Source organism: Cervus canadensis, chromosome 28, assembly GCF_019320065.1.
Source record: "Cervus canadensis isolate Bull #8, Minnesota chromosome 28, ASM1932006v1, whole genome shotgun sequence".
Taxonomy (NCBI): Eukaryota; Metazoa; Chordata; class Mammalia; order Artiodactyla; family Cervidae; genus Cervus; species Cervus canadensis.
In genome coordinates, this window is record NC_057413.1 from 1377408 (window position 1) to 1499452 (window position 122045).

Genomic DNA, 122045 nt, shown 5'->3' on the forward strand with positions numbered 1-122045 from the left:
GGGGAGATGGCCCGCATTCTCTCCTTTCCAAGCTGGATATTCATTACCTCGGGCAGTGCTGGGGGTGGGGGAGGCGGAAAGATGTATTTGGTGTTTTCTAACAAATGCGGTGGCTTCATTACTGCAAATAACTGAAATGACAGCGCTGTTTCTGGAGCGGTCTGCTATGTGGAGGAGGCAGAGGCCAGATGCTGGCTCCTTGGGGTCGCAGCAGCATTTCCTCACCTCACGCTTTACTGGGGAGGACCCAGGACTCCATGAGACCATGGCGGCTGGTGTCAGCTACCGTTCCACAGAATGTGAGGTCCAGGAGTTTTCACAGGGGTGGGGGCCAGCAAACCATGACCCAGGGGCCAAATCCAGCCTCAGCCTACAAATAAAGTTTTATTTGAACGCAGCCATATGCACGTGTCTGAGGATTGTCTGTGGCTTCTTTCAAACAGCAGAGGTGAGGAGTTGTGGCAGAGGCCATCTGGCCCCACAGAGCCTAGAAAAATCACACTCTGGCCCTTTAAGAAAACATCTGCCCGGCCCAGTAGGGGGTAGGGGTGGCCCCGAGTATCGGAATATCCCTGTTTATGTGATTTAATGTGAACCAGTGACTCAGTGGTCAGGGCCAACCGTCAGAGAGGAAATAAAGGGCTGGAGAAGCAGTCTATCTCCCACATCTGTGACCTTTCGAAGTCCACAAGAGGTTTTCCTAATCTTTCAATAACCCAGTCCAAGGGTGCAGACCAGGTAACTGAATCTTGACAACTGGGGTTTCCCAGATGGAGCTAGTTATAAAGAATCCACTTGCCAATGCAAGAGATGTAAGAGATGCTGGTTCAATCCATGAGTCTGGAAGATTCCCTTGAGGAGAGCATGGCAACCCACTCCAGAATCCTTGCATGGAGAATTCCATGGAAAGAGGAGCCTGGAGGGCTTCAGTCCATGGGGTGGCAGAGAGTCAGACACGGCTGAAGCAACTGAGCGTGCAAGATTTGGAGGGCACATCTACAAGCCAAGGAACCCCAAAGATTACTGGTAACACCCTCAGACATCAGGAGGCGTCCTGCAACAGAGGCTCCGCTCAGACCTTGGAAGGAACAGCCGAGCCATCACCTTGATCTCGGCTCCTGCCTCCAGGGTCTCTGTTGCTCTGAGCCACCAGCTGGAGGCACTCTGTCACGGCAGTCCCAGAAACAGCGCACACGCTCTGTAATGTTTGAATACTGACACGTGAACATCATATGTACTCAAAGAAATAAGTAAGTAGTTGGAAAATTTTTTGGCCAAGAGAAGAAATAAATAAAGTAGGTCCTATACCGTGGTTCTGTTTCTAAAATCACGCCGAACTTCATGAGATTACGGGGAATTCGTCTCAGTGGAGTCAGCCACACTTAGGTGAATATTGTGAAAATGAAAGAAATAAACCAGCGGAAGTCCAGGGTAGGCAGGACTCCGGCCCCTCAGCTTCGGTCCTGGATGCCCGACCCAAGCTGAGAACTTGACTCCGGGGAAAGTAGCTCTTTCCCCAGTTTGCCTTCTTATCTCACTTTTATTTTTTTAAGAGAAAAAGAAATAAATTCCTTTGAGGAGCAAGAGAACCTGCCTGAGCCCAGTGAAGCGACCAGAGCTGTTAGGAGACCTGATCCGGGGGGCTTTCGGCCACCGTCCACCCGCACCCAGCAGTGACCACAGAGCAGCCCCACAAATGCTGCAGCGATGCCAGCGCCACAGATGCCCGGCTCCCTCTCCGCTGTCGAGTGAGGCTGTGGCTTCTTGCAAACTGGGTCTGGGTCATATTTGTATTTGTTGTTAGCTCTGAAATTGAAAAAGTTGTTGTAATCACAAAGCAACCGAGACAAGGGAATGTCTGGTCAACTCAAAAAACTCAAAACAGATTTTGACACTAGATGCTCAGCTGAATTTTTTTTGAAAGAAAATACTTTTTAATAGGATGTTTTAGAATTACAGAAAAATTGCAAAGATAATACAGAGTATTCCTGTATGTCCCACACCCATTTTCCCCTATTATTAACCTTACATGTTGGAAAAGACCCTGATTCTGGGAAAGATTGAAGGCAGGAGGAGAAGGGGGCGACAGAGGATGAGATGGCTGGATGGCATCACCGACTCGATGGGAATGAGTTTGAGCAAACTCCTGGAGATGGTGATGGACAGGGAAGCCTGGAGGGCTGCAGTCCACGGGGTCGCAGAGAGTTGGACAAGACTGAGCTACTGAACTGAACTGAACTGAGTCTGGTACATTAGTTACATTAATGAAACAAAATTGATAGCATCACTATTAACTGAGCGCTATACTTTATCCAGATTTCCTTACTTTTTACCTGATGTCTTCTTCCTGTCCCAGGATCCCCTCCAAGGCCCTGATCACAGGCAGCCATCCCGTCTCCTTAGGCTCCTCGGGGCTGTGACAGTTTCTCAGGCTTCCCTGGTTTTTGATGACTTGGACGACTTTGAGGAGGGCTGATTGGTAATTTTGTGGAATGTCGAGGGTTTTTTCCTCATGATTAGCTGGGATTATGGTTTGGGGGAGGAAGACCACAGGCAAAATGCCACTCTCGTCACCTCCTGTCAAGGGTGCATACTGTCAAGATGACTTGTCACGGTCAGTACTGACCTTGAGCCCTGGCTGAGGTCGTTTCTGCGGGGCTTCTCCACTGCAAAGCTGCTCTAGCCCCCTAGCCCTGACACACACACGCGCGCACGCACGCACACACACATGCACATGCGCACACATACACGCACATACACACACGCACATGCGCACGCACACGCACGCACACACGCACGTATGCACATGCACACATGCACGCACACATGCATGCACACACACGCACACGCACACACATGCACGCACGCACACGCACACACACATTCTCTCCTTGGAAGGCAGCCACTGTACACACCACACACACACACATGCACACACGTGCGCGCACATGCACACACACATGCACGCACACACACACACGCACATGCACACACACATTCTCTTCTTGGAAGGCAGCCACTGTACACACCACACACACACACACACATGCACACACGTGCGCGCACATGCACACACACACATGCACGTATGCACGCACATGCACACACACGTGCACACACATGCACACACGCACGCACACACGCACGCACACACACACATTCTCTCCTTGGGAGGCAGCCACTGTACACACCACACACACACACACACACGTGCATGCACACGCACACACAGGCACACACGCCCACGCACACATGAACGCACACACACACATTCTCTCCTTGGAAGGCAGCCACTGTACACACCACACACTTAGGGGCTGAGGTTCTGCTTTGTCTCCTGGAGGACAGAACGTCTCCATAAATTATTTGCAATTTTCTGCAGAGAAGACTTGTCTCTCTTCAGCCGTTTATTTGTTTATTCAATCAGTTGTTAATATCAGCATGGGCTCATGGATATTTATTCAGTTCAAAGCTACTTTATTTACTTAGTGAATCTTTTTATTGAACAGGATGACTGGTTTGGCATCATGAGCAGATAAGCTCAGAACTCAAAACCCACCGCACAGCTGCCCACTAGAGCCTCTATTTTTGCTCACGTGGTGACCACATTCCTGGAAACTCCTTTGTTGACCACATAGGGGCCAGGGGTACCCACCGTGCTGCATGTGGGAGCATGGGTGTGAGAGGGACAGGCTGTGTGCCCCAACCCATTCTGTCAATGTCATGTTTGGTTTAGTTATTTGCACACAGCCCAGCATTCGAATGTGGGTAACAACACAGACCATCTAATTCCTGTCCTCAAGAAGCTCCAGTAGTCATTGGAACAGATATGAGGCACCCCAAACTCACATAAGACGAGAGAGAGAGAAGTGCAGAGTCATCATAAACCAAAATACGTCAGGTGTGCTATAGGGCAGAGTTTATCAAGGATGGTTTCCTTGAGCTGGTGCAGGAATAGATTTTCTCAGAAAGGCTCTATTTTGTAAAAAGTGGGAACTGGAGATGTGAGATGACCATGGGAAGGGATGATGGGCTCGAGTATATTTTTGTGAGTGTGAGGTTTTTTGAAGGAAGAATGAACAGATGACCTTATAATCACTATTATAGTCCATCTACTGTTGTTTAAAATCTTCTCTAAAAGCCAGAATCATTCCCTGGCTTGCATGTACTTCATATAACTCCCTGTTTGCCAATTCATATTAAAAGAAAATTCATGCGAAAGGAAAAATGGGAACACATGGCCAACTGCTCACCCTGCACTCAATGAGTCAGGCCTTCACAGAGCACTTTGGGGATTTAACCACTCTGAGATTCCCGTTTGGAGTCTGGGCCCCCATGGGACGTGGGGATTGACTTTACTCTGAGAGACCCCAGGTGAGTTTGGTAAAAGGTTGTAATGTAGAAAGTTGCCTCTACAAGTCAGGAAACCAACTGATTCTCAGGAGACTTTTATCTGTAGGTCAGTAAGTTTGCTGAACTTGTCTTTCAGGTCAGGAACTGGAAGAGATCTTACTGGTCACCTGCTTTAACCTCATTGCTGAACAGAGTAGGTGGGGCCCGGAGCGCGTGACGGGCCAAGGCCGCCCACCAGCGCGCGGCAGGGCCACGGCCAGCCTGGGGCCAGGGACGCCCAGCAAACCTTCCTGGGTTCTGATCTGGAGCGGCGGAAACTCTTTGTTTTAAAAGTTAAATATTTCTGTCTTAAAACATCTGGACTTCCTGCTTCTGTAGGGAAAAATAACACGTGTATGTGTGTGGGTGTGTGTGTGCGTGCATGTAATCAGGAGGGGCTTCCTGGGTGGTGCTAGGATTAAAGAGCCCACCTGCCAATGCAGGAGACATAAGAGACATGGGTTTGATCCCTGGGTTGGGAAGATCCCAGGGAGGAGGGCATGACAAACCACTCCAGTGTTCTTGCCCAGAGAATTCCACAGAGTCGGACAGAACCGAGCGTCTCAGTACTCCCACATGTGTAGTCGGGAAAAAGTGGTAGTAAAACGTCGTGCTATGTGAGAGTGATGATGGCATTCAGTTCAGTTCAGTTCCGTCGCTCAATCGTGTCTGACTCTTTGTGACCCCGTGGACTGCAACCCGCCAGGCCTCCCTGTCCATCACCAACTCCCAGAACTTGCTCAAACTCATGTCCATCGAGTCGGTGATGCCATCCAACCATCTCATCCTCTGTCATCCCCTTCTCCTCCCGCCTTCAGTCTTTCCCAGCATCAGGGTCTTTTCCAGTGAGTCAGCTCTTCGCATCAGGTGGCCAAAGTATTGGAGCTTCAGCTTCAGCATCAGTCCTTCCAATGAATATTCAGGACTGATTTCCCTTATAATTTACTGGTTTGATCGTGTAAGAGTGTAATGATGGCATTAAATTGGTATTAACTTGTAATGATGGTCATTCAGCTGAACTTTTTTACTTTGGAACAAGTTGCTGGCTTGAACTGTCTCCAGATAAACGTGCCTCACCTTATAACGTGCTACTGAGATGTCAGGGAAATATTCCTCTTCTTAGAGGTTGCAGTCAATTTGCTTTGGTTAACAGAATCGTGTGTGTGAATCCCATTCGGTCTCCTAAGTGACACACATGCTAATTTTCCTGATATGTGAAGTGTTTGGATTATCTGTCGCTGCATAAAAGCTCTGCCTCCAAACCTTAAAAGCATGCTGCTAAATGAAAGCAGCCAATCTGTAAAGGCTGTGTGCTGTACGGTCCCAGGGATGTGAAACTCTGGAAAAGGCAGAACCACGTAAAAGACCACAACGGGAAGATCAGTGATTGCCAGGGTGGAGGGTGGATGAGGGAGGGATAAACAGTGGAGCACAGAGGATTTTTAGGGCAGCAAAATTACTCTGTATGATTCTGTCATAGGGGACATATGACATCATAGTCACATGTCAATTGTCAACATGTGTCAATATGTCAACACATATGTCAATATGTGTTAGTCAATTCAGTCATGTCCAGCTCTTTGTGACCCCGTGGACTGTAGCCTGCCACGTTCTTCCGCCCATGGGATTCTCTGCGCAAGAATACTGGAGTGTTACGACCTCCTCCAGGGATCTTCCCCCCTCAGGGATCAAACCGGTGTCTCTTAAGGTGAGTTCCTTACTGCTAGCACCCCCTGGGACGCCCTGTGACGTACATTCGTCAGAACCCATAGGATGCATAACATGTTGCTAGAAAACTAGAGCAAAAAGCATTGTTTCCCGCTAATCAACAGGAAGGGTGGCTTAAGCCCATGAATATTCTCAGTTGTATTCAGAAAAAAAAGAAATATTACTTTCAAGCAAAAGAAGTCATTAGACATAAGCTAACAGTATTTCTTACTAAGCTCTTAAATACTGCAGCAAACACCCATCCCAAATGAGCCACCAGGAAGGGACAGGTGGGTCCCTCCGGGGGCCTTCAGGGCTGATCCGGTTCTTCCCTCCGAGACAGGGCCCGAAGTGTCCGGTGCAGCCGGGGCCTCCCAGGCCATGGGCACCGCTCCTCGGGGGGGTCTGCCGCCTCTCCGGCAGCCCCTCCCCACCCTGTCCCCCGTCTCGAGGAGTCTCTCTTCTGGCCGTGCCCCCCTGCTTTGGCGAGTACATCTGGCGGCATCCTAAACCTTTTCTCCTCTAATGACTTACATTGTGGGTGCACGAAGCCAGAGGGGCTCTTAGACCGTTTTTCTTTCTGGCCTGGGGCTGCCTCCAGCAAGTCTGAAAGTGTCCCTGAATTCAGTGCCATAGAAGGAAGATGAGCCAAGATGAACTCAGGCTGACAAAAATCCGTGGAGGGCAGAAATACTGGAGTCACAGGGCTGTGGGGGAAGCAGCGTGTGCCTGTCCCCATGGACCTCATTTCAGGACGGACAGATGCTCCGAGGGCTCCCTGGAGGAGGCGGTGGGAGAGGCTGGGGGAGAAAGAGGAAGTGAAGGACGAAGAAGAAGATGCCAGAAAGAGAGCCAGTGTCCATGGGGAGCAGCTGGAGGAATTCTGGCAAATACCTGGGCGCGAGATAGTCTGAAGGCAGGCCCAGGCCAGAAAGGCCCCCCCTTTTTCTGGGGTGCTAAGGCAAACAGGGAGCCATGCAGAATGGGCTGGGACTGCGGGGCTTGGGCTGCGGGGACGCTCACCGGGAGGCGAGCAGCAGGCGTGAGCCCCTGTGCTGACCAGCTGGCAGGGGCCAGATGCCGCTCAGCGCAGCCAGCGGGGGGCAAATAGGCACCCATGGGGCCCGGCCTTTGTGACAGGGACTCGCGAGGCAGTGAGGGTCTCAGGGCGAGGAGAGGAGGGAAGGATCACGAATCTCCCCACAACCCGAGGCCATGCTTTTGGAAACAAACACTTTCTTCATCCTTTTCCTGCATGACATCAGCCAGCTGTATCCAAAGTTCACACGTCTCAGGACTCCGGCAGGAGACACTCTCTTCTCGGTACCTGAGCAGTTAGGGAGCTTTGGAAACTTTATTTAAGACAAGTGAAAGCTCATCATGTAGCACGCACCACCTAGAAGGGATTTCCAATTGTTCGGAGTGTTTTGTGGCTATGGGTAGGCAGGGCATTCTCCCACAGTTGCCCTATGAACACAGCCTTTCTGCTTGGAGAAAACAAAAATAAACTTTAGTTGGTGCTCCTAACTCCAATTGCAAAGTTGGTAGTCTACATGCTCCTCTTTGTCTTTGCATCACTTCCATTAGAAAGACAGGCAGCCGTGACCCGTATCAGCCCACAGCAATCTCACAGACGTCACTCAGACACTGCGCTCTCGGAGAACATGGGGATGGACACCAAATGGTGTTTGTAACTGGCTAGTGAGGGCTGTGCCTCTCGAGCACGGTTACCCAGGTTCTGAAAATCATTTCCATCTGAGGGAGGTTTGGGGGCCTGGTGTGACGGGAGGGGACGGGGTCAGCCAGTAATCTGATCGCCTTGAAAATCGTCACAATTATCACCTTCGTGGGTGGTCTTGTCCCGTGTTCAAACTGACCTGAACAAAGTGAGCATCACACCGCTCTCTCTTGTCCCTGGAGGCACGGCTCTCGCTGCGCCGAGGCCCTCCGTGGCTAACGAAGAGTAGAAGGCACGCTGTCTGCGGGGCTGGAGCCAGCACAGGACTCGAAGACCCCAAAACTCTTCCCCTCAAAGCCCAGGACACGGGCTCCAAGACCTCCAACCGTGGTGTGTGCACACCTCCCAGCCATTCGGTCAAAGACCACCCTGAGCACTGCTGTGAAGGGCGGTACAGATGTCAGGAAGCTCCCGAGTCAGCTGACCCTACCGTGGGGAGGTGACCCAGTGGGCTCAGAGACTCCGAGCGGGAGAGGGACCTGACATGCCCTTGCTGACTGAGAGGCGAAGGGCCCACGGTGAGGAGGCGACCCCCGCAGCCTCAGAGCAGGTCTCTGCTAACCCCGGCGGGGAAAGGACCCCAGTCCTGCAACCACAGGGAACTGGATCCTGCCAAGGAGGAGCAAGCGCTCGGAAACTCCAGACAAGGAGGCCGCCACCAGACCGTGCTGGACCTCTGATCTACAGACATTAGTAACATCCAGAGAACAAATTGTGGCTTTCAACCACTGTTTGTGCTAGTTCATTATTCCATGGTGGAAAACGCATACAGCCCCCTTTGACAGAGTTAGTTGCTCAGTCATGTCCAACTCTTTGTGACCCCAAGAACTGTAGCCACACACACCCCCAACCCAGGCTCCTCTGTCCATGGGATTCTCCAGGAAAGAATACTGGCGTGGGTGGCCATTCCCTCCTCCAGAGGAGCTTCCTGACCAGGAATCAAACGCAGGTCTCCTGCGTTGCAGGTGGGTTCTTTACCATCTGAGCCGCCAAGGAAGCCCCCTTTACATCCTTCCATATTTATCTTTCGTCGTTTTCACTCACTCTCATCCTCTATTTCTGATGCACATAAAAGACAAGGTAAGCCAGACAGAGAAGAATAATTTTACATCAAAGAGCCTCCTCTTAAAGAAAAGACCCTGGAGACGCAGGTTCCATCCCTGGGTCAGGAAGATCTCCTGAAGGAGGAAATGGCAACCCACTCCAGTATTCTTGCCCGGAGAATCCCACGGACAGAGGAGCCTGGCGGGCTACAGTGAAAAGAGTCGAGAGTCAGGCCCGGCTGAGAGACTGAGCACACACACACTGAGAAGGGAGGGTCCGTATATGCTTAAGATGGAATTCAAGCTTTTATAACAGCACTTTGGCATTTACAGTCTTGTGGGATAAGAAAAACAAAATAGGCTGCTGCCTGCATCAAGTGTAGCCAGTCTCGCCCTGCGGTGTGTTGGTTCACACCCCACGACGCCTGCAGCGCTGATTCTCAGAGGCGGGAAAGCGTGGCCAGGACAAGGGTGAGACCAGAAGGACGCAAATTCAAGGTGAAGGGGAGGGGGCAAAAGATTCAGTCGTTAAGATAAAAGGCGCGTCAAAACTCTGATCAAACGCACACAACACAAAATGTGCCTTTTTACCACTTTTAGGTTCAGCGGCTTTAAGTTCACACTGCCATGTCCCATCTCTTCCTCCCTGGAACGCTTTCTGTCTCATGAAACTGAAACTCTGGCCCCATCGTACGGTAACATCCCAGATAAACAACATATTAATGCAATGTTTGTATTAAACTTTATATTTTAGAGAAGTCTTAGGTTCACAGCAGAATTGAGAGAAAGGTGCAGAAATTTCCTGCCTGCCCTCTGCCTCCCCCCACATGCCCTGTTCCCACATTATCGACACCCCCACTGGGGGTGTAGTCGTTATGATCGATGAGCCTGCGCTGACACGCCACCAGCACCCAGAGCCCGCTGTTTACATTAGGGTTCACTCCTTGTGTTGTACATTCCACGGGTTTGGACAGAGGCTTAACAGCATGTATTCATCACGGCGGCGTCCTACGGAGCAGTTTAACTGCCCGCCCAGAACCCTCTGTGCCCCGCCTGTTCACCCCTCCCTCCCTCCCTGCCCCCAGCTCCGGGAGCCCCTGATCTCTTCACTGTGTCCACAGTTTTGCCTTTTCTGCGATGTCATCGAGTTGGAATCACAGCACGCAGCCTTTTCAGGTTGGCTTCTTTCATTTAGTAATACGCATGTAAGTTTCCTAGTACAATATTTTTTTTCCAAAGATCAAAATTAATACCAAAAAATATCCAGGATGAGCAAAATATCGGAATGTAAAGGCTAGCTAGGTCTTCACACGTCAACTCACTCTGCAATCCGATCGTGTAACAGACTCCGTCCTGTAATAAAACTGGGACATTTGCTCTGACCGTTTGCTGCCAACAGTTCCGCTTATTTGAGGAGGTCGTCTACATGAATTATGGAGCTGGCCGTGACAGATTGGACCTGGAGCCTGGCGGCCGCGGGCATTCCTGCTCGTCCCACCCCTCCCCTGCCGGACGTTTCTGGGAAGTTCATAGGTGGTGGGTGGTGTCGATTACAGCTGAGAAATTAGTCCAGATCATGAAATAAATAAGGCCTGGAGAGGCGGCGTGGAGCTTGTGTCCTCAGCTTCCAGCACAAGCTCCCATCACTGTTTCCAGAGCTTTTCCTGGCTTGACTTCAAAATAACTGCGTTCCGAAGTTCAGCAGGAAAGTGCTTCCAGGGATGAGAGATGTGCTTTGTGCCGGGAAAGGCAGGGTCCAGTCCCTTCCGAGCCCCCTCCCCGCCCCTCGGGCGGTGTGAGGTGGGGTGGAGGGGCTGCCAAGGCTGACCCCCTCCCTCAGGCAGGAGGAGCCCCCCAGGAGGCAGCCCGCACCCGCCAGTGTGGAGCGCGCGTGAGTCACCGGGACTAGCATCTCCAAGGAGCTCATCGAGGGGACCGGGAAGGAAAGACGTCACTCCCTTGAGCCCGGTCCAGAGAGGGTCAGGAGATGCCATCTCTAACGTCCTTCTGATGGAAGAGGGTCTCCAGGCTTCTCAGAGGCAGAGGAGTGACTTGGCCAGAGTCAGTTTCTGAGGGCGTGGGGTCCATGGGGGAGGGAGGAAACGCTCCAAGCCTGACAGCAAATGCGTGGGGAGATGGAGGAGAGAGACAGCGATCGGGCTGGCTGGAGCAGGGACAGGAGCAGGCCCAGAGCAGGCGGAGGGCTCCTCCGCGGGGAGCAGCTGTGAGGTGCGCTTTCCTGCCCAAGAGATCACCAGGCCCCCGCCTGCCCCCAGGGGAAGGGACTGTTTCTGAAGTGACTGAGGACGCCCACCGCCTCGCAGGAAGGGAGCACTCGCCACTTCCTCACGTCTGTTCTATCCTGCGCGTGCCACGTTAACACGGAGCACATTGTGGGTGTCCTTCAGTCGCTCAGTCATGTCCGACCCTTTGTGACCCCGGGGGCTGCAGCGCTCCAGGCTCCCCTGTCCTCCACCCTCTCCCGGAGATTACTCAAACTCATGTCCATCAAGTCAGTGAGGCCATAAAAGAACTGGTTTTTATTGCTGATCTTCTGGACCTTAGCTTTTAGCTCCTAGAGCTGAACCTCCTTGAGTTTTCAAGGATGGACAGAAGCAATGGCTGGGAGTTTTGCATCTCTTCACATCGCTTGTGAATGTTGACTCTGAGAACAAGGCCCATGCCCTGCACTGGAGTCACGCCTTTCCACGGCAGGGAAGAGAGCAGAGAGAACGGGCCACCTGTCATCTCATGGGCCGCGCTGGAGCTTGTTGGGCCAGGGCTCTGGGACGCCGTGGGTCTCGCCCCAGGCCTGGCAGAGGTTGGCTCTTCTCTCCTGCTCTCAAACAGAGGCTGGGTGCTGCTCCCCTGCTCTTGCCGTGTCTCAAGGCAGAGTGAAGAGGGGTGTCTGAAATAACTACATTTTCTCAGGGTGAAAAGTCCAGCCTGAGCTGCCCAGGGGTGGCTGGGGTGGGCTTCCCTGGAAATTCCGCCCATGTTGAAGGATGTCACGTGACGATCAGGGCATCATGCTGCCTTTCCATCTCTTCACAAAAATAACAGAAATGAAGTTCAGCCCTAAACCGCCTCATTCACCAACATAGAACTTCCCTGAAACAACCTCCAATACACACACACACACACACACACACACACACCCCCGCCAAGATTACTTCCCCTGATGGTGAAATGCAAAGCAAGAAGCAAAGAGGAGGGGAAAGGGGAACATTTCAGACCGGACAAGTGCGTTTCTGTGTCACCCTTTTAGCGGGGAAGTTCATACAAAAACAAAACAAGATGCAAATAAAGACACACTCGGGAGCGCCGCGTGTTTACTCTGAATCTATCCCCGCTGGCGCTGCCCCTTGCTGTGTCTCTGCTGCATCCTGGGCGTCTAATTGTGATTTTCTTTCCTCCCCAGTCAGATTTTTGTTCTTTTGAAGTTAGGAAATGTCAGTGGTTTCTTTCAAGCGTTTTTGGGCAAGACTTTTTTTTAAGAGTCAGAGCAGGAAAAGGCCATTCAGCTTATCTCGTTCACTTCCTGAAATCCAAACAAGCTCTCAGAAAACCGCATCACACCCCATCCATTCAGCGAGGGGCTCTGCACTCGGACAGGAGATTTCAGGGCCATTTTGCTTTTAGAAAAACCTTCAGAACTGGATCTGAAAAACCTCCAGAGATTTGGAGAAGTAACTTGAAAGCTTGAGGCTAAAGTTGGGTGGTTATTTCCCTCCTGAGGAAATGATTCAGAAAAATCCTTTCTTTCCTCAGAGAATTCCATCCCTGCTGGCCGCCCAGAGCCCCCACGTGGACTGATGGCTGAGTTTTTCAGACTAATTCTGTTTCTCTGCTGAGCAGAGGATGCCTCCAGCTGTGCCAGTTCCTCCCCTGGTCCAAACTGAGGACCAGACTTTGAGAGCCACCTGTGATGGGAAGGAAGAGTTTTGAATGAACCTACTTGCCCGCATGAAATAGTACCTATTTAAATCATTTGGAGAGACTCCCTGCGGCACAGTGGATAAGAATCTGCCTGCCAGTACAGGGGATGCATTGAGCGCTGGTCTGGGAAGATCCCACAGGCTGCAGAGCAACCAAGCCCCCATCTCACAACTACTGAACCCCGAGTGCCTAGAGCCCGTGCTCCCCAACAAGAGAGGCCACCACAGGGAGAAGCCCGTGCACCTCAACGGGAGAAGCTCTCACTTGCCTCGACTACAGGAAAGCAATGAAGACCCAGCGCAGCCCACAAAAAAAAAAAAAAACTTTAAAAAGTCACTTACAGAACAATAAATTTCTCACTAAACAACAAAAAAAACAAAAACACACCAAAAAAAAAACAAATTAGAATTCAACCCCAAGCTTTAAATCTCATTTTCTCAAAAAAAGAAAAAGAAAAAGGTTTGAAGCTCCCTGCCTTAAAAAAACAATTATGGGAGGGCCAGTGGTCAACACAAGTCAGCTGAGTCCCCAGACGCTGCACCATCTTGGTCAATATTCTGTGCTTTCAGGATTCCTCCCCTTTTAACGAGGAAGAGCAGAAACATCGAGCGAAACGCACAGCAGGACCAGGCAGCAGGAAGCAGGCGGCGCCCCACCCGACCTGCTCATCCGACGGGACACAGCTCCTCTGAGGGTCCCCGGCGTGGCCTTGGCATCGAGACAGCAGCGTGAGTCCTGACGACGCCCCAGTCATCAGGGCGACAGATGGCCGCGAGTGGGCGCATCTCTGAGTAGAAGCCGCCCCTCCCGGGGGCCCGGGGAGGCCGCTGAGGGGCCTGTGAGGGTCGCTGTGTTCAGCGCTGGCGGGCAGAAATCTGCTCACCGTCGTCAAGGCAGACAGTCCACCTGTTCATCCTTCACCCTGGTGCACGGCGGTGGAATCCTGAAGCCCACACTGTCAGAGAGGCCACAGAAATGGGCCCAGTCATCCAACATAGCTTTTTTTAAGTTGTGTTATCAAACCACAAGATTTGTAGCCATATTTCATTGTCAGAGTTTAAAAAAAAAAAAGCCAGTCCCCAGATTGTGACATCTGATTCTGTTAAGACCTGATTGCTTGCTGTGTGCTTTTTTTTTTTGCTTGCTGATTTTGAACAAATTCCAGTGACATCATGACCATCAAGCTTCTGTGATAAAGGAGACACTGTTCCTGAGTGGCTCACGAGGAGAGAGCCTGCTTATCCTTCTGGGCAGCACAGTTTTATTTTGAATCATATATGTTTTGGTTATATTTTTTTCCAAAATATATTACAAACTTCTCAGTCCTCCTAATACCTGATTTTCAAATGACAGTGACATACACAGCGTAACATTTACCACTCTCTTCACGATTAAGTGTGCAGTCTAGTGGTGGTAAATACATTCACACGCTTGTGTGACCATCACCCCTGCACGTAGGACTATCATGAACATAAGAGAACTTGCTTTGATAAAGACTCAGCATCGCCCATAAACCTCCATCGCTGTGAGCGTTGTAACATTACTCACAGTGGGAGAGGGGACAAATGAAGTGTTTGTGCAGTTTATGCTGCATATTAGCTAACCTCGAGCCCCTAAGGTTTTGGGGTCGTGAGATGGTTTTTATTGCTCCTGTTTGTTATTCTGTCTTCTCCCATCAGGGGGTAACAACCATTTTCTCTGCTTTCAGGACACTTTTATGTGACGCCCACTCTTTCCTAGTCTACTGCAGGAAAAGTCAGCGGTCAGACTCTCTAAAATGTGCTTAACTGAGAGTCCGGCCGTGGGGAAAACTTTCCCTTGAGTTAGGGTCAAAATAGCCTGTGAACGGACCTCACGATGTGCGTTTTCTTTGGAAAACATTTCTGCTTCTTCCAGCTTCTTCCCTGTGTCGTAGGTGGTGGTGATTGACGTACATCTGACCTGTGGATAAGGAAAGACTCATGCTTGTGGCTCTTGGTTGTCCGGAGCCCCCTACACTTCAAAAGGCAGCAGTAACATCTGGAAGCCTGGCCCCCACTGGGAAAACAACAGAGAAAATTAAATTAGGGAGACAAAAATTTAAGCAAACTCCCTTTCAGGTTCCTATCATTTCCTGCCATAGAAATAAAAGACAGATTCTTTCTCTATTTGCTCTCAATTTGTCTTGACCATATCGTTTTTACTCATGAAATTATCCCTCCTAAGTGTAGCCAGAAGAGAAATAAACTCAGAACCTAGACCTCGAGGGCAACCTTGGAGAGAATCAGGGTGCACATCCTTCCCTCCTTTCCGCCCGGTACCTGCAGGCAGAGCGGGCGGGCTGGGTTTTCTCTGAGAGCATCTGCCAAGGAGACTTTACTGCGGGGTTTTAATTAAGTCACTGGTTCTCAGTTTGGGGCAGTTTTGCCCTTGTGGGACATTTGGCAAGGAATGAAAACAGCTGTGATTTTTCACAACTGGGGGAGGGGGAGAATGGAGCGGGGAGACGCCAGGGAGGCTGCTGAACAGCCTCCAAAGTCAGAAGCCCCCTGCCCCCAGGTGTGGACTCCTCAGCCCCCGTGTCGGCAGCGCTGAGGTCAGAAACCAGAGCCGAGAGGTTCTGAGGCTGATAGAGGAGACGGATGCTGCAGGCGGGGACACAGAGGACCTCGGTGACTACTCAGGGGCCCGTGGGTGGAAGAGTTCCTGCGAGTGGATTTTTTAAGCCGGAGGACTATTGCTTTGGGGGATTTGAGCCTATAAAATATAAATGATCTTTGTTGAGTTGAGGCTTCAAAGTTGAGCTGAGCTGAGCATTCTGAGAATTGTTGTAATTGCATATATCACAACCATTTCATATAAAAATGTGTTTATATACATTAAATATATATAAAGAGAGTGGGTTCTATATCTACATGCATAGAGACATAGATAATTACTTTATACACACACACACAATTGGTTCCATTTCTCTGATGAACCCTGACGCTCATTCACTAACTAGTTTGTAAGAAAGGAATTTGAAGACAGTCTAAATTTCCAACACCAGGAGCCAATATAATGGAATACAAAATATTTATTAAAAGGAACAATTAAGTTTATGCCTTGAACAGCTCTTGAAAACAAAATGTTGAATATACAAAATGGTCCTAAACAATGTACACAACGGGATGCCACTTAGGTAAATTTTGGAAATACATAAAACAATCCTATGCTTTTATTATGGAAAACAAAAGTGTAATAAGAATATAAACACACGACCCACAAGGGACCACATCGAGTTAATCAGAGCTGTGTCCTCCAAGGAGGGAGGGGATGAGGGCAACAAGGATGTGGAGAAGAAGTAGGGTCCAGAAGGAACCCAAAGAATCCATAGTTTCCTTGGTGATACTTGGTTGTTTCATAAAAAATGTCTGAGGCATGAAGGACAAGATGTTTGCTCTTTGCAGATGGTTGTCATCATAGGTAGGATCCTGGTCCCTTCCAACACCCATCCACAAGGAATCCAAGATGGTGGCATTATTTGGGAAGAGTCTGTGCAGAGGTCACTAGCGTGAGACTGCTCTGAATTCGGGTCTTACAACAGCCCCTTTTCATCATGGACTTCCACTTCCACAGATCTGGCCTGTTAGTCCCAAATATGTTCATATACTGGTGAGAGAAGAGCCAACCTTCACATTGCTTCAAGGCGCCTTCATCAAATGTGAAAGCTTGTCCTTCTTGAAGTGGTTCTGAACCTCTGATTTTGGCATCAGAATATGGTCTTAAAAGCACCCCACCCGCCCTCACTTCCTCACGGTGGCAGCCTTGAAACCTGACAGCTCCTGGGCGGGGCCACAGGGGAAACGGCCAGGACCCCTGCTCATCCTTGGGGGGAGAGCCACTCTGCGAGCCGGCCAGCCTGCACTTGGATAAGAGATCGGCTTTCGTTGCATTAGGAGATCCAGGGGGTTGTTTGTTATGCAGCGTGACCCATTTTCCTGACTGATACAAGCCCCCAAGCAGCTGTCTCATCATTTATTTTTCTGACTTCCTTGAATATCGCATTTACAAACCTGCCAGAGAAATTCTCTAAGTGACTATGGCTCAGTGCGTTCTCCTTCAGATCATGAAACCATTCGTAAATAAGCATTAAAGTCACTTTATGGTCTCTTCCACCGGGATTTCACAAATCCCATTTCATAGCCAACAGTTTACCTCCCTCGTCTGACTCAGAAAAACATATTGTAATCAGAACACCTTTTGCACAATAAGGAAAACAAAGGCGCCTTCACAGCAGGTGCTGGCTCCTAAACGCAGTCGGGCACCGGGCTCAGAGTCCCGGCCAGCACAGGCTGCTCACTCACAGGCTCCTCTGAAAGAGGGAGGCCCCGTGCTGGTGCGAGGTGTGGGCACACCTGTGTGTGTGTGTCTGCTGAGTCTAACTCCTCCCACCCCCAAACCGCGCTGTCCTGTAGACTTCTCCCACACAAAGCCTCTCCTAGCAACGGAGCCATGACTCAGGCAGACAGTGAAGGGACGCAGAGTACACGCTCCAAGTTCCAGAGGCCTGAGGGCCGACCCTGGCCCTTCTCAGCTGTGTTCCCACCCAAGTGACTCCGTTTCCTCGTGTGGAAAATGGACCATCATGTCGCCTTCTGGCGTTTCTAATAAAGTGCTTCTGGGAGGGCCTGGCTGGAGGGAGATCCCCACAGTCAAGGCAGATGAGGGTGCATGTGGTTGTCGTCCTCCAGGCCCTGTCCCGGAATCCTGCCTCCAGAGGCAGAGCTCACACCCCCTCTCGGAAGCTGGCCAGAGCCCACAGATGTTCGCAGCAGCCTAGCCCCAGGGGGCGGGGGGCAGACATGGGAGTGAGGCTCCCTGCAGCCAGGGAGGCCCTTCCCCTCACGGAAACCCCAGGCCCACCCCACTGGGCAAACCTGAAGACCAAAGAGCCAGACACTTCCGGTCAATGAGATGTGTCATGACCGGTTTCCAAGTAGGAAAACCCTGTGTATTGACAAGTTCATCTTGAAATGAATGCCGCAGACAGACGTCTTCAGAGTCACTGAAACGTTCCTGGTTACGGATGGCTGATGACATCTGCGGTGATTTTTCAGACTGTGTTTTATAAAAGCAATAATGTCATGTGCATAAGACAAATAATGTCATGTGCATGCGATATGTTTTCTTATTTTTTCTTATTTCGTATTTATGGAAATAAGGAGGAAGTGCCCCACCTTCTGAGGCTGGACCCAATGTCCAATGCCAGCTCTGCCACCAGCAGCCAAGGCCCCGACTGACCCCGCGTCTCCAGGGGCCTTGTGTCCACATCTCAGCAGGGAGAAGGCAGTGTTTACCTCCTGGGAAGATCGGATGCTTCAGCCACACAGCTAGAATAGGACTCAGAGAGCACTCACTTTTTGTTAAAATTCTAATGGTCCAGAACAATCTGGCTTCCCTGTGGCTCAGCTGGTAAAGAATCTGCCTGCAGTACAAGACCAAGGTTCAATCCCTGGGTTGGGAAGATCCCCTGGAGAAGGAAAAGGTTCCCCACTCCAGTATTCTTGGGCTTCCCTTGTGGCTCATTGGTAAAGAATCTGCCTGTAACGTGGGAGACCTGGGTTTGATCCCTGGGTTGGAAAGATCCCCCAGAAAAGGGAAAGACTACCCACTCCAGTATTCTTGCCTGGAGAATCCCGTGGACAGAGGAGCCTGGCAGGCTACAGCCCATGGGATCACAAAAAATCGGACACGACTGAGCCACTTTCACTTTCAAAACAACCTGCTGGGGAAAGTCATTTTTCAAAGAAAGTACTTACTGGACACTGATCAGCCCCAGCAAAGTCTGAGAAGGCCATGTTCCTTCTGCTTCCCCTCCACGGCCTCCACGTCACCGGGGGTCGGGGGCGGTGGGAAGACTTAGCTGTGGACGGCGGGAAGTGGTGTCGGATCTCCCTCCGGGTGTGGCTCGCTCGGCCACACTAATGAGCAGCCCAGAGCAAGGGTGTAAAGCCGTAGCAACTGTGCAGCCCCGGCCGGTGCGAGCCCGCCCCACCCACCCCACGCTGAGCGGCCTGGCTACAGCCCGTCTCCACTGGAACCCGGCGCCTGGCTCCTCTCTGCGGGGCTCCGTAGGCGCGGTGGGGCGGAGAGGACCCCGCGCCTCACCACGGGCGCCATCCACGTTTGCCCTCTGCTTCCTCCTCCCCTCGGTCCCACACCTTCCGCTTGCGGCCGTCCGTCTCTTTGCAGAAGTTGGCAGGTCAGCTGGAGGCCAATCCCCACCAGCTCCTCTGTCTTTTCCATTGTCAGGTTTGACGTCCCGTGAGGGCCGGGGATCCACACTCTGCTCATCAATAACGTCCTCAGCAAATCCGTCCACGTCCTCCCGGCTCCCCTCTCTCCTCCACTCGGTCACGGCGGCCCCGGGCTCCAGCCTCCCCGTCTTCCCACCTCCCTCCTCCCGGGAGTTCAAGCTTTCCCTCCCTGTTTGAATCCTACGCTCGCCGTTGCATCACTGCAAGGAGCTCTCGGTTGCTTGTCTGTGACATCATCATTCTTGGGGGCTTGCAATGTTGTAGCAGAGAGATTTCCTGCCTAAAGCCGAACAATGGTCTTGTTTTAAAAAGCAGCAATACACTAAAGGGATAAGGTGTTCAGCCTGCAGGGCTCATGATGAGAGATGCGAGTTTCTCCTGCAGCTTATCGCCCCCAACCCAATGTTGAGAAACCTATATGCAGGTCAGGAAGCAACAGTTAGAACTGGACACGGAACAACAGACTGGTTCCAAACAAGAAAAGGACTACGTCAAGGCTGTATATTGTCACCCTGCTTATTTAACTTCTTTGCAGAGTACATCATGAGAAACGCTAGGCTGGAAGAAGCACAAGCTGGAATCAAGATTGCCGGGAGAAATATCAATAACCTCAGATATGCAGATGACACCACCCTTATGGCAGAAAGTGAAGAGGAACTAAAAAGCCTCTTGACGAAAGTGAAAGAGGAGAGTGAAAAAGTTGGCTTAAAGCTCAACATTCAGAAAACTAAGATCATGCCATCTGGTTCCATTACTTCATGGGAAATAGATGGGGAAACAGTGGAAGCAGTGTCAGACTTTATTTTGGGGGGCTCCAAAATCACTGCAGATGGTGATTGAAATTACCATGAAATTACCATGAAATTAAAAGACACTCATTGGAAGGAAAGTTATTACCAACCTAGATAGCATATTAAAAAGCAGAGACATTACTTTGCCAACAAAGGTCCGTCTAGCCAAGGCTATGGTTTTTCCAGTGGTCATGTATGGATGTGAGAGTTGGACTGTGAAGGAAGCTGAGCGCGGAAAACTTGATGCTTTTGAACGGTGGTGTTGGAGAAGACTCTTGAGAGTACCTTGGACTGCAAGGAGATCCAACCAGTCCATCCTAGGGGAGATCAGTCCTGAATATTCATTGGAAGGACTGATGCTGAAGCTGAAACTTCAATACTTTGGCCACCTCACGCGGAGCGTTGACTCATTGAAAAAGACCCTGATGCTGGGAGGGATTGGGGGCAGGAGGAGAAGGGGACGACAGAGGATGAGATGGCTGGATGGCATCACCGACTGGATGGACATGAGTTTGAGTAAACTCCGGGAGTTGGTGATGGACAGGGAGGCCTGGCGTGCTTCGATTCATGGTGTCGCAAAGAGTCGGACATGACTGAGCGACTGAACTGAACCAAATGTGCGCCGGTCTTGGCCTCAGGGACCGTGCTTGGCCACCCTCCACGGCTTGTCGGACAGGCCTCCTAGGAGTGACCAGCAGGGTCTCCTCCTCTCTCCACCATAGGGCGAGTGACTACCAACAGAAAATGGGCCGCAGGAGACCCTCTGGGCCCGGGTCTTCAAAGCAGCCCCACTCCCACCTGGAGCAGGGGAGGAGGGCAGACAGGCCCTGAGCTCTGGACGCTTCTCCTCTCGGCTGGCAGGAAGGCCTGCGGGATGCAGGCGAACCCTTCCGCGGCCACGCCTGCCCGCGTCTCTGCTTTGTTCAGGACGCAGCGCGGTGCCGCTAAGGGACCTGGGAGCCGAAGGGCCTTCGCTCCAGCTCCCAGACGTATCTCCTTGGCCACGTAACCTTAACCATCTGGCCTTAGCATCCTCCTCTGTAAAGTGGTGACGACAATGGCTGCTCCGCTAGACTGCCGGGAGAACTGCTTAGGATAACTCAGGGCACGAGATCTGATGGGCAGGGTCTCAGGGCACGCGGTCTGATGGGCGGGGACTCGGGGCACTTGGCCTGATGGGCGGGGATTCAGGGCACGTGGTCTGATGGGCGGGGACTCAGCATGCGATCTGATGGGCGGGGTCTCAGGGCACAGGGTCTGATGGGCGGGGACTCGGGGCACGCGGTCTGATGGGCGGGGACTCAGAATGTGGTCTGATGGGCGGGGACTCGGGGCACGTGGTCTGATGGGTGGGATTCAGGTCACGCCCGGTCTGATGGGCGGGGACTCAGCATGTGGTCTGATGGGCGGGGATTCAGGGCACGTGGTCTGATGGGTGGGGACTCAGCACGTGGTCTGATGGGCGGGGACTCATGGCACGGGATCTGATAGGCGGGGACTCAGGGCACGCGGTCTGATGGGCGGGGACTCAGCATGCGATCTGATGGGCGGGGTCTCAGGGCACAGGGTCTGATGGGCGGGGACTCGGGGCACGCGGTCTGATGGGCGGGGACTCAGAATGTGGTCTGATGGGCGGGGACTCGGGGCACGTGGTCTGATGGGTGGGATTCAGGTCACGCCCGGTCTGATGGGCGGGGACTCAGCATGTGGTCTGATGGGCGGGGACTCAGGGCACGGCGGTCTGATGGACGGGGACTCGGGGCACGTGGTCTGATGGGCTGGGACTTAGAGCACGTGGGTGCCCGCACCGCTGGAGGTGGACACCCCCTCCCACCTGTGTCATCGGACCGCCGGCTGGCTGCCCACGGTTCCACGTGGCCTCCCACAGTCGTGCTGTTTTCATCAAGCTTCTGTAATTTTTTCTTTCTAAAGCTTCTATATTTTTGTTTGCGGCCCATCAACGTGCTCCCCTCTGGCTGTCACGTAGTCATGACTTGCCCCCTTTCCAACGTCCCAGAACTGAATTTATAAGTTTTCATCTGCTGTTACAAAGGCTCCACCTGTAATGACCACCCTGTTCACAGCACTGTCCCCAGAAGCAGGGTCCCTGGTGTCCCTAGCTCTACGGCCCGCTCAGGGTGTCAACTGCACCAATTCCCTAAACCATGAGGAGCGTGTTTGGCTCCCTGCAGACTGAACCGGGAGCCAGCCCAGCTCTGGACGGAACCCAAAGGCTGAACCGGGCCCAGCAGGTCCCAGCTGCAGTGCTTCGATTGCTTACCATGAAGGAGGTCTTGCCTCTTTTACGCGAACGGATTTGCGCGTGTGCCCACTGGAGGGGCTGCCTTCCCTGCTAGCTGGGACACGGGTAGCCCTGGGGCTGACCCTTCCCCTGCTGGCCGGGGCCTTGGCCGCTGGGCCCCTTGGGTCAGCAGATTTCTTTCCAGATGTCCACCTGCGAGCGTCCATCAGACCACCTTACGCCTTGCCGGGGTCGCTCCCCTTGCTGGGTAATGCTTCTGCGAGCCTTCTCTGAAGCAGCTGCGGCCAGGGAATCTACGGAGGAATGGCGCTTTATAAATCAAAAAATAATAACGGAGCGCAGGCTGAGCTCTGGAGGCTGGACATGCCTGGGCGACCTTGCCAGCCCGGGCGCCGCGGGCGCTGGTGAATGACCACAGTGCCACCTGGTGGCCGAGCTGAGCTAGCGCCCCAGGGTGCATGCGAACCAGTGTTACCACTAAAATCCCAGAGAAAACAACCCAGCAATCCCCTGGAAGCCTTCAATCTGGGAAGAAGCATAGTAGAAAAATCTCATTTTTTAAGACTTTGAATTTATTTATTTTTTGGTCCCCAAATAGCTGAATTTCTGAGTAGTTCTTTTTAGTGAGAGCTCACTAAGGAATAGACTTTTTTAGGGCATTTTATAATATTGCTTTGCATAAGCAAAATATTTAAGACACTGCTATCTCTGTTAATAAGAGTGACCAAAACTGCTTATGAAACTCGAGAAGGAATTAAAGTTTGTGCTTCCTTTGTGTTACGTAAAAATGCCAGGTTTTAAGTTTAATTATGTGGACTGGGGACTTCCTATCTAAACTCAGAGCTCAGGTTCTTTCTGAGCCAGAAACCTGACTTCTGCCCCCATCCACACACCCACGAGAAAGGCATGCGTGACCCTGGGTGTGTAAGCCAAGCTTGAAGAAGTTTGCCTCTAACAGAGCATTTCATTAAAGTTCCAACCTCTCGCTGTAAATGTCTCCAGTCTAGACTAAGGAAAAAGCCCTGGCGTATCTGGAAATCAGGGTGGGGTATGGCAGTTCAAGGAGGCGTGCTCCTTCTGGAATTTTCCACTCCCTCAACTGTTTCTTCATAACTGGAAGAACCCTACCACTTCCCGGTCTACCGCATTGCTGTGTGAGAAAGATTCATACAGTGGATTTTTATAAAGCTTTTTGAGCTTCGTTCAAGGGAACAGCCTGGTAAAAGTAACCAGTAAAGGAGGAAAAAACTCGACTGACACTTAGGTATGATGGTTCCAAAGAGGACGTGCTCTAAACATTATGGATCAAATCTACCTTAAAAGAAATGGATATAAACTTCAGGGAAATGTGCAAGTGGCCTTGCGCATACATTCTATGTTGCTTACATGCCCGATGAATAGAAACGTTGGTGTGAACCAAGCGACATTTTCCAACAGAGCCATAAGTATCACAGTCAGGAAAAGTAAAAACCCAAACAAGCCAGAGAAACAGGCAAAGGCCAAAACGACGGGAGCCGAGTGCTCCCCCTCCTCTGATCCGGGAGAAACTGACCAGGGCCCCGTGTGCAGAGGACGAGCGGCCGCCGTGGGTGCAGGTGGGCGTGAGCCCGTTCGGGGGCAGAAACCAGCTTCTCCACGTCGAGAGCGCCTCGTCCCGGGGGGAGAGCTGCTTTCTTCTGTTACCCTGGGGGCTCAGGCGGTTAAGAGTCCGCCTGCCGTGCTGGACAGCCGGCTTCCATCCCTGGGTTGGGAATATCCCCTGGAGGAGGGCATGGCCACCCACTCAGTGCTCTCGCCTGGAGAACCCCACGGACAGAGGGCTATAGTCCATGAAGTCACAGAGTCAGACACACAACAGCGGAAGATTCACCATCTTAACCACTCACCACGCGCAGGTCAGCGGCGCCAAGAAGAGTCACATAGTCGTACAACCATCACCACTGTCTCCAGAACTCTTCTGGCAAAACTGAGACTCTGTCCCCATTAAACATTCCCTCCACCCTCTCCCCTAGCCCCTGGAAACCACTTTCTGTCTCTGTGAACCTGCTCTAGGGAGCTGGTACAAGTGGAATCATGCAGACCTCTTCCTTCTGTGGCTGGCTTATCTCACTGAGGATGTTCTCAGAGTTCCTCTGTGCTGCAGCAGGTGTCAGAATCGCCTTCCTTTCTGAGACCGGACCGGAATCCACTGTGTGGATGGACCGCAGCTTGTTTACCCATCGTCCACTGACGGGTGCCGTCTCCCATCTTTCAGCTGCTGTGGGTACCGCGGCTGTGAGCGGCCTCAAGTCCTTGCTTTTCATTCTCTCGGGCGTACACGCGGGAGGACGAAATTGCCGGTCATGGAGTAACTCCACGTTTAGGGTTTCAGCGCAGCTGTGCCGCTTTCCCTAAGGGCTGCATATGCTGCATCCCCACCAACAGGGCACCGGGCTCCGCTTTCCCGCCAGCGCCGCTTTTCTGTTTCTCTGATGGAGGCTCTGACAGGTCTGAGCTGACAGAGGGCCTTCCTCTGATCAGTGAGACCCTCACAGCCCCTGCCTGGGGGCTTTGCGGAAGGTGATCTTCTCGCGGCGTCTCAGAGGAGGAAGTGCTCTCCTGGACATGGCAGTCAGGTTTCCTCTGCATGGCCTTGTGATGGGCCTGTTTCTTCTGCTCCACCCACCTCCCAGAATGACCTTGGGAGCTGGAGGAGAGGGGACGTCCCCCAGGACTTGGGGACCCTGGGCGCCGTGTGACTCATACCTGGGTGGCATCCAGAGGTCAGCAGCAGCCAGGCTGGATGTTCTGCTGCCTGGCAAAGCCCCCACACCCCACACGCATCAGCCTTGAGGGCCAGTGGCCGCCAGGTTGGCGGAACTTGCAGATTATAAAGGAACAAGACCGAGACGAAAATGACCCAGGGGAAGCCAGCGTGGCCCCGCCAGGTCTGCAAGTTAGCAGGATGGATGGTCACCCCAGTGGAGCCCGTTTATGGCCAGCACAGATCTTCTCATGCACAGTTTATGTGCGAGGTGGTCACTGTGAAACAGTTGTTCTCAACCAGCCATTTTTCTCACTGGCCTTTTATTTACCCTTGAAACGCTTTTATTGTAGGGAGCCGGGAATTATAACCCCAGACTTGCTGTGGTTGGAAGACATGCACAGCTTCCCACGAAAGCTTAATTGGTCTGCCTGCCCCGGTGTTTGAGTGTTTAAGACAAGATAAAAATAATCTGGAGGGATCATCTCTATGTTCACATGTCAACACTCATCTCAATCCCTCAGTCTCCTACTGAAAAGTCTAATGCTCTCTGCAAAGAATCACAAATATGAACAACCCTCAGTTACAGGCCCATTTTAAAGGGCAGTAAGTGGGGGCACTGGGGGACCAAGGACCCCACAGTCATGGGGAATGTCCTCTTAGGGAAGGAGTGGAATTCCAAATGTGGGCAGAGCTTCCCCGGCTAAAAACCATAAAGGCAGACTCGGTGGGACAAACCTGGGGGATAAGCTGAGTCCTGTTACCCAGGGAAAGACCCACGTCTTCATCCTTCCTACTGTGAGAATATTTCCTCGGGTTTCACAGTCCAGCAGCTTCTGCTTGCACCCTGTTCCTTCTGCAGTGCGTGGTCCCCGACCTTGATATGCGTGAGGACCACTGGGGAGGTCTTGAAAAACCCAAGGCAGATGCACATCGGGCAGGAGACCACCGCCTGCGGAGGGAAGGCACGCAACATGTGGGAGCTCTGAGCGGAACCACAGGAGCAGGCTGCTTCCCATGGAAATCAAGTCACTTGACCTCCTCTTCCCCTCGGTCATGTGATCGCACGTGAGCGTGAACAGGAGTGACCTGGGCAGGCGGTGATTCTGTTGGGAGTGGATTCCGCTTGGTGTCTGTTTTCGTTTGAGGGATCTTGAAAGCAGATCCTGAGACGTGAGCTTGAACACGGTTGGTTTCCGGGGAAAGTCATCCCACGAGAAGTGAGGGGAGGAGTGCGGTGGAGCCAGAGGCAGAGAAGCCCGTGGAGCCCTTGCCGCTGGGAACGGGCTGCAGGCTCAGGGTGGGGAGTGTGCTCCTGCCCCTCTCTGGGCTGCAGCGGGCGTCTCTCTCTGGGCCAGCTCCCTCGGGTTGAGGGTCCCCGGGGTTTTGCTCCAGGGCTGTGCCCACTTGGACGAGGTCACTTCCCATGGCTCAGGAAGGGGTCCTGCATGTTGAAAGCCAGGGGGGGGCTGGCGCCCTGCAGCCGCCCTGAGCCCGGGTGTCTCGAGGGTGCGGCCCCAGCTGCAAGTAGAGTTCAAGCGTGGACGTCGGCAGGGAAAGTCTTTCTGGCCAAAGAGAACACAGATCCATCACCCTCTGAGATGCTATAAGGGCAGGGATCACCCGGGGGCACTTCCCATCCGTGCTGCTCCAAGGCAGGAGGGTGAACTCAAGGGCTTCCCACGTTGTCATTAGCCCTCTGGTCCTGGGTCCCTGTCACGGTGAGGGTCTCCCTGAGGCAGGAGGAATCAGAGCTGGGAGACTGTCACCTCGCACCTCCCATCCCGAGACTTAGGCTGAATCGTCGCACAGACAGACATGGGAGAAGGTTTAACGGTGTCCAGTTCCTCCAGGCAGGCCAGGGGCGCAGGCCGTGGAACCCGCGGTGCTCAGGGAGAACCAGCGCCCCAGCCCCACTCCGGGGGCCGGGGGACAGGACACGCACGTGTGTAACAGGAGCTCCGGGTGGCCAGACGCCTGCCCAAGGCCTGCACCTCACCTGGGCTTTTTGAACTCCTCTCTGGAGATGGGGGACGACCAGCCGGTTTCTGCCATTTTTGAAACATCAGCTGAATGCTCCCGGCCTGCTCTGCAGAGGCCACTCCAGCCCGGACCGCTGGAGAGGCGTCGCTGAGTCTCCACGGAGCTCACATCCTAGAACAAAACCCCTGTCCTCCCGACGGAGGAGAACCGTAGTCCCGAGCAGCGCAGAGGGGCCCAGAGGTGAGGGGATGGAGCGCAGATAAGCCCTGAGCCACGACCAGCTTTTATTAACAGCGGTGCTCCTCTGCACCGGGACTCCCGGGGCCTGCTGAGCACTCTGGGTAACGGCGAGGCAGGGCTCGCCCTGAGCAGAGTTGACACTTAATAAAAAAGAAAAACCTGCACTGATTTAAACCGCTCCAGGATGGCTGACGGATATGAACAAAGCTTTAGACTAGCAGGAAGAGTGAAAATGTAACAGAGTGCTTCTTGCCGAATGAACAGATGGATCCCCAAGCAGATGATGGGTCAGAGCATCTAACACGTGCAGCCCAGAGACACGTTTCCTGGGAATGATTACCTGGTGAGCACTCACCTGGCCGTGCAGAAGGTGGGGGCATCCGGTGACCCCCCAGACACATCCTCGTCTTCCACTTCGACCTGTGACCCTTCAGGGCAGATGCTACAAGGGAGCGCTCAGGAAGCCCTACCTGTGAGCTCCCAAGTGTGTCTGTGTGCATTTAAACACTTTTCCGTCCTTAACCCAACTGTGCTCCGATGTTTGATGTATGAATTCATGTTCATTTAACTTAACCTTTGTTAAAGGCTTGCTTGAGGGTGAAATCGTGTGTGTGTGTGTGTGTGTGTGTTCACAAACAACAGAAAACAATACAGTGAACACGGGCATAAAGAGAGCTTCACTTTGCCCGTTGGCGCCTGTGGGTGCTGGCTGACCGTGTGACCACAGCCACCGCTGGGCCAGCTCACACGCTGAGGCGGCTTCTCCCAGTAAGCCATCGGGAGAAGACGCTTCTCTCCCAAGGGGGAGATTCTGGTTTGTGGCTCTCACCCGGCTTCTCCCCTGCCCCTTGACTTGGGGCCACCTCAGCAGGCCAGCCCTCGTCAGGGGTCACCTACCCGTCTGTGCAGAGGCCGTGGACGCAGTCACGAAGGAAAGGGTTGCTTTGTGATTAGAAAGACCTTAGGATAAACCCATGTCCACGCTCACAGAGAATGACCTTCAGCCTCGCTGTGGAGGACACAGCTTCCTGATGTGGAAAATGGCATTATGGTAGGACCAGCACCTCACAGAGGTTACCATGGAGATGAAGTCAGAGAATGAGGGCAAATCTTACACACAGGATCCTGTACAAAACATCTGCTTAATAAATGGTGAGAAGCATGTATGTGGTACACCAGATGACTGACTTTTCATGCACGTAAACACCAATGCTTATGTTGACTGAAAAAAAAAGCACAGTGTGAGAGTTAAGTTTTATCTGGGGCAAAATGAAGACTGTGGCTGGGAGGCAGCGTCTCAGCTAGCTCTGAGAAGCTGCTCTGAACAGGCGGGGGGAGGTCAGCATACACGTGGTTGTGGTGAAGGGCAGTTCACGCAATCAAGCACACGTTTTTGCAGTTTCTGCCAGGCTGGTGAAGGTTACTGCTGGTCCCGAGGAGCAGACGTCACCATGAAAGATTTTAGTGCGTTTCTAGACACAAAGAGACGCAAGAATTGAGCTCATAAAATCTTCTCCTGGAAATATCTAACTATCTAAAGACGTGTTCTTGCAGCTTTTCCCAGAGCACAGAGTGCCTCATTCCTTATCTCCACCCTGAACTCATTTCGGAGGGTGTTGAAGGTCAGTGGTCATAGCAGTTTGTGAATTAATCCTTGTAGAGGCAGATGGCAGGTGCCAGCCTTTAGTTAAAGCATGTTAGAGTCTCGCTTTTAATGATACATGAGAGCATAACACTCAGCAACACTGCTCTTCCATGGGCTGTATCCAGGGAGTGTAGTCATGAAGGGGTTACTCTAGTTTTGTCTGCAGGGACACCCGTTGAGAGGGCCCCATAGGCAGAGCTGTCAGGAGACAGCTGGGTACTCTATTTTATGATGCCACCCGGATGGCCTCCCCCTTGTATCACAGGCATCCTCGGAGTGACAGCAAAAGTGATACTTAGGGAAATCATTCACACTGAGTGCCTACATAAGAAAAGAAGAAATATTTCAAATCAACAGCCTATGTTTCCTCCTCAAGAAAAAAAAAAAAGACCAAACTGAACCCAAAGTAAAGAAAAGAAAGGGAATATAAACAATAAGAATAGAAAGCAATTAAACAGAAAAGAGAAAATTAATAGAGAAGCCTGATGGGGGAAAGGGTTAGTTATTTGAGATGATCAATAAAATTGATCAACTTCAAACCAGGTTGATCATGCAAAGACCCACGCACGAATGTTCACAGCAACTTTATTTGTAAAAGCTAAAATTTGGACATAACCTGAATGATTAACAGGTGAACATACAGAAAAGGCTATTTTTAACGTCAGAAAGTCCATCACCATATATACCTATCTGAAATGTGAAGTGTTAATTGCTCAGTCATGTCTGACTCTTTGCGACCCCATGACATGTAGTCCTCCAGGCTCCTCCGTCCATGGGATTTCCCAGGCAAGAATACTGGAGTGGGTTGCCATTTCCTTCTCCAGGGGATCTTCCTCACCCAGGAATTGAACCAGGGTCTCCTGCATCGCAGGCAGATTCTTTACCAGCTGAACCACCAGGGAAGTCCCATATGCCCACCTAAGTCTTGATTTTTGTTGCTAGCTGCCTCTTTAATGTTACCACATAGTAGCTGCTGCTAAGTCACTTCAGTCGTGTCCGACTCTGTGTGACCCCATAGACGGCAGCCCACCAGGCTCCCCCATCCCTGGCATTCTCCAGGCAAGAACACTGGAGTGGGTTGCCATTTCCTTCTCCAATGCATGAAAGTGAAAAGTGAAAGTGAAGTCACTCAGTCGTGTCTGACTCTTAGCAACCCCACGGACTGCAGCCCACCAGGCTCCTCCGTCCCTGGGATTCTCCAGGCAAGAGGCCTGGAGGGGGTGGCGCTGCCCAGCAGCAACTAATAAAATGGCTGTTGAGTTTGTTGTTGTTCTTTAGTCACCAAGTCGTGTCTGACTCTTTCGTGACTTCATGGACTGTAGCCTGCCAGGCTTCTCTGTCCACAGGATTGCCCAGGCAAGAATACTAGAGTGGGTTACCATTTTCTTCTCCAGGGATCAAATCCACACCTCCTGAAATGGCAGACCGATTCTTTCCCACCAGGCCACCAGGGAAGCCCGACTTTTAAGTTACTGTGCAATAAAACTACTATATGAAGACTAAACAGTAAACACCGTTTACTGCTTACTGTGACAAAATGGAAACCTTACTTTGCAGATATGGACAAGGCCTCCTCTTCCATTTTAGAGAGTATTAAATTTTGAAATTTCAAGTCCCAGTAGCTTGTCACAACAGGAACCATCATTACCCGATTTGTGGTGGCTCGGCAGTGAAAAAAACAAACAAACAAAAAAAACTGTCTCCCAATGCAGGAGACTTGAGTTCAATCCCTGGGTCAGGAAGATCCCCTGGAGGGGAAAATGGCAATCTACTCCAGTATTCTTGCCTGGAGAATCCCATGGGCAGAGGAGCCTGGTGGCAACAGTCTATGAGGTCAAAAAAGAGTCGGACGTGACTTAACGGCTAAATGATAGCAACCAAGTAATATCCTGTGTGTTGAAACGCCTTAACCAAACATGTTTTAAGAAGCAGGTGGATGTCAGACAAATTTCTAAGATAGCACAGCTGGGAGTGAATAACTCCTGAGTGAGACGGAAGCAACGTGAAAATTGCTGCAGGAAAACCGACCAAAACCACAGCATCTGACACTGAAAAAGTCAGCAGAAGGCAGTCTTGACGGAGGAGCAAAACTCTTGTTCCCCTTGGAAAGCTGTGAGCCCCTGCTCACGAGAAAAGCCCCTAAGTGAATTGTAGAATGATAAGATCTGAGACAAATAGGAACATTTTCAGCGAAAGGAGTTTTTAAAAACAATTTTAAAAGCATTTATAAAGGCGGACTATACATTGTCTTTTGAAAAATACCCTAGGAAAACTTCATAATGTTTTAAAGTTCAATTTTATTAAACATATGGGCAAGTCTGAAATTATTCAGAATATGAAAATTGACTTGAGAATAATTAAAATTCAGAAAAACCTCAGGTGTGTGTCCAAGTTCTGGACAACATTAATATAGTATAAAAAGTTCCCGGGAAATTTACAGTGAACAGGTGTGTGAAGTCATTGAGGGGGAAAGAAGTTCAGACCTTAATTAGCAAGAATTATAAATATCCTCGTTAGGTTGTTTTCTTTCAGGTTGACATGTTTTTGAGCATATGCACAGGGGAAATATTTTTAAAATCATGAGCACACATGGTAAGAAAATCTTACTTATTCATAATATTCTGTACTTTTGCCATCAATCACTTAAAAGCCGAGTGAGCTTTGAGGGGACCGAGCTCTGCAGGCAAAGCCCTGAGCACAGGTAAGCATCTTTGTTGAGAAACATTTGTCCCCACGGCGACATCGGGGGACACAGGCCAGCTCTCGGGGATCCCTGTGTTGGGAACAGGAGCAGAGAGTTACCAAAGGGGGGCTTTGGGACGCTTTCAACCCCTGATGGGTCTGGATCCCAAGGTGGGATGGGGCTGCCTGTTAGAGGGGGCTGGGGAAGTGACCACGTGTCTCCCCTGGGACGCAGGTAAGGGAGATGGCCCGTCCCCTCCCTCCAGGAGGACAGGGAGCAGCCCAAGCCCCAGGTCCCAGCGGGGGGACACTCCTGGGAAAGGGCAGAGCTGGACCCTGGACCTGCTTATGCCCGTATTGTAGGCAGAAGGAAGACTGTTGCTCCTTGAAACACTTCTGACAGAGTATGTAGGGCTTCCGCACACAACCGTCGTGACAGCTGCCTGGAGTCAGCGCAGACCGCGGTTCCAGGCTCATCCCTCAGACCCCGCACCTCCACACAGGCTTCTGTCCAACTCGACTAAAAATCATGGCTTCCCAAGACGCCTCCTTGAGCGTCCATCACCTGACGCCTCACTCAGCTTCCATCATCTGAGTGAACGCTTGGTTCACAGAACCCAGGGACTCCCTTCACTTACTACTCCCCGTGTGCTACAAAGGTCACAGTAAAGGACACGGGCGGATGAGTGGCCGGAAGGGCGAGGCCTGGGTGGGTCCTGAGAGCAGGAGGCTCTGACCCTGTGGAGTTGGGGTGCGTCCCCCTCCAGCACATTCATTAACCCAGAACCTCTCCAGGTCCCTTCATTCAGGGTTTTTAATAGAGCTTTCGGTACCCAGGGATGACAGATCAACTCATGGGCCACCAGTGCTAGCTCAGTCCTGGCTCCTTCCCCGTCCCTGGGGGCAGGGGTGGAGGGGCCAGGTGAGCGCACCAGCCCCCGATCCTGTGGTTGGGTCCTCGGGCCACAAGCCTCATCCACCCAGAGTCACCTGAAGGCAACAGCTCAGCTGTGGACACTCAGGAAATTCCGGGGCTTCTAGGAGCTCCGGGCCAGGACCCAGGACCCGGGTCAAACACACAGCTGTGGTTGTATCACAACATCACAGAGGCCCAGGAAAGAGGTCAGAGGGCCTGGCCTGACACTGGGTGGGGAAGCTTAATCTTGAGTGAGTAGCAGGGTGTCTGTGTGACCACGCGGTCCGCCACTCCCAGCAGAGACCCCAGGCATCCCAGAGTGACCATGCCAGCCAGTGTGGGTGGGCAGCCCCCTGAGGGGCTAGGTTAGGGATGCTGGCCTGGCCCCGTGCCACCCTCAGACAACGGCTAGGCTCGGAGCCCTCACAGCAGCGTTCCAGCCGGGAAGGACACCAGTGGCCCCGGGCTGGGCAGCCGTTTCCTCCTGAGTCCCTCAGCGGTAGGTCCTCTAGGGCAGACACACACCCCTCTGGGTCTGAAGAATCGCCCCAGAGCTACAGGAAAAGGTGAGCTGCTGCTAGCTGCCTTCATGAGTCCTCACGTGGTGTTGTACTGGGAGCTTTGTATTGATCTCAGTCTATCTTTGTGCTAAAATTAGGGGAAAAAACCCTGCACCTTATGTTGGTTCCTTGCATCCAATTTGCGGGAGTAGTTTTCCCCGGGGCTCCTGTGGATGGTCTAGGGTCCCTGTGCGTGTAGCCTAGGTTCTTGATATCAGCAGATGTCATACACCATCCTCATCCAAAGGAGAGCGTTTGCATCGCATTGACACGTCCACAAATTAGCTCATTAACCAAAGGATAAACAAGGTCCAGGTTTATTCTTCAATATGATACATACATATGACTGTTACACATCTTTATAAGGAAAAGGAGTACAGCTGAATGAAACTATGCCAGAAACAGAAAATACACACGATATATGTAGCCACTGCTTCGGGGCTCCGTGTTTATTTCTTGTCTGCACTGAGAAACTTCGTCCAGAGGGCTCACCGGCATCTATCCGTTGGGATAACTACAGAACGTGCAAGCAGGACTCTTCTGCCCCTTCGAGTGGGCAGCAGCAGGGGAGTGAGAAGCCTTCACGGAAGGTGAAGCTGCCCACAGGAAGACCACCAGGGACGACGCACCTGCCTGGATCGGAGCTGGGAGGAGAAATGCACTGACCCTCTAAGCTGAGAAGCTGTGAGTTTCAGCCAAGGCCCGGAAGTCGTCCTAGCCCAGGAAGTCCCGCCCACTCAGTGCAGCGTCTCAGTCCTTTAGGACAGAAAGCAACTCGCATTTTGCAAACGTAATTTTCATCTCAGAGAAGCTCTAGGGGAACATGGTGATAGATAAGAAGCCGGACTTTGATTCTAACTTAAGAAAAAGAGAAAGAGGCAAAATATTTTAAAAGATGAAGCAAAAGCAAAGGAGGGCATCGTGGCCGATTTGAGAAGGGTACAGAAGAACGGCCTGAACCCAGGACGGAACCTCCAGCGGAGAGAGCTGAGCTCAATCCCGCCCTGCCCTAGTTACGAGCTCACAGATCAGTTTCCAAAGGAGGCCCCTCAGCTGGCCTGGAGTCCAGACCGAACAAGCGCAAGTCTAATATTGGCCCTCCCACAGCCCAGAGGCTGGAGTCGGGGTCGTGGGAACAGAAGGACAGAAAAGGAATTAAAGGAGAGCCTTGCTCATTTCGCTCGTAGAAAATCCATATTTGGTTCTAAAACAAGGACAAAGTGCTGCTGTGCTAATTTCCATAAAGATGGTGAAAACGTTGGTTCTCACAGATCTGAGGCCACATCACATCAGAGTCTGCCTCGCGAGACAGATCATCACGCCTATTTGCATCTTTGAGGAAAGAAAGCAAAAAAATGTCAAGTCAGACAGAAAGTGACTCCAGGCAACTCTACAGTGCCCAAAGACAGGAGTCAGCCCACCTCAACCCGGAAATGGTTTCCACGGTTAATCCAGGTGGGAGTCCGTGCTGGGGGCTTTTATGTCATGAACAAGGTGACCCTTTTCTCCCGGGTTTTTAAGCAGCAGCAGATTCCGGGTCCCTGTCGGTTCCTTTTCCCCTGACAGTTTCTTTCTCCCCAGGCTGTGGGACAGGCCCCACCACCCGGCACTTAATTTCCTCCATTTGTTGGAGGAACAGTGATGGCCTAAAGGAGTGAGCAAGGCCACCACATCCACCGAGAGAATGCAGAAGCCCATACAGCCTCTGGCTCCTGGTGACTTCTGGGGGAAAGGGATCACGAGGACCCTGGTCCCGCCAGACTCCGTTCTGGGTTCACACTCGCCTGTGGTTTGATTCCTCCGACGTGCGAAGCCCGTTTCCCATCAGAATCGCCACATCCCGCAGCAGCACAAGGGTGTGGACAGAGGGGACCGCTGAGCGAGAGACGGGAACCCCCTCATCTCGTGAAACTGGAGGGCACCCTGCGGACCCCGCCCCAGCACGCCCCAGCCAAGTGTGCAAATCTAACTACGCAGTCTGAGGAGAGCCGCTTTCAAAGCCGAGTCTCCTTTCTAAACCCTAAAACCCACGCCCGCTGACTGCGGGGTCGTCAGTGGGTGAATCTGGCAAGCAAGCACTCGCTCACTTGGCCTGAGATGGGTCCTCCGCGTGCGGTGGGACCAGGGAAGGCGACCAGGACCGAGGTGACCCTCACGTCCAACGGAAGGTCCTCCGCGCGGGCCGGAGGAGAACCCACACTCAGGCCAGAACACGCCCCCCACGAGGGGCTTCCGATCAGACCCCTGTGTCCTGTTCAGCAGTTGAGCCAATGCCAGCTCTCTGTGGACTGAGTATTAAACCTGGACCACCTCCTGGTTTTCCAGACCCGATGAACACCAGGAGCTAAAGATAGTGCGGTAACATAACACTTCAGTCACAGGGCCTTGTGTGCGTGTGTGTGTTTTAAGGAAACTAAATTAAACACGAAGCAGAATCACAGAACAGGAAGAGGAGAAGCCAGCCTTGGATGAATGCGCGGGCCCAAAGGAGAAGGAGACGCGTCTTATTGCACCACCGGTGAGCTGGCCAGAGGCCTGAACTAATTACCCATGTCTTCTGTCTCCACCTCCCCCGCCCCTGAAGCACGTGGGCAGGCAAGGAGGACTCTCGGGCGGGATCAGAGAGGATGGGGAACTGTCAGCGCCTGTCAGAACCCCCTTGCCTGGGCGGCCCCTGGGGCTGTTCTTAGTTCCTTTCATCACTATCGAGGCAGCTGGAGCCTAGAGCAACTTAAGCTAAAAATAAAGACATTATTATAGCTGATCTTAACACAACAGGTATTTGGAAGTGGAAAACGTGAGAGAGGCTTAAGAAGTAAGTGATGGGCGTGGCATCCACCGTCTCAGCTTCCTGGAGAAACAACCCCCGTTTCTGCAGCAGGGCTCAGGTCCCCTGTTACATGTGAAGAAACGGCACATGAGCTCGGGAACAGAAGAACCTCCAGCTGGAAATCAGGGTCACGTCCGAGCGGGGGTGCCCTGCGCAGGGCTGAGCCAAAGAGCCGACATGTGGTGTGGCCACTGGTCCTCTTTACCCAGGTCGCGCAACAGGAAGCCCAGCACTGTCCCCCTAAGGACTCACCAGAGCCATCCCTTCTCGTTCCGGCCGCGTCGAGGGAAGCTCTCTGGACAGTTAGCGTTACTCAAGGCCGTGAATGGGCAGACGAACTGTGCACCGCCTCTCGAAGCCCGTGATTCACGTGGATGACGGTTCCCTCGGAAGAGAGCAAGGTGCATGGTGACAACCCACGTCCCTCAGCTGAAAGTAGACCAGCTGCTTGGAAGACTGCTGCTCTTGGAGGAGGTCTCAGAACACATGGCAGACAGGCCGCCTGATGCCTGTTGCTCAGAATTCAAAGAAAGCTTATGTTCCAGAAAGCAAATTACTCATCAGTTGGATTCACCGGATTTCAGTCCAAATCAAAATAATAAAGTCTGAGAGACTAACCGGCCAAGGGTTCACCGGACTTAGAACTTTTTCTGGCAACATACTCACCCCTTTGAAAGGCAATTCTCCCTCTAAATGTATCCAACTTTTTTTTTTTTTTTTTAGCATATATCCACATTCTTTCTCATATTCTTTTCCATTATAATGAGCTGACTCATTGGAAAAGACCCTGTTGCAGGGAAAGGCTGAGGGCAAGAGGAGAAGGGAGCAAAGCGACAAAGGATAAGATGGATGGATGGCATCATCAACTCGATGGAAGTGAGTCTGAGCAAACTCTGGGAGATACTGAAGGACAGGGAGGCCTGGCGTGCTGCAGTCCATGGGGTCGCAAAGAGTCGGACACGACTGAGCGATTGAACAATTCATTGTTTTTCATGTTCTTTTCCATTATAGTCTGAAATGGCAACTCACTCCAGTATTCTTACCTGGAGAATCTCATGGACAGAGGAGCCTTGTGGGTTACAGTCCATGGGGTCGCAAAGAGTCAGACAGGACTGAGCACACGCACAGTGGTCTGTCCCAAGACGCTGAATACAGTTCCCTCTGCTGTGCAGTAGGACCTTGCTGTTTATCCGCCCTATAGATAATAGTTAGCTGTTGCCTCCAACACATTTTAAACCCTCAGCTCAGTCTCCAGTGTGACCTCTCTAGTGGTCTGAGACGTAGCAGAGACGAGACCCACCGGGCCCCAGCAACGAAGACAGAAAGCTTTAAGCTCAGGATGGCGGGGAACCGTCTTTTTGGGTGTGCCCGGTCACAGGGTGTGAGGAGGGGGGTGCAGGCTTGCCTGCCTCCAGGGCTTCCGCTCTCAGCACCCCCCGCCCCCAAGCTTGGCAGAGGTGCTCAGAGTTCAGAGTGACGCACCCCCCACCCCCGCCCCGGCCCAGAGCCACCAGTCTCCATAGGGGTCAAGGCATCAGAATTGCTGATTTTTCCAAAAATCTTCTCAAGGCGGCAGCAACCGCAGCAGTTTTCCTGCAAAGCAAACAAAATATGACTCTTGTTAATTCAGCAAGGCTTTTAAAATTGTAATTAGTTGGTTGCACCCCTTAGGAAAACCACAGATGACTTTTTATAACGTATGTGTGTCTGTGAGAAAAAAAAGGAACCCCTTGAAGGATCCCACTGCTTACCAGAGCTGGGTGGGTTGTGTGTGTGTGTGTTTCAGTTTATGCAAGATATTTTGGTACTGTGTGCAGGATCGAAGGACAAGGCCTCTTTGTTTCACCTGAAGCGCAGCCAGCTCTGAGCTGCTGCCACCCCTGCGTCCCGCCAGCCCCGTCGGCATCAAAGTGCTGCCGGGGACGCGCGTGGGACTCTCTCCATCTGCTCCTGGCTGCGTGTGACCCACGTCCTCCCTGTAGACCCAAGGGCTTGGCCCCGGCGCGCGTCTCCTGGGCTAGCCATGGAGCAGCAGGAAGGAGAAACGAAACGCCACCTGGTTTGTTTTTAGAGCACTTCCTCAACCCATCAAAAAACCTCTGACAAATTGCAGGAGATTTCTGTCCTCAATTTGCGTTGCGGGTTATGCCTTATTCATAAGGCTCTTTTTCCACAGGAATCATCTCCAACCACCAGATTTTAAAAATCAATATTATCTCAAAATTGGTTTTACTCATGTTGTTTCTTGCCAAAGCTCCCAGCTCCTCCTGGCAGGAGAGATTGTGAAGCATGATCTACTGCTTTTAGCACAGCATCCTTCTCAAGGAGGGCTGCCCCCAGCGTTAATTTCTTAAGCTTACATTTTAGTTTGAGACAGAAAAAAAAAGTGAGAAAGGAAACCAGGAAGCACCTGCATTGCATGGACATGCGGTGGGACCGGGGTGGGTTTCTGTGGCCCCAGGAGGGGTGGGGGGGGACCCAGGAAGGGAAGGTGGCTGTGGGGGGACCCAGGAAGGGAAGGTGGCCAGCCCGAGTGGCCGGCATGGAGTGGACCAGGCCAGGTTTGGAGTGGTCTCGCTGAGCATCTGCAACAAAGATGCTGCGTTGCCAGGGCAACCAGCTCAAAGCACTTTGTCCTTTGGGAAGGTCATGTATACACTGCTACATTTAAAACAGATAATCAGCAAGGACCTACGGCACAGCACATGGAACTCTGCTCAGCGATGTGCCAGCCTGGACGGGAGGGGAGTTTGGAGAGGATGGATACATGCACACCTACACGTGTGGCTGAGTCCGTGACTATTCACCTGAAACCACCACAGCATTTTTAACTCGCTGTACTCCAATACAAAATAAAAAGTTTAAAGTTTGGGGGAAAAAAGAAAAACACAACCCTTTGTCCTTATCCTGCTGGCTGCCACCCCCTTCCGTCGCCTTGGGTTCAAGAGCAAACCTCCTGGGAAGGACTCGGCCGTCGCCCACTGCCTTTTTGCCTCATCCTTCCCACCAGCCCCTGGCGCCAGACCTCCTCCCTGGGCACCTCCTGGCACCCAGCGACCTCACTCCCACCAGCCCCCAGAGCCCGCCCAGGGCTTATGGTGGGAAGGTGGTTTGTGGCAAACCCTCAGGGCTTGTGGTCGCTGGGGATGGAGCGGCCTCTGGGCGGGGCTGGGAGAGAGAAGGACCGCCGGGGCGTGCTGCCTGCAGACCTCGGGCCCACGGCTCCCAGCGAGGCCAGGATGCCCCGCACCTCAGGGGGCGCAGACGGCCCTCCTTCTCCACTGTGTCACCAGATGTGAGGCTACCCCCTGCAGTTCCCAAAGCCAACTCCCTGCTAGTCTGGTCAAACAAGAACGGTCTTCGTATGTCAAGAGTAAAAGCTTTCCTGTTGACATCACATCAGTCTCTAAGCAAGCAATAGGGTCCCCAGTAAGGGACCCTCGTGCCAAAGCTGGGGTGTTCGCTGAGGCTGGTTCGTGACTTGTATGATGATTTGCTGATTTATTTCTACCCCGTCTTACTCCTCAACAGATTTAAGGCAGCTTACAAGAGCACATACAGTCAACAGACCAACAAAACCTCGGGGCCAGAGTAGATACAAGTCAGAGGGAGAGTAAGGACGGGCTGGCTGCAGAATGCCCCCTCACGAGGCTCGAGGCCAGCAGGGCTGCTGAAGCCGAGCTGCCCGGCCAGCCATGGACTCGCAGCCCAGATGACGGGGCGGCCCCCGAGCGTTCCCCGCACCACACGGGGTGCTGGGGCTTCTCAAAGTCCTCTGGGATGCTGCACTGCCCTCAGCCTCTCCTTCGGGCACGCGCGCACACATGTGTGTGTGTGTGCACGCGCGCTCGGATTCTCAGCTGTGACCGATTCTCTGCGATCCTATGGGCTGTAGCCCACCAGGCTCCTTGGTCGATGGGAGTCTCCAGGCAAAGATACTGCAGTGGGTTGCCCTGCCCTCCTCCAGGGGGTCTTCCCGAGCCAGGGATCGAACCCGTGTCTCTTAAGCCTCCTGCACTGGCAGACGGGTTCTTTACCACCTGGGAAGCCCCCTTTAGGCCACAAATTGGACCATTTATTGGTGTAACAGCACCTGCTCATGTGTAACACTCCTTCTCTGAATAATTCTGACAAAATTCTAAGCAAGGCAGAGGCTTTGTATGAAGAGGCAGTTCCTTGGGGTCCAAGAAGGGGTCTGGGCCTGGCAACAGCTCAGGAGGAGGAGAAGAGAGAGCAGAGTCCCCGAGAGGGTCAGGCCCCACCGTGCCCCGGGCTGTGCCCAGGGGGCAGGGCCTCAGGCTCGACTCTGCAGACACGCTCGCTCCCCTGCTACTTCAGCCACGTACAACGCTGCAAGGACTCTGGGACCCCTCCTGAGGACCTACTATGCGCCGAGCCCTGGTCTCCGGCTTTGCTTGGATGGTCTCAGTGGAGCCACTCAACAAGCATGGGAAATGAGACTGTCCCCAGTCCACAAATCACAAGACAGAGGGTTGTCTGCTAGGAAACAGCAGAGCAGACCCAAACACAGCCGTCTGGCCTCGGGGCCTCCCCCGGAGGAAACGCGCCCCGCTGCCCACGGTCAGACAGCCAGGCTCTCCCCACCTTCTCTAGGCTCAGAGGCCCCTTCAGACCAACCTTTCAGGAGGGCGCTTTCCGGACACTATTTGGTCACCAGGTCCTGGGCATCAGAGCAGCAATTCTTCCTCTTCTAGGAAAACCAGGAAGACATTTTGAGAGGGGTCAGAACTGACACGGTCTGATGATACCTGAAGAGGCAGGGTTCCTGCAGGGACGTCCCTGGACCCTGAGTGGCTCACGGCCGCAGAATCCGGCTTGAGGGCGTCCCCCTGCCCAGCCCCTCAGCGGACCTTCATCACCGCCCTTCCCCTTGGAGTCACAGACAGAGACTCGCACCCCATGACCCTTGTTAATTCAGCAAGGCTTTTAAAATTGTAATCAGTTGGTTGTGCCCCTTAGAGAAACCACAGATGACTTTATAATGTATGTGTGTCTGTGAGAAAAAAAAGGAACCCCTTGAAGGATCCCAGTGCTTACCAGAGCTGGGTGGGTTGTGTGTGTGTGTCTGTGTGTCTCTGTGTGTCTCTGTGTGTGTGTGTGTTGGCAGTGAGGAGGCCGTCCTGGAGAAAGGGCATTGGGAGTGGACCTTGGACACTGCCCAGGACTTGGGCTGACCTGGGCGCAGGGCTGGGGCCCCAACACTGGCACCCATGCCTAGAAGAGGGCATGGGGGTTCGGGGTGCAAGAAGGGGAAGGCTGGGAGAGTCTCTCTTCAGGGGATAATAGGGCAGAGCTGTAATTAAGGAAGGGATGATTTGGTGACAGGGAAGAGAGCGGGTGCACGTAGACCCTGAGCATGTCCATTGTCTTATCAGCTCAGTAAACGGGAAGCAGAGGATGAGGCCAGCACCCAGGAGATGGGGAGGAGAGGTGGATGGTCACGAGCTGCGGGAGGAGAGAATCGGTCCCACCTGCTCGGCTTACCCGCCCCCAGCCCCAAAGCGGGGACTGTGTCTGCACAGCTGCTGGCCAACGGCTCATGGGCTTGCCCTCCGGGAGGCTCTGCCGCAGCCCAGGCTGCGTCTGACGCAATGGGTCCCGTGCGGGCGGGGGGCTTGGCCCCGTGAGCCCAGCTCAGGAGGTAGAGACCACGGGCCTCGGTGTCCAAGAAGGAGAATCCTTTTAAGTTTACAGATCACGGGCATGCTTGGTGGTTGGGAAACAGGAAGTGCTTTTAAGCACGAAACAATGAAAAGAGACAAATAAAAGTTTATTACAAAAACTTTGAAATATCAGAATTTTTCAATAGTTTGGGTAAGAGTTGAATTTTCAACATGAAGTTGAATTCTGGTTCTACAGGACGTAGAAACAAGATTCTCCCAGAAGTGAATCGCCTAGAAAAAATTATTCTCAATATTTCACCGAAAAATAAAATATATTAAGCTTGAGTGCTGTCTTTCAGTAACATGAAAGATGTCACACAAGGGTGGTCCTGGAAATGGCACAGGCCCCCTTGGCCCAGCAGCCCGCCTCCAGCGGGACGGCAGAGTGGGGACCTTCGCCCGACTCCAGGGCCTGCTGTCTGTGGTGGGATCCTGGGTGGGTCTATAGCCCTGTCCTCAGTGGCCCATTCACATAAAGGGAATGATGGCGTGTCTGTTTCAGAGCATCGACCTGAGGACCAAGTGAGTTCATTTTTCTGAAGCCGTCAGAACAGTGCTTGGCACAGCGCTGTGCAATTTTAACTTTCATGGTAACTAACTGGATTTGTACAATGGAATATTTTTTTGTTTAATCCTCACCATCCCTGAAATATCTATTCACCTTAGGTACCAGCAGTTGGATAAAATAACAAAAAGGTGATTTTTGTTGTTGTTATATGGTCTAAAAAATATTTTTAAACACTTTTACACTGTATAATGTCATTAATTATCTGTTGTGGTTTCCATACTGTCCACCACGTCAAAGTGTATTTGGACACCAATGAGCTTGGATAAAAATACATGGGTGGAAAATTGGCCCAGAATAGGTTGGTAACCCTAATAAGCAGTTTATGCCGTCTGGGTGAGGTACCTACCAGGGAATCAGCCTATTTTTACTTGACATCAGTACCAATTATCAAGGAAAGGTATATTCAGACACAAATAAAACTTACAACTGATGCCGAATTTAGAAGTAATTTCAATAAAAACTGGATGTGGAAAAAATGAGTACCTGGGGCACAGTCATCCCAGGGTTTGGTCAGTGGAAAAGCTCCACTCCAAACCCCGGAGGAGCAAAGATGGAGGGGAGGGGAGTGTACGAGGCCGACCAGTCCCATCCATGGTGAGTCTGAAGGCAGGGCCTGCCCACCGCCTCCCTGGTGTCGCCACCCGTTGACCACGCTAAATGTTCAGGAAAGCTGCTTAGACGCGACCCGTCTGCCTCTGTGCTGTTTATATGATCCACAGTGATCTGGATGTGGACGTCGGCAGGAGGCGATGGTAGTCACTCAGGTGACAGGCGGCCTCGGTCTAGACAACCATCGTGATGGTGGGGACTGTACAGATTCCAGGAACAATCAGTGCAGAACTTGTAGGTAAATTACAGATGAGATGAAGGGACTGGGGGAGGGAGAGGGAGCACAGAGACGCGCTGGGGTCTGGGACGGTGGCGGGCGGCGAGACAATCCAAGCGGAGATGGCCAGCTCACAGGGGAGTATTCAGACCCAAAGCTTAGGAAGGAGACCTGTGCTGGAGGGACCGACGAGGGAGGTGAGATGTTAAGAGCTGACTAGGGCGGTGAGAGGTGGTTGGGAGTTTGCGTAAGAAGTGACCACACGGGGCGGCCTGATCGCTCTCGAGGTACACCCCACCATTCAGTCTCTGCTCAGACTTTAGTAAGAGTCTCCTTCACACGCACTTACATTAATCTCTTGTCCAAGCTGAATATTACCTTTTTTTTTTGGTGCTTAGAGTACACTAAACCAGGCAAGCAGGGAAGTTAGAATTCTGAGTTCTAAGTAGGAGATTTACCTTGAATGTATATTAGCATGTATTCTCTGAAACTTTTTGTGTCCCTATGCCCTAGGCTAAATGTGTAAGTGTGGGTGCAGTTACGGTGACGATACGATTCACTTTGTAAGGGATATAGTAATTAAATAATAAACGTAATACATAGTTCTGCTGAAAATAATTCTCTAGCATAGTTAGCATCATTAAAAAGCACAAATCGCTCAATAAAAGCATTTTAAGCAATTTAGCACTAGCAGAAGATTAGAAGGCTGTGAGAAACTAATTAGAAAGAACGTCACTCAAGGCTAAGGTGCCACTAGCATCTGACCGTCAGAAGGTTGAAGCCGACTAGAAGAGAAGGGGAAAAACAGCAGCCGTGTTCACCTGCGTGCGGAGCCTGGAGTGGAGCTTGTGATCCGACAGCCAGGGGTGCTTGAGAGCCTCACTCGCACTGATTCTCCAGCTAAAGGGAAAGGCAGGGGTTATTAGGGACCCAGCAAACGAGACCTTGGCTCTGGCCACCGCCTCTGGGAGACCAGATGGCCTCATGTCAAGTTGCCAGGCAATTCTGTCTTCTGTAGAATTAGTATCAGGGACAGGTTACCCTCCAATCCCATTAGGGTAACACTATTGGTAAAACAAGCAAGACAAACAATTCTGAAATCTTTCTGCCACCTGAACATCTTCCTTCAAATAGAAATAACCATTCTTGATGAGATGTCTGAGCTTCATAAATTGAACTTCTATCTTCCCAACCCAGGGATCGAACCTGTGTCTCCTGCTTAGCAGGCAGGTTCTTTACCTCTTAGTCACCAGGGAAGCCTGATCTTCAATAAATGTTCACCACATTGTATTTAAGCCTCTTTTAAAAACTACTGTTTTGAACTGCGGCGTTGGAGGAGACTCTTGAGAGTCCCTTGGATTTCAAATGAGATCCAACCAGTCCATCCTGAAGGAGATCAGTCCTGGGTGTTCACTGGAAGGACTGATGCTGGAGTTGAAACTCCAGTACTTTGGCCACCTCATGCGAAGAGTTGACTCATTGGAAAAAACCCTGATGCTGGGAGGGATTGAGGGCAGGAGGAGAAGGGGAGGACAGAGGATGACATGGTTGGATGGCATCACCGACTCAATGGACATGAGTCTGAGTAAATTCCAGGAGCTGGTGATGGACAGGGAGGTCTGGTGTGCTGCAGTCCATGTGGTCGGAAACAGTCAGACACGACTAAGCAACTGAACTGAACTGAACTAAAACCTGCTCGTCTCTTCTATTAGATCACAAGTTACCTAAAGGCAGGGGCTGGACTTATACATTTGCCCTCAAAGCCCCAGATACAATTCCTGGTGGATCAGGGACAGTGAAGTGCAAGGGAAGGAGCATCTGGGGTCTGCCCCGGACCCCACCCCACTGAACCGCCTGTCTATTGGTTCACGGTTGTGGTTATATAACTTAAAAGCTATAAGATAATAAAACAATAAAGCAAGTATTGTTGGTCATGAACATCTTAAATGACATCTATCATTGTATGTTTTATTATTTTTCTATTTTCTCTCATTATTTTTCCATTTTGGAGGTTTCTTGTTTTCCTTTTTTTGTCTTTTAAAACTTTTTTCTTTTTAAAATTATTTTTATTTATTTTTAATTTGTTTTCTTTTTTCTTTGTATTTTTCTTTTATGTTTTTGGGAGTTGTCTTTTTAAAAAATTTTTGTTATTTAGTTTTATCTTTTGTCATTATATATTTTAGAATCGTCTGAAAAGTATGTTTGACTGGCTCATCACAATCCTCCAGCCCCTCCATGATTCTAAAACGTGAGCCCCTGTATTTCAGTATCAGTACTCTTCAACCACTGAATTCTGAATTATTAGCAAGACAGAAAGCAGGCCATTCATACGTAACAGTCACCGCACGGCCTTGTGTTGATTCTTGGTTCTGTCACTTAACCATATGATCTCGGAGTCTCATCAAAGAACATGACTGATAATGCCCTCCTCCCACGGAGCTGGAAGGGGGTAAAGAGAACACGTCTTCAGAGCAGCGGGCAGGCCGGGCCCACAGCTGGCTCTCCCATGAAACAACCGTCAAGCATTCAGCGGCATGGAGCCCCCTAGCCCCACTCAAGTCCTGCGATCACAGCAATTCCAGATCTTAGGAGGCTGGGTGGGGAGCATCAGAGTCACTCTGTCTAAAGCTCTGCAGGTCCATCAGAGAGACCACCGCGGGGGCTGCTGGCTACTTCTCTGCCTGCCTGTGGTCCTCTCAGCCCCGGGGCCCTGCCTCTCTGTTCCCCCTGCCTCCTCCTGAGCTCACAGGGAACGTGGTCACCTCTTCTCCTTAATGAGAAGCTTGGAGATGAACTCCCGGGCCTCCTCCGAGACGTCCTGGAACTCTTGGTCCTCCAGGTCCCACCTGCAGGCCAGGATGTTGTTCAGGGTCTCAGCATCGTCGTCGCCCAGGAAGGGGGACAAGCCGCTGAGTCTGTAAGACATGGTGTCCAGGGTGAGAATTCTTTAAACACCCTCAGACTCTGTAGAGACAGGTGCCTTCTTGGTCCTGTCATTTAAAAAGGAAAGAAGGCAAATAACCAAGAATTGTGGCTCAGTGATAAAGAATCTGCCTGCAATGCAGCAGTTACAGGGGATGTGGATTCAGTCCCTGGGTCAGAGAAGTCCCCTGAAGGAGGGCACGGCAACCCACTCCAGTATTCTCGCCTGGAGAAACCCAGAGACGGAGGAGCCTAGCAGACAGTCCATGGGGTCGCAAAGAGTCGGACACGAATGAGCGACTCGCGAGCGTAATTTTTTGTTTATAAGCAGTGGTTGTGATGAAGGCACAGCTACCCTCAAACACGAATCTCACAGAAGAACACAGACGCCCTTTAACGTCTGGTCCTGCAGAGCGCCCTCACGTCCTCGGAAGGACACAGACGCCCTTTAACGTCTGGTTCTGCAGGGCGCCGTCACGTCCTCGGAAGGACACAGACGCCCTTTAACGTCTGGTCCTGCAGGGCGCCGTCACGTCCTCGGAAGGACACAGACGCCCTTTAACGTCTGGTCCTGCAGGGCGCCGTCACGTCCTCGGAAGGACACAGACGCCCTTTAACGTCTGGTCCTGCAGAGCGCCGTCACGTCCTCGGAAGGACACAGACGCCCTTTAACGTCTTGTTCTGCAGAGCGTCGTCACGTCCTCGGAAGGACACAGACGCCCTTGGAAGGACACAGACGCCCTTTAACGTCTGGTCCTGCAGAGCGTCGTCGCGTCCTCGGAAGGACACAGACGCCCTTTAACGTCTGGTCCTGCAGAGCGCCGTCACGTCCCCTGGAAGGACACAGACGCCCTTTTAACGTCTGGTTCTGCAGAGCGCCGTCACGTCCTCAGAAGAACACAAACACCCTTTAACGTCTGGTCCTGCAGAGCGCCGTCACGTCCTCGGGTGGCAAACGCCAGGAATGACCCCTAAACTGTGAGCTGCTTTGTCACTCAGGGGATAGGACACAGTTTAGAGGTGTTTTTTAAGTTACTTTTAGAGCATAGGATGGTGTCCTAGGAATTCGGGTGATGAGTGAAGAAGACAGATTATTACTTTTTCTGATGATATAAGGAAAGAATTTACTCCTTTACCCACCAGAGTCAGCAGAACATGGGAAGTACCTGAGTATGGGACAGAGTTATTATCTTTGAAAGATCTAACTTAGGGCTTTATTCAAAATAGCAAATGGAATATGCACGGCGATTGAGAACAAATGACCCAGGGGCTGAGGGGTCTGCTTACAGCATGTAGGTGATGACGCCCACACTCCACATGTCAGTGGGGAAGGAGACAAAATCGTAGTTCACAACTTCAGGGGCGAGGAATTCAGGAGTTCCAAAGTTCACCTTCAGCTTCTCTCTGGGTTTGTACCTGAAATTTAGGAGACAACACGGAGGAATGAAGAGGGTCCGCCAAAAATCAAAACTCGAGGAAACAGAAAGGATGCAGTCTATAAGCAAAATAACTGCAGCCGCTCAGCACAGTTAGTATAAACAGCCTCTAAAGGAGATCGTCAGAGATAGTGTCCAAAACCGGTAACGAAGCTTCTCACCAGAGCGCCTTAATAATCTGGAATGGTTGTGAGAAAAGCCACTCGGAATAATTAGAACACCTGAATTACGAAACATGACCGAAGGAGCCGTGATTCAGACTGTGCCCTGTCGCCGGCTTAAACAAGTTTAATGAATATAGAGGATGCAGCAGTTCACGACCGTCTGATACTCTCACTCAGGCACTGAGGTCCCTGTAAACTCTGTTCCCTTAAGGAGCTCATCTCTGCCCAAACCCTTGGCAATCCTGCTCACACAATTACTTTTTAAAGTAAATCTTCGCAAAAAAAAAAAAAATAAATAAAGTAAATCTTCGCTTTACAGATGGACCAAATACAAAAGACTAAAACAAACTCTTACAAATTATGGATTACTGTCTTAAAATTTGATAACTGCACTATACTAGGTTTTACTATTCCATATTTTTCTTGCATGCACTGTAAGAAACTCCTAAACGTTCAAATTCTGAAGCAAGCAAAGTAAAGCTGAAACATAATTTTGGTTAATTCTAAACAGGGATACAAAACCAAAGGGTATATCAGATTTATCTTTGCAAAGAAAGATCACCCATCATGTTCTCTAACTCAATTCATACACCTATGTCCAAATTGACATACCTTCTGGCCAATCCAAAGTCAATAATTTTTATTTGTTTAGTGTCCCGATTCACACACAGGATGTTCTCAGGCTGCCAGGAGAAAGAGACACATTAGCAATGAAAACAACCATCCTTCACTCAAATTGTCCTTGAACCACAACTAAAAATACAACGATGCTCAGGAAAAACATATCAGGCCTTTCACTTTGGGGCGGGCTTGTCTGTGTGGGTATTTTCTCCTTTAATTATGTGGTGGATGAGGTTGTGGGCCCCTGCCAAGCCTGCATGACCCTGCCTTCCCTCCCCCACCGGCTCTGCAGTTGACGACCATGCCTGAGTTCAGGCCAAGGCCTCCTGCCTCAGGACTTTCCAAATGGCCTGGTGGAGGCCGTCTCAGACTTGACATCCACCCCCCGAAAATTATTAAGTATGAATTTCCCCTTCTTGGAGGAATATTTTTCCCGAGGATTTATGAGTTCCAGGAGAAATGGCCTGCTTCATTCCACCAGCCACGCTGAGCACGCACCCGAATGCAAGCAGCCCTGACCCCCAGGCTCGCCTTGCGCTCAGTCTATGGGAAAGTCATCTGTAAGCGGGGGATTCCTCCACCCCCATCCATTCTTCATCCTCCACGATGCCAGAGATTTGCTGAGTTTGGCCTCAGTGCCTAGAAGCCCTGACTAAGCGTTCCCTTGGAGTTTGCCTCTGGAAAGACTTGGCCCTGCCAATGGGATGGTCTTGGGGTGCAGAGGAGAGAGGGAGATAGAACTGCAACTCGGTATTTCTAGAACACCGGACAAGTGCACCTACCTTTGTTAGAATGGGAGACCTGAGGGATGGGAAAGATAAGGGATCTGACTTAAAGTCAAGGTCATCCTTAAAAGAGAAATAGAGGTTTCAAAGAACTGCCTGAACTCTCAAGATCTAACTAATCCCAAATCTTCCCTGAGCGCTAGGAGGGGGCATTAGCCGAGGTGCCAAGTGCCCGGGATTCCACATCCCACCCTTCACATGGGCTCATGGCTGCCCCCTACCCTGCCTGTCCAGATGGAGGAGAGGGTAGAGTGAGATCAGAAACACAGCAACACTGGGTGAAATGAGCGGGTACCGGCTTGGCGGTGGTGGTTCAGTCACTGAAAGTGTGTGTCTGACTTTGCTACCCCATGGACTGTAGCCTGCCGGGCTCCTCTGTCCCAAGCAAGAGAACTGGAGTGGGTTGCCATTTCCTGCTCCGGTAGTGTCTGCTTGTCAACATTCAATTGTCCATTTGGTTGGGCATAATGTCATTGGAAGCTTTTTTTCTAAAATATCTCTAAAACAGATGTCTCTAGGCAGAGGCAATTTATACAGAAGTGGGTGCTATACAGGAAGACTTGGCCCCATGCTCACATAACTGATTGATTATGTATCAAGCTGTCCAGTTGCCAAAGAGCACCATGACACAAAAGAATTATTTGCAGAATATTAAAAAAAAAACAAAACACAGCTCTGAGGGCACTTCAGAGTTAATTTTTTTCTAATTATAAAATTAAAGCATATTCATTGAACAAGATTTACAAAACACAAAAAATCCAGGAAGAAAACCACTTTAAGTCAGCTATAGTCTCCCCTACAGAGAGACAAGCCTTTGGTATTTTTGGCCCCTCTCCTTCCAAGGAGCTTTCCGAAAGGGCACCTGGGCCTTAATGACCCATCCAGCTGTCGCCTTTATTGCATCTTTACATACGAGCCACAACTAAAACTGCCTGTTGCAAGGCCTCAATCAACATTATGAAGCCACATATGGAGCTGTTTGACTTACGACCGGTCAGGTCCTCGCTTCAGCTGCCAATCAAACCCCTTTAGGGATATTTGGAGAGTATCTACACTCAATGAAAATGCTCCATGAAAGTATGCATTATCAAACCGGTCCATAGCCATGGGCTCTGCTAATGACTTTTAACCTCTGGCTCTGTCATCCTATCGACCACTTCCCCCTGCCCCGTGGATGGGAGAGGCAAGCACATAAATCAGGATGGTGACAAGAGCCAAGTTACAGGAACGGAGGCCCATGGAAACCTCTTCAAGGAAGCTGAATTCATTTAGCTCTGCGATCCCTGATGACTTGCAGTAGATGGTATGTTCTGCAGAATGTATATTTTATCTCAGTGTCACACTGTGCAAACAGGGAAGTGAGGAAACGACCGAGCCACACAAGAAGATGCACTGACGATATGAGAGCTGCTCAGAGTCATTGGGCCCCGTATTTCGCTGGTCATAACTATGCACAGTCCCATTACAGGGACTTCATAATGGGAGAGAGAGCGAGCAGGGAAGGTCGTAAAATAAGAGGAGAAAGAGGGTAAGCTTCCCACTGTTTACAACAGGTTCGCACCGCTCCCAGGGTGGTGCCCAGCCCCACCCACCACCCTTCTGCCCCTCAGCCTCTCAGCACCTCCCCCTGGATCCGATTCTGCTATACCATTCTCCTCCCGGCTCTAGCAGGCTCATAGAAAAATAATCCCTAAAGTCCAGAGCCTCCTGGAGGGTTTTAGAGGACTGCTGGGGATTCTGGAGAGTTGGGAAGTTTGACCACAACCAGGGAACTCTGAGTTAGCTAAAATTCCTTGAACCTACTCAAACTGATAATGAGGGGATGCAACCAGGATGGTGGTGATGGTGGTGGTGGTGATGGTGGTGGTGATGGTGATGGTGATGGGGGTGATGCTGGTGATGGTGATGGTGGTGGTGCTGATGGTGGTGGTGGTGATGGTGGTGATGGTGGTGGTGATGGTGGTGATGGTGGTGATGGTCGTGATGGTGGTGGTGGTGATGGTGGTGATGGTCGTGATGGTGGTGGTGGTGATGGTGGTGGTGGTGATGGTGGTGGTGGTGGTGGTGGTGGTGGTGGTGGTGGTGGTGGTGGTGGTGATGGTGGTGATGTGATGGTGGTGGTGATGGTGGTGGTGGTGGTGATGGTGGTGGTGGTGATGGTGATGGTGGTGGTGGTGATGATGGTGGTGGTGATGGTGGTGTGATGTGGTGGTGATGGTGGTGATGGTGGTGGTGATGGTGTGTGGTGGGTGGTGATGGTGGTGGTGGTGTGGTGGTGGTGTTGGTGGGTGGTGGTGGTGTGATGGTGGTGTGTGATGGTGGTTGGTGATGGTGGTGGTTGATGGGTGGTGGTGATGTGGTGGTGGTGGTGGGTGTGGTGGTGGGTGGTGGGGGGGTGGGGGTGATGGTGATGGTGGTGATGCGTGATGTGGTGATGGTGGTGGTGGTGATGGTGGTGCTGTGATGGTGATGGTGGGTGGTGGGTGATGGTGGTGAATGGTGGTGGTGGTGATGGTGATGGTGGTGATGTGATGGTGGTGGTGATGGTGGTGATGGTGGTGGTGGTGGTGATGGTGGTGATTGTGATGGTGGTGGCTGTGGTGGTGTGGGTGATGGTGGTGTGTGATCGTGGGGTGGTGAGGTGGTGGTGGTGTGATGGTGGTGTGATGGTGGTGGTGATGGTGGTGGTGAGGTGGTGTGGTGGTGATGGTGGTGATGTGATGGTGGTGGTGATGGTGGTGATGGTGGTGGTGGTGGTCATGATGGTGGTGGTGGTGGTGGTGATGGTGGTGATGCTTATGGTGATGGTGGTGATGGTGGTCGTGATGGTGGTGGTGGTCGTGATGGTGATGGTGATGGTGGTGGTGGTGGTGGTGGTGATGGTGGTGGTGGTGGTGATGGTGATGGTGGTGATGCTGGTGGTGATGGTGGTGGTGGTGATGGTGGTGGTGGTGATGGTGGTGGTGGTGATGGTGGTGGTGGTGATGGTGGTGATGGTGGGGGTGCGAGTGGTGGTGATGGTGATGGTGGTGATGCTGATGGTGATGGTGGTGGTGGTGGTGGTGGTGGTGGTGGTGGTGATGGTGATGGTGGTGATGCTGATGGTGATGGTTGGTGAATGGTCGGTCGTGATGGTGGTGGTGATGGTGGTTGATGGTGGTGGTGTGGTGGATGGTGGTGGGTGGTGTGGTGATGTGTGGTGATGGTGATGGTGGTGATGGTGGTGATGCTGATGGTGATGGTGGTGATGGTGGTCGTGATGGTGGTGGTGGTGGTGATGGTGGTGGTGGTGATGGTGGTGGTGGTGATGGTGATGGTGGTAGTGGTGATGCTGATGGTGATGGTGGTGATGGTGGTCGTGATGGTGGTGGTGGTGATGGTGGTGGTGATGGTGGTGGTGGTGGTGATGGTGGGGGTGGTGGTGGTGGTGGTGGTGGTGATGGTGGTGATGGTGGTGATGGTGATGGTGGTGGTGGTGGGGGTGGTGGGGGTGGTTGTGGTGGTGGTGGTGATAGTGGTGATGGTGATGATGGGGGTGGGGGTGGGGGTGAGGTGGTGTAGGTGATGGTGTTGGTGGTGGTGGTGGTGGTGGTGGTGATGGTGGTGGGGGTGGTGGGGGTGGTGGGGGTGGTGGGGGTGATGCAGGTGATGGTGGAAACCAGCTCCCTGTGAGTTCCTTTAACATAAGCAGCTTAGAGTAAGACTCTGGGCAGCAGTCCCTAAGGTCGGAGACAAGCAGGTCTTGGTTGAGAACAGGGAGATGAAGCTAAGAGTTCAGAGTTCTCAAATTCCTGAATACATACCCAGTGACAGGCTCTGTCTCCCAAGCCAGCATCCAGTACTCACCAGGGCCCACGGACCCACTTGAGGGAAAGGCTCGCGTTCGCATGAGGAAGAGCGCACCCTACCTTCAGGTCCAAGTGCAGGATGTACATCTGGTGCATGTGTCTTATCCCCTCGCATATCTGCCTGATGAACAGGATGGTGTCGAACTCCGTCAGGCTGCAGTTGTCGTCGATGATGCGGTCGAAGAGCTCGCCTCCGTCCACGCTGCGGGGGAGGGGGCGAGTCCCCAGTCAGCGCCCTCGACAGGCACCTGCTGTTTGCGTCTGAGCGCTGCTGACCTGCCCACGGGATGCGTCTGCAGCTGCGTCTCTACCTTCTCGGTAAGATGCCTCTGACGGTGACGGCCATCGCTGGAGCCACCACCACTCGCTCAAATGGAAAGTCTCAAAGCCCCTCCCTTGCAGGGGCTGCGGCTCTGGGGTGGGATTGTCCATCTCTAAGGGTGGGTCTGCCCACCTCTGCCATCTCCTAAGGAGCATGGAGGCCCAAGAGGACGCTAGGAAGGCAGGGATGGAGGGAATTCCAAACTCCTCTGGAAGGTTAGGCTGATTTCAGCAATAAAGTGCTTATGTGGAGCTCATGCTATATGTTTTAATATCCGAAATTCCTATCACACAATGACAAGCAAAACCCAAAATGGGGGCTGGGGGTGGGGAGGTGAAATGAGTCACAAGCACAGATTCAGCGTTGGTAGAATGACTTACTTTCTAACTAAGCACTCAATTTTTTATAAAGGTGATTTTATTTTATTTTTTATAATTTTTTTAAAGTTTTTTTTTTTTTTTTTAATGTGGACCATTTTTAACGTCTTTAATGAATTTGTTACAACACTGCTTCTGTTTTATGTTTATGTTTAGCTGCCAGGCCAGGGATCGAACCCAGAGCCCTTTAGTGGTAAGGGGACGTCTTAACCACTGGGCCACGAGGGCAGGCCCTAGAAAGGTGATGTTAAACAGAAGCCTCTTAGCTCTACTTGTAAGAGTCTGACACGAGTTTTGTTTTCGCCATCAGGTCAAAAGTAGGACACAGTTCAAGGCTCACTCCTCCAGGGTGTCCAGAGCAAGAGTTAAGCTGGGGCCTCGATAGTTCAGCTCATGTTTGAAGCTAAATCTGTGTGGTCATCCTGCTGCTTAGCAACAGAATCTCACGTGGAGACCCTTTCCTGAGTAATTTCCATCCCTTGGCAGATGCAGTTCTGACACATGCGAGTCAGAATCCCGGGGTCCAGCGGGGTCCGGCAGCTGGAGGCAGGACAGGGCGGCGTGCTGAGGGCCCGGATGTGCGTGTAGGATGGGGAGGGGGTGGGGGACGTACTACTCCATGACCAGGACGATGTCGTTCTTAGACTCGAAGGCGTCGTAGAGCTGGATGAGGTTCACATGGTCCAGCTGGTTCATGACGCTGATCTCGTTCCTCACGTCGTCCTAGCGGAGGGAGGGCTGGTTTAGCGCTGGGGGGGCGGGGGGTGGCAGCCCACGGCGTCCACCGCGCGGCCCTTACCTTGTCCTTCACGCCTCTGGTCTTGATTATCTTGGCCGCCAGCTTCAGGCCCGTGGCCTTCTCCTCACACTTGTGAACTTGGCCAAAGCGCCCGCTGCGGGAGAAGAAGACGTGGCCCGGGTGAGGCTCTGAGGCTTTCCAGCACCCCTCTCTCTGACTTGAGTGGGCAAGCCTGACATGCCCCTACTATTGCCAGATCTCCTAGAACAGGTCAAGCTCTGATGTGAGCCGCTGGCCTCAGGGTCGCCTGGGGTGGCGTCCCGGCCCCGCTGAAGCCGGAAGGCTGGGGAGGCCCCAGAAGCTGCACTTGCACAACATGCCTTGGGTGCTTCTCAGGCACCCTAAACTTTGAGGGCTTCTGTCGTACAGAAAATAGAGTCAGTCTGAATGCATGTGAATATAACAAGCTAGGTTCTGTAAGCATAAGAATGATACAGGCTGTTGGTCGGGCAAGTGAGATTATTTTTGGAAACTGCATATAAATAAATAAGAAGTAATCACAAAATTGCATATAGACACATTTAATCAAAGCAGACACTGCACACTTTAGCTTGGATGTCAATTTAAATGCACTTCGTAAGGCAGCTTCTTACAAACGTCACCACCTCCCCAAATACACACTCATGAGCAGTCTTCCCATTTGACTTGCTTGCTGTGATTCCTGACTCAGTGTAACGGCCAGGGAGCTGGGGAAGGTCACCCCAGCCCACCCCACTCAGCCACACTCCCTGCACAGAAGCAGATGCGTCCTGGGGTGGGGGTGGGGGGTGACATTACCGAAAGCGCCGCCAAGTGTGACCTCAATCCCACCCACTGTTCCAGACTCTCCTGGAGCCCATGAACACAGCCCCAGGCGCTTCAGATGTGGCTGCTCATTAAGAAAGGGCTTTTCCCCTTAATTAGCAGTGGCCCCCGGATCGGCCTGGCCCAGCCGTGGTGCCACGTCACTGCTCAGCTTCAGCGCCTCCTTCCGCCCCTCTGGCAGGCTTCACCCTGCAAGGCCTGGGGTGGGAGGTGGCCTCACAGGGTCCCTGCTGGCCCGCCAGGCTGATAACCTCATGCTAGGAATAATTGACCATGGTGAGCAGCAGCTCTAATCACCCAACAGACCACAGGTGGGGAGAGCACCCCGGGAAAATGGAGGGGCCTGCCGCGGCGTGCGAGGCCCTGGGGTCCCGGCCCCGGGCTGTGGCTCCGCCGACAATGCAGGACAAGAGGCTGCATCTCGACTCACCCCTGACCAAGAGGAGGTCCCCGCTGATGAGGCCAGCACGCCCAGCTAACCGCCCCTCTAATTCCTCACTGAGCCCGGGACGGGGCAATGGGTGGCTGAAAGGGTGGCCCAAAAGGGCAGGAAGGAGACTCTGAGAGTCACCGAGAGACCTCGACCAGAAACACACACAAACCCTGGGGCTGCTCCAAAGCCTCTTCTGCAAATAACTTTTCTCCTTTAGAGAGACGGGGGCTGGCTTGCCACCCCCGTCCCTCGAGACCCTGATAAGCTAATGCTTGCCGTGAAACTAGGGAGCCTCAGGCACGGCCACCTGCTCTGAAGCCCCGTCCCCCTCAACCATCCTCACAGGCCGGGGGGCCTCTCTGCCAGCCAAAAAGGAGAAAGTTCGGGTGCATCCCGTGACAGACGGCAAAGGAGCCGTGGGATGGGAAAAGCCAGGAGGGGCTTTGCAGAGTCAGCCGCACCCCTGACCACAGGCAGAAACACGCGCGCTAAGAGCCACACGTGCCTTCCCCATGTTGTAAGTAAATTTCTATGTGTTGAATACATGTACAGTTTTCCTGCTTTCCGCCTTACTCTACATAGACTGCTGGTGGGAGTCAACTTAATACTGGAAGTCACAAGACCTCACGGGGGGTCGTGGCCGAGGTAGGAGAGGAAGGACCCTCCTTCCTATGGACTCGCCTCCTTCTTCAGGGAGGGAGTATGTGTGGATGTCCTACCAGCACGCCCTTCAGCGAGGCACATCACCAACTGAGATGAATCATGGTATCAGTGCAAATGGAAAACCAATGGTGATAAAAAAACATATTTAATATGTGCCAAGAGATAAACAGCCTTCACGCATTTCTACATTTTGCTCCTCAGCGTTCAAGCTTCTAAACCTCCTGGAGACTCACACCTCTTTCCTCTCACTCCAGACAGGATGACACGGAAAGTGAAGCAGATGAAACGCGGAGGGTAGTCACCTCATCAACCTTTCTGGCATCAGCGACAATTTTTAGAAGTGGTTAAAATCACTTAAAATAGCTGTATATGATGTTTCTGGTTCTCTGGTTGAGACTGACAAACATCTACAAAATCTTTAAGATCCATCTCTGTTTGTAGCAGCACTATTCACAATAGCCAAGGCGTGGAAGCCTCCTGAGTGTCTACCAATAGATGGGGGATGAGGAATGTGTGGTCTATATATTCAGTTCAGTTCAGTCACTCAGTCGTGTCCGACTCTTTCCATCCTCATGGACTGCAGCACGCCAGGCCTCCCTGTCCATCACCAACTCCCGGAGCTTACTCAAACTCATGTCCATCAAGTTGGTGATGCCATCCATCTGCCATGAAGTGTTGGCTTAAAGCTCAACATTCAGAAAACCAAGATCATGGCATCCACTTCTTGGAAGGAAAGTTATGACCAAACTAGACAGCATATTAAAAAGCAGAGACATTACTTTGTCAACAAAGGTCCAACTAGTCGAAGCTATGGTTTTTCCAGTAGTCATGTATGGATGTCAAGTTGGACTATAAAGAAAGCTGAGCGCCAAACAATTGATGCTTTTGAACTGTGGTATTGGAGAAGACTCTTGAGAGTCCCTTGGACTGCAAGGAGATCCAACCAGTCCATCCTAAAGGAGATCAGTCCTGGGAGTTCATTGGTAGGACTGATGTTGAAGCTGAAACTCCAGTATTTTGGCCACCTGATGCAAAGAGCTGACTCATTTGAAATGACCCTGATGTTGGGTAAGATTGAGGGCAGGAGGAGAGGGTGACGACAGAGGATGAGATGGCTGGATGGCATCACCAACTCGATGGACATGGGTTTGAGTAAACTCCGGGAGTTGGTGATGGACAGGGAGGCCTGGCGTGCTGCAGTTCATGGTGTCGCAAAGAGTCGGACACGACTGAGCAACTGAACTGAACTGAACTAACTGATGGGACTGGATGCCATGATCTTTGTTTTCTGAATGTTGAGCTTTAAGCCAATTTTTTCACTCTTCTCTTTCACTTTCATCAAGAGGCTCTTTAGTTCTTCTTCACTTTCTGCCATAAGGGTGGTGTAATCTGCATATCTGAGGTTATTGATATTTCTCTCGGCAGTCTTGATTGCAGCTTATATATATTACTCAGTCATAAAAAGAAGGAAATAATGCCATTTGCAGCAACATGGATAGACCTAGAGATTATCATGCTAAGTGAACTAAGTCAGACAGAGAAATCAAACAGCATATGATATCACTTATATATGAGGTCTAAAAATACGATACAAATTAACTTATTTACAAAACAGAAACAGACTCACACACCTAGAAAAGAAACTTACAGTTACCAAAGGGGAAAGGTGGATGGTGTGGTTCTAAATTAGGAGATCGGGATTAACCTATAAACATCACTATATATAAAATAGATAACCAACAGGGCCTATTGTATAGCACACGGAACTCTACTCAATATTCTATAATAACCTGCAATGGAGAAGAATCTGAAAAAGCATAGATATATATAGATGTAATTGAACCACTTTTCTGTACACCCAAAACTAACACAATATTATAAATTAACTATACTTCAATATAAATTTAAAAATATGAAAACTCAGTACAAAAACCAAAAAAAAGTAAAATTAAAAAGATAAAACACATAAGAATTTAAAAAAAGACCTGTGTCTTTGAAAGCAGTCTTTCTTCCTTGTCAAGAGAGTGCTGAAGAGGCGCGTCACTCACCCTCCTAAGATCTCGGTCCTGCTCACGGTGTAGAAGCTGTTGACCGCGGCCTGCCTGGCCGTCACGATGCGGTGGTCGAAGGGCGCGGGCGGTGCCGGGGCATCGGCTGGGAGGCGAGAGGAGAAGGCTGGTGAGAAGCGGCCCATGTGCCAACGTGCTCGTTTAGAAGCAAAACACAAGCGGCCCCCTGGATTTCTAAAGACCCGGGGAACATAGATCTTCACTTCATATTGTGATTTGTGGATCACAAAGGTGACACCTGACACTTTTGAGAAAGGTTGTCAGGACCTTGGTCCCCACCTTCTTCGGGACAGCGTTCAGAAACAACGAAACAATCACAGATCTCCATATAATGCTCAAACAGTTAATGCTTCTGAGTCTGAGTCATTTACACTCAAATCCCTGACACTGTTTGACCCATTTTTTTTAAAAAGCACAATTGATAAAGTCCACAATTTTAATTAGAGAGAAAAAAAATTGAAAAATTTCTTCCGTCATTGAAAGGTTTGATATTACTAAACATTACTTTCCAAAATATTTTAGCCTTTATTTAAGACACATTTAAAGCTTAAAGGGGCTTTCCTGGTGTCTCAGTTGGTAAAGAGTCCACCTGCAATGCAGAAGACCTGGGTTCGATCCCTGGGTTTGGAAGATCCCCTGGAGAAGGGAAAGGCTACCCACTCCAGTATTCTTGCCTGGAGAATCCCATGGACAGAGGAGCCTGGTGGGCCACAGTCCACAGGGTCGCAAGAGTCAGACACGACTGAGCAACTAAGCACAAAGCTTAAAGATGGATTTTTTCCCCGGCTAGAAACAGAACACCCAGTAACGCTGGCTCAGAGTATGTTCTCCAGCTTGCAAATTTCTCCCACTTTCACCTTCCAGCCTAAGTGTTTAACCTCCAGACCACAGCAGGGTCTGTTCTAAAACACACTGTTGTTTAGTCGCTAAGTCATGTCCAACTCTTTGTGACCCCATGGGTTGTAGACTGCCAGGCGCCTCTGTCCGTAGGATTTCCCAGGCAAGAATACTGGAGTGAGTTGCTATTTCCCCCAGGATCTTCCCCCAGGTTGGATCTTCCCGACCCAGGGATCAAAGTGGTGTCTCCTGCATCGGCTGGAAGGTTCTTTACCACTGCGCCAGCTTGGAAGGCCCTAAAATACATAGCTACTCACTAATATTCTTCCAGCATACTTTTCACTTTTCCCGAGTTACTATAAAACTTTTCTTGCCATGAACCTATTCATTTCTCCATTTATTCATTATTTAATCACCTACCGAATGCAGCTTCTTACATGTGTCCAGAGGGTACAGAGGGAAGTGAGCCGATGATATTTTTGCTTTTAGAAATTCACATTTATTCAAAATGTAATCCTTAAACACTTATCTTGTGCTAGGCACTCTGTCAAGAGTTCATATTTTTTAAGGTTCAGATAATGATATTAATCCCTGGGCACCTGATCTGACAAGGATATTCTCCTCTCACACCACAAATATGCTGAAAAATGAAGAAGCTGGGACAGACTCCTCACGGTGGCACTTGTCTCTTCACTGCCCCCCAAAACAGTGATGGAGTTACAAACGCAAATGGTATCGTTATGTTGTAAGGCCTCCTGCAGGACATTAGTCTAAGTGACATTTAGTCAGAAATGCTTGCTGGAAAAGGTTAAGATGCTTTAAAGGGCTGGAACCAAAGCCGTTTCCTACCCAGGGGGGTCTCCAGAGCTTGCTGCCTGGGGACCTCTGCTCCAGAGGGCTCGGAGGCTCTGCCTTGCAGGGAGTCCCCGGCGCGGCTGGCTTGCGGTGTGCTCCGCGTGTCCCCAGCTCCTTTACCCGCTGCATCTATCTTGCTCTTCTTGTTCTCCTCCTGGACCAAGCTCTCCTCGCCGCCTCTCCTCTTCCCGCCTCCTGAGGCCTCTGTTGGATCAGCTTTCTGCAAGACGGGTCTTGTCGCTGCCTTTCCCATGGCTCGTGATGGGGGTGCGGCTTTTACGGAGCTGACACGCCTGGAAAATAGAATCCAGCCACAGCTCTCAACGTTCCCAAGAGAAAACTCTCAGATGGTCACATTTCTGAGCAGGAAAGCTTCCTCGCGACGATGCTTCGCTGATGGGACGTAAGCTTCAAGACAGGGAGCTAGCGATGTCAGAGTTTGGGGTGAGATGGAGATGGGTGCACCCCATTGTCCCAAGCAGCTGGAGATAGCCCACATCCTAGAGATGCTCCCTAATGACCTCACGGCGACCCCGTTAGTCCACTGACCCTTTTCAACAGCAGTCATTTTATGACTCCCTAACTAATTTGATCTTCATTTTTCACTTTCTTCCTTAAAGAAGAGGGAAACCACTGCATTAAGGCACAATAAAAAAAGAAAAGCAATGGTCTCTGAATAGGACCAGCAGTGAGAGGAGCCTCTACTGGTGAAAGAATTGAACTAATGTCCACTTTCCGACACCTCCAGACTCTACTAAACCCATCTCTTCAGTGATGGACTTCCTTCGTAAACATTAGCGTTTACATTTAACTCTTGAAAAATTAGACTTCTTAATAAATAGCTTCCAAAATACATTATTCAAAAAGGAAATAAGAATTATATCGGCAATCCCTAAAAAACACCACAGAATGCTTAGATCTGGGCTCTCTTTGTTTCAAGTAGATTCTTGGTTCATCACAACATAGATTCATTCATTTTAATTGGCTGCGTAATTGCCTGAATTTCTATGTGAAACTTCGCAGATGAGGAAGAAGCATTAAATAACCTACTTCACACTCAGTCCTCACAACACTTGTGAGGCAGCCAGTGTACAATTTGATCAATCTGATCAATGCTCAGTTAGGAAGGATGTGTGCTCTATGTTGCTAAAAATAAGAAGCTTTTACTTGATGTTTAGAAAATACAAAATGTGATTGCCAGTAATCACCGTATCTGTCTATCAGTTGGTAGGAGACATAGAAAGTGATAAATTGCCTGAAAATGTCACAGCAAGAAGAAAAAATAATGGCAAGAAAAATCCACACCACTGGGGAAGCGGCTTCTAAACTGTAATTTTGAAGAGTCCCTTCAGTTATCCTTCAGTATGGCCTTAAATTACAAAGGCACCTAGATCTACAGAAAACGGTGGTTGCGGATGCAAATGCTGTAAACCCTACCTTTCGTGGAGTTGACCACCATTTGTTCTATCAACACACTGCTCTTTATTTGAACTCCTGTCCAGCCCTGTTCTATGTGGAATCTCGCATCCTCCATCTTCTTTAGATCCTCCATCACCAGGCTCTCCCTTAGAGCGAAGCCCCTTTTCCTCCCCTTCGAACGCCAGACTTTCACTTTTATCCACAGAGCCTTGCTCAGCCCCATAGCTGCGAGCTTCCTGTTGGCTCAGGCTCCCTGGGCATGAAGTGCCTCTTCCGTCCTCACTCTCTCTCGGCTCTGTGGAATTTCTGAGGGCAGAATCTCCCGGTTCATCATGGGGTCTTTCTGTCTGAAATGCAGCGGAACTTCTCTGAGCTAGAGACGCAGGGGTCTTCTTGGCCTGCTTCTCGTCGAGCTTGTTAAACGTTTCTTCCTCAGAGGAGGGCAGGTTCTTCTGGGAAGATCTCTCTAAAAGCCACCATAGGACACAAAATATTTTAATGAAGGTCGCACATGACCGGTGTCATTCTGGCCTCACAGAATGGCACCTTTATCCAGGCTTCTCTTTATCGGCAGATACGAGCTTTGGAAAGCAAAGTAGGAGAGCACGTGGTCAATGGACTGGGGGCTGGGTCCCCAGAGATTCTCTGGTCGGCAGCTAGGAGGACCCAAAGCCAATCAGATAAAGGTATTCAAGCAGCATTTGACCCAACACAGGGCTTCACGAAAGTGTAACTTCCTCTGGATAAGAACAACAACGACAGGACTTGTGTAACAGAGCTCTCTTCATTCATCAACGTCTAATCTTATGGAAGGATTACCTGCGGGGGCTGCTGTCCTTTCGTCGGTGGCAGGCGCTGAGTCCTTCAGGCCAGGGAGTGACCACACTTGCTCCTTAGCCTGTGGGGACACGATGGAGTAATCAGCAATGTGAATGGCACATCAGAGCAGGCTCTGTGGACCACAGGACTCCTGATGCTTGGGGCTGGAGAATTTTTTATTATGGGGAATGTCTCTAGAATTACAGGATGTTTGGCAGCATCCCTGGCATCTGCCCACCAGATGTCCACAGTACCCCCAGGTGAAATATCCAAAATCAATGCCTCCAGAAATTGTCAAATGTCTCTGGTAGACAAATTCACTCCAGATTGAGAACCATTACATTACACAATTCAAGCACAGACAAAAATACCAAAAATAAATACCAATTTAGAGGGCAGAACAGTCTGAATTGATGAAGGCCTGTAGCAACTAGAGTATTTGACAGTGAATGAACTATTTTAAAAGAAGTTTTATAAAACTCTGGCATTGTTTGTAGAAGAAGGCTCATCTTCTTGGATAGATTAAAGGATACTGACAATGTGTCTGTTATCCTTGATCTTTGTTTATTCTGTCTTGATATTGTTCACGTATAAATCAAATAAAAATCAGAGGCTATATGTGAATGGGTTTTGCAAATCAGAAAGTGGAAGACTACAGTAAGCTTTCATAAAAGAGGCTTCTACACCACTTAGAACAGATGGCCCCTTTCTAAGGAGATGAGCATTCTTCTCCCAGTCCTTTCTCTGAATTAGTTTACAAACCCTTTTTAAATACCACATAAAAGGTAAATATTAGCCCAATCCACCCAAATTATCACAAGTTCTGAAGTTATGCATTATAAATTAATGAAATTCTATGGATGTTCAAAGAATCAGTCTTTTTTTTTTTTACTTGGGAAAGAGCAAAATTTGCCTGTGGGTGACTCGCAGGCATGAAACCCTATGCAAGTGCAGGTCATGGATATCAAGACAAATGATAAGTGTGCTTTTAAACAAGCACACTGCCCAAGAGGCAGTCCAATAGGTTCAGAGCATTTTCATTTTTCAGATAAAGACCTTCAAACACAGAGGCATGTTTAGTAAATCTGTGGAAAGCCAAAATTAGAGATTAGAGCCTGGTAGTCTGGAATTTTCTCTTTTTCAGTGAAAGCCAGGACCACGTCCCTCAGCTTCCCCTTAGACACAAACACAGCGGTCAGCACATCCCCCACCCCAAACAGCACGCAACACTTTCTCCATGTTTTCATCATCAGCTTCCCGCTAGACCGTAGGGCCCACGTGGGCAAAAAGACAGATTCATCTTTGAACCCCTGGCATTTACTCGGGGGTATAATGTTGGTGGAGGTGATGATGGTGGTGGTGGTGATGATGGTGGCGATGGTGATGGTGGTGATGATGGTGGTAATGGTGGTGATGGTGGTGATGGTGGTGATGGTGGTGATGGTGATGGTGGCGGTGGTGGCGGTGGTGGTGGTGGTGGTGGCGGTGATGGCGGTGATGGTGATGGTGGTGCTGGTGATGGTGGTGGTGATGGTGGTGGTGGTGATGCTGGTGGTGGTGGTGATGGTGATGATGGTGGTGATGGTGGTGATGGTGATGATGGTGATGGTGGTGATGGTGGTGGTGATGGTCATGATGGTGATGTGGTGATGTGGTGGTGGATGATGGTGATTGGGTTGGTGATGGTGATGGTGGTGATGGTGGGTTGGTGATGGGTGGTGATGATGGTGGTGGTGGTGGTGGTGGTGATGGTGATGGTGGTGATGGTGGTGGTGGTGAATGTGGTGGTGGTGGTGATGGTGGTGATTATGATGGTGGTGATGATGGTGGTGAAGGTGATGACAGTGATGATGGTGAAGATGGTGATAATGATGATGGTGGTGGTGATGGTGATGGTGGTGATGATGGTGATGGTGGTGATGATGGTGATAGTGGTGATTATGATGGTGGTGATGATGGTGATGGTGGTGATGATGATGGTGAAGATGATGGTAATGTGGTGGTGGTGATGATGGTGATGGTGGTGATTATGATGGTGGTGATGATGGTGGTGAAGGTGATGATGATGGTGATGGTGGTGATGGTGATGGTGGTGATGATGGTGATGGTGGTGATGATGGTGATGGTGGTGATTATGATGGTGGTGATGATGGTGATGGTGGTGATGATGATGGTTGGTGGTGGTGGGTGGTGGTGGTGGTTGTGGTGGTGATGGTGGTGAATTGGTGGTGATGGTGGTGGTTGTCATGGTGGTGATGATGGTGGTGGTGGTGGTGATGGTGGTGGTGGTGGTGGTGATGGTCATGGTGGTGATGATGGTGGTGGTGGTGGTGATGGTGGTGATGGTGGTGGTGGTGGTGGTGATGGTCATGGTGGTGATGATGGTGGTGGTGGTGGTGATGGTGGTGGTGGTGGTGGTGATGGTCATGGTGGTGATGATGGTGGTGGTGGTGGTGATGGTGGTGATGGTGGTGGTGATGGTGATGGTGGTGATGGTGGTGGTGGTGGTGATGGTGATGATGGTGGTGGTGGTGATGATGGTAATGGTGGTGGTGATGGTGGTGGCTAGTATATACTAATACTGACTACATGCCAGGCATGTTTCTAAGCCCATCACATCATTAATTTCTGGTTCGTCATAGCAACACTTTGAGACAGATACTACTAACTCCATTTTATAATACAGTCGGATAATTTCACAGGGTTATATAACTCCGAAATGGCATAAACAGGACTTTAAGTCATAACTACAGCTGTACTGTCACTCTGAAAAAGAAGTAGATTATAGGCAAGGTGTATCATTGATATTGATGGAATATCTACCATACAGCCAGCACCACAAGACGACAGGTTACAAGAAAATGCCATCAAATAGAAACAAGTAAAGAAATAAATATTCATTGGTCAGAAGATCAGAATTAACAGGGAAGGAGAGAAAGAGAATTTCATTCAGGTTTTGAAAATGAGTCAGATAAGGTAGTTTAACAAATTGAGATATTTGATAGCTTTGTCTTTCACCGCCTCTCTTTTGCAGTGAAAACCCCTGGTGGGCAGGTGGTGTTCTTCTGGATTTATACTGGATGGCATGAATGTGATGGTACAAGCACTGGTGAACTTAGGAAAGAACACTGGTGTGTGTCAGTGGATTTCAGTCTATCAAAATGTGCAAACTGGATAATGTGGCGTGCTGGCCCAGGTGCTGCCTCCAGGGCCATCTCCATGTCGGTGGCGGGTGCCCACAGGACGCATTACGTGCTAGGTCTGATTTGACCAGCAGGAGAACTACTGATCCTGAGGAAGGTCAGAGCCCAGTTTCCCAGTGAGGCTCTGTTCTTTCCCCTTCAGTTGTGAATCAGGCTCGCTCTACCCTTGAACAATGTAAGAAGGGCTTCCCTCGTTGCCACAGGCCGTCTCCCTGTGTCACACTGACATCTAGAGGAGCCTGGACCCGACGCGCTCCAAACACGCGGCAGCCGCAGCTCTCCTCGCTGTTTGAACAGAAACTTCGGGGTGAAGCTCTGACTCCATGCACTGTCCTCGCCCGGGCACAGACCTTTCCCCGCACTCCGCTCCGCAGCACCCCAGGCGGGCCTGCTGAGCCCACGCACAAGAAGGAAGACGTGATTACCAGACTCTGATGGCAGGGCAGGAACGGCCCGTCAGGCTGCGCCACTGAAATCGGGCTCCCCGGGCGCCGCTGACAGTCTGCATCCCTGAGCTGATGTTACGGGATCGCCGAAGCTCTGTGTGGGGGGATTATAGCTGCCTCAGAAAGCTGTTTTCTTAACATCTCAATGGGACACAACCAAACTAACTGCCTATACGCTAAGCTGAGGGTATATTACTGTTATTGAGGTGCCAACGTGAACACTCTGGGTAGCTTTAGCCTAATGCCTTAGAAGTACAAAAGCAAAATTATAAAAGCTGTAATGTTACATTGTTAAACTTCGGTTAGGCTCCTCACAGGGGAGAGAGAAAAACAGAGCCTAAAAGAAGACAAAGGAAAGAATTTTCAGAAGAAATATTAAAGCTGTGTCTCCCCGCCTGCTCCTGGAAGATGACTTAGAGATCATTTGTAAGGGAAATCTGGCTCTCTTCATCTTTGGCGCACATGCAAACTCCTTGGGCCTTAGGGAGAAAACTTCCTACAGTCCCCGGTAGATACGACCCGCTGAGCGAAGTGCCGGGCCTGGCAGGACAGGACGGGACCGAACCTGGGAGGGAATTGCCGACCTGGACCTCAGAGCTAGTGGGCAGACACACCCTGGGCTGCAGAAAACGTCAGGGGCAATCAGACGGCCACACGAGAAGACGACCCTGCCAGGAAGACCAACGCCTCTTGGTGAGTCCACCAAGGAAAGAAGACTGCTGCCAGGTGTGTGTCAGGAGAGAGGCCAGAATCAATGGTGTTGGCTCAGGAAAGCCTAATGGGAGCCTCTGTCCAGGGCAGAGATCTGGGTGATTTACTCTCATTTGACTACAAGATGAATTGGCAGTTTTGTAAAAAGGCACACTGCCCGGCTCACTGCTCCCCCAGCAAAAGGTGCGTGGGACCAGCCCCGCTCAGATGCGCTCCCCGACCACTCCTCGCGGACTAAGACTTGACTTACATTACACACTTTCAAGCTTGGTTTGGGCTTCCCAGGTGGCTCAAGTGGTAAAGAGCCCACCTGCCAATGCAGGAGCAGCAGGAGATTCGGGTTCTATTTCTGGATTGGAAAGATCCCCGGGAGAAGGAAATGACATCCCACTCCAGGGTTCTTACCTGGGAAATCCCATGAGCCTGGTGGGCTACAGTCCATGGGGTCTCAAAGAGTTGGACACGACTGAAACCAACTGGGCATGCACGCAAGTTTTCTCATCCCCCAAGCCCCTGCTATAACTGAGTGACCAAGTGGGTCCTAAATGGGGGTGTGAAGACCCAGGGTTTTGGGAGAGGCCGACCCTTGGTCTGCCCTTCCTCCTTGGGGGCCAGGTTGTGGACCAGAGACACAGACTGTCGAAAATACAGACTCTCTTTCACTCTCCTCTCCAGCCTGCTGTTGTTGATTTAAAAGAATAGGTTAGAACTAATTGGGAGCAAATTAAGACCCGTCTCCTAAAGATCTGGGCTGGCTGAGTGGTAAAGAATCCTCTTGCAATGTAGATGTGGGTTCAATCCCTCCCTGGTCCGGAAGATCCCCTGGAGAGGAAATGGCAACCCACTCCAGCATTCTTGCCTGGAGAGTCCCATGCACAGAGAAGCCTGGTGGGCTACAGTCCATGGGGTCACCAAGAGTCAGAGAGGACTGAGCAACTAAACATCAACCACCTAAGATCCAGGCACACGGGGCATGTGGATCATACAGACTTCACTTTCCCTCTTACTGCCGACGGACGCGCTCCCCTCAGACATCTTAAAGAGGGTCATATTTTCTTATTTCCTTCCCTCCACCACCTCTCCTGCCTTTCCCAAACAGAAAACGCTGGGCCCTCCGCCCCTAACTGCTGCCCTTCCCCAGGAGCCGCCAGCGAGGCTCTGCCTGGCTGCCCTCCTGCTGCCCTCCCCCTTCTCACCTGCCCGGATCCTCCTTTGCTCTGACCTGGTTCTCCTTGACCACCCGGCCGGGGGTCTGAAAACCATCAGTGCCTGGATCCCCCCCAGAGCGCCTCATAAAATTACAGGAGTGGGCTGGAGACTGACATTTTGACCCCCACCCGCATGCCATGGACTGTAAGAGCAGCCAGGTTTGGGAGCCGGGGCTCTGCCAGCTCCGGCCCCATCCTTCTGGCTTTTGGAGGCTTTTGTGTTCCTCACCACCCAGGCGGCCCCACCACAGCGTGAACGAGAGTGACACTGGAGAGGCCGCACTCCTCAGCCCTGCTGCCTCCCTCCCTCCATCAAGGGTCTTCGATCCTCCCCAGGATGGATTATCTAGCAAACCGCTGCCTCTGCCTCACCGGCCACCAGGGACACACAAGGAAATGAGTCCAGGGGTGCTTGCCCAGCAGACCGCAGACCCCTCTCCAAGATGATCTTGCGGGGGATCTGGAGAGGGGGAAGCCAAGGAAAAGCCCACGTTCCCACCCACACCCCTGGTTCTCCCCTGAAATCTTCGCCTTGCTTCCTGGTCAAAATGAGGCCATCGCAAGGGATTGGATTCCTCCACCCAAATGCGGGTGAGCAGAGGGGAGACTGGCTGCCGTGGGGAGACACCGCCTCCCAGAGCGCGGAGTTATTTGTACACTTCACACAACAGTGAATCTGAAACCCCCGGATGGCGGCTGCCTCTGTCTGCTTAGGGGTCTGTCCCAGAACAGCATCTGCACTTTAGACTGGGCGGCAAGGTTGCTGAGCAATGGCACTGGGGTGTGTGTGTGTGTGTGTGTGCGCGCGTGCGCGTGTGTGTTAATAACCAATTTCAAACTCAGGTACAAATGGGATTCGAGCTCCTTGATGTGCATTTGATTAAAATGAGTCTTACTTAGTATAACTCCTCTCTTATACAACACAAGACCCGACCTTGGAATGTTTTCACATGAAGTTTACAGCATTTTTTCACCACCTAATAAAACCCTTTGATTTCTCCCCGCCACAGACAGTTTTATAAGGATTCATTTCACGTGGTGTTCTCCATATGCGCTTTAATTTTTATTTTACGTTTGCTTTTATTGCTCCATCTCCTGTATCCTGCTCCAAGAAAGCAGCGGGCGGTCCAGCCCAGCCCCCTGGGAAGCTGGCCCACGGGGGTGGGTAGTTCTCTGGGGAACCCAGCACTCCCCAGGCGAGGGTCTGTGTGGCCCCTTGGTTTAAGGGAAGTTCAGAGATCCGAACTTAGAGCAAAATACTGAACCTGCCAGGGTTTGCCTTTCCACAGCTTCCCCAGGGCAGCAAGTTTTGCAAGCATGTTACAAAGCAAAGTGGCTTTAAAAGGCATCTCTGAGAAGTCTCTGAACATGGAATGTGATGCAAACGTTGTAGATATAAACTCGTCTGTGATGACTCTGCCCAAAAGTTGAGGTGGCTGGTCCCTTCTACTCAGACAGGTCTGTGTCCAGCTCCCCCTGAGACCTTGTCAGAAATGCAATGTATTGAGTGCAACTTGCCTTCCGTGCTTCAGAGACTTAATGAGCACTTGTGATGATGGGGAGGAGATGAGGTTAGAGGCCGGTGCTGGCACTCACGTTTTACTTCATGAGGATCATGAAACCTCATTTTCCAGGAGGCGAGAGCAAGCCGCGGCGACTTCCTCTGAAACGTCTGATTAGCTTTCTTTGTGCATCACCGAGCTTGACACTGGAGCAGGTGCTCAGTCAGCGCCTTTGCTTCAGACTCTGAAGTCCTTCCCTGCATCTGTCCTGGGACCAAAGAGCCGGCCTATACACCGCGTGCACGCTCTAACGCCCCTGCGGCTCTCAGAGTCTGCGAGGCCGCCGACTTGGGACTGAAGCCTGGCGGAGTTAAACGCACTCTCCGAATCTTTGCTGGCGAGAAACCGCTTCTGGGGGGTCTTCCCAGGCACCTTCGCCCTTGGAATCCCTCTTCTGCTGTGATGAGGATTTAGTAACCAGATGCCCCTGTGGAGGTGTCTTGAGGGCAGATCACAGAAATGTGTGTGCTTGCTTGTTTGTACGTGACTTTGTATCCATTTCTCAGCTGGTGAGGGAGCTGCTTCGCAGAGCTGACTTCTCCCCTCCGCCTCGGGTCCTGTCCGCATGGAGGAGGGCGATCCCTCAGGACCTTTATCAGGAGACTCGCATCTCCCCTCCGTCTCAGGGGAATGGAGTGTGCGAGAGGTCTCCTCCCTAGCGTTGCTCAGGGGCAGTGGCTCGGGGACCGGCCCCTGAGATGCACGCTTCAGCTCCTTCGTAAATGCCTGGTCTCAGGCAGCCCTGGCATTGAGCCCGTCGTCCTTGCTTCAACGGGAGAGAACAGACTTTGGACACCGTGGGGGGAGGAGAGGTCAGGACGAACAGAGAGAGCAGCGTGGAGACATAGACACACCACGTGTAAGAGGGAGAGCCCGCGGGAATTCGCCGGGTGACGCAGGCAGCTCAGAACCGGTGCTCCTGACAGCCCAGAGGGGTGGGGCGGGCGGGAGGCGGGAGGGAGGTTCAAGGGGAAGGGGACGCAGGTATGCCCACGGCGGATTCACACTGATGAATGGCAGAAACCAGCACAATATCCTCCAGCACAATTTTCCTCCAATTAAAATTAAATTTATTTTTTTAAAAGGAAAGCGCTATCCACTGATTCCAATAAGAAACAACAATCTCTTGTTCACGGAAAGAGCGCTTCGTCCATGAACAAAACTAATACATGTGGAAAGGTAGCGTTTTTCATTACGGAAAATAATGCTTTTTATTTTCCACAATGACTGAAGACAGAACAAGGAGAAACCCACAAAAATCACCTTAGATGAAATATCACAGGTTTAAATTAGAAGTTTTAAAGAAATTAAGACAATGAAAGTAGTTTGCCTCCCAATCCGGTGGGTTGGATACATCACTGTTTGGTATTCCCAGTCACACAATTCACAGTAAAGGAACACAGTGTTTTAAACGTTCAAAATAAAACAAAGGAATAGAAAACTTACTAAATCACAAAATTATTTAGAATTTGAAGAGACCTTGAAGAGCACGTAGGCCGAGTCAGCTCAGCTAGAGAGAAGAAAAACGAGTCTCCCAGCTCCACCCAACTGTAGGAGATTTTAATATTGCATGCTAGGTCACTTCAGTCGTGTCTGACTCTCTGTGACCCTGTGGACCGTCGCCCACCAGCCTCCCCTGTAATGGGATTCTCTAGAAAAGAATACTGGAGTGAGTTCTCATGGCCTCCTCCAGGGGATCTTTCCTACACAGGGATCGAACCCATGTCTCTTACATCTCCAACTCCTGCGTTGGCAGGAGGGCTCTTTACCAAAGAGCGCCAAATTAGCTGAAGCATTTCCACTAAAAGGGATGGTTCTTGTGAGTACTGGTGACTTTCCCCACAACGCCGTCCTCCCTAAAGTGCCAACGGACTCATGCTTGACAGACTCAGTTCTCCTTTCCTCTCACTAAACACCCAGCCACCGCAGTACCTTTTCCAAATGTACACACAGCTCTCCTTGTCCCATGTGTTACTACACAGCAGTTTTCCAGACACTTGGAAGAGGCACCTGTGGAATTGTTTTATGTTATGAACTGGTATAAACATAAGCATTAATCTATGTTTTGGTATCGGGTCGCCAGAGAAGGACACAGGCCAAGTAAACTTTAAAGGGACTACTTTTGTTTGGAGGGAACACTTCTCAAATAAGGCCCAATAGTGGGGATTAAGGAGACTATTAGTGCCTGCAGTTGTATCCAAATAGAGTAGATTTGGGCTGGACAGGGTCTGAAAACGAGGAGGGGCTGGCCTACTTTCCTCGGCTTGTGGGGGACCCACCTGGAATTCTCCGTGGGTTTCCACAGGAAGCAAAACCAGCACACAGTTGCTCATCCGTCTTCCTGGAGACGGTTGGCCAGACTAGCCCCGGAAGAGCAGGAAATAAATCAGTGCCCACGAGGAGGCGACAGCTGGCCCCAGCCCACTCAGCACTGCACCATCCTGGCTGCAAACTGCAGCTGTGGGTATTCCAGGCCCAGAACTGAAGTCTGTTTTCAGTTAGCAACCTCGTATAAACCTCGTCTGCGTTCACTCCACGCCACTGCAGCCCCCTCATTGAGTTTAATGAACTCTTTCTTCTCTGTGAACCTGACTCACACACAAAGATAACTGCGCTAGGTGAAAAGTCATGAGCAAAATGTTCACATAAAACCGGCAACTCATCCTCTGTTCACTGAGACGCACGGAGCGCTGGAGGCTCACACGCCAGGCTACTTCATCCAGCTCCAGAAAATACACCTAAACTGTGAAATGAGAAACTGCTAAAAGGAAAAAAAATAGAAGTAACTTTTTCCAACTCTTCTGGTCATGTCTCATTATTTTCATGTATTAAAATTTAGGCAAAAGTCTAAATATACTTGAATTTCACATTTAATGAGATCAGTTCAATTTGGCATTTAACAATCACTGTAAAAGTTTTCATTTTGATTTAATTCAGTTATAAGCAATATATTTTTCAGACTGACCTCATTATTGCTGGAGTACATTTACACAAATATATAACTTACTGTAGCTACATCGGTCACATCTGAGCCTGGACATTTCTTCACCTGCTAGTACTTTGCTGTTGTTCATTTTCTATTCACTCCCACAAAATTACTCATACTGGCACCAATTTCTCCTATTTAACAGAGAAGTAGTGTTATTTGAAAATAAATAAGTTCAGTTTCTAGGTAAATGTTATAAAAAATATTAAGTACTTTTTATGAATGCTACTCTCAGTAGCACCTCAAATTTTTTTCTCTACTAACAGTTACGACAATTAATGTCAAAGTCAAATGTGGGGCTTTTATTTTAATTTTAAAGAAAATTAACCAGATGAGGTTTCCAACTCCTATGAAAATCCATGTTCTATAAAATGGGGACTCCAGCTGCAAAAAAATCCTCAACTCAAAAATTCTAAAATCTAGGGATTTTTTTCAAGTGATTAAATAACTGAGACTAATTTATTTTATAACATGGATAATGAAACAGCATACTATTTATATGTATTTCATAATCATCCATATTTTTATTAAACCTTGCTTCCATCAATACTGATTTAACCAAATTCATGTCTGAAAGTGTACATAACCTTTTCCCCCAGGTAATCAAATATCATTATCAAAATTTAAAGAATAGGAATTTTGATAGAATTAGTCTCATCTTTACATCTAAATATACTGTCTCTAAACAATGCTTTATTTTAAAAATTCATAATGCTAAATAAGTTTCCTTACTAAATTCAAGTACTAGCCAAAGAACACCAGCTCTGAAACTGAAGCTGGGAAAGCTGACTGAATCTATAAACGTACTTACTTAGAAATAACAAAAATGTGTGCTTGTGAGTCACGTTCTCTGATGAAAATTGTTTTTTTAAATTTGCCTTTAAGCATTATATTTTGTTAGCTTCTCTTCAAGTCGTTTATCAAATCATTTTTTCAGAGGATACCAAAGAGTTGATCTTAAAGTTTAACTTCACAGATCTGCCATACAATGCAACCTTTGTTGTCATGAATTTCGGCCGTGGAAAAAGAAAAAAGTCACTTCTCCCGTTTCCATTCTCCCAACTAACAAACAGAAGGAATTGTCCCCTCTCAGATTGGCTATGACCTGGGCCATCGGTCTCATTAGCCCGAGCTAGCACAGGAGTTAATTAGCTGCTAATAGACTCAAGGATTCTGCCAGCACTGGAGTTCTCACAGGGCTGTGTTTTGTTTATATCCAGGACTATATGTTCCTTCCACTTAATCTTTTGGCATCTTACTTTGTACTCCAACTCAAATTAAAAGCTGTGGCCTCCTCCCTCTATGGCTGCCTCGGTGCAGAAGTCTTTATTAAGACCGGGTTTGTCTTCTGGCTAGGACACCTCGGTAATTTTCCTACAGAGCTCACATCCTTGAAAACGCTATCTGGTTTCTTTCTAAATGAGCACCTCTGATAGGGCACTTGTAAAAATATCTAACGGTTCAGCCTCCCTTCATCAGCCACATGCCTATCAGATTGCAGACAATCCCATCCTCGCAGACGATGCTGTGCCTTCATCTTAGACCTCATCCCCGGAGTGGTCCTCAAAGTCCACACATGATCAGGAGCTGATGGCTGTTTGGCACGTCTTCCTGCCTTGGCCATCATCACGCCACTCCCAGCTTCTCCTCCACCATGTGGTTGACATCTGTGAGCACCAAGCCCCAGTTTTTTTCTCCTTGGAGGACTCACGGACACTTTCAACTAAACTCTACACAAATGATCTCAGAATTCTGTGTTTAATCCCATGATTCCATTGATTACTAGATCTTACCATTTGGTCATGCTATAAGGATTTCAAACTGTACAAATCTAAAATAAAACCCACCATCTTACACTTGCGTTGGCTTGCCTTCAGGGGTTCCAGTCTCTGTCCACAGCGCTGTGTCTTACTTGTAGATCTGCCAGGAAGGCACGGTGTCCGGCCCAAAGCAAGCCAGGGCCAGGCCTGACCTCATGCTAGAGTCTCCGTCCTCCCACTGGGCACTGTCCTCAGAGGAGGCTCGCCCGCCTCAGACCCAAGGCCGTGGCAAGCTCCACAGTTCAGATGTGTGACCGGCACCAACAAGTGAGCAGAGAAAAGCAAACAGGAATCCAGAGAAACACTGCTGTGGATTCCAGCTGGGAAGACAAACCCTGCAGGCTCTGCTGCTGGCTAATAGGCCCCGATGCTGGACTTGGGCCCCAGGAGGCAGCGGCAGTCTCCAGGGAGGAATCCAAGGGGTTTAAGGCCTAGACTCGGCTCTCACACACAACCAAACTTGGAGGGACCAGCAAAGCCTGGCCCTCCTCCTAATCTGAGGCCTCCTTGGGTTGTGGGGTGCCCTGGTGTAGGAGGCCCCCCCAAGAACTCAGGGTGCCCAGGGGCTGAGCATCACCTCTGAGGACCGTGCAGAGCCGGGAGCAGCATCATGCAATGGTGAGATGAGCCAAAGGAGCCCAGCGCCTGGGCACAGACACTTCTTTTCAGGAGAATTCTAACAGGGAGAACTTCCCAGGGTAAAGCTCTGCTGTCTCAGGAAGGACAGAGACAAGGCCACCTCACAACTCCCGCTTCTCCCCACGCCTGCCAGTCACAGGCCCCCGCCACCGGCCCCTGGGCTGCTAAGACCCGGGATACCTCGGAAAGGAGGCGCAGATGCTTCCAACTGGAGGTCATGAGAACAGGTGCAAGGTCGAAACGCACCCTACAGGACAGCACCCCATGACCCCAGCTGCAGAATAGTCACCTGGAAAGCCTCTGAACACCACAGCCCTGGCGCCCCATCCCAGGCCAAATGAGGACCTCATTTCAACCCTTTCTCAAGCCTTAGCTTTGTCAGGTTTAGCAAATAAAAACACAGAACACCCAGTTAAATTTAAATTCAGATGAAAGACAAGTAATTTTTTAATATAAGTGTGTCCCTTACAAAAAAAAAAAAAAAAATCATTCATTATCTGAAATTCCACTTTAAGTGGTGCCCTGTCTATTTTCTTGGGCAACTCATGTTAGTAATGCACAGTCAAGGGTGGGGACAGTTGTCCTGGGGTTAGCTCGTCAAGGTCCTAGCCCCCTAATTTGCAAACTTTCTTAAGTGGAGAGTTCTGTCACAGCCAAGACTCCTCTGCGAGGTTTGTGAACTAGCATTTAATTCACCAAACTTCTATAGCATGTGCTTAAGACAGCCAGGGTCAAGAGCAGAGAAACCAGCAAGATGGGGTCACTGTCGTCCAAGGACTAGCCGTCCAGAGGCGGAATAGAATAATAAATTATTTCTTATAATTACTTATAATTCTTTAAAATATTTACCCAAATAGTAATTGATCATGTTGATATGTCTGTTTATCAGAGAAGTCCATTTGGAGCAAGACTTACAGAAATCAAACCTTGTTTTGAAAGCTTTTGGATGTGACATCAAATCTTCATTTTTAAAAATTAACCACTTTTATGTACTGGCTTAAAGCTTCCCTCATCTGCAGGTTTTCTGGTCCTGAAAGCCTCTTCCCGAGATTTGAAGCCGCCTCTCTCACGCAGGCTGCTCTTGGCTGTGGAGCTGGGCTTCCCCAGAAGATTGGAAGCACCTTTCAGTGTCTTGAACACTGGAGCTTAGAATGTTGCACAGGGTGAGCTGAAGGGCAAGGTCACAGCACAGCCTGTTTTACTTAGGGTCCCTCACAGATGCTCAAACACATGGTTACTAACAGTGTCCCAGGTACTGAAATCTGCTAGCCGTCCATTTTCCGGATTGGGGTGGTGAGTTAATTCTCATAATAATATCTCTCGCCCTAACTAGTCTGGAGGTGTGTTTTCTCGAGTGGCAGGGAGCTGGTCTGCACACAGCAGCTCACACGAGTCCGGGGTGGGAACAGCTGTCCTCCAACCGTGCCACAGCAGGGAGGACGCTGAGGACCACGGCTCCGGGCTCTGTTCTGAGGACGGTTCTCTGGCCAGTCAGAGCGTCACCCGCTCTGCTGCAAGCCAGTTCACAAGCCTCTGCATTTCCCACAAGATACGGCAAGGAATTTAGTTGCGGAAATTAATCTAAGTCATGGCACTCTCACGGCAGCCAGTTTAATGACCCAAGAGAAGAAAGAATGGGTTTAGCACAACATTTCCTTGATGAATGCAACTTACAAATTTGTGGAGGTATTTTCTAGCAGTCCTTGTCTTCACCCTCAGATGGTCCATATTCTAAATATCCTCAAGTCACCAGTTACTTCCAAACTTTCTGATGAAATTCTCTTACCTCTGGCTCAGTAAAGATGGAATGAAATGAGGGTGAGACTTTTTATTTTTGAACTGTGCTTGAGTATGACACAGGGGGAAACCTTCTGGCTACCCTTCATGAGCTTCTGCGTGGGTGTCAGCCCAGGGCTCACGAACACCCTTTCACAGGGTACTATCATCTGAGAAGCTGTAAAGTGCTAAGATGCTTTGGAAGGGCATCTCATATGTAACATTATCCACTAATTAAAAACTATTTTTAAGTAATGCTAACGTTGGGTATCTTTGGTTTAAAAGAAATAAGGCAACATTTCGGCTCTGTAATTTTTAAGTAGGCTCTGGGGAGTCGTTCTGAAGAGCGACCTAAGAGTGACTGATGATTGTTTCTCCTCGGAAACAAAAGTTCTTTCCTCCAGTCATGGAGGAAAGAAGGAAGGTGCTTCTGTAAAGATATAAATAATCAGTCAAAGGTATACATCTTGCAAGTAAGTGTATAACATGTCAGAGGTGGCAGGTGAGGTGGGTTTTTCTCCTCTTTTGTTTTAAAGCAGAAAAGAATATGCTGTGAACGCGTCTATTTGAGGAAACCTTCACGGGGTTCCCACTAACAGTCACGAAACCTGAAACCCGCGGGCGCTGACTCTGCTGTCCCTGGAACAACAGCTTCATCATGCCCCGGGGCTCACGCTCAGCCGGGGCCACCTGAGCCGGGTGGGGGTGGGATGACCTCTGGGGAGCGACGCCATCAAACTCAGCTGGCCGCCTTTGTCCATCAGTGGCATCCACCTGCTGTGTCCATGAGCCCCTGTGCTCTCGGCCACTCAGCTCTCGGATAGCAAGTTCCAGAAGACAGACCGGTTGTGGGTGGGCTCATGTTTGTGCAAGTAGCCTGGGGAGGGCCACCCAGACCTGTATCTACTTCAGGCCGCCTGAAGTCCAGCAGGGAGCCACCGGTCACTCAGAGACCTTCTCCGGTGACATAGAACTTCCCGTGACCTCTGACTTGAGCTACGCAGAGCAACGAGAAGACCCAGAGCATTCCTCTGTCTACAGCATTCATGCCTGGAGACGCTGGTTTTAACCATCACGAGCGTCATCAGCAGAGGTTTCTCACCTTATCTAAGCAGAGTTAACCAGCCCTAGTCTCGAAAACTTGTGGGGGCACTAGGTGGTACCTGCCAAGGTTCGGGAGGCCCCAGGGCTGTGCCCGTCTTCACAGAGCTGGTCTTTACCATCAGGGTCTACGGAGAAAGGGCCAGACACAAGCTACCCTCTGCCACTGCTCGACAGGGTACTTTGCTTGAAGCCAGAAAAAGTCCTGAAGAAAGCAGGCTCTTCAAATGCATGGAATCTTAACTCTGGGAGGGGACCGCCTCTGTCAGATGGACCACTGGCCCACAGTCAGGAGGCTGGGTTCTAGGGACGTTTCTGCTAACCAGCGGCATCCCTTGCGGACAGCACTCCACGTCAGAGACTCGGGTTTATCACCCCTAGTTTCAAAGATCATTGAGGGGCTAACACACAGTGACGAATGTGTAAGTGTTTTTGGAAAAAGAAAAGCATCACAAACACCAGCTTGATGCAGGGTCCCCAGAACAGGCGGGTCCGCTGTCGGCATAGACTCCGCCGCCCGGGGAAAGTCCACCTTCACCGCGGAGGCGTGTCCATGCCTGACCCCGACACTTGGAAGAACACTCTCCCATTGCCATAAACGCCAGCACAAAGCCATCACCAGTATTTTGTTAGAGCAGGCCGTTCCCACCCAGAGTCAGGGCACAACTTAACACTCAGGAATCCCCAGGGAGGTCGCTGGGGGTCAGCCTGGCGGGGCGGTGCTGGGTTTCCCAGCCAGTTTAAAGGTCAGATCCCTTATTTGGGCCCAGACGTTGGCTGACAAACATACCCTGAGCCACATCCCATGGAGAACTTCGCTTCTGTCATTCCTCCTTAAAACACTCTCACCCAAACCCAGAATGAAGGAGGATTTTTCTTGAATGAAGAGTAACATAAAGCCAGGGGACTTCCCTGATGGTCCAGTTGTTACGACCCCAAGCTTCCACTACAGGAGCCATGGGTTCAATCCCTGGTCAGGGAACTAAGATCCCACATGCCACGTGGACAAAAAGATAAAATAACTTAAGCCCCAAACCACAACAAGATACCACACCACACCCATGAGGCCTGGGAGCCTAGCATAAAAACAGTAAGTGTTGGTGAGGATGTGAAGAAATCGGAACCCTGTGCACTGTTGGCGGAAACGTAAAATGGCACAGCCACTGGGGAAAAGGGTGAGGCGGTTCCTCCAAAGATTTAGCAGACAGCTACCATATGATCAGCAATCCCGCTTCCGAGTGATACCCAAAAGATCTAAAGGCAAGGATGCAGAAACATATTGGCACAACTCTGCTCACAGCGGCATTATTCACAATGGCCAAAATGTGGAAGAAATTCAAGCATCTGCTGATGGATGGATGGATGGATGGGTAAACACTTTTCAGTCTCGCTAAGTTAAAAATAGCCCTCTATGTACTAGGAATGAACAGAATGTGTTCAAGTTTGATCCTGCTTGGATAAATTCTTTAAAGCACATACATATATGCTGGCATTCCTAAAAGAAATCACAGGAAATTATCAACAGCGTTCACAGTGGAGAGAAACTTGAGTTGGAGCCGTAGTGTCATTTCTCATCATTTTCAAGTTTCCTGTACTGTTTGAATCTGTGTCCCCGTGCTGGTATGTGTATGCCCATTCATTCATTCAAGATAGAATGCTGAACATGCTCAGAGGAATAACACAGAGCCCTTGACAGAAAATTCTTACAGTCAAGTGAGGAAGACTGAGAAGTGCATTATCAAGAGAATTATTGCATATGGGTTATAATTGCTTCAGAGACTGGATGCATGTCCTGCCTTGGCTGTTTTTTTCTAGCTGATTGATCTTGGGCGAGCTACTTAACCTTTCTGTGCCTCCATTTTCACCTGTAAGCTGAGGATAATAAGGGTTCTGACCTTACACAGCTTTCACGAGCATGAAGTGAACATATACGAAGCACTTAGACCAGTGGCTGGCACACGGTAAGCTCTCAATTAGCAGCTGATGCTGTTACGATAAAGATGCAGACAGGGTTACCCCAGCCCAGGGGAAGAGGGCTTCCTCCGGGGGCTCCTGGTCATGGAGGCTTTGAGGTGGTATTGCCCCTTGAGCCAGGCCTGAACACATACCCAGGTCTTTGCCTGGTGAGCAGGAGGGAGAGGTCGTGTCAAGAAAAGAGAACCGAGGACAGGCAGAGCAGGGGGGCTGCTCAGACAGCCGCCCCAAACAGGCAAAGTGAACTCCTGAACTTTCCTTCCAGGAGCTTCGCAAGGAAGTGAAAAAGAAAGAGCAACTTTGTTCATTTTTAAAGTCCAGTACGTAATTCGTGTAGAGGCCGACCCTTCCTATGGCATTTCAGACTCCCTGGTTAAATTGCTTTTTTACAGTCTTCTTGGTAGAAGTTCACACCTGATCAAACATCTGTAAACGAGCCAGTATAAAAATGAAACTCCTAAAACGCAAAGCAGACACGCAAGCAGGCCTGCAGGGTGGGCGGACCTGCAGGGAGCGCCCCGCACCTCGTGAAATCCGATTTGCACCCGCGCCCTGGCCGAGCCATTCACAAGGCGCCTTTTGGCACGGGGCATGACCTAGTGGCCGTCCACCCCAGCACCCACCCTGGGGGACTCCAGGTGACGGTCCAGCACCTCACATCTGCCTGGTGGCACCCCTGTCCAGGTGGGCCTGTGACCCAGGCCCCTCAGGTTAAAGGCACGCTGAGTCAGCAGCCATGGGCGAGGCTCCCAGCCGAGAGGCCTTCGCCGACCCAGGCCCGGCGGCCCTCCTGGGAGTAAAGGCGAGCGTTTCCTCCTGGCGGGGGAGGGCTGAGCCTCTAGGAAGTCAAGCAGCTTGTCCAGTGTAACCGTCCTTAGGACGTGCGCCCACCTCCTCTCTCTCTGCATTCAGTGCTCCCTTTACTGCTATGAGCTGCCTCCTCTGGGAAACGCTTTACACCCAGCCCCCCAAGACCCCAGTCTCTGGAGTCAGCAAGCTGGGGACACCGGGGCTGGGGTCTCCAGCCCACACACAAAGAAGCCCCTCACTGCCCACGGTCCCAGGCACTCACTCAGCCTGGTTTCAGGACGGATCATGTCATAGGTTGCGAGCAGTCTGTCTATTGTCCTTTTCCCCATCTTCCCTTCTAAGAGATACCTGGATTGTGTGTTCGGCTAAAAAACTACATTGTTCAGCCTCTTTTGTAGAAGGGTTGGCCATTGAGACATAAGCATCAGAGAGTAAAAAGCTTTCAAGGAAAACTTCTTGCCCTTCCAGTCCTCAAGCTGCAGGGAAAGCAGTTCCATGGCAGAAGCCCCAGTAACCTCCTTGGGGACGTGAGGGAGAGGCCGGAGGGTTTCAGAGAACTTGGCTTTGAACCAAACCCCTGGACCTTTAGACTCTCAGGGTCTAAACCTTCATGTACTGAACTCACGAGAGCGTGAATTCTAGAAAGTTTTAGCCACTCAGTCATGTCCGACTCTTTGCGACCCCACGGACTGTAGCCCACCAGGCTCCTCCGTCCATGGAATTCTCCAGGCACGAATACTGGAGCGGGCTGCCATTCCCTTCTCCAGGGGGGTCTTTCCAACCCAAGGATCGAACCCAGGCCTCCTCCATAGCAGGTGGATTACTTACCGTCTGAGCCACAGGGAAGCCCTTCTGTCTCTAGAAGCCACGTACCATTCCTAAGTGGCATACTGACTCTGACCATCGTTCCCATGTTCGTTCACACCAGTGTGGTTGGTAAAAGTCAAGCCTACTTGACAGAATTGATTAATAAAAATAGCTTTTAGTCATCTCTTTTCTCAAAGCCTACTTGACAGAATTGATTAATAAAAATAGCTTTTAGTCATCTCTTTTCTCAACAGGAAACAAAGAGGTGCAGCTGTGTTATCAGGGAGCCTGTGAGTCTGTAAACTTCACACCCGTAAGGCTGAATGTCACTGGTCTCGTTGGAGCCTTCGCGTGACTTTCCGAGGCCAGCTCCCTGCCTCCTCTTTCTCTCCACTGGCCTCACTCAGGACTGCTGCGGCAGGCAGACCAGCAAGGAGCGAAGGACACGCCCGGACTCCCGAGAGAAAGCCACACTCTGCGTGCACACACTCCCGCTCGCACACATTCACACACACACTCACTCACACCCTTCAAAAGGCAGGATGTGTAGCTAGGTCTGGGCCCACATCCTTGAGTCACATCCACCCACACACGGGAGAAAGCGCGCCAGTCAGCCCCGGCACAGGGACCAGAGTGCTGGAAGTTCATCGGTGAGGAAGGAAGGACAGAGAGAGGGGGAGAGGGCAGGGGGTCACAGCGGGGCCGACAGACCCACCACACTTCCGGGGCGGGGCGGCCGAGGCGGTGCTGCCCCGGCTTCCGTTACCGGCCCTGAGAACTGGAGAGAGCGCCCTGGTTCACAGCTAAACGTGTGCGCTTGAACGCAATTAAATACAGTAATTTCCCACCTAGCTACAGAATTGGACGTGCCAAATAATTCTGTATTAATTGACTGTGAAAAGGCATGGTACTTTATAGCCTTGAATTCCTTGCCTATGTTCAGTGGTTTATTAATTAGAGATGACATGTTATAGTTCACAGTTTGTCTTCCTGTTATTTTCATTAAACACTCCACAATTCCAAGTTCAGGTAGACTAAAAGTATGTTAAAAAAATTATGAAATTTGTTTAAAAAGAAGAAAGAGTTTTATTCCAGTTCTGTTAATTCAGTGACACAAATTAATAGCTACTAAAGTATGTTTCAGGGCAGGGCAGATCAGATTCAGATCAACAGCATCTGTAAGCATAGTAACTTGTTCACCCTCCTGCATTTAAGTTCTAGTAAGATCCTTGGCTATTTTTCTTTTAACCAGTTTACCAGACTGCAATCTTGTTTACACTAATTTTTTAACCAAAACAAATAGAGAAAAGCAAACTTTAACCAAGTCCATTATCACTAGTTATAAATTAGTAGGGATTCCCTCATAGCTCAGTTGGTAAAGAATCTGCCTGCGATGTGGGAGGCCTGGGTTTGATCCCTGGGTCAGGAAGATCCCCTGGAGAAGGAAATGGCAACCCACTCCAGTACTCTTGCCTGGGAAATCCCATGGACGGAGGAGCCTGGTGGGCTACAGTCCACGGGGTCACAGAGAGGACTTAGCGACTAAACCATAAATGAGGAAACACTGACCATATGGAGCTTTAACTGCATAGCTGAGGGTGGTGCCAGCGCTCTCATAGTTAAAATCTGGGTAGGTTTTAGGGAGAAGCCCCCCTTTCTGAATAAATGAGGCAAAGGTAAAACCACTGCTGATACATCTGTGCCTATGTCAATATCCACTAGGACTGAATGAGAGGGACCCTTCCTTCTGGTTTGAAACTGACCTCCTCCAAGAGCCCTTCCTTCCCTCCTTGTCTTACTCCATGCTTGCTCCTTCTTCAGACCCTATTAAAACGACAATAACAATAAATGAGTCACACACACAGTGTCAAAAAATAACATGAGAAGACATAGCAGCGATAGAATTTTAGAAACTGGAGGCAGATGGATAAGTGGTTCAGACAGGAAAGCTGAATCTTAGGACAACAGAGGAGGAAAGCAGAGAAGCAACCGGAACTATTCCACAAAACACTGGAAAGCTTTGAAAAATGCTAATTATTTCATCTTAGTCCCAGAGATTATGATTTAATTGGCCTGGCAAGTGGTCTGGATGCTTGAGTTTTTAAGGATTTCCTGATGATTCTAATATGCAGACAAGTAAACAGAGGCTAAAAGTAATGAAGCAAAGCAAGTTGGAGGCAGCAGAGGTGATGCGAGAAAAAGAAAACTTTAAAAGAAAACTCATCAATACGCACATGAAACGTGTTCAATCTCTCTTACTACAACAGGAGTTACATCAAAGAAGCACTCGGAGAATAGGAAAGGGTTGTTGGAATCGATTCCGAGGGTTGACAAGAGAACTTAAAGGAACCCCCACAATAAAGAAAACTCCCTGAAAGCAGAGCAGAGAAGGAAACAGACATGAAAGGATAAGAAATTCCAAGACCAGGAGATCCAACACTCAGATATGAGGAGTTCCAGAACGAAAAGGAGAGAATATGGAATTGCCCAAGATAGCTTCCCAGACGGAAGGATGCAAGAACATTCGGCAGAACAGGAGACGCAAAGGTTGCTCAGAAACGCTGGGGCACCACCCTCACCCCAGGCCCTCCTGGGGATCCCCCGCCCTCACCGGCACCCCAGAGACTGCGTTTGCTCTTTCACTTATTCTCCACACTCCCTCTTCATCGCAGCCCAGCCAGAGCACCTCATAAAGTTGTGCTTTTGACTTTTGGCATCCTCAGTCAGAGCTCAAGCGGAAGCGGTCGGGCTGTGGGTTCTTCTGGCCCCAGGCAGCCCCGGCTAGACAGGCGCCCTTCCTGAGGCTGTTAGCACTTGCGGGAGCCTCACTGTTTCTGCGTTCTTCTCCACAGAGCGATTCTGTCTGTTCCCATCCCCATCTCCGCGGCTCTCTGGTGGACCACTCTGAAGATGGCCCCCTTCAAGGCCCTGCGGGCAGGAATGGCATTTCTGCGCCTCCCCTGGCACCTGCGCGGATGGGCTGGACTCTCAGGCGCTTTTCGGTAGCCTCTTAGGCATCACCACCAAAGCCCTGTGTCCCGGTGCTCCGGCTCCCGAGGGTCCAGATGGGGCTTGCTCTGGGCAGGGGTATGTTGGGGGAAAGCAACAGGAACGCCAGAGGGTCCGGATCCAATGGGGCTCTGAAAAAGGCGTTCTGACTTTGATGCAGCTGACTCAAGCCCTAACTCAAGCAGGAAGACATTTAGACACCCTTGGCGACCCTCGCTGAGGAACAAAAATGTGAACAGTCAGTGACAGCCTTCTGGAAAATGGTGGGGGAGGAAGAAGGGCGTTTTTTGCCAACATTAATAAAATATTCACATCACAGAAATTCATCCTTTGAACATTTACGGTCGGTTGCTGACCTCGTGTGTACCGAGGGAACAAACGCCAGGACGCCATGTGGAAACAAAACAAAAGGCCTCACAGCCGACAGGGGCCCCGAGCCATCTCGCCCCAGCGCCTCCTATGACATCCTGACGCGTGGGTCCAGGCCCGAGACCACGGCTCGGCCAGGCCACCCTAGGAGGGAAACACCCCAGTATTCGGAAGGTCCTTCTGGTCCACCAGGGCTGGCACCCCTCGCCTCTTGTCTTCGAGAGCCTCTTGTCTCACTGGGGAGCGAGCAGAGCTTCGCTCGTGGTCAGCTGCACGTGTCAACCCAGAGGTGAGGGCGCTGGTTTCTGAAGAGGCAAGGAAGCAGCCAGCATCTCCGACGTGCACGGCTGTGGATGTCCAAAGATGGTACCGAAACCCTGTAGATGCAGGACTGCAGAAAACATAAGGGGTCTCAGGTTACAGACAGACGTCGTAACAGCAGGGAAGATGCAGTGGGTGGCAGGGAGGAAGGGGGTCTGGCACACAGCACCATCACCATTTGCCAGGAAATGGCTCACGTATCTTGAAACCATAGGTGAGTGGTTTCTGAAACCAGATCCCAGTGTCAGGCGTCGTCCTAAGGAAATCCCACCCTTGATGTTGTCCCCTGTGGCCGGACTCAGAGGAGACAAAAGCCATGGCGAGTCGTCAGGCGGTGACGGGAGACACGGGGGATTGAGGAGCCTCAGACCCGACGCCGTAATTAACTGCAATTAACTGAATGGTCCTTCAGGCTAAAACAGACTTCTGTGTATAGGTCTTAGTACCACCTTCTTCCCTCCCGGCAGGAGAGCCCGCTCCCCTGACTCTGAGCTGTGACTATGTCACAGGCCGCTGCTTTCTGAAGTGGGGTCCCCGTCAAGTCCCTGCGGGGCTTCAGAGAACATGGATGTGGGCAGACGGGTGGCAACCAAGAGCTTCAGGAGTTTGCTCTTTCTGGTCTATCTTCATGACTCTTGAAGAACTGGCTCCTTTAACTGAATCAGAGACCCTTGAAAATGAAAGCAATCCACCAGGACCTCAAACACCAGCCCTTGGACTCTCTCGCTCCGCGCTTTCGGCCACAAGGAAGGAGTGGGATCCTGGGGAGCCCCACGAGGTTCTGGGGGTAAAAACGGGAACTGAGAAGGGAGGTGGGGAGGCGCCAGGAAAGGGGCTGGGAAACCCCTGAGGACAGCTGTCACAAGAAACGCATTTTCAAACTTCTAGAATCCTAAGAGTCACCTGAGCAGGACTCGCAGAGATCTGATGTTTCGGTCTGGAGGGGCTGGCCCACGTCTCGCCGCTATGTCAGCATTGGCAGCGACGGCCGTCTGAGGACAGCCCCTGTTTAGCCCACCAGCCGGTCATGTGCCCTCCCCTCCACACAGGCAAACCAGGGGCCCAGGAAATGCTGCGGGACTCCAAGGGCGCTGGGCAGGTGGGAGCAGCGCCTGCCTCTGTTTCTGAAGGTCAGCGGGTTCCACAGCTTGACCAAGGTCCCCACAAGGGCCAGGCGGCCCTGGGCGGTGGTCCCGGGAGGCCAGCCTGTCTGTCCTTGTTCTGGAGAGGTGGTTCTCAGACGTAGAGCTCGGGGCTCAGTGATTCCTCCCTGCTCTCTGCAGGGGTGCGCAGTGCCCCCGCCACTCTGGAGGGGCCGTTCACGTGTCTGTGATACAGCCCATCAGGCACCATGTGAAGAAGGGGCTCAACAAGAAGAGCATCTGGTGATCGCAGCTCCAGGAGATTCACAACTTCATCAGCGCCTGGGGCCTCAACCAGCCGGCCCCTGCATTCTAGGCTCCTGCCACCTCCATCTTACCCAGCGTGCCCGCGAGGGCCCTTCTCCTGTGACTTGACCACCGGGTCAGGATGGGGCTTTAGACCCCAGCAGGGCCGTGGGACCATTTCTCTTCTGTCTTAGTTACCATGGTGACCAAAAGGCCTTTGTATCCTTCCGTCACCAACTTGGAGACCCAGGACAGTCACACCTGCTGCTTCCTGACCATCACACCAGTCCATCAAGCTCTGCCTCCCCGTCAGCCTCTCTCTGTGCCCCCCCAGTGCCCCCAGGCCTCCCTGCCTGCCTCCCCCGCTGGGCTGTGACAGCCCCCGACACTGTAAGCACCTCAGCACCCCTGCAGTGGGCCACGGCAGTCCCCACGCCCTCCTGATTCCAGCCCGCCAGCTGCGCCCACACCTGGCCTCTGGGTTCCAGCGTCAGCCCGTGGCCATGATCACAAAGCACCTCTGTGCAGCGTGCTCACAGGCCGCGCCCTGTTACCGCGTAACTGAGAGAACAGGAGGTCCTGTGGACTTTGAACGTCAGAGAAGCAATGAGGAACTCTGGGGTATAAATATGCCCCGAATACTCCACGAACATATGCATGCTAACGCGGATGCCCTGCTTCTCTGGAATTCAGATTGCAGGGGCTCCTGAACTGAACTTGGCAGCCCTGACTGACCCCTGCCGGCAGCACTGGGCCAGATGCCCTCCTTGGCCTCTGGGGACACGTTCCAGACGGTGGGCTCGGCTCATCCGATGTGCTGTCATGACTCTGAACCTCCTGGGGAGATGCTGAAGGCCTCATTTTGTTTCCTTCTAGGAGGCTCCCGCTGGGAGGCAGGTCTCAGCGTTTATACACTGAAACCCCTGGGAAAGCAGTTTTTTACAAACTACAAAGGAGCCTCTTAAACCCACACTGGAAGCTGCAGCCTCTGTGATTTTTCACTGACATAACCCAGAAGGGTCACTGGAGCCAGTCCTCTCAGCAGGACCCCTGGGCCAGGCAGCCCTGCAGCGTCCAGGTGGGGACGCGGTCAGCAACAATCTGCCTCCCTCAGGCACCGTCCTCCCGGGAAACCCACCATGCTCCTTTGCAAACGCCTTCTTTTATTTGGAGTCTTAGGAGTAAACTGTCAGCGGTTCCACAGGAATGAATGGACAGTTGGCTAACAGCAAAGTCCCCGTTCCAGCAAGACGTTCACTGTGTGTGGTTCACAGGCTGTGCAAAGCCGCCTGGGGAGGAGACGGGTGGATCGAGGGTCAGCAGTGGTTGAGCCCCCCGGTCTGAGCTTACGGAGGAAGGGATTTCTCCCACAGGCGTCACCAGCTGGCCCGGATGTCAGGCCACCAGGCACCTAGAAGGATGTCCTGCAAATCTACCGCCCTAGAGGGAGCAGCTCTGAAAATTTTGCACCAAGGAACTTTGCCAGCTTGGAGTGACCCTCAAGTCCAGGAGGATCACTCAGCGTGGGAGGAGAAAGGATGAGAAAACAAAGGAGGAAGTCAGGCCTCAAAAACCCAACTTCCCTTAAGGTCACATCGAATAGAGAACTCTGAATAGCCCCAGAGCAGGTCCCTCTGTGGTTAAAGCCTTGGGCATTTACTTACGAAGCTAATTCTCAGGCCACATTCTCTTACTCAGCACTTTTAATCAAAATAATCAGTCCAGTGTCTGGGGAGGACAGGGAAGAAGGAGTCAGTGTAAGAACACCCGGTTGCTAATGAAATATTTAAAAACCCAGGACAGGGATGCTCTGTCCTGTTTAATACAGAGGAGGTTCTTACCACACACCCCCATACCCTGGGGTTTCTCTATTTGCCAGGGGAAAAAATAGAATTTATGCACCTTAAAAAAATATGAAGTGAAAAATTATCCATTAGCACAGCAAAGACCCATTTCCAGGAAACAGGTTTTAAAAGAAAATTCTTGGCATCCTGAGGTTAAGTCAGGAGGTGTCATGACTTTGAACGTGGACGATGAAAGAGCCACTGTGGCCAGGTGTGGCTCAGGCCCGCCTCGTTTCATCGTTAAGGGAGGCTGGTTAAACCTCTGGTTGTGATCCAAAAATATCCTGGCAGATAGCATCCTGCATTAAAATTTATAAACCACGAAAGACCTTTTCTCACAGAAAAGTTAATTCAGGCTGGATGGCCTGAAAAAAAAACCAGAAAGTATTTAAAAGGGGTAGTCATCAGAAGTGGTTATGTGGAAAACTAGAGGTAAGTAATGCTTTTTACTCCCCTAAAACAGACTAAAAATATAGCAATAGTAATTTCAGAAGGAAGGGAAGTGGCACCAAGTGTAATTTTGTTTCTAAGAAGTCCCAGGAATGAGGCCTGGAACCACCAGAATTAACTTTCAGGGGTGATAAAATACAGGCAGGGCTGTGAGCAGGAAGTTGGAGCTGGGGTGGGGTGGTGCCCCCACCTTGGTATCAGGCTCCAGGCAGCCCCGAGGTTCCCCCTTTCGGCCTGGCCGGGCCGGTCAGCAAGGGCGTCTTCTCCTCTCCTCCTGCCTCCCTCCCCCTTCACGCCGAGCCTTCATTATTGAGTGCCTCCTGAATGCCAGCGTGTCAGGTGAGAGCTGAGACACCACTTGCTCTGTGGGGCCTCCCCAGCACCCCCAGAATAGGCAACCCCCCCCACACCCGCTCCACCCTCAGCCCTCCACACCCCTTCCTCACCTGCCTGCTCCCTAAGACCGAGGGCAGAGGGGAGCCGTGCGTACGCGTCGCCCACCCACCCACCCCAAACTCCCGCTGCGTGCTCAGAGAGTAGCTGGGAAAAAACAGATTCTGTGCGTCCAGCCTCACAGACCCGGGGGCTCTTCTATTCCAAATGGACCTGGAGACTCTGCTCTGAAGTGAGCATTAAGGGGACTGGCCGAGAAGGGGCTGGCCGTCGCAACGGCTGGCCGGGGCCTGCCCCTCACCCTGCAGCGAGGGGTCAGCAGACACCCGCCTGCACCTGGGCTGCCGCCGCCCTGCTCACCTAGGCGAGACCCGAGAAAGCCCGGCCCAGACGCTCAGCCCGAGCTCGGAGAACCTCTAGCCCCAAGAGCCACGCTGGAACTGCCCATCCGGTTTTCCTCCTGATCCAGACAGCCTGACATTTTAACCTCGACTGGACGATGAGCTTCTAGACGGAGCCACAGTGTCACACATCTGCTGTGCTGAGCGCCTTCCGCGTAGACTGGGCCCGCCTGCCTGCCAGCCCCCAGGAGGGCAGCATCGCCAACGTCTAGGTCACCCTCAGCGAGCGCGGGCACCAGGTGGCCGACCGCTAGCACGCTGGGCTCTGCAAGCTGCATTTCTTTGTCCTCCTCGCTGGAGCCAGCGGGAATGGGACTTGGGAGGCATTTAGCAAAGGCTTCCACTCAGCCTGAGCAGAGCCTGTGAGTCTCTGCACTTCTGGTCACAGACTGCGGGCCTCCCCCCCCTCCGTCCAGAACATCTGTCTGAGCTGGGTCCTGGCCTTGACGGAGTTCACCGCCAGCTCCAAAGGGCACCTCCCGCCCCCGACCCCAGGAACTGCTCTGTGTAGGCCGTGCTGACGGAAGCCCAAAGGCCACTGGTGTCCAGGTTGGTGTGGGACCGGCACTCTGGGAGGGAAGCAGAGTCTGTCACTCGGGCCTCCCAGGAAACAGGGAGGGTTTGCAGAAACGGCCACAGGGACTGCCCCGGGCTTCGTGACCGCTCCCAGAGGCCTCACGCTGCAGTAGCCAGGCCTTCTCTCCACCTGGGCTTGGATGTTCCTCCCAAACATTCCTCCACCGCCACCTCCCCTGACCCGCTGTCCACAGTTGCCCTCTCCAGTTATTTGTGGACACGTGTAGGGCCCAGAGCGCTCAGGTTAGATTTCATTCAGTCTCTCAAGTTGACTCACGGAAGATCCGCTTCATTGTAATTCTCCACAGAGACAGGCCCATCCACTTGCTTGGACGCAGGGCGACCTGACTGCTGGTTCTTCCTTAAACCTTGTGTAACGTCTTCCTTCTGCCAAGATTATTCTTAATCTGTTGGCTTTACCGTCAGAATTCTCTTTTCTTACCCAACTAACGGCACAAAATGTTCACTGCAGCAACTAACACAAAGATAAGAGAGTTATGGTGGCAGTGGAAACATATACCCAAACCCAGCATTCCCGCAAATCCACGATCCCCAGAGACCAAGCGAGCACTCGGAGGGCAAGAAACTCGACGACATCAGTCAGCATTCACCTATTTCTCAGAGCAAGGAGCCTCTGACATGCGTGCTGCGCTCAGCCTCAATCTACAGACAAGGAGACATCAGTGGGCACAAGGCTGACTTGGTTAGAAGAGATGTATGATGAGTACACATCATGCAAAGAGACCAAATATTTCAAGTGTCACATATGTTTTATGGCCTAACCAACCCCCAGCAGAAACACATTATCATCTTTTCACTTGGCAGTGGGCGTCTTCTGGTGCCAGCAAGTCCCAAGAGGGAAGGAGAGTGAGCTGGACGGGAGTCAGGCGGGGTCCCTAGAGCACGGCCGACTGACCACCCTACCCCTGAGAAGCCCCAGGGAGCGTTAAAGGCACAGGTTCCCTCGTGGGGAGTCTGGTGCTGTGGTTTCAGGGGCCTAGGATTGGAATATTCACCCAGCACTAGGCGATTCTCACCTGCAGGAGAGTTTGGGAAATGCCTCCCCGGGGCTTCCCAGGTGGTGCTAGTGATGAAGAACCCACCTGCCAATGCAGGAGATGTAAGAGATGCAGGTTTGATCCCTGATTCAGGAAGATCCCCTAGAGGAGGAAGCAGCAACCCACTCCTGTCTTCTTGCCTAGAGAATCCCCTGGACAGAGGAGCCTGGTGGGCTACAGTCCATGGGGTCACAAAGAGTCAAACATGACTTAAGCGACTTAGCACACACGCCCCGGATGAGCAAATATCAGAGAGCCACACACGTGCTCAGAGTCAAGGTCACTCGTCCAATGTGAGGGGCAGAGTCCAAGTGCACTCAGGAGCTGCAGGCACAAGGACCTTCCCCCAACCCTGGGAGCTCCGGGAGCAGGGCTGCCCTGAGTAGACGCACTGGATCCAGCCGCCCCCACAAAAAGCTGTGCCTACACGCTAGAAGGGCCTCCATCACTAGAAGGGCCTCACAGGTGACCCCTTTACCCAGTTAGACCGCCTGCTGCCTTGCGGGCAAGGGCTGACCCAGGAATTTCCATGACGCAGCGGCTCGTCACGGGCCCCTGCCTTTCAAAGGGGCCAGGAACTTGGGGTCCACCTGGAGAGGACCAGTGACCTTCACGGGGGAGGCAGGCCACGCCCAGCACCTCACATGTCCCTCCCCCCAGCTTATCTAACTGGCCCTAGTACAAGTTTTGTATTTTGTCTGCCTGAGAAATCTAATGGAAAGAACTATTCTTAGACATATTTATTTCATCAAGGAAAATATGTTCTTAAAATGTTCAAGAAAGGATATTGTCTGGTTCCCAAGAAATAGCCTGACAGACCCCTGGAAGGATATACACACTAAATACACACACACACGTGCATACATACATATACACACATGCACACACGCATTCTGGATGTGTGTGTGTGTGTGTGTAATGCAGGGCATCCCTGGGGGCTCAGATGGTAAAGAATCTGCCTGTAATAAGGAAGACCCAGGTTCGATCCCTGGGTCAGGAAGATCCCCTGAAGAAGGGAATGGCAACCCATTCCAGTATTCTTGCCCGGAGAATTCCACGGACAGCGGAGCCTGGCGGGCTACAGTCCATGGGGGTCGCAAAGAGAGACGTGACTGAGCGACTGACGCTTTTACATGTGCATAATATGCAAGCACGTATTCACAACTATGGCAGCAATTGTCTTCCTGTCAGGAATTTTCTTAGAGTAAACGTGAATGAACCCTTCATCCTTCAACTGCAGGAGGTAGCGAACAGCCTACTGCTTTTTACCCTTCGATGCGCACAGGGGTCACCAGTGGAACTTGTTAAAATGCAGATTCTTCCCCAGCAGGTCTGGGAGGGACCGGACCGTCTGCACGTCTAACCAGCTCACAGGTGAAGCTGGCAAGCCACGGGCCGCCCTTTGAGTAACAAGGTTCTGGTTTGTGGTGAATGACCATCTTCATCACATAGGAAACAGTGACTGTCAAAGATCAGAATACCTCAAAGAAACAGATAAAAACCGTGTTCAAATAAACTTATTCTTTCTTGGAAAATTAATCTCAAGACAGACTTCAGAATCTATACAATGCCTCTTGGCCATGACTGCAAACAATGTTCCCTGGATTCTGTGAGAGCCGTTTCAGAGTACAAGCTGGTAGATAGATTTCGACTTCAGAGAAGGAGGCAGCAGGTAAGCAGGGCGACGCTCTGATCTGTGCGTCAGTGAAGCACGCCTGTGTGCATCAGATCACACTGACCCCCAAAGCCGACCCTGCCCACGTCGAGATGAGTAAGACACTTTCAAGCACATCCTCGTGGGACTCTTGGGGGAAATTCCCCCACCAATATTATTCCAGATATCCTGCTCTTTGGAGGCTGGCCCTGCCCATGACTTTGTTTGAATAATTGAAATAAGTATATTAATAATTATCCTAACTGCTAAGGTTTAAAGTACGAAACGGTCCCTAAACCCTGTTAGGAATAACTAGAACACAAACATATTGGACACGCATGACACAGGTGCCGTGAAAGATACGAAGAAGTAGAGCAGGCTCCCCACGGGGCAGAGGCCCCGGCTTTTCAGGAGCAGAGGCCAAACCCAAGGTGATTACCAGAAAGGGCATCAAAACCACCCGCACACACGGCACGGGGCAGGCACAGTGCCCCGGAAGGACGGTGTGGAGGGCGGGTTGGAACCGACCGCGGTGGGCTTTGACTCTGGCCCTGAGGACAGAAGGACCCCCAAGGGCCCAGGAGAGGAGAGAGAATGAGGAAGCGTGCAGGAAAAGGCCTCCAACGCAGCCCCCAGGAAACTGGGAAGGGGATTCCAGGCGGAAGGAGAGGAGCGGTGAGGAGAGGAGTCCCTCGGGAAGGCGGACGGCAGGGCTCTCGGCAGGAGAGCAGTCAGGCCACGGCGGGGATGCCGGCGCCACGGACAACGCACACCCACCGTGGGGTCTGTGGGCCCTCTCTCTGCAGCACGCTCTGCGTAGCCTGCTTTAGACAACTGCAAGTCTGCGGGGTCGGTATTCTTGACCCCAGACGAGGAGGCAGGTGAGAGGCTGGACAACACGCTTGGTGTCACAGAGGTGGCGCAGGGGACGTGGAATCCACGCTTGTGGTCTCACGCTAATCTGTGCGCTCCGTAACCACGGCTCACCTCCCATTTTCTAAGTGCCATGTGCGTAAAAACACCTGCAGAATTACCGAGCACCACGATGAAAGCTGAACAAGCTGGTCCCTGGATTACCACCTTCCCCGTCTATTGTCCACCACCTAAAGATAGTGGAAAGTCAAATCCATTCAAGAGTCCAGACTTGTGACTACAGTTAATAAGCTACAGACTATAAAACCGTTATGTATTATACCACAAAGAAATTAAGTATCTCAGGTACGCTGACACACAGCATTCGGTTTATAATTTTACAACCTTTTTATATGTTTGAGAAAATCATTAGTTCCAATGGTTTGTTTCCTGGCTTCTCCTCTGCCCTGGAGTCAGTGGCTGAGAACAGGCGGACAGCAGCCTCAAGACGTTGGTTTCAACAACTGGAAGGTGCAACCACTGTGGGAAAGAGCGTGGAGGTTTCTCAGAAAACTAAAAATATAGTACCAAACAGTCTTGCAAGCCCACTCCTGGGTACGTATCCAAAGAAAACAGAAACACAAACCAAGAAAGATACGCGCACTCCAGTCTTCACTGCGGCACTATTTCCAATAGCCAGGATATGGAAGTAAGCAGAGTCCATCAACAGACAAATGGATAAAGATGTCGTGCGTGCGTGTGTGTGTGTGTGTGTGTGTGCTTATACAGTGGAATATTACTCAGCCTTAAAAAAGAATGAAAAATATCATGTAAAGCAACATGTAAATATCATGTAAAAGAACAAACCTAGACAGCATTATGCTTAGTGAAATACTGTCTGATATCACTTATATGTAGGATCTAAAAAATTATATGATCAAATGTACAAGCAAAACAGAAAGAGACTCCTAGACATAGAAAACAAACTAGTGGTTATGAAAGGGGAGAGAGAAGGGCGAGTGGTAAATAAGGGGTATGGGGTTAGCAGACGCAAACCACTGTGTATGAAATAGACTAGCAATAAGGATGCATCACACAGCACAGGGAAATAAAGCCACTATTTTGTAATAACTTTTAAAGGAAATATGAAAATATTGAATCACTATGTGTATACCTGAAATTAATATAATATTGCAAATCATCTATACTTCAATTAATGAATTAATTAAGCCATTTTTAAAACCCAGTTGGAAGGACAAGCCAAAAGTGCTCTGACCTCACGGCAGGACTGCAGTAACTTTTGCAGCTTCTTCCCACAGGAGGTCACTGTTACATCAGTTCCAGAAAACAGCCTCAATTTGCTGAGAAAAAGCAACGGAGCCCCCTCTTTTAATCTCTCTACCCAGTCTAGCTGTATTTGCATCAAGGAGCAGAGCAATTGACCAAAACAGCATGGGTGAAATGCACATCAGGTAACGTGAAGAAAATACACACTGTCCTTAGAAAACTCATCAGAGGTGGTTTTCAAATACTTAGTGTTTGATTTCTGAAAACTAAACTCCAGTTAAATGGTCTGCAAGTTAAATTCCAGTTAAATGGTCAGACCCAACTTAGCGACTGAACAGCAACAACAAATGGCCTACAGATAAACCTAGCTGCCTGTTTCACGTGTCGGGCTAACTAATCCATCCAGAAAGAGTATCGTGGTATGTAGCTGCACAACTCTGGGTGACTGGCCTCACCAACCCTCGGTTTACCCATCTACAAAACAGAGGGAACGACTACACAGCTTCACGGGAGCTCTGTGAGGGTTAACTGGGACGAAGAGCGGAGCACAGAGCGCAGGAAACACAGCACAAATGCTGGTGATCATGACTGTCGTTCTCAGAGCTGATCGTGGTGGGGCCCACAGGTCCACGGAATCAGTGACGCCATCCAACCATCTCACCCTGTGTTGCCCCCTTCTCCTCCTGCCCTCAATCTTTCCCAGCATCAGGGTCTTTTCCAGGGAGCAGGGTTTTCACATCAGGTGGCTATGGGTAAAATACAACATAGCCTTAAGAATGTAGAAACTTGCCTGTATTATCCCGTCAACTCAACATGCTCATCCTAGAAGGCTGGGGAGAAACAAGACCTTACTGGTGTCACCATCCATTTTTAAATTTTGAGATAACTAGAGGCCGTCGAGGGTTCTACAAGAAGACCCCACCATGAGACTCTCTGTGGAAGCGTGCTGAGCCGCAGGCTCTGTAAGCCCTTTAAATAAACGACCCCGTTTCATCAGACTCTGCCTCCTCTTCATTCAGTGGGTGCTCGGAGATTCTTCACTGAGCAAATCAACCTAGAATTCAGGTACAGAGATTTAAGTGAATACTTCAGCTCTGATGCAGGTATCAGATGCATTTTTATTCCCGCTCACCAAGTACATTCTTAAGGAAACCTGGCTCTTTAGAAAACAGAAACTAAAGCTTTCTGTTGTGTCTGAGGGTCTGGTGGGGAAACACGCCATGGTTGCTAGGACATGCTGGCACCATGGCCCGATTCTCTGCAGAGGTGCTGGCAGTCTTGTTCATCACTGCCTTGATGTCCTTAGTGCAAGTGTCAAAGCAGCGGAAAAGGCAGAAATTTTAGAACAGAAGAGAAAACAGCTTTGACCATGCAGACCTCCAAAAGAGTCTTAGGGTCCCTCAGGGGGTCCAGGGACCTCACTGTGAGAACTGCTTGGTCCCAGGACAGACAGAACTTGTCAGCATAGATGCATCACATGTCCCCTTGGCCTGTTCCAGCCCCGCCTTCTCTGGGCCCTTTGGGAACACCCTCTCCTTAGGGTTCAGGCTGGACGGTCATCGTGTTGAGCATCTTCTGAGCCCTCTCCTGAGAACCCAAGGGATCTGAGAGACTCAGGGGAGTCTGGGCCTGCACAGACTCTGAGAGCTTACACCTGCTGCTGCCTCCCTCCTGGCTCTGGCGCCCAAGGGAGCTCCAACCCCTTTTAGATTGGGGAATCATCCTGCAAACCATGCGTATGCTGGACTCAAAAACACCCAGGCTGGATGCAGCCCCGGAACCGACAGGTGCCCTGGGGCAGGCCCAGGGCAGAGCAGCCCCGCCAGGGCCCGTTGTCTGCCGGTCAGGTGTCCGCAGTCGACTGCCTGGCCCACCTGCCCATGGCCAACTCCAAACAGATCAAAGCAGGACTTGGAATCGCACGGCTGAAAGGGGACACACCGTCATACAACATCTACACCATACAGAAGGTAGAGCCGTTTCTCCGGGATGCAGGAAAAAATACATTTATGCATTAAAATCTTGTCTTCATAGTTAATTTCTACACTTAGCTCCACTTAATTTTGTTCAGATAAGCCCTCTGTTCTGTTCTATTGTCACTCTGTCGTGTCCGACTCTTTGTGACCAGATGGACTGCAGCACACCAGGCTTCCTGGCCCCTCTGTGTCTCCAGGAGTTTGCCCAAGTTCATGTCCATTGAGTCGGTGATGCTATCCAACTAATAGGGTCTACGTGGGGGCTCACTGATAAGATGACTCATGATGTTGACCTTGCAAACAAAGAATAAAATCACAGTCCTTGCAACTGACCAAATTGCCCAAACGACACTCTGTTTTCTCACTGGCGCCTACCTTCCCAAAGCTGCGAGACCACCAGATTCTAGACCTCTGACTACATGACCATCCCTTCCAAGAATTTTTCACTGGCGGGGTATAAGAAAGCCCCGTCAGAAAGGGAGGGCGCGGGTTCTCCTTGAGGGCCAGTCGCCCTCTCGTTTCCCTCTAAAAAATTTCCTTTTCTTGCCTGACTGCCCAGCTTGCTTTTTTTCTCCGCACTCGCTGTATACCAACCATCTCATCAGATAAGCCCTAAATGCTATACAAAGCATAGTAACAGGAAAGTGATTTCCGTGTTCACTGCTCACTTTTGGAATGCGAAGCCTACAAGCTAAAGGTCTACTAGACAAACCAGAGGCTGGGCGCACACACCCCTCACTTCCAGTCTGGTCTCTGCCTCTTTCTAGAACTTCCTGACACCTGATCACGGACCAGAGCGTCAGCCTGCTCACCATGACCCCAGTCTTGTCGCTCAGATTCCCAGTTCCCAGCTCGAGGCCTGGGGGTCGTTCCCAATGCAAGACCCTAAAGAACAGGGGAGCCAGGAAGAGGCAGCACCAAGGCCAGAGGCCAGGGTCCGGGAGAGCTCAGCCACCCTGCGAGGGGCCTGCGAGACCTCTGCCCACTGACCCAGGGCCTGTGGCTGCTGGCTGTGTCCTCCTGGGAACGGCCAGCTGGAACTTGGTAGCGACCTTGCCAAGGGCTGCCCAGCCACTTGTGAAGAAGGCTGCCCTCAGAGAAAGGCTGTGCTTCCCGGCCCCCTGACGCCCCAACCATCACGGAAATGCCACAGTACCCTGTGCTCCCCGGGCCCCGGGCGGTCGAGGTCAGAGCCACGCTCACAGGGCCGGCCTGGGCTGGGCCTGTCGCTTCGGCACTGTCAGTGGACTGACCAGTCACTGTTTCTCCCTGACCAAAGTTGTAACTGAGGGTGCAGGTCACCCACACACAGCTGAAAACGCCGGGGGTCTATCACCTGCAGAAGGCCCCGGGGTGACAGGAGGCAGAGGATCGTGCCCCCTGCCTCACCCTCTGAGGCCCTCCTGCCTGGCGATGCAGCCATCAGGGGTCCCTGCTCCCCACCCCCGAGCCCACCCCCAGGACAAGCCCAGCACCTGCACATGCGCGCCCACCTTGGCCCCACCTTCTGCTGGGACCTCAGTGACAGCGGGAAAACTGCAGGGGGCACCAGCCGAACTTGACCTGTCAGGGTTTCCTATGCCTCTGCGTTCAGGCGGGGACTTTGGGCCTCTTGGCTTTCCACCGCTATCTGCTTATCACTCCCTGTCTCTGTTATCATTGCTATGTTTTGAGCAGAAATTTCAAAATAAAGCCCAAAGTGCCCAATGGCCCAGGCGGAAGACTTGGACACAGCACCCTGAGGCCAATGTCCAATGGTGACATGGAGTCTCCGCTTTACTAGAAGCTTGGGGTGATTTGGGGGTTGTAAACTAAGAAACCAGTTTTAAAATTTATTTATGTGTGTTACTGTGCATTTGAAACTCTAGAATAAGCACATCGAAACCATGATTCCACTCCACTCTTGCTTGTGCTAAATATTTTTAATGACTTGATATGTGAAAATATTATATTAACTAATAGGAGTAAAAGTCATATGTAGATGTAGCAAAAATCAAGAAGGGAGTGTGAGAGAAATTGGTCTGGGAAACCCCGATAGACAAATGTGATTTTTACAGTCGTCATGTCTTAGGTAAGTGGATCAGGACACAGTTTGGTCAATTGTATCTAGAAATTTCATTATCAATATGCTAATCATTTTCTAACTTAGGAACACAGGCTTGATTTGCAATGTTTGTATATTAACTACTTTGATTTAATTTTCAGAGAGAGAAAATAAGACATTTTTTTCATATTATACCAAATGACATAAAACTATCACAAGTTTAATTATTCTCAGAAGCCAAAATGACACAGACCTGAACTGGGACTCTCAGAATCTCATATGAGCAGAGATCTGCTCCCAGGGTGTTGGGAAACCTTTCCATTGTTTTATGTCTTCAGTGAAGACTGACGTCCAGATAGTATTCTCTGACACCCTGAAAAGGGAGTTCCTAAAACTGCTCTTGTAGACACTTTTAAGACAAGAGGTCACCCACATTTCCAAATAACCATTCACAATGGAAAAGAGAAGAGGGTATATTGTAAAATCTGATTTAAGAGACATTTTCTTTACCGTTAGAAAGTGATAACAGCGTTTTATAAAACACTCAGAGCAGAACACTCCTAATGAGCTCCCTGCCGGCCCCTCCTTCGGGACACACCTGGGGGCCACCTCTCAGACCCAGGGGAGTGGTTGTTCTTTACCGTACGTCCCCCATAGACAGAAGTCTACTGCAGGCATAGGCACATATCAGCCAACGCCCCCGGAGGCATGTATACAACAGCCAAAAAGATTCAGGCTTGGGCAGCAGTGACAGGAATACTCATCATATCAGCTCCTCGGAGAGGCGCAGGGCCACCATGGAAACCTGGCTCCTCGAGTTCTGGGTCCTCTGAGCACTACCCATGCAGGGCTGGTGGTTTCTTGTTGAATAAGACAGAAATCTACATGCAGGCATAGACACATATCAGCCAACTCCCCCGGAGAGATTTTTAACCATAAACTCATGCATTTTCAATGGGGGCCAAATCCAAAGAGGCAAAAATTAATTATTTGGACAAAAATTAATTCATGCACAAACCACAGAACCACCTGCAATGCACACACAGGCATGGAGTGCATCCAGGCCCCGATTTCAAGGAAGGGGCTTGACTAAGCAGAAAAAAGCCAGAAGTCCCTGCAGTGGGGGAGTTGGCGATAAGCAGCTCTGCTGACAACCTCTTCCTGTGGGAAAAGCAACTCAGAACACCTCCTGGAGTCTTTGCTAAGCTGCCTCCATCGTCTTAAAAATAGCTCATTCTATGCTAATTGATGAAAGAATTAAATACGTAGAAAGGACTGATTTCCCAGATACAAGACTCTCTTGGGAAGCGCTAAAATCTTTAGAATCTGAATTCTTTCTCTTCCTTCAAAATGCTCCTGTTTTCCTGACTGAATCCCAGCTGTGGCATCCCAGGAAAGGCACTGAGGGGCAGAGGTTCCAAGGAAAAGGCTCAGAGGCCATCTATGCTCGGGAGTTTGCTCAGAAGAGGCGGCCACTCTTCTGCAGACACTTCTTAACGAGGGGAAAGGACTCTGTGCTTTGGTGCCATTTTATTTCCCCCAGTTACATAAGAAGTAGGAGAAGAGATGCCGACATTATTTTTAGCTCTCACAGACAAAAATAGAATGCCGGCTTTCATACACGTCAGGAATGACTGCCTCCAGGTTCCCCGAAAGTTGGTGCAGAGTTGGAGATGTTGACAAGGGCTGCCTACCTCTCCTGATCCCAGCCCCGCGGGGCAGCCGTCCCGGGGGAGGACGAGACAGGACATGCATTCTGCCGGCTGGGGCGAGCCCGCTCCCTGGCCAGAAACGCTCAGCTAGGACAGAGACCATGTCACTACCTGGGTGTCCTCAAGAGCAGGCGCCTGTCGGTGACCTCCCCGGGTCATCACGGACCGGAGCACACGCCAGAGGACGGCAGACGAGAGAAGGCACAGGCCACCTGCGATCCAGACACCTTTTCTTCTGAGTGACAAGTCCATCTTGGCCTTCCCGCCCTGACCCGGCGCGAGCTCGTTTCCAGGCAGAACTCTGCTCCGGGTGGGAGGCGGTGCCGAGCAGCGGGGTCCGCAGGACCCTGCGGTGAGGGTTCCAGTCACACCATCAATGGCCAATCTGCCTCTTTAAGAGGAAAAATATGATGGCCCGGGTGACAGATCGGAAACAGGTGCGGGGCAGAGGGAGACCGGCTGGCGACAAGTGACACCCCAGAGAGCGCGCTTGTCTCCCGTTCAAGGACGATTAGCACCAGGGAAATGGGGCCACCGCCAGGGAGCTTTCTCCGGCCCACGCGGGCAAGGGACACGGGCTGGGCGGGAGGGGGATGCACGGCCTTAAACATCGCAAACCCTCCGCCCGCAGCTACGTTATTTTGAGATCTAAGTTATAATCACGGTGACCACCGCTGATGGTACAATTTCACTGCAGTGAGGCAGGAACGGCCACCTGCTATTAAATGCACCAACTGCCATCGCAACAGGGAGACCCGAGCTTTGTCCCAACCCACTCTTCGCCTACTCACATCCTGATAATAAATAGTTTGTTCTGTTTGGTCTTTGCAGCATTTGTACCCGGTGGTTCAACATTCCGGGAGCTGTGACCCCCACCTCCGTGTGGCCCCTTCCTCCCCGGGGGCCGTGCCTGTTGGGGGGATGGCTGAGGACCAGAGGACAGGAGGTGAGCACAGACAAGCCTGGGGAGAAAAAGCAGGGGCGCGTAGAGCCAGCGGGGCGGCAGAGGGACCGAAAGAACCGTGGGGGAGAACGGACTCAGGTTGCTGAGAGCAGGAGCTCTTTGGTCTTCCATTAGGCAAACAGAAGGTGTGTGTGCGTGTGTGCGCGCGTGTTTGCATGTATCAAACAGCAAGTCAGAGCTGAGGGAAATACAGCATGGTGATTATTTATATGGGTAACAGAAGTAACAAAAGAGGAAAACCTGGATTTGATTGTGTAAGAGGAATGCTAATTATAGTTATGAGACTCGTTATCACTCTGAGTTAATGACGCACACAGTAGCTATTAAGCCATCGCTCACATGTGCCACGTTCATCATTTAAGTTTCACTTTGTTTCAACACCACACTGTGTGGCTTTCCATCTGGTTTATTGTAGTGTATCTGCTCTGTGCTAAGCCGCTTCAGTCAGGTCCGACTCTGCGACCCCATGGCTTTTAGCCCTCCGGGCTCCTCTGTCCCTGGGATTCTCCAGGCAAGAACACTGGAGTGCGTTCAGGGACCCACTCCAAAGCTGTGCCCACCCACAGGAGAGCTCGCCCTCCTCCAGGGAATCTTCCCGACCCAGAGGCTGAACCCACACCTCTTAATATGTTCTGCGTAGGCAGGCGGGTTCCTTAGCACTGCCGCCACCTGGGAAGCCCAGGGTATCTGTCACAAGCTTTTAAAAATCCTACACTGTTTAGATGATTTTGAACAGTCTGTAGAATATAAGAGAATATAAGAAAAGCCTTTCAAAAACAGAATCAAAAGGGAAGTTGGAAAACAAAAGGAACAAAACATAGTAGAAAAGTAGAATATGTGGTATTCTATCAATTCAAAAAATAAATCAGAGGAAGAGACAGAAGAGAGGCAAAAAAAATAAAGCCAGAAGAGGAAAAATGAGTGAAACAGAAAAACCTGGTTAAGAGCCGGAAAAGAAGAATCTGAGCTACACTGAACTATGTTGATAGATGTAAGTTGTGGAATGCACAGACAATTTGTTCTTGTTAGGAGAGAAAAGACTCTTCTAGAAAGAACTTGCGCTTCAGGCCTTCCGCACAGATTGCCTGTCACCAGAGTGACTGCCATGCAGAGTAAATTCCCCCCAGGGCAGCGCAGTGAGGTTTTCTACTATGATTAGCTGTGCTAATCTTCTTAAAGAGAAGGGATGAAGAGACAGAGAGGTGGTGGAGAGAGTCATGGAGGGCATGTTTTTATGGTCCCTGGAGAGAAAGGCCTGGGATTTTGAAGATTTCCCGTGGCCCCAGCAGGAGATGGAGACGTGTCAGCCCAGCTCCGTCTGCATTCCTGACGACATCCGAGCCGCTGGAAGGCCCTCTCCGCCCAGCCCTGCCAAGGCCCTGCTGGCCACCCGGGCACCCGCTCACTGGGCCAGCGAGGGCCTCGGGGACTGTGGCCTTGGCAGACACAGAAAGGAGAAGGGCTCTGTGCCTCCCGTCCTGGGCCTGTCCGTCCCCCGCAGGGCGAGAGAGCCAGGGAAATTTACTGGCGACACCTCTGGGCCCTGAGCCACTCAGCAAGAAACTGAATGGGATACACGGCGGTTCCTCCCCACCTTCCGCGCCGCCGGACATCAGACCCATCGCACAGGACTTTCTCTTAGGAGCTCAGGGTCAGCATCCTCAGACGTTCCCTCAGAAGTATCCTAAAGCTTTTCACTTCCCAGTCACTTGATTTCTCTGAAGCAGATCATCACCAAAACAGTTCTTCCTGAAAATGCTCCTGTTTCCACCTAGCACCATCTCGCCTACTTACAAAACTTGTATCACAGAACTTGGAGAAAAACCGTCCTGGAAACATATTCAGACTCATAGAAACTATCACAAATCATTGGCTATTTCAAAGTTCGCCTATAAGAATACTTTACCTCCCCTGTTCTACAGAAATTAATGAACAGAAAAGGACACCCCTCTGATTACTCATTTGCATTGCAAGCAGCCCAAAAGAGGAAGCCCTCGGATCTGACTCCAGTTTTGCCGAGGAAGTTTCTTCTTGGTGTGTGCTGGACAAGATGTTAGCTCACAGGGGAAGGTCTGTCTCCAAACACCACGCTTCAGCCCGACTCATTCCCTCTATCCGGCAAGGTTTATCTCTCTGCACTCACAGTGGAAAGACTCCTTCGCCCTTTATACCTAATAGCTGTGTTCCACTGTCTGTTGTATCATTAGAAATGCCCTTCCTACCTGGACAGGGTTTTTCGAAATAGAAATTGGACAAAGAGGAAAGTGAAAGTGAAAGTAAAGTCGTTCAGCCGTGTCCGACTCTTTGCAACCCCACGTCACGTAGCCCGCCAGGCTCCTCTGTCCGGGAGTCTCCAGGCAAGAACACTGCAGTGGGTTGCCATGCCCTCCGCCAGGGGATCTTCCCAACCCAGGGATGGAACCCAGGTCTCCCACATTGCAGGCAGACACTTTACCATCTGAGCCCCCGGGGAAGGACAAAGAGGGATGTTTCCCAAACTCACTCTGATTATCAGAAATAATGATCCCTGGCCCTCCAGGGGAATGCGGGACACACCTAAACAGACCTGTCCGTTCTGCAAACGTCTCGGCGCCTGTTTGGTACTGTGAGCAGGAGAGAAGGCGAGGGGGGTGACAGGAGGTCCCAACCCTGAGGAGGGCGTCCGGGGCAGGGTGACAAACAAGTTCCAGCAATCGCAGGTGAGGCCCCGTCTGGGCGGGAGGGAGAGGGAGGGAGAGGGAGGGACCCAGGGGGCCGAGCAGGGGACAGAGCCCGCCGGTCCACACCCCCGGGCGCCCCTTATCGTGACAGAGCCGGTGCTGGGGGCTTGGCACGCGTGCGTGTCCACTGCTCAGAGCAGCAGCCACCGCGCTCGGTGAGGGGCCTCCCGAAGAGCCGGCTGCCAGGAAGGGGCCTGCCGCCGGCAAGAGCCTGTCCCCGACCCCAGTGGCCACTGTCGACAGCCCTGACCCCTACTCCACGGAGACCTCGGGGTCCTGAGGGAACTAGACACTTGTGCAGAGCAGCTGTGGCCCTCGCGCACTTCTCCAGATTGCATGCGCAAACCTTCCCGCCTAAGAAACTGCGCTTCCACGCCACCCGCGTGACCTCTAAGCCGGGCGCCAGACGGCGGCGGCGCCCACAGGGAAAGCTGCACGCTCAAAGGCTTCCCAGCGGCGACCGCTCCCACCTGGGGGCAAACCTCCGGGGACGAAGTGGGGGTTTGCCGGTTCATAGAGCTTCCTTAATTCTACACGAGGGATGACAACACAGAATCTGAAACCATCTGATAGATGGGGACGGGCGTTGCTTTATGTGAGAAAACAGAAGGCAGGACTGACCCTCGCCAGGAGACCAAACCACCTCAGGTACCTGGCTCTTTCCAGATCTCGAATCTTGTTCACCAGAACTTTCCTCCAGAAAGCACTTCTCTACCTCCTCCACGCACTGGAAAAAAGCCATCTTCTCCAGCTGCTCACTGCGGTAACACGCGTTGATTCCTTCCAGCCCCTTCACTGTCAGCATCTTGGTGGTGAGCCCGAGGAAGCTGGTGTCTGGAGCGTGGTCTCTGTCCCCCTCGGTCTCTGGTTTGTAAATGAGGACATAGTCATCATGACTCTTCTCTCCGCTGCAAGGGGGGAACGGAGCTCCCATCACTGAGACACACGTTTGACTCTGGGAAAACCAACACTGGGAAGTCTGAGGTTGCTTCTGTTTAAACTAGAGAAAGGGCCCCAAATGAGGAAGAGAAATGAAAATATTAACCTTGAGTTTCACATGTTGGAACTTGGAAAAGAAAAAGCTTTCTCTCCCTTCTTTTTCCTGCAAAAGAAAATAGTGAGAAGCAACCTGGAGCGTCACGGGGCCTCGCTGCCGAATAGAAGATCTAGGCGAAGCGGCAGGTTTAAGGAGACAGTCTGGGTTTAACTGGCTTGCTGGCCTTGCCCCTCCGGCCCAGGTGGGAAGGGCGTGTTGTGTGAGGAAGGGGCCCCCGGGACTCCCCAGGGAATTCTGCCCCCTCGGGGGAGTGGTCTCACCAAATGTGCCATTTTCAGAGCCTTTCGCTGCCTACGTCTTAGAATGTTTATTTTAAAAAGAACTTTGCTTCCTAACAGTTCTCTCACATAGATGAGATTCCCAGACACCTTTCTCTGCATCATTAGCAGCTGAGCACCAAAGATTTCACACCCTAGATACACTTTCCTTACAAACGAAGTAATAGCCTCATTACTGCTCTGATACCAAAGCCCCACACGGGTGTCTGCATCCACGCATCTCCTGACCACTTCGGGGAGGCTGATGCAAACTTGTGATGGGTTCCCTCCAGAGGCCCCCTGTTGGAGATTTTCTGGAAATTGCTTCTTCCAACTTTTTCTCAATTTGAAATCATCTGTAAATATCCCCACAAAACTTCATCTTTCATTTTCTCAACTCCTCTAGTATAATAAAATGATACCTTGTACTCTAAATTATTTAAAATCCAATGCTCTTCACAGTTCTACTGAACCGTAGAAAGACCATAAACTTATTCACACTAAAATGTGAACAGGATCAACCAGAGCTCTGTGAAATATACTACAGACCATCACCAGCATTCTTACAAGTTGCCCTGAAAAAATCTGTTATTATAGTAAGAATTTCACGGCTACATCTAAAACAAACTATAACTAAAATCTAATACATCATTGTAGACGGTACTGAAGTTGGCTCAGGAAGCCACATAAAAATTAACAAAAGCTTGGGTCCAAGATATAAAAATTTTGCAGAGAACTATTAAACGTTAAGCTCTGCCTGGAGTTTGATAAAACTTGCTATGTAAGACAACATAGAAATAAAGAAAGAAAATAGAGTGATTACCATTTAAAAGAGGACATGCTGGGGTTCAGACCACTCCAAGCACAAGTTCCAGCAGATAAAGGGGAGTTTGCAGAGTTCAGAACGACGACTCAACTCCCTGGTAAAGGTCTTGCCTTGCAGTCGGAGTAAGTCTTCTGAAAAGACAAGTGTCCACTCCGGGAGGAAGTAGCCTCTCTCTCCAATGCCACTTTGAGCCCCTGTTTAAACTCAGATGGTCCTTGATCTCATGTTGCTCAGCTGTTGCCTTCTTAGTCAGATGGGGAAGAATATTAATTTTAGACACCGGGCTTTTCAAAGCCGATGGCTCCATTTCAGAGGTCAGGTAAGGAGAGGATGCGCCGTAGCCGCGGATGAAATATCACCTTCACCTTCTCGTCGCGTCACGGTGGGAGCAGCCTCGGGACGACAAAGCTGCGTTTGTCTTTGCCATCGCACGCCCCGCTCTGCCGCCCTTTTCAGTCTTGGCGTCTCGGGCACGTTCCCAGATCGGGGGTTCAAGTGTGGGAAGCCCACCTTTTCTGCCTACCTTACACTTTGAACACAACCCACTACAATAGGAGAGAGCTTCTGCCAGCAAAAGCTCTGGACAGTTTTAAGGTTCTCAGCGCTTAAGATTATTTGCAACATCTCCAGCTATTTACAGCTCCAGGGAAAGTTCAAAGGCACAGGCGTGCGGGGGAGTGACAAAGAACAGGAGTGAGGTTTCACAAACTCTCCCTGCAAACAACACTCTGCCTCCCCCCGTCTTCCACCCCAGGCCAAGAAAAGAGAATCCAGTGCCGACAAACCACCTGCCTGATCCCAACAGCAGGGGATTCCTAGACTTACCGAAGTTGCATAAAACATTGATTCCCCAGAAAATAGAACTGATACAGATGATCCTACAGTTCTCTCATTTTCATCTTTCAGAGCCCCTGCTCTCCACCCCAACCCGTCTCTAGTGACCTCTTGCTTTTCAAAGACTAAAGCTCTTATCTTTAATTCAGATCAGTGTTTTCCATATTAAATAAGAATACATTTTCATTTTGAGTAGAATATAAAGAATTACAGTAAAATCTTTTAAAAAGCCAAACTTTGGACATTTTTCCAGGACAAGAGAAATTTGCTCTTCAGGCAGAATAACTTCACAATATTATATGTTTGTGAAAGATAGATTACGTGACAGAATTGTCATGAAAAGACTGAACTGATTTGAGGTTATCAGTTTCTTTGGAGTAATTAAACTATGAAGTACGGATAAGGTGACCAATCCCCACACCCAGAGAAAGCCAGGCGAGTGGCCTTCGGCTAATTTGATGGCATACTCTCCCTGGTGGCTGAGACGGTAAAGAATCTGTCTGCAGTGCAGGAGACCTAGGTTTGATCCCTGGGTTGGAAAGATACCCTGGAGGAGGGCATGGCAACCCACTCCAATATTCTTGCCCTGGAAATCCCACGGACAAAGAGCCTGGCAGGCTGCAAAGAGTTGAACTTGACTTAGTGACTAAACAACAAGAAAAACAAATACTTTATTCAGGCTTTATGAGTTCCTCCCTAGTGTCCCTTTTCCACATGGGAATCTCATCCAGGACTTCATACTCATTTAGATCCACCAGGATTTATGATGGATTGGATGTGAGGAATGAAAGGAAGCCGGAAGGCAAGGATGACTCTCCACATTTTTTCCTGAGCATGTGGAGGCGGGAGCTGACATTGGCTGTGACGGAGAAGTGACTTTGGGGGGAGTCAGGACTTCCATGTTTGACAGGTCTGTTAGATAGCTGAATTCCACAGGTCGTGAGACAGAAACCTGGACTTCAGGGGAGAGGTCCCGGCTGCAGACATGAGGTCATCACGGGCACACAGTTTCAGGCACAGTATATATTCCATACACATCTGTTGATTGATCACTAGTTCAGTTCAGTTCAGTCGCTTAGTCGTGTCCGACTCTTTTCGACCCCATGAACCGCAGCACGCCAGGCCTCCTTGTCCATCACCAACTCCTGGAGTTTACCCAAACTCACGTCCATTGAGTCGGTGATGCCATCCAACCATCTCATCCTCTATTATCCCCTTCTCCTCCTGCCTTCAATCTTTCCCAACATCAGGGTCTTTTCAAATGAGTCAGCTCTTCGCATCAGGTGGCCAAAATACCGGAGTTCACTAGAGAGAAGGTTTTTAACTGTGCCTAACTGTCCTAAAGGAAAAGTCAATGGAAAGAACTACTATCATTCCACTTTTCTAAAATTAGACAGCAGTAGTGCAGTTCTGCTATGTCACACCATCTCCAGCGTCTGGTGGCGCCGGGCACAAGCAGCCTGGTACAATCCTGACCACCAAGAAAAACAGGTAATGCAGGCGGCCCGCTGTGGCCTCTCCACCTCACCTCAGCAGAGTCCACACCATAAAATAACCAAATGTCTCTAAAGGTGCTGTTACTAGTGGGAAACTTCACAGCAGAAGTGGAAACAGCTCCAGACATTTTCCCTGGATTTCCCTCATACTATGGAGCTACAAATCTTTTATAAAAATCCTAATCTTAGGTAAAGAATCCTCCTTCAATGCAGGAGATCCAGGTTCAATCCCTGGGTCGGGAGATCCCCTGCAGAAGGAAATGGAAACCCACTCCAGTATTCTTGCCTGGAGAATTCCATGGACAGAGGAGCCTGGTGGGCTAAGTCCATGGGGTCACAGTCAGACACAACTGAGCAACTAACATGTTCCCTTTCTTCAACCTTAGAAAACATCATTCCTCAGAGCCATAGAAATTGCGATTGCTTTCAATGGACATCGACCAGCACGAGAGTGTGCTGTCACGGGAGCGGTGAGGCAGGCGTGGCCAGGGACTCCGTGTGCTGGCTGGTGCAGAGACAGCCTGGACAGTGCTGACAGCGTCTGCCTGTGCTTGGCATCCTGAGGGTCTCAGAGCAGCAAGGCTCTTGCATGTCTACACACAAGAGTGCAGCCATCTTCACAAACCCCAAAATGCAAAGAAAGACCCCCCACTATCTACACAGCTATTGAACTTTCCTTTCAAAAAGCATCATTGACTATGATCCATGAAAGCAAAAATTGATACACTGTACTCACCAAAATTCAAAATTTGCTCCTTAAAAGACACCATTGAAAAATGGAAAAACAAGCAGCAGACTTGGAGAAAATACTGTGAAACCGCATATTTGATAAAAGACTCATATGCTGACACAGACCCTTACAAATCAGCAATATGAAGACAACCCAGTTCTAAAAATGGACAAGAGATTTGAAGGACATCTTATAAAAGAAAATATATAATAGTTAATATGCACACAAAAATGCTCAAAAATCTGACATTAGAGGGATGCAAGTTAAAATCACAACGAAATAACATTTCACACCCACTGGTAGAACTATAATAAAAAGATAGATGAAGGACATGTTGGTGAGGATGTGGAATAACTGGAACGCTCAACATACATGTTGGAGGAAACGCAAAATGATGCAGGTCTTAGGAAATAGATTGGCAGTTGGTTAAAGTCATTCTCCATCTGACCTAACAATTCTTCTCAGAGGCATCTACCCAAGAGAATGAAAATACGTGAACAAGCAAAGCCTTGGGTGCAAATGTTCAGCAGTGTTATTCACAAAACCTGGAAACAATCCACTGTCCAGCAGGGATTCAGTGAAAGAGAAAAGTGCTTGATGTATCCATTCAGATGGAATGCTACTCAACAGTAGAAGTGAATGAAGCACTCGTCCTGGCTACAACCTGGATAAACAAAAACATTGCTCTGAGTGAACAGAGTCAGAAAGAAAGACCTCACACTGTCACTTTCCGTTTGCATGAAATGTCCAGAAAAGGCAAATCCGTAGACACAGGAAGTAGATTCGAGTTGCCTCGGGCTGAGAGTAGAAACAAGGATGAACTGGAAGCAAAATCTTACTGGGGTGACAGAAACGTTCAAAAAACATTTTGAACACTTCAGTGTGCTTCCTAACACATAGCTCAGGTGTCCACTGATGATGGGTGAATTTTGGGGTGTGCGAATTATAGTTCAAAAAAGTAATAAAGAAAGGAGAAAACCCAACAATATAAATAATGAAAGGGAAACTTGTTACGAGGCAAAAAAAAAGCGCCACTCAACAGTTGGTGGCCGCCTGTTCCAGGTGACCTAGGCTGGACCCGAGGAGTCATAAATCATAGCCTGCACTTGCCAGGTCACCTGGGGCCAGAGAGAGGAAGAGGAAATGGTGGGTGGGAAAGAGCTAAGATCTCACTCTTCCCTCCTGGAAGGAATGCCGCATGGGGTAGGGTTTCATAATTAGTAGAAAATTAACGGAAATTTAAAGCTAATTTGTATCTCTTACTTTCTACTTGCGGAGAGGACACTTTGAACCAGGAGGACGGTGATGTTATGGAACATTCAGACTTGTTTACAACCCAGTTGATATTAGACCCTTAAACTGTCCAGGTGACGGTGAGTAAGTAGCTAAATTTTATGTAATAAAAAATGAAAATAGAAGGATTGAAAAAAACTAGATGAAAATACATCTAGGGCCCTTTAAAAATTAGTCTCCTCAGAAGTACCAAATAATGTTTCAGTTCATTACTTCTATAAAAGTTGCACAGTTCGTTCACATAATTATACCCTTTTTTGCTTTCTTGTAAAATGTAAACACAAGTCATGGAGTTAATCTACTGCTTAGAAAACATATATGATATTCAATAGGAACAAAGTGCATGGTGCAATACTTTTTGTATATTCAGAAATACATTTCTGAAGCTCATACCACTTCTGTATAATTTTCGCTATATATGTTTTGTTTCTTTTTTAGAACTTAAAAGCTGCAAAGGATTTGCATGAATAGTACAATGAATATCCATACACCCTGCACGTGGATTCACCAAATGTTTATATTTTCAATGTTTGCTGTCTCTCTCTTTTCTGAGTTACAGACCTCATGAAACTTTACCCCGAAATACATTATCATGTCTCCTGAGATCAGAGACAGGATCCAACCAAAAATCACACAGCAAAAAAACAAAAAACAAAAAAATCACACTGTGCATTTTGTTGACACGCTTTTCAGTCTCCTTTTTATCTATTCCGAGAACAAAACCAAGTCTTTTTTTTTAACCTTTCGTAACATTGAGATTTTTTATATTTTTGACTCTAGACCGGTTTCTCCATAAAATATCTCTCAGTTTGAATTGAGAGATTGTTCCTCATAGTCTGAACCAGGCAACCACAGGGCATGAAAACCACGTCAGGGGCGGTAGGTCTTTCTCAGAATGTCTCGATAGGTGGTACATGATGAAGATGGTGCCATGGTCAATCATATAGTTTGGTGATCTGATACAGGAGGCGTCTGCTAGATTTCTTAATAATAAAATTATCCTTTTCCCTTTGCAATTAGTAACTAACTTGTGAGATTTTATGGGCATCCCATTCCACAACAGTCTATCACTCGATGACTGAAGTACCCATTCTTGCGTGAATCAGCTATCACCACAGTGACTGATAAGTGACTTCTCAATCCTATCATTTTCTACACTTGTTAACTGATATTCTTCTATTAAGAAGTTTTTCCATCCCCATCCTGAGACCCTCCCTTTCAGTATCATTTCTGAACATAAAACACATTCTCTGTGTGGATCACAATGAACTGTGGAAAATCCTGAAAGAGATGGGAATACCAGACCACCTGACCTGCCTCTTGAGAAACCTGTATGCAGGTCAGGAAGCACAGTTAGAACTGGACTTGTATCAACAGACTGGTTCCAAACAGGAAAATGAGTACGTCAAGGCTGTATATTGTCACCCTGCTTGTTTAACTTATATGCAGAGTACATCATGAGAAATGCTGGGCTGGAAGAAATACAAGCTGGAATCAAGCAAGATTGCCAGGAGAAATATCAATAACCTCAGATATGCAGATGACACCACCCTTATGGCAGAAAGTGAAGAGGAACTAAAGAGCCTCTTGATGAAAGTGAAAGAGGAGAGTGAAAAAGTTGGCTTAAAGCTTAACATTCAGAAAACTAAGATCATGGCATCTGGTCCCATCACCTCATGAGAAATAGATGGGGAGACAATGGAAACAGTGTCAGACTTAATTTTTTTGGGCTCCAAAATCACTGCAGATGGTGACTGCAGCCATGAAATTAAAAGACGTTTACTCCTTGGAAGGAAAGTTATGACCAACCTAGACAGCATATTAAAAAGCAGAGATATTACTTTGCCAACAAAGGTCCGTCTGGTCAAGGCTATGGTTTTTCCAGTGGTCATGTATGGATGTGAGAGTTGGACTGTGAAGAAAGTTGAGAGCTGAAAAATTGATGCTTTTGAACTGTGGTGTTGGAGAAGACTCTTGAGAGTCCCTTGGACTGCAAGGAGATCCAACCAGTCCATCCTAAAGGAGATCAGTCCTGGGTGTTCATTGGAAGGACTGATGCTGAGGCTGAAACTCCAATACTTTGGCCACCAAGAGTTGACTCGTTGGAAAAGACCCTGATGCTGGGAGGGATTGGGGGCAGCAGGAGAAGGGGACGACAGAGGATGAGATGGCTGGATGGCATCACCAACTCAATGGGCATGAGTTTGAGTAAACTCTGGGAGTTGGTGATGGACAGGGAGGCCTGGCGTGCTTCGATTCATGGGGTCACAAAGAGTCGGACACGACTGAGCAACTGAACTGAACTGAACTGTGCTATTCACTCTGATGCTCAAATTGTCCCAGATTTGGTCAAAATACTTCTGACATGCCCCTGCTGTTTTGGGGGGCACATCCTGACTTTCTGGCATAAAGAGATGCTGAAGCTCACCATGTACTTCTCCTGCTCTTCTAGAACCTACCATTTCTCAGAGAAGCCCTGGTTCCTTTCAGGGAAGAATGGCATTTAGAAGCCAAGACCAAGACCAAGGCAACAGGGAGCTCTTTGTTACTGGGCTGTCCAGTCCTTTTCAGCAGATGGAGCTGGAAGTAAAATTTTCTCAAGCTGTGAGTTCATCCTTAGAGTTCTCTAATTCCAACCCAATGCCACAGGAGTCTCTCTGCCTCTCGTCCCCCATTCCACAAACACATCTCCCTCCCGTTAATTCTTTAAGCCTAAGAATGAAAGAACAAAATAAAACACTTGTTGTGAGGTAACATTTATGCTTCTGTTGAGACTGTTCTAAACAACTGGGAAAAGTGAGAGTATTCAGGTCCCAGTGTGAGAGATTCCGTTCTACAGCATGAATCATCATTTTTTCCAGCTGGAATTTGAGGAAGGGTATATTTATGTTTCCATTCTTGAGGATGCTTTTCTACCTTCTAAATTAGAAGTGAATTTTAAGAGCTAGAAGGAGCTTATGACAGGAACGAGGCATGAAATTACAGAAGTGCAAAGCCCAAGCCATGTTCTTCTGACCAAATGTTGGCCTGCTTTTCCCAAGAGGGTAAGGTTGAGGAGAGAAATTTTCCATGGGAAAACACTGCGGCAGAGAGGGTAATGGGGGCTGAAGGGGGGCTGGTGAAAATGCCCCATATTCTCAGGGGGGTCTTATTTCTTATCAAGGGTAAAGATTGTATCTTTAGGTAGAAAATAAATCTGGCTACTATGTAATGGTTCATAGGTTTTTAGCTTTTAACCCATATATTCAAAAGTATTGACGTTTCTTGGTGCAAAAGGACCGTGGCAGCTGGTAAAATGGTAAAAGGGCATTAGAAGTCCCAGCTGTCATCCGGGAAACATTTTGAATGTACATGAGGCCTGGGAGGGCACAGCACAGCGCACTCCGACACTTCTGGTTGGAATGGATATTGCTCTCCTCTTTGGGGAAGGCAGTTCTGCCATGCTCTGTGACCCCACAATTGCATTCTTAAGACTTTCGCCCAAAAGGAAATAGAATTGCAAAATAATATCTTTGAAGTTATCGATGATGATGTTATTTATTGTATTTAAAACATTGAGATAGAACATAAGTACAAGCTGGTTGAATAGTTGTAGTCCTTCCATAAGAAAGAACATTATATTTCTATTAAGTCACACGTAGAAGAACATTTAACAATGCCAGAAGAAAAAAATGAGTGTAATAGTGACAGGCAGTGGTTGTGGGGGTGGATTTGCATCCCGTTCATCATCACCAGGGGGTACTGCCCTCTGGGTGCCAGCTTCATGAAGGGGGAGGGAGGTCTCTTAGGCCCCTCTGCTTGCGGGTGACCCCTCAGCTCGGGTAGACCCTGGGCTCATGACGGACGCTCTCAGAATTGGCAGAATTGGTAAAAGCACTCGGGGCAGAAGGACCTCTTGTGCTCAGGTTCTTCTGCTCTGTTTGGATTTGCGTTTCCCTCAGATTGTTCCCAGATAGTTCCTATTTTCATGCTTCCCTGATGGCTCAGTGGTAAAGAATCCACCTGCCAATGCAGGAGATGTGGGTTCAATCCCTGGGTCAGGAAGATCCCCTGGGGGAGGAAATGGCAACCACTCCAGTATTCTTGCCTGGAGAATCCCATGGACAGAGGAGCCTGGTGGGCTACAGTCCATGGGGTTGCAAAGAGTCCAACATGACTTAGCAACTAAAACAACAAGTTCCTGTTTTATCAGGTCTCTAATACTTTTAGGAAGATTTCTAAACCATTTTATTCAGCATTATTACTTGTTTTCAGCAGTTAGTGTATTGATCTATCTGAATTTCCCAGCTGCCATTATTGGAAACGGAAACCCCTTGAATTTTTTAATTGAGGAGAAATTTGCTAACAGTGCTTAGTTCTTAATTAGACCACATCCCAACCCGTAGACGTAACATTCCTGTTATGCCCCCTTTCAGTCAATTCCTGTCTCAATGACACTGATTTCTAAGACTCAGATTCCCTAGACTTGCCTGCTCTTGAACTTGCAAGGGACTCACTGCCTTTGCCCTCTGCGCTGGTTTCATTCCCTCCGCATGGCATTACGGGAACCCCATGTGGTTTGCAGTTCCTCCTTTTCTGGTCCACTGTAGCATCTCACAGTATGAAGGACCACAACCTGTCCATCCATCACCTGCATATTCACAGTGTATCCAGGTCTTTGTTTGTTTGTTTTGCTATTGCAAATAAAGCTTCTATAAACACACTTCTACAAGACATTTTATACATATGTTTTCATTTCCTTGGAGTAAATACATAAGAGTACAACTGACGGGTCATAGAGCAGATGCGCGTTTAGTTTTATAAGAAATCGGCAAGCTTCTCTAAGAGCCCATTCTGGGCTTCCAGCGGCGATGCGCCAGCAGCGTGTGGCCGTTGCGGCTGCTCTGCATCCCTGCCAGCGTGTGGCGCTGACGGCTCTGTGAGCTGCAGTCATTCTCACGGGCAGGAAACAGGATCTTGGGGGGGTTTAATCAACCCCATATAAACTGCATAAACAACCTGACCCATTTTAAAGGTACAGGCTGATGAGATTTTGTTGTTGTTGTTGTGCTGGGTCTTCCTTGCTGCACAAGGGCTCTCTCTACTGACAGCAAGCAGGGGCTACTCCCTAGTTGTGGTGAGTATGTTTCTCTCTCTCCTGGGTAAATCCTCTGGGAACAGAATTACTGGATTATGGGGCAAGGGTGTGTTTGCCCTTTTAACAGTATGTAATGTGGTCAATCTTTTTAGTTTTCAGGCATTCTAGAGAGAGTGTGGTTTGATCCCTGGGCCAGGAAGATCCCCTGGAGGAGGGCATGGCAATCCACTCCAGTGTTCTTGCCTGGAGAATCCCATGGACAGAGGAGCCTGGTGGGCCACAGTCCAGGGGGCCGCACAGAGTCAGACACGACTGAACACCTTAGCACAGGAGACGGACCGCGGTGGCATTTCATTGTAGCTTTAAAGGGCATGTTTCCTGTGCCTTTCTATCTATGTGCCTTCCTTTGTGAAGCATTCTTTTATACCTTTCGTGCACTTAAAAACAGGGGTATTTTGTCTTATTGTTGTGTTACAATAATTCTCTTTATATACTCTCAAAATAAGTCCAGTGCAGATATATGTATTACAAATATTTTCTCTCAGGCTATGGCTTATGGTTTCACTTTCCCACAGATGTCTTTTGAAAAGCAGATGTTTTAAAATTTAATTAAGTTCAATATATACTTATATATATACTCATATATTTCTTTTTCATATATATTTTTTTAATGAGCAGTGCTGTTTACACCATCGCTAACAAACTTTCATGTACCCCAAAGCCATGAGGATATTCTTCCATGTCTCCCTGTAGAAGCTTCAGACTTCTGGCTCTTACATATGGGCCTGTGGTCCATCTTGAATTAATTTTTGCCTGTGGTATAAGTAGAAGCCAAGGTTCATTTTTTCTCTGTCATTTACTCACTTTTGATGGGATCATTTGTTGAACTTCACATTAATTTTAATGCCTTCTTAACAACGTCTCTGAGATCCTCCTTTACACTTGCCTCATTTTACCAACCAGTCACTTAGAAGCTCCCTGTGAACCCCCTACTTACTAATATTTCTGGAAATTCCTCCAAGGGTCGCTGAAATGTGCTGCCAGCAGCTCCGTGGACTGCAGTCCTCACTCGTCTGCAGGGCCCTGCTGCCCCGCTGGGTGAAGGCCACTGTCAAGACCCTCCTGGAAGAAACCTGGGCACTGGCACTGCTGATGGAGCCACGGTGGGGGTACCAGGGTCTGAGTGGGGAGCCGCCCACTCCCCGGGCCAGGGCAGAGCGGGGGGAGGCGGCCTCCTTCCACCGCAGTACAGCTGGTCCTCCAGACCCAGATTCGTGGCCAGAATGCCCAGCGTCTCCTGAACCGTCCTGATCTTCTTCCCATAGGGTTTCAAATTCAGTTCGAGAGACAAGGAAACAGACATCACGGCTCACTCTCCACATTCTATTCTCCCTTCAGTTAAAAACCCAGCTCTCCCCAGAACAAGCCAGTCTTTCTTCCCAGCTGCAGTTCTCCACTGCTCCTAGGAGACCATCTTATTCCCACCTCCAAAACACTGCCCTTTTTCTTCATGGAAGGGTTCTCTGAAAGTATTCCTCTAATCTTTGATGACTAAAAGCCCCGTTTGGGTGGTCTTTCTGGAAGAAACGACTCCTGATGTGAACCTTGGGGCAGAGGGCCAAGCCTGCCCTTGACTGGTAGCTTTCACTCTGTCCCATTCAAACACGCCCGGCGCCCCACAGGTCGGGCTCGGGACCTGCGCAGTCCTGCACCGTGGAAGCTGAGGGCAGGAGTGGAAACAGACACGCGGTGGCCGGTTACAGCACTGCAGGGCATCTGCTGTGAGGGCAGACAAGGCGTCAGACCGGCCTGGAGACTCAAGGACGATGAATAGGACTGCGCTAAACTGAAGAGTAGATGGTAACCAAGACACAACTAGTCTCTACTTGACTGGAAGTTTTAAAAAATCGGGGATTGAAGTAGGAGTTTGCCTCCGTCAATTCACCTTTCACTTTACAGGGTAAAGTGATCTGCTTTCTCCAACAATGTAATAATAACTAGTATTGACCAGTGCAATTCAGAAAGAAAAAGAATAGATGCTTTGGAAATCAAGAGGGACAGTATTGTTCTGACACCAAGCAGGCATCACCCTGCAAGTCAATTCCCTTGACACCAGTGCTCTTATCAGAACCCATGGGTCAGGGCAAAGTGCCCCGCAAGGATGGCCCATTTCAGACTCCAGGCTGTAGCAGTCTTACGCTACAGATGCAGGGCCCCGCCTTCCCCAGAGATGGCTGGCCCGCAGTTCCAACCTCGAGTTGTGTGGCTGGCCTTTCTGGTGACCCGCCCTGTCCCGAAGTTCTCCCGGGATCCCAGGAGTCACCTCACTGGCTCGCCTGTCACTCAGGAAATTCCAAGGATTTTTGTAGCTCGGTGCCAGAAACTGATTTCAAAATTCAGATGTATTCTTTTTGCATCACAAGTATCAACTGAAAATCACTTGAAACTAATAAAAGTCAAATATGAAATAAATTAATAAAAGTCAAGGCCCTTCTTTTATACCAGTAAGACCAGTAATAAAATAGAACAATTCGACGGTCTCAGTACAGCAGCAAGAAGTATATAATTTATTGGAATAAACTTAATGAGAAGTGACACAGGGGAAAGTCAGGAGAAGAAAGGCGGGTGAGGCTAAGTCAGGGGAGAGGACCCCTGTGGCAGGAAGGAGAAGGGACGACCCTGGGGCTGACTTTTAGGATGCAGACTAAAGACGGTGGGCATGCGTGTCACAGCGGGGTTAACTGAACTCAGAACATCCAACATGCCTTGGTGTGAATGTGGGGGGCAAGATGACGCCCGAGGCTGGACAACACTGGCGGCTTATTACCCGGCAGCGCTCGGGATCCCCAGCCCCACTGGGACTTTCCTTGTGGCCACTGAACAGATGGCCGATCTGAGAGCGGAGCCACGCACACGCTCGTCACCCCCACCGTGATCGCGGGGCCGGAGGACAGAGAGAACGCCAAGGCCGGCTAAAAACAAGACAGCGGGCAGGGACTCGAGGAGGAAGCTTAAGCCGAAGGTTTATTGCTTTACGTGACCTCATCCACTACAGTCTCATAACACGGTTTAAACTTATTTGTTTTTATGTTGATTAAAACAGAAAGCTTAAATCTGGATAGGGAAGCTGCTACGGTTTATTCATTTTATTTTTCTAGTATCACCATCTAGTGGAGAAAACTTTGAACTTCAGACAGAACGAGCTGGGGTTGAGGAAAACAGAGTCATAGAGGGCTTAGAGGGTGACCGGCAAGGTCCTAAACCCCTTTACGTGCCTAGGATGGCTGACCGCTCCCAACAGGCTGGGAGGCATTGCCGGAACCCCCTCAGGTTCGGAAGCTGAGCCTGCGAAGGGCAGCAGCTTGCCCAAGGTCACACCACGGCCCACTCAAGCCCAGATTGGAGGGCAAGTCGGCACACTTTCACCTCGCATTCCATCCAAATGGCTCGATTTTATTCACGGATGAGACCACAGGAGTAAAGAACGTGTGCACATGGAGATACAGAGGGTTTTGTCTTCTCTTTTTTTCCTTTTTCTGATTCTTTTCTTTTAAATATATATATATGTGTGTGTGTATATATATATATATATATATATATGAACAAAGCACTTGTATAAAAATAAGACAGGACTACACTATATAGCTTCGTACCTTCTAACTTTTACTCAGTATTACACAATAAATGCTTTCCCATTACAGTATAAACTTTTGAAAATATATATTAGGTAACAATAAAGGCAGATACAGAATTACATTTATATGTATATACACAGCAGAGTCTTAAAATGCATTTTAAAAGACTGGAAGAGGGTGTGGAAATATTAAGTGAGAATCTGAGTAGATTTTTCACCATAAGTGTGTATTAGTTTTAAAAAAATTAAGTTTTAAGCTTTACATTTATTAAAAGATTCAAGAAGCTTCACAGATGTTGCCTGGTTTGTTGTTACTATTTCAAAATATTTTGTGTTAAAGGTGACCACATGTCCATTTATTTCTACAAATGTTTAAAATTATTGTAGTGTACTGTTTCCATATTTAGAAATACTTTCCTTCAAAACTCATTTTGAGGACAGCTCTAGAACCTGACCAGCAGCGGAACATGCCACACCAGACTGTGTCCCTTTGGCCTAAGGACTGTACTGTCACTGTTTAGTCGCTCAGTCGTGTCTGACTCTGCGACCCCACGGACTGCAGCCCACCAGGTTCCTATGTCCATGGGATTTCCTAGGCAAGAATACTGGAAAGGGTTGCCGTTTCCTTCTCCAGGGGATCTTCCTGACCCAATGATTGAACCCGAGTTCTCTTGTATCGTCCGGCATATCTTTTACCACTAGGCCAGCTAGGAAGTCCACAGATTATACTGAGCTGAAGGCAATTAAGCAGATACAAGAAAAGCTCTCTGCTTTCCCCTTACAGGACATAAATTTGCAAAGGTGTCCCCCATCCCATCTACGAGGAAGAGCAGAAGTTAATCGCTGGAGGGAACCCTAGACCCTGATCGGCCCAGAGGCGGCACCGGAGAAAGCTACGTAATATACTTAACTAGTTCTTGTCTCTCATTTGTTGTTGTTCAGTCGCTCAATCGTGTCTGACTCTCTATGACCCCATGACGGCAGCACGCTGGGCTTCCCTGTCCTTCACTATCCCCCGGAGTTTGCTCAGACTCACGTCCATTAAGTCAGTGATGCCATTCAACCATCTCATTCTCTATTGCTCTCTTCCCTTCCTGCCCTCAAGCCTTCCCAGCATCGGAGTCTTTTCCAATGAGTTGGCTCTATCAGGTGGCCAAAGTACTGGAGCTTAAGTTTCAGCATCAGTCCTTCCAATTAATATTCAGGATTGATTAACTTTAGGATTGACTGGTTTGATCTCCTTGCAGTCCAAGGGACTCTCAAGAGTCTTCTCCAACACCACAGACGAAAGGATTGATTCTCCAGCACTCAGCCTTCTTTATAGTCCAATTTTCACAATCATATATGACTACTGGAAAAACCATAGCTTTGACTAGATGGACCTTTGTCGGCAAAGTGATGTCTCTTCTTTTTAATACACCAAGTTTGTCCCCCATTAGTTTCCCATATATTTGCCTTCACCCAGTTTGCCTCCCTAAAAACGCAAGGTCCTTTTCCTTTGTCCTGTCGCTTCCCTTCAAACCAGTTGTGTTTTCTGCTAAGTTGCTATCCAAGCCCCAGCTCATCACTAGGTACTCCGTGTGTATGAGACCCGCACATGTTCACAGTCCTGTTTTTCTCTTTTTAATCGGCCTTCTATTGGTTAAGCTAATAAAACTTAAGGCGGAATGAGGAAATTTCTCTCTAGGCTCTGAAAACCTCTTCTCAAACTACCTGCTTTTGTGAAGTTCAGGGGCTGTTTGCTCTGGGCAATAATTAAAAGGTTATATAAAAGTTCGTGATCCTACAATTCAAACTGCATGATGGCCAAAGGGTAAAGATTCTTTCTCAACTTTTTTGCTTACCTCTTCTAATCAGAAAATCGGGTTTCAGTCCTCTTTACAATTGCAGGGAGGTTGCAACACATACTTGAAATCCAGTATCAACTGAAAAAATATTTCCTTTGCTGTTCATTTTTATACTATCCTTTATATACTGATAGTTCTCTGTGGTGCTGGAGAAGACTCCTGAGAGTCCCTTGGACTGCAAGGAGATCCAACTAATCGATCTAAAAGGAAATCTGTCCTGAATATTCATTGGAAGGACTGATGCTGAAGCTCCAATGCGTTGCCCACCTGATGCAAAGAACTGACTTACTGGACACGACTAGGCGAGAGAACAAGTTCTCTGTGATCCATTCCTTTTTGTAAAATCATCTCACAAGAAGAGACTCAGACATGCCTTAGGTGGTTGCCTTTCGGTTAAGTTTGAAGCAGTTCTTATGCAGATAAATTAGAAATTCCAGTCTTGTCAACTTTTAGGAAAGTCAATTCTTCCCTAAAAACGTTTCGTTTGTTTTCATCCCACCTCTGTTTCCTTTCTCTAAATACCAAAAAGTCAGGTTTGTGACACGTTTTTTAATTAGTTTCTGAAGAGCTGGAACGGGGCTCAGAGGCCATCCCTTCGCCCACAGGCCAGAGATTAGCGGGTCCCAACCCGACGTCGCTCGTCCGCCGGCGCCAGGAGATGCCCGCGCATTCCTAACGTTTAACTACGAAGCGGCCGTGAGACACCACTCGATTGGGGTAAAAGGCCAACAGTCTGGGGAGAACGGTGCTAGAAGTGTGTCTCCGGCCGCCACTGTGGGTGACCCTTCGAACTGCGTGGGACCCGTCCCTGACCAGTATTCCGACGGCGTCCACCGTCACCCCCACTTCCCCGCCCTCTGACTCCGCCCTCCGCCCCCTACCGCACGCAAAGCCACGCCCCTCGCGCAGCCGCGGCGCAGGTCCCATCGCTC

General features: G+C 50.2%; 1 protein-coding gene across 3 annotated transcripts; it reads right to left on the bottom strand.

Moving 5' to 3' along the window:
* Window positions 1-33205: 33205 nt before the first annotated feature.
* MYLK4 (myosin light chain kinase family member 4) lies at window positions 33206-106388 on the bottom strand. Of its 3 annotated transcripts, XM_043450582.1 has the most exons (14): window positions 106200-106388; window positions 104715-104926; window positions 62002-62080; window positions 58051-58156; window positions 54103-54196; window positions 53917-54026; window positions 52665-52806; window positions 47963-48033; window positions 47038-47166; window positions 45591-45743; window positions 43650-43728; window positions 40389-40461; window positions 36794-37343; window positions 33206-36135 (listed from the first exon to the last, which is right to left on the bottom strand). In XM_043450582.1, the coding sequence occupies exons 2-12, from the start codon at window positions 104865-104867 to the stop codon at window positions 40414-40416; spliced, it is 1164 nt and encodes a 387-aa protein (XP_043306517.1). In that variant the 5' UTR covers window positions 104868-104926; window positions 106200-106388; the 3' UTR covers window positions 33206-36135; window positions 36794-37343; window positions 40389-40413. The 3 variants fall into 3 exon arrangements, with proteins under 3 accessions (XP_043306517.1, XP_043306519.1, XP_043306518.1); XM_043450584.1 differs by lacking the exon at window positions 104715-104926; XM_043450583.1 differs by lacking the exons at window positions 104715-104926; window positions 106200-106388 and adding an exon at window positions 100490-101161.
* Window positions 106389-122045: the final 15657 nt, after the last annotated feature.

Excerpts from the sequence above, each read along its gene's own strand:
- MYLK4 (XM_043450582.1), bottom strand. The coding sequence starts at position 104,867 with ATGCTGACAGTGAAGGGGCTGGAAGGAATCAACGCGTGTTACCGCAGT. Across the intron at positions 54,027-54,102 it reads CCAGAGGCGTGAAGGACAAG|GACGACGTGAGGAACGAGAT; the intron begins GTAAGGGCCGCG and ends TCCCTCCGCTAG. Across the intron at positions 47,167-47,962 it reads GACTTTGGATTGGCCAGAAG|GTACAAACCCAGAGAGAAGC; the intron begins GTATGTCAATTT and ends CCTAAATTTCAG.